Source organism: Pseudophryne corroboree, chromosome 10 (assembly GCF_028390025.1).
Source record: "Pseudophryne corroboree isolate aPseCor3 chromosome 10, aPseCor3.hap2, whole genome shotgun sequence".
NCBI lineage: Eukaryota > Metazoa > Chordata > Amphibia > Anura > Myobatrachidae > Pseudophryne > Pseudophryne corroboree.
Window position 1 is genome coordinate 296,626,902 of NC_086453.1, and position 137,150 is coordinate 296,764,051.

Here is a 137,150-nt window from a genome sequence, read left to right on the forward strand (position 1 = left end):
TGCACCGTGTGACGGCTTAAGAAAACCGCTTCCCAGGTCTCGACTCCTGGAATGTGAATCACGGATATAATCTGAACCCAATGTTTCGCCTAAAGTGAGAATCTGAGCGACCGCCTTCCTGGCGGTCCAGTTTCGAGTTCCTTTATTTAAGTAACTGTCGTGGCGTTGTCGGGCTGAACCCGGACTGGATTACCCTTTACCATGGTTTGAATCCGAAGGAGTGCCTACCGGACTGCCCTCAACTCCAAGATGTTGATCTGTAACTTAGACTCGACTGTTTCAGAACGTCTGAAAGTGAGGAGTCTGAAACACCGCCCCTCAACCTCTGAGGCTTGTGTCTGTGGTGACCATCCCCCAAGAGCAAATCGTGAACGGTACCCTTTTTGGTCAAATTGGGCTGTGAAGCCACCAGCGAAGCGATCGACGAGTCTTTACAGACAAGCGGATTAGCTGTAATTCGAGATGAGGTCCTGTCCGTGAGGAAGAAACGCTTTCTGGTTGGTGGCGTCGAATAAGAATCCCAGAAATATCATTTTCTGGGAAGGAAGTAAAGACGACTGTGGAAAAGTTATTATCCATCTGAATGACTATAGAGTCTCTATCGTGAGACGCAAGTTCTGGTGAAGGATTAACTCTGACAGTCCTGATGAAAAGATCATCTAAATACGGAGTAATGCTGACACCCTGGCAACGCAGAATTGTCACCACACGGCCCATGACCTTTGTGAATACCTGAGGAGCCGTGGATAGACCAAAGGGAAGAGAAACTGAAAATGGCAAGGACCGACTGCGTATCTCAGACAAGATTGACGACCTGTCCAAATAGGAACATGCAGGTAGACGTCCTCTACGTCCACTGAAGCCAAATATTCCCCTGGTTTCATGTAGCGATAATCGAATGGATGGATTCCATTCTGAACTTTTGGGTTGAGAGATATGGATTCAAACCCTTTTGGCCGAAACGGTTTGTCCACAAGAAAAAGACCTGAGTAAAATCCCGACCTCTCTGCTGAGAGGGAACTAGAAGAATCACTCCATTTAGTAAGAGAGTGGCTGTTGCATAAAGAAGAGCTCAACGTCTGGAGGGAGCGTTTTTGGAGAGGAGTGACGAACACACGATATGGGACTGGTTCCTCGAGATGTAACATATAATCTCTGGATATGACCTCCGTCACCCACAGATCTGGTTTTGACAGGAGCCACACTTCCTTGAACTGCCGTAACCGAGCCCGAACCGTCATTGATCCCTCCAGAGATCATTAACCGTCATGCAGTAGGTATGTCGGCAGGTTTACTGGCTGGTCTAAGAGCCGCCTGTGTTCCTCTACCTCTGAATGCCTCTCTTCGTGGGAACCTGGAGAAAGAACGAAAGGGATGGAAACTACCTCTGTCCTGTGTACGAAAGGACCGAAACCTCGTGGTCTTCGGTCTCTGAGGAGCAAATGGAAGAAAAGGGCTCTTGCCCCCTGTAGTCTCTGAATAATCTTCTGTAATTCCGACCCAAAAAGAACTCACCTTCAAAGGGTATCGCCGTCAAGTTCTGTTCCGAGTCAGAAACGGCATTCCCAAACCCGAAATCAAAGAGACCGTCTTGCTGTCACGGTCAAGGCAGAAATACAGGATGGTAGCGCAGTAGACTCTAACAAGGTCTCATTCTTCTAATTGAATGACTTCCGATGGATCGTGGGATTGCATTCAAGATACAACCTATGCCAGCCAGTCATCCGCGGCCATGAGGACCCAAATGCTAGCTATAATTGGGAGTAGAAAATTCCTGATAAAGATAACATAGATTTAATCATTGTTTCAATCTTCCTATCTGTAGGATCTTTTAACTAAAACGTACAAACCTCACAGTTTGGGCCATGGTGGGAATTGAACCCACGACCTCAGTGCTCTAAGGCAGCAATGCCAAGCATTACACCAGCAGTACTGCCCATGTACAAAAAGAATAACCGTAGCTTTTGTTAAATGTGAATAGGAGCGTCTACCTTTTGGGTTTCTCAACATCTTGTATCCCCCTTATATAAATTAAAATTTATTTTGGGGCTGGGACAGGAGAATCCGACTTAAGTCAGGGCTCTTTCAAATATCCGCAAAGTGTGAATACGGGGGAAAGACAGTAACTTGTCTTTTTGTGTTTTGAAAAAGGCAGAGGAAGAACCCGCCACCTCCGAACTCTGAATATTAAGAGTCTGACGGATGGCTTATATCAGAATCTAACACCTGAGCTAGTAGAAAAACTCCTCATCCTACTATCCCACTCTGGGTCTACTTCCCCATCCTCCAGTGGGAATGTTTCCAACTACTCCTCCGGAAAAGTTATAGCGGGCAACGGCTGCGGCCGTTTTGTAGCATAAGAACTGCCGGCAGAGTTAACAAATTTGTTTAGAGATTGAGCCCATATTTCGAGCCCATAGAGCTTCCACTGTAGCCATAGAGGCATAGACTGATCCGCGGAACTTTCCTGCTGGTCCGCCACAGATGCCCCAGAGCATGAAACACAGAGTACCTGCGTCCGGGCTTCCCTTTGCTAGCTATGATCCCCATAGTGAGCAGGAAAAAATAAACCACCGAGGCGGTCTTACCCTTTGTAGATTTCATAAGTAATTAATTAATTTATTTTCTTTTTTGAAACAGCAAATGCACTACAAATTAACAATAAACTCAGTAGAGTAGTCCAATACTTTGACATATACTGTTGTATATTGTAAATATACTATGAATCATACTGTGCATATTTTATATTGCAAAAATTACCTCCCCTAAAAGTATAGCATGACACAATGTAAATCTACAGTGAATTTATACTGTGTCCCAAAATATACTTGCTGTTAGGTGATCAGCATTTGTTGTGAGCGCTGCACGGTGTCCCCCGTACTGCCTCTGGAGAAGATGGCGGCCGGAGCCCTGCATACCTGGACGGGAGTGCGCGCGTGGTAGTGGAGGGCGGGAGTCCGTCCCTTCTTGAACAAGGAAGCGCCTGTCAGCTTCAGTAGGCGCGCTGCAGCCGAAAGTCTGCGGCTCTCGCGTGCCGCCACCCCAAGTTGTTCTGTTCAGGTAGCGAGCACAGCGTCCCCCTGTCACTGTAGATGGCGTCAGGCAAAGTGACGCGCGCGCGGGCAGAACAGAGCGGGAAGCCGTCCCTGCTCTCCTTACGCGACCAACCGGAAGTTCGGGCCGCCGCGCGTTGCTAAGTATAGCGACTGTTGCGGCGGCTTCTCCGGGATCCCCGTCCGTCCCCACAGCCCTTCAGACAGTACTGCGGCTGTATGGGTACAGGTCTCCGGCACAGCTCCCGCTGGCGGGCTTGCGCCGGGGGGGGGGGGGGGGAGGGGGGAGAGGTAAAGTAAAAATAATACTAAAATCAGTAAAATAAATAAATATTAATAAATAATAAAAACCGTTAGGGACAGCCCAATACTGCCAGTGACAGATTGTGGCTGTCCAGTACCTCTTTGATCTGTCGTTTTTTTGTGAATCAAAAGGCCCCAGTGACCAAGGTATGGTGGCCCTTTCTGACAGCATCCTTGTTCCATTTATACCTGTCACCTGTAAACAGGGACTAGGTATAGAAAAATAAAGAAAAAATAAATAAAAATTAGGAGAAATAAAAACTGTGTCTGTACTCCACAGGCACAAAACTAAAACTGAGGTGCTGGCTAGGCAGGAAGGAGATGGGAGGGGTTAGAGGGGGGAGGAGTCAGGTTTTAATAGTTCTGTGCCAAACTCCACAACCACACACCTCTAACCCACAAGTAATGGCGCAGCGTCCCCCAGATGGATGAGAGAGAAAAAAGAGGCGCAATGAGGTAGCTGACTGTGTGAGTAAGATTAGCGACCCTAGTGGCCGACACAAACACCGGGCCCATTTAGGAGTGGCACTGCAGTGTCACGCAGGATGTCCCTTCCAAAAAACCCTCCCCAATCAGCACATGACGCAAAGAAAAAAAGAGGCGCAATGAGGTAGCTGACTGTGTGAGTAAGATTAGCGACCCTAGTGGCCGACACAAACACCGGGCCCATTTAGGAGTGGCACTGCAGTGTCACGCAGGATGTCCCTTCCAAAAAACCCTCCCCAATCAGCACATGACGCAAAGAAAAAAAGAGGCGCAATGAGGTAGCTGACTGTGTGAGTAAGATTAGCGACCCTAGTGGCCGACACAAACACCGGGCCCATTTAGGAGTGGCACTGCAGTGTCACGCAGGATGTCCCTTCCAAAAAACCCTCCCCAATCAGCACATGACGCAAAGAAAAAAAGAGGCGCAATGAGGTAGCTGACTGTGTGAGTAAGATTAGCGACCCTAGTGGCCGACACAAACACCGGGCCCATTTAGGAGTGGCACTGCAGTGTCACGCAGGATGTCCCTTCCAAAAAACCCTCCCCAATCAGCACATGACGCAAAGAAAAAAAGAGGCGCAATGAGGTAGCTGACTGTGTGAGTAAGATTAGCGACCCTAGTGGCCGACACAAACACCGGGCCCATTTAGGAGTGGCACTGCAGTGTCACGCAGGATGTCCCTTCCAAAAAACCCTCCCCAATCAGCACATGACGCAAAGAAAAAAAGAGGCGCAATGAGGTAGCTGACTGTGTGAGTAAGATTAGCGACCCTAGTGGCCGACACAAACACCGGGCCCATTTAGGAGTGGCACTGCAGTGTCACGCAGGATGTCCCTTCCAAAAAACCCTCCCCAATCAGCACATGACGCAAAGAAAAAAAGAGGCGCAATGAGGTAGCTGACTGTGTGAGTAAGATTAGCGACCCTAGTGGCCGACACAAACACCGGGCCCATTTAGGAGTGGCACTGCAGTGTCACGCAGGATGTCCCTTCCAAAAAACCCTCCCCAATCAGCACATGACGCAAAGAAAAAAAGAGGCGCAATGAGGTAGCTGACTGTGTGAGTAAGATTAGCGACCCTAGTGGCCGACACAAACACCGGGCCCATTTAGGAGTGGCACTGCAGTGTCACGCAGGATGTCCCTTCCAAAAAACCCTCCCCAAACAGCACATGACGCAAAGAAAAATAAAAGAAAAAAGAGGTGCAAGATGGAATTGTCCTTGGGCCCTCCCACCCACCCACCCACCCTTATGTTGTATAAACAAAACAGGACATGCACACTTTAACCAACCCATCATTTCAGTGACAGGGTCTGCCACACGACTGTGACTGATATGACGGGTTGGTTTGGACCCCCCCCAAAAAAGAAGCAATTAATCTCTCCTTGCACAAACTGGCTCTACAGAGGCAAGATGTCCACCTCATCATCACCCTCCGATATATCACCGTGTACATCCCCCTCCTCACAGATTATCAATTCGTCCCCACTGGAATCCACCATCTCAGCTCCCTGTGTACTTTGTGGAGGCAATTGCTGCTGGTCAATGTCTCCGCGGAGGAATTGATTATAATTCATTTTAATGAACATCATCTTCTCCACATTTTCTGGATGTAACCTCGTACGCCGATTGCTGACAAGGTGAGCGGCGGCACTAAACACTCTTTCGGAGTACACACTTGTGGGAGGGCAACTTAGGTAGAATAAAGCCAGTTTGTGCAATGGCCTCCAAATTGCCTCTTTTTCCTGCCAGTATAAGTATGGACTGTGTGACGTGCCTACTTGGATGCGGTCACTCATATAATCCTCCACCATTCTTTCAATGGTGAGAGAATCATATGCAGTGACAGTAGACGACATGTCCGTAATCGTTGTCAGGTCCTTCAGTCCGGACCAGATGTCAGCATCAGCAGTCGCTCCAGACTGCCCTGCATCACCGCCAGCGGGTGGGCTCGGAATTCTGAGCCTTTTCCTCGCACCCCCAGTTGCGGGAGAATGTGAAGGAGGAGATGTTGACAGGTCGCGTTCCGCTTGACTTGACAATTTTCTCACCAGCAGGTCTTTCAACCCCAGCAGACTTGTGTCTGCCGGAAAGAGAGATCCAAGGTAGGCTTTAAATCTAGGATCGAGCACGGTGGCCAAAATGTAGTGCTCTGATTTCAACAGATTGACCACCCGTGAATCCTTGTTAAGCGAATTAAGGGCTCCATCCACAAGTCCCACATGCCTAGCGGAATCGCTCCGTGTTAGCTCCTCCTTCAATGTCTCCAGCTTCTTCTGCAAAAGCCTGATGAGGGGAATGACCTGACTCAGGCTGGCAGTGTCTGAACTGACTTCACGTGTGGCAAGTTCAAAGGGCATCAGAACCTTGCACAACGTTGAAATCATTCTCCACTGCGCTTGAGACAGGTGCATTCCACCTCCTATATCGTGCTCAATTGTATAGGCTTGAATGGCCTTTTGCTGCTCCTCCAACCTCTGAAGCATATAGAGGGTTGAATTCCACCTCGTTACCACTTCTTGCTTCAGATGATGGCAGGGCAGGTTCAGTCGTTTTTGGTGGTGCTCCAGTCTTCTGTACGTGGTGCCTGTACGCCGAAAGTGTCCCGCAATTTTTCTGGCCACCGACAGCATCTCTTGCACGCCCCTGTCGTTTTTTAAATAATTCTGCACCACCAAATTCAAGGTATGTGCAAAACATGGGACGTGCTGGAATTTGCCCATATTTAATGCACACACAATATTGCTGGCGTTGTCCGATGCCACAAATCCACAGGAGAGTCCAATTGGGGTAAGCCATTCCGCGATGATCTTCCTCAGTTGCCGTAAGAGGTTTTCAGCTGTGTGCGTATTCTGGAAACCGGTGATACAAAGCGTAGCCTGCCTAGGAAAGAGTTGGCGTTTGCGAGATGCTGCTACTGGTGCCGCCGCTGCTGTTCTTGCGGCGGGAGTCCATACATCTACCCAGTGGGCTGTCACAGTCATATAGTCCTGACCCTGCCCTGCTCCACTTGTCCACATGTCCGTGGTTAAGTGGACATTGGGTACAACTGCATTTTTTAGGACACTGGTGAGTCTTTTTCTGACGTCCGTGTACATTCTCGGTATCGCCTGCCTAGAGAAGTGGAACCTAGATGGTATTTGGTAACGGGGGCACACTGCCTCAATAAATTGTCTAGTTCCCTGTGAACTAACGGCGGATACCGGACGCACGTCTAACACCAACATAGTTGTCAAGGCCTCAGTTATCCGCTTTGCAGCAGGATGACTGCTGTGATATTTCATCTTCCTCGCAAAGGACTGTTGAACAGTCAATTGCTTACTGGAAGTAGTACAAGTGGGCTTACGACTTCCCCTCTGGGATGACCATCGACTCCCAGCAGCAACAACAGCAGCGCCAGCAGCAGTAGGCGTTACACGCAAGGATGCATCGGAGGAATCCCAGGCAGGAGAGGACTCGTCAGAATTGCCAGTGACATTGCCTGCAGGACTATTGGCATTCCTGGGGAAGGAGGAAATTGACACTGAGGGAGTTGGTGGGGTGGTTTGCGTGAGCTTGGTTACAAGAGGAAGGGATTTACTGGTCAGTGGACTGCTTCCGCTGTCACCCAAAGTTTTTGAACTTGTCACTGACTTATTATGAATGCGCTGCAGGTGACGTATAAGGGAGGATGTTCCGAGGTGGTTAACGTCCTTACCCCTACTTATTACAGCTTGACAAAGGGAACACACGGCTTGACACCTGTTGTCCGCATTTCTGTTGAAATAGTTCCACACCGAAGAGCTGATTTTTTTTGTATTTTCACCAGGCATGTCAACGGCCATATTCCTCCCACGGACAACAGGTGTCTCCCCGGGTGCCTGACTTAAACAAACCACCTCACCATCAGAATCCTCCTGGTCAATTTCCTCCCCAGCGCCAGCAACACCCATATCCTCCTCATCCTGGTGTACTTCAACACTGACATCTTCAATCTGACTATCAGGAACTGGACTGCGGGTGCTCCTTCCAGCACTTGCAGGGGGCGTGCAAATGGTGGAAGGCGCATGCTCTTCACGTCCAGTGTTGGGAAGGTCAGGCATCGCAACCGACACAATTGGACTCTCCTTGTGGATTTGGGATTTCGAAGAACGCACAGTTCTTTGCGGTGCTACTGCTTTTGCCAGCTTGAGTCTTTTCATTTTTCTAGCGAGAGGCTGAGTGCCTCCATCCTCATGTGAAGCTGAACCACTAGCCATGAACATAGGCCAGGGCCTCAGCCGTTCCTTGCCACTCCGTGTGGTAAATGGCATATTGGCAAGTTTACGCTTCTCCTCCGACAATTTTATTTTAGGTTTTGGAGTCCTTTTTTTACTGATATTTGGTGTTTTGGATTTGACATGCTCTGTACTATGACATTGGGCATCGGCCTTGGCAGACGACGTTGCTGGCATTTCATCGTCTCGGCCATGACTAGTGGCAGCAGCTTCAGCACGAGGTGGAAGTGGATCTTGATCTTTCCCTAATTTTGGAACCTCAACATTTTTGTTCTCCATATTTTAATAGGCACAACTAAAAGGCACCTCAGGTAAACAATGGAGATGGATGGATACTAGTATACAATTATGGACGGACTGCCGAGTGCCGACACAGAGGTAGCTACAGCCGTGAACTACCGTACTGTGTCTGCTGCTAATATAGACTGGTTGATAAAGAGATGTCGTAGTATGTATGTATGAAGAAGAAAGAAAAAAAAACCACGGTTAGGTGGTATACAATTATGGACGGACTGCCGAGTGCCGACACAGAGGTAGCCACAGCCGTGAACTACCGTACTGTACTGTGTCTGCTGCTAATATAGACTGGTTGATAAAGAGATGTCGTAGTATGTATGTATGTATGAAGAAGAAAGAAAAAAAAACCACGGGTAGGTGGTATACAATTATGGACAGACTGCCGAGTGCCGACACAGAGGTAGCCACAGCCGTGAACTACCGTACTGTACTGTGTCTGCTGCTAATATAGACTGGTTGATAAAGAGATGTAGTAGTATGTATGTATAAAGAAGAAAGAAAAAAAAAACCACGGGTAGGTGGTATACAATTATGGACGGACTGCCGAGTGCCGACACAGAGGTAGCCACAGCCGTGAACTACCGTACTGTACTGTGTCTGCTGCTAATATAGACTGGTTGATAAAGAGATGTCGTAGTATGTATGTATGAAGAAGAAAGAAAAAAAAACCACGGTTAGGTGGTATACAATTATGGACGGACTGCCGAGTGCCGACACAGAGGTAGCCACAGCCGTGAACTACCGTACTGTACTGTGTCTGCTGCTAATATAGACTGGTTGATAAAGAGATGTCGTAGTATGTATGTATGAAGAAGAAAGAAAAAAAAAACCACGGTTAGGTGGTATACAATTATGGACGGACTGCCGAGTGCCGACACAGAAATAGCCACAGCCGTGAACTACCGTACTGTGTCTGCTGCTAATATAGACTGGTTGATAAAGAGATGTAGTAGTATGTATGTATAAAGAAGAAAGAAAAAAAAACCACGGGTAGGTGGTATACAATTATGGATCGAGTGCCGACACAGAGGTAGCTACAGCCGTGAACTACCGTACTGTGTCTGCTGCGACTGGATGATAAATAATGATATAAAAAATATATATATATCACTACTGCAGCCGGACAGGTATATATATTATATAATGACGGACCTGCTGGACACTGTCTGTCAGCAGAATGAGTTTTTTATAGAATAAAAAAAAAAACACCACACAAGTGAAGTCACACGACGAGTGTTTAACTTTTTCAGGCAATCACAATATAGTATACTACTAACTATACTGGTGGTCAGTGTGGTCAGGTCACTGGTCAGTCACACTGGCAGTGGCACTCCTGCAGCAAAAGTGTGCACTGTTTAATTTTAATATAATATGTACTCCTGGCTCCTGCTATAACCTATAACTGGCACTGCAGTGCTCCCCAGTCTCCCCCACAATTATAAGCTGTGTGAGCTGAGCACAGTCAGATATATAATATATACATAGATGATGCAGCACACTGGGCTGAGCAGTGCACACAGATATGGTATGTGACTGTCTTGTACTCCTGGCTCCTGCTATAACCTATAACTGGCACTGCAGTGCTCCCCAGTCTCCCCCACAATTATAAGCTGTGTGAGCTGAGCACAGTCAGATATATAATATATACATAGATGATGCAGGCATGCAGCACACTGGGCTGAGCAGTGCACACAGATATGGTATGTGACTGAGTCACTGTGCGTACCGTTTTTTTCAGGCAGAGAACGGATATATTAAATAAAACAACTGCACTGCTGGTGGTCACTGTGGTCAGTCACTAAACTCTGCACTCTCTTCTACAGTATCAGCCTCAGGTCAATCTCTCTCTCCTAATCTAAATGGAGAGGACGCCAGCCACGTCCTCTCCCTATCAATCTCAATGCACGTGTGAAAATGGCGGCGACGCGCGGCTCCTTATATAGAATCCGAGTCTCGCGAGAATCCGACAGCGTCATGATGACGTTCGGGCGCGCTCGGGTTAACCGAGCAAGGCGGGAAGATCCGAGTCGCTCGGACCCGTGAAAAAAAACATGAAGTTCGTGCGGGTTCGGATTCAGAGAAACCGAACCCGCTCATCTCTAGGAAATACACAAGAAAGGATCACCAAGTCACACTATATACATTACTCCGCAGAGTATAGACTAACTGCACCATTGAGTTTGAGGAAGTTGAGCATGCTGTTGGGAAGCTTCAAGAACAAGGGGTCCTGTATTACTTAACAAATGGTCACCAATATCCATTGTATTTTACTAGTCAATAACACACTTTAACATAGCAGATAGTATCAAAACCTTGCTGGAACAAAGTGAACATAGGTTTACATTGGCACTATCTGCATGAATGCACAATTAGTAGTAAGAACACATACCACCTGCGTGTACAAAGCTCTGGCTCTCAGGCAAGCATAGAGTAACAGTGGTGTGGTCTAGGTAGACTAAACTCCCTTATCCGTCTTTTGTAGCCCAGAGAAGTCACTTTGTAATGACAATCACCTCATAACTTGTTAGCTACAGATGTCATTTTGTGGACAAATCCAATACTCGCAAGAATCCAGTCGCTCAAAATATTTTAAACTAAAATCTATTTGTATGCCATTGAAAAAGAATAAAAGGGTTTATTTTAATTGATCTACTATCCTGGTTATTGCAGACTGGAGGCTGCTATGAGAAATCCTGCATTTCAACGACATAAATAGTTAAACAAGAACATAATCAGGCAGTGCAATGGGCAGTTTACTATAAACTTGCACACTTTTTCCCTTTTATTTGGAAATAGAATGCACCAATGTAATAAATAAACACGCTATTGTGGGCGGAGTTCTGTCAGCTGATCACGTTTCACACTCGTCAATAGGTATGGTGGCGGTGATGATTATAGACTGTTCCATGACTTCCGCCGGGAACTCGTCCTCTGTACACAGTCTCTGCTCTGTGACGTCTTCTGGAAGAGCGTTGGAGGTGATGGACTCTACTATGATCTCTGTAGGTCCAACGTCCAGTTCTTGGGGGCTCTGTAACCCAATCACCACAGTCTTATCCTCCTCAATTATTAGATTGCGTAGTTTCCGCTGACGTGGATTGTAATTTTCAATTCGGTTGTGAATTTCCATGTGTCGGCGAAGATGAGCCTTTAGAAAGTGTGAAAAAACAAACTGTGAAACATGCTGAAGACAGTGCTTTCATATTAACAAATGCTATCTGTAACGTTAATTACTGCACTCACAGACACTCTCCGCTAGTATAATACTTCCGAAAAATGCACAACCTAAATGATAATTTCTACGATTTATACACCTTTTTAAAGGGACTAAAAAATGTACTCCGTTTATAAATACATGTTTCACTTTGTTCAAGATATGAATGGAGCCTGCTACTCATCAATCAGACATTTAGAAGGCATTTAGGCCCAAATGTATTAAGCCTTAACAAGAGATAAATCTGAGACGCATAAGGAGAGATAAATGACCAATCAGCTTCCTAACTGCAATGTCACAGGCTGTGTTTAAAAAAATGACAGGAGCTGATTGGCTGGTACTTTATCTCTCCTAAGGTGTCTCAGATTTACCTCTTGTTAAGGATTAATACATTTGGGCCTTAGAAGTCTAATCAGACTCAGACTGCAGTTTGTTAATTTACAAGGAGCTAGGGACATCGCGGAACGCAGCGCTTCTGTAATGACGCAATGGAAAGGCTGCATTCAGCCTGAAACAAGGGAGGTTTTCAGTCGTACTAAAGCAAAGCAAATATTTCTACATATTTCCTGGTAAGCTGGACACTGTTCTATTGGAGTAGAAGGCCAATAATGGCTACTGCAACTCTTCTGACCAAACAAATGGGAACTGCCATTAATAAATGCAAATATGCAGAGACTACTATAAAGGATCACAGTGCCCATATCTAGTACGGGGAACATTCTAATGTAGCACAGGAGATATGTGGTGGTAAGTGAGAGTGCATTATAAAAACGGAGGAGGGTGTAGTGCTATAAAGTATGAGCACGAACAATGTACCTTCTATGTAGGAATTTGGCTACATGAGCAATGGTCTAATTCCGTCAGATGGAACCACAGGCTACTGTATCCGCTATGTGACTGTCAGTCAGAAGGCGTTGGCGTTACAGTGACTGTAATGATGTCTGTACATCACATGAATCACCTGTATAAGCTTTAGCCTAACAGCTTGAGGTCAGCAAAACTGCTCTGGTGATCAAGGCAATACACAGTGGATGATGGGCTCATATAATCTGGTCATATATTACATTTGTACAGCAAACAATGGAACTCCCAGCACTCACCTGCCGAGTGAACTTGTACCCGCATTCCGTGCACTCAAACTTCCGTACTCCCCGATGTCTGGCCACATGGACACGCAACTGCTCGGTGGCTAGAAGGGAGGAATCAGACACCATGAGATGTAGCTACGCAGTGATGAAGAGTCAGTATGTCACCTGCACACTAAGGGGCTGAACCAATATTAATGAGATGCAGCCTATTAGTACTATTTACCTTGCAGAGTCTTCCCACTGAAAGTAGCTATACAGCCGTAACTACAGTATTATGTGTGGGGCAAAATGATTAATGAATGATTATGGGTGTCCACGATTATGTATAAAGTGATTACTGAACTGTCAACTGTGTAGAGGCCACAGATTAACCTAGCTGCATTGTCAATTGCGTAGAGGCCACAGATTAGCCTGGCTGAATTGTCTACAGCGTTCGAGGCCACAGATTAGCCTGGCTGAATTGTCTACAGCGTTCGAGGCCACAGATTAGCCTGTCTGAATTGTCAACTGCGTAGAGGCCACAGATAGCCCAGCATAGTTTGGGGTTTGTTTGGCGCCTTATTTGTGACATAGGCATCAGTGATAAATTTTGTCACAAACTTGTGTGGTTAATAGACTCAAACTTGTGCAGGTAATTAGATTTTAGTAGGGGGGTTGCATCCTGAATTCTTGAAATATTTATCCTGCTTCATATACAGTAGGTCTGTTTAGAACTTTATGCAACATCATTACACCTACTGCTTTCATAATAATGTTCCTTCATACCAATAAAAAATAAAAAAAAGGTTATTTATGTCCATTTTTAAATACATGACTTTGCACCAATCACATTTTAAGGCAATCCAATTGGCACGTGCCCAATATAAACAGTGATATGGCAACAAGTGTGGCGTAACATAATGGGGTGGAGTTTAGCAATCCTTCCAAATAGGAAAAGTGGAGGTGCTGCCATAAGCAATCAATCAGAATCTAGCTATCATTTATGCAGTAATCTATAAAATGAAAGATAGAATCTGCTATGGGTAACACTCCTCCATGTCTTTCAGTAGGTTGGATAAATCTCCCCCTATATAAGCAGAGATGACATAAGAGGACATTGATCAGGACACAGCAGCACATATCCTCTTTTTCCCTTATTTACCTTTGAAGGTCTTGCCGCAGACTTGGCAGAAGTAAGGTCTCCCTTCCTGGTGTCGGCTGGCAACGTGCCGTAAAAGGGGGGTTTTGTCGGTAAACCGCTGGTCACAGAACTCGCAGCTAAACGGCCGCTCACCTGTGTGAATCCGGTTGTGCTTACGTAGACTGGCTGAAGAGAGAAAACTACAAGAACTTATATAGGCACACGGATTGTATACAGATAATCAATGGACAGTGATACATACAGTAGTCACTAATTACGCCGCTCAAAAAAAAAAAAAATTCTATAGTCAAGGATATTTGTCGTCCAGGAGCTGTAAGCACGGCCGGCGGCTTTGTGACGTCACTGAGCGATATGAGCAGTCATAATGCTCAGTGTGTATGGGCGGCCGCCGACCACCCGGCACGACAGGGGAAACACTAGACGACGTCGCTCATAGAGCGAAATCGTCTAGTGTGTGTGGAGCCTAAGTCACAGCACCTTCCACTAAGCCTAAGCATTTTAATTTCACAGGATCAATCTTTGTATATAAAAAAAAATAAAAAAAAATATAAACAAATATAGATGTGCCGACCCAACAACCCCAGAGTATGGACCAAACAAAATAAAATAAACACTACCCTCCAAGTCCCCCCACCCTGTAGAACCAAATCCCCAATTTATAGCCTACCTGGGGCCCCAAATACCACTCCCTACTATACTACTAAAATTAAAACCTGCAGACATCCAGAACATACAATATGCGATTAATATATATGACTAATTGGAATATATAGCCAAAAAAGTATTACAGCAGTATTTAAAGAGGGACATCCCCCCCCAAAAGCACATAGAACATCTGTATTAGCCATATTACCCCCCATCCCGGGAAGGCAGAAAACGAAATATAATTTTCGTAAACTGGAGAAACCATATATGAGAAGATCCCAAATAACTACTCAGCGGAATAAAATATGGAGTCATACAACTGGTTCGGTCACTGGAGCCGAAAGACGTGGTAGACTGGAATTACATACGGCTCAACTGGACATATAAACAGAAAACAATACTTGACATTATTTAAGGAGGATCATACCAACAAAAGACCCATGTATCAACTAAGTCAAACACATTTTCCCCCGGTCCCGGCTCGGCAGATGACAGCAAAAACCGGAAAATTAAAAAACTGTGCGGCAGAGAGTCACTGAGAACCACCCAACAATGAAAGACTTCAAATCTTGCAGTGGAGGCCCTCACTGGCAAGTGTAGAATGAAGTGAACTGGAACCTGAACATCTGGATAGGATGTCAATAAAAACCGAACACGGAATCCAATCTAACGCCAAAGGAAGCAGCCATTCTTAACAGGACTGACACAGCTCACAAGTATGGGATGTCGGATAGATGAAACGCTTGCCACAGTAAACAAATAAGGAGGGGATATGTTGTCAAAACCTCCAGGAGTAACTACAAATAGAAGTGAACGTGACATTTTCTGAAACTTGAAGGAGGTGAAATGTCATTCATCAGGGGGCAGAACATTTATCCAAAGTAGGTTCCAGAAGATTAGCCTGTGGTAATGGCTGATCACAACAGCATAAAAGCTGGTCAGCAAGGCTCTCTTTGGACACACTAATAGCCTTCCGGATGCGATCCATAACGTCAGAACCAGGAGAATTTTTTAAAAAGACAAACTTGAAGTCAGGCAAATATGTAAACGCCAGAGATAACAAACCCCAAATCCACCATGAGCTGTACCACAGAATAGGCAGCAGGGGCCTCCTTCACATCGAGAGCCTCCCAGTCACTGAGCCGCAGACCAAGGATGGTGGCCGGATCAGATGTGCACGGTGAGCCAGCAGCCCAGGGAGCACACAGGAACTAGCAAGAAAGAGTTCAACTGCCCCACAACAGGAGAGCCACTTCAAGGAACATGGAGAGCCCAGCGCTGAAGTCAAGAACTGTGGCAGCTGAAATCCAAGATGGCACCCGGCCTCTGAAGCCGCAATACAGGAGAGCAAAGAAACTCCCACAAGTCAGTCGCCTCCGATCTCACGACGGTCCAGGGGACTTCCATTGCGTGGAGAAAGGGATTAGGTAAGTAGTCGCTGCAGCCAGGACTCGGGTTAGAGGCACAGGATAGGTAAAATGGATAGATGAGCCCAAGAACTAAGGAGTGAGGCTCCTACACCATGCCCGTCCAGGCCACGCCCCTATAATGAGCCATCTTGGTATAGGACATTATAGTACTCCTGGGAAAAGGTTTTCTGAGATGACGTTTTATCTGAATGAATTACAAATCCAGCAATGGAGATTTGGGTAAGACCACTGTAATTAAAGGTTCCAATTTAAACTAAAGGAGGAGCAAAGAAAAACTTAGTGAAGGTGCAGCTGGCACTTTTTGGGTAAAGATGAAAAAGCCAGAAATGTGATCTGAAGCCGAAAGGACTGGCCCCCAACAGCGGCCATTGTGCCCCATCTCTGGCAGGCTACTTTCAGCGTGTGCCGTGGAGATCACCAGAAAGGTGAACAGAGGGTGGGATATGGAAAGAGAGTATCACGCAATCACAAGCATCTCTAGTAGGTGACGCCTTCCAAGTTCCCTTGCACTATAGCCTCTTCCCTTGACAAAGTCAGCAGATGGCGAAATGTGTTAGGGCCGATCAGATCATTTCACCGGCGGCTCTGCAAGACTCAGGCCCAGAATTATCATGCCTTGGAGAGTGATAAATTGCACAGTGATAAAGTACCAGTCAATCAGCTCCTAACTGCCATGTTACAGTCTGTATTTTAAAAATGTCAGGAGCTGATTGGTTGGTGCCTTATCACCGTGCAATTTATCACTCTTCTAGGCTTGATAAATCTGGTCCTCACACTGCATCTGTGAGACGCCTCGCAGCAGCTCCCCATTTCCAGAACATAGCTTCTGGAGAGCACTGTGCCGAGACTACTACACAGCAGCAGGGCCGGCAACAGAAATCTTGGGGCCCCATACCATGATATCTCTGGGGCCCCCTCAGATGAGATATTTCTTAAAGCGCAACAGAATTTGCGCTATATAAAACTGTTAAAATATATAAGGAGATTTATGGTAGACTTACCATAGTTAAAGCTCTTTCTGCGAGGTACACTGGATTCCACAAGGAATACATTGGGGTATAAAGTTAAAAGCTTGATCCGAGGCACCAACAGGCTAAAGCTTTGACTGTTCCCAAGATGCACTGCACCGCCTCCTCTATACTGGAGCTCAGTTTCGTTAACCAGTTCAGTGCAGCAGCAGGTAAAAGAGACGGCAGATGTTAGTCACATAGAACCACATTCTCACGACAGGAGAAAGGACCAGCGACTAATTCCATACAAACCCAAAGAAGCTGAGTGCATCAGGGTGGGCGCCCTGTGGAATCCATTGCACCTCGCAGAAAGATTTAACAAAGGTAAGTTCTTACCATAAATCTCCTTTTCTGCAGCGGGGTACACTGGGATTCCACAGGGAATACATTGGGGATGTCCTAAAGCAGTTCCTCATGGGAGGGGACGCACCGTTGCGGGCACAAGAACCCGGCATCCAAAGGAAGCATCCTGGGAGGCGGAAGTATCAAAAGCATAGAACCTCATGAACGTGTGCACCGAGGACCACATAGCCCCCTTGCGCAATTGTTCAGCGGATGCGCCTCGGTGGGCCGCCCAAGAATGTCCAACAGACCGAGTAGAATGGGCTTTGATAGCAGCAGGAGCTGGAAGTCCAGCCTGCGCATAGGCTTGTGCAATCACCATTCTAATACATCTGGCCAAGGTTTGCTTATTCGCAGGCCAGCCACATTTGTGAAAACCAAAAAGTACAAAAAGGGTATCTGACCTCCTGATAGAGGCAGTCCTCTCCACGTAAATACGGAGAGCCCGTACCACATCCAAAGACCGTTCTTTGGAGGACAAACCAGAAGAGATAAAAGCCGGAACCACAATCTCTTGGTTAAGATAGAAAGATGACACCACCTTAGGTAGATAACCAGGGCGAGTTCTAAGAACTGCCCGGTCATGGTGAAAAATTAAAAAGGGTGGACGACAGGACAAAGCGTCTAAGTCAGACACCCTCCTAGCAGAAAAATAGCCAGCAGAAACACGACCTTAAGCATAAGGCATTTAAGGTCCACAGACTCAAGAGGTTCAAATGGAGACTCTTGTAGGGCATTCAAAAAAACAGACAGATCCCATGGAGCCACAGGAGGGACATAGGGAGGCTGAATCCATAAAACACCCGGAGTGAAAGTATGAACGTCAGGAATAGACTCAATTTTTCTCTGAAACCACACCAACAAGGCAGAGATATGAATCTTGAGGGAGGCCAGACGAAGGCCTTAGTCTAGGCCTTGATGCAGAAAAGCCAAAAGTCTGGAAGTTCTGAAAGTATATGCATCATAATTCTTAGCAGCACACCAGGTGAAGTAAGAATTCCAAGCCCTGTAATAAATCCGCGCAGAAGCCGGTTTGCGGGCCTTCAACATAGTTTGAATACCCGCCTCGGAGAATCCTTTGGGCCTCAGGAGTGAAGCCTCAAGAGCCACACCCTCAAAGACAGTCTGGCCAGGCACGGGTAGACACAATGGCCCTGAACGAGGATGTCTGGGCGTTGAGGAAATAGAAGAGGACGCTCACTCGATAGACCCTGCAGGTCTGAGAACCAATGCCGTGTGGGCCACGCTGGAGCAACTAGAAGTAGTATTCCTCCTCCTTGCTTGAACTTCCGTATTACCCTGGGCAGAAGTGACACTGGAGGGAACACTTATGGCAGCCGAAAGTTCCATGGAATTGGCAGTGCATCCACGAACGCTGCTCCGAGCAGGGACCAGTGAGGACTTTTTCCAGTTGATGAGCCACCCGTGTGCTTGTAGGAATTGGACAGTCAGTCCCAGATGACGGAGGAGAACCTCTTGGGAGTTCGCCAGGATCAGCAAGTTGTCCAGATACAGCATGATCCTGATTCCCTGACGGTGGAGAAGGGCCGTCATCACGGCCATGACCTTGGTGAAGATCCAAGGGGCCGTGGCCTGTCCAAATGGCTTGGAATGGATAATGTAGGTTGCCAATAGCAAACCGCAGATATTGCTGATGCGATAAGGCAATAGGTATATGCAGGTAAGCATCCTGTATGTCCAGGGATACCATATAGTCTTCGGGGCCCATTGCTAGTACAATAGAGCGCAGAGTTTCCATACAGAATTTGGACACACTCACAAATTTGTTCAATGATTTGAGGTGGAGTATAGGCCGGAAGGACCCATTTGGCTTCGGAACTAGAAACAGGATCGAATAATATCCTCTGCCTGTCTGGTACAGAGGTACCGGCACTACCACTCTTGTCTGTATGAGGAATTGCACAACCAAGTGTAGAGCTTGCGCTTCAATGGATCCGAAGGGATAACTGTTGAGCAGAACTGGCGAGGGGGGATGTTTCTTGAAAGAGAATGCTTACCCGTGAGAGACAACTTCCCAAACCCAGGCGTCCGAAATGGTCTTTTACCAAGCCTGGGCGAACTGCAGAAGTCGGCCTCCCACCCTGGGGTCCCCCAGGGGGAGGCCCGCCCCCGTCATGCAGCAGGCTTGTCTTGTTTGGAAGCAGGCTGACGGGCGGCCCAGGATTGTTTAGGTTTGGGCTTAGTGGTTTTGGAAGCACAAGACTCGGCCTGACTTTCTGCTTTCCCTGGAGGTCGAAAGGAACGAAAAATGGTACTCTTAGCCTTCGGAGCAGAAGGATTAGTACCTGCGAGAAACGCAGTCTTAGCAGTCGCCAAGTCAATCACAATCTTGTTCAGATCCTCTCCAAAAAGGATGTCTCCCTTAAAAAGGAGCACCTCCAAGGACTTTTTGGAGTCCAGGTCCACCTTCCAGGACCTTAACCACAGAATTCGGCGAGCCAGGATAGACATAGTAGACGCCTTGGCCGCCATTACACCTGCCTCAGAGGCCACCTCCTGAATATAGTGGGAGGCTGTGGTAATATAGGACAGATATTGTCTAGCAGTGTCAGAAAAATCCTGAGACACCTTATTTTCAATTGCCTGAACCCATGCATCAATTCCTTTCGCAGCCCAGGAGGCTGCCATAGTGGGTCTATGTACAGCACCTGTAAGGGAGTAAACAGACTTCAGTCAACCCTCCACAAGCTTATCTGTCGGTCCCTTCAGCGACACGAGAGTCCACCGGAGGTGGAGTTTCCCCACTTGTTACTCAACTCTGCAGGGATAGGATAACGAGCTAGTAACTTTTTAGACAGGGAAAATTGATTTCCTGGAGACGACCAGCATTCCTGACGTATGTCACTTAAATGGTCAGAATGTGGCAAGACCACTTTAGCAACCTTCTGACGTTTGAACTTATCAGGTTTCTTAGATGCAGTAGTAGGCTCAATATCATCATCTATTTGAAAAATTAGCTTAATGGCCTCCACTAGATCAGGAACATCAAACTGGGTTGTAGAGTCCTCATCAGAAGCAGCTGTATCAGTGTCTGATGGATCAGTATATTCCTCATCCTCATCAAAAGAATATCCAAAATATTAGTGGATTGTGAGGAAGAAATGGCCCGCTTAGATGACCCCTTGTCCCCAGAGGGATGTGGGGTAGACTTTTGTCTAACCAAAGACTGATTTAATTGTTGTAACTGGGTAGACAGAGTGTCCGCCCAAGGCGGATTAACTACAGGGACAATTTGTGGCTGCAATGGCACAGGAGGTCCCACAGGGGGCGTAAGACTTGTCACAAGCGTATTCAGCATACTTGAGAATGCTGCCCAAGGTGGGTCCTGATTGGCCACAGGTGCTGCGGGTTGACTGGGAGGTGTATGGCAACCAGTGCCTGAACCATCAGTTAAAACTTCCCCCTCAGGTAAATCCATGGTGCAGAAGCGGCCGCAGATTTCCCGCCCTGTGTGGCAGACATTATAGGGAATGTAGCCTTAGAGAGTAACAGTACAATTTAGCCAGACGAAAATACCTGCAAATAACCCCGTGTTATGTGTCAGTAAATACAGGGCACAAACAGAGGATTTAAGCAGTATGAGGATACTGAAATACACAGTAAAAAAATAAATAGCACTATATAAATAAATGAGACCCTGATGCACCTAGCACCCCAGGGTACAGAATATATTGATAGCAAGTAGTGTGATACACAGGAATGGAATCCACACAGCAGCTACAGGCACACTCAGTCACAGGTACAATGCAGAAGTTATTACAGATAAACAATAAAACTGCACTGGACTAGTAAAACTACATATAGATATGTATGAATATAGATATAACAATGCACAGTAACTACAGGATATATATCACAAAATACTTGTACTAAATATTCAGATAGCAACACACTTGTTCTTAACTAACACTGTCTAAAATGACATGTAGAATACTTAAGTGTCTGTAAATGCACAGCGCTGATGAACTAGGCGGCTTTACAGAGGAGACAGTGCCCTGCAGTCCCGGAGATCAGCCCAGCTAGCAGTGTAAAGATGGCGCCAAAATCTATGTCAGGGAGTGAGGGAGAGAGAAATGCAGCTCCAGGGCGGGAACACCAGCAGTAGATGGCGCCCGGAGCTGGGGGAGTGGCTACAGGTCAGTGCCTTACCCCTTATGCTGGTACTCACCACCAGGTTCTGTGGAGCCTATGTAAAATGGATTTTAGTAAATTAGACCTGTGCTCCCTGCCCTGGTGGATATAGTGGGGTCCCTGTGCAGTAAAGTGTCCACGCCAGCGGAGTGGTCCGTCTCCTGGGACCGGAACCCTCTTACCTCCTCCCTGATGTGCAGCCACGCGATCCTGGAGAGCGTCAGCAGTGGTATGCCTGATGACCGGTGCGCCTCCGCTGCAAGTACCCGGGAACCCGGCAGCGAAGGTATGCAGCGCTGCTGGGGAGGTGATGGAGCCACAGCACAGTATGTCACAATGACATATAAAGTGCTGCGGCCTTTAAAGTCTTCTTAAAAAGCTCTTTTCAGGGCTGCGCTAGGCAGCCCCACCTGTTAGTGACCTGCACTGCAAGCACCAACTTTCAAACTGAGCTCCAGTGCCTGGAGGCGGGGTTATAGAGGAGGCGATGCAATGCATCCTGGGAACAGTCAAAGCTTTAGCTTGTTGGTGCCTCGGATCAAGATCCAACTCTACACCCTGATGTATTCCCTGTGGAATCCCAGTGTACCCCGCTGCAGAAATATACATTTATACAAATACATAAATATGTATATATCTCCTTCCTCCCCCTACACACAACAGTCTACGTCTCTCTCTCTCTCCTTCCTCCCACACACCCCACAGTCTGTCTCCCCCCAATGATTCCATGCTGCATTCGCAGCTCCCCCAGCCTATCCCAAAGCCTTGTATCCCCTCTCCAAGCCACCCTTACCCCGGGGAGAGACTCACCTGTGCTGCACTCCCCAGACCAGAACACTGCACAGCAGACCATACCAGAAGATGCCAATGCAGGGCACGGGAATCCTGGCCAGCGGCGCTGCTGCCATGTCCCATAACTGCCTGCAACAGAGCAGGCACACACTCACTCCGCACAGTCACTTTGTGTGAGAGGCTCCTGTCACTCTGGGGCTGTGGCCGCACCGCCTACAGCTGGGCGTAGTATTGTATGCCGGCGGCCGGGCTCCCGGCGACCAGCATACCGGCGCCGGAATCCCGACCGCTGGCATACCGAAAGCGTGGCGAGCGCAAATAAGCCCCTTGCGGGCACGGTAGCGTGCAACGCTATTTATTCTCCCTCCAGGGGGGTCGTGGACCCCCGAGAGGGAGATAAAGTGTCGGTATGCCGGCTGTCGGGATATCGGCGCAGGTATACTGTGCGCCGGGATCCCGACAGCCGGCAAACTGAAGAACACCCCCTACAGCTCGCTCTCATCCCTGCCGGGTACTTATCAGCATATACTTGGGGCCCCTCTGATCCTTGGGGCCCGGTACAGTTGTCCCCTTTGTACCCCCCTGTCGCAGGCCCTGCACAGTAGAAGCCATCGCTGAGTATCTCCAATGCACAGCGGAGAACCATGGATATTGGAAGGAACTTGATAAGGGTAAGATAGGGACAGCTTTGTCCACTTACTTTTGGAAGCAGACGGGATGTCATCTACTATATCAAGAGCTAAAACATCATTGGTTATAATAGCTGTTTTCATAATTTGTTATAACCAGTCATCTATGTGTATACTACTGCAACCACTGTATAGGCTGCATCCATTAATTTGGTAGGTTAGGGGTAAAATAAGGGGTTGATATAACTATACTAATTATTTAATATCTGTAAAATGAATCTCCCATCTTATTAAAAATTCTTTAGTACCGGTAGCATTGTTCAAATGTTTCGGCACCAATATTACAAAGGGTTTACGGTTATAATTATCTAACCAGTTTAAAACATCCAGTTTATACTGAAGATGTTTATGTTGTATATGATGCATATGATATAAGGATAGAGACATCAGGTGCGGTTCTCTCCTCCTTTCCCTGCTGTGCTCTATTCCCTTCTCCCACTCATGTCCAAGAAATTTATCATCTGTACTATTGGTCTACGATACAATTATATATCCTTATAATCTATTTATACTGAAGATATATATGATGTATACAATATAAGGATAGAGACACCAGATGTAGCTCTCCAATTTCCCTTATACTGTGCTATATTATTCTATTTCCCCCTCTTCCTCTCTTGTCTGAGAAATTTATTATTTGCAGGATTAGCTAATGATTATATCATATATTTTATATATTGTATTTCTATTTAATTTTATTCATTATTCTTTATTTTATTTTATTTTATGCTTACCATATATTTTATTTTGAATCCATTTTTATTTCCCATATATATATATATAAATAAAAAAAAAAAAAAAAAAAAAAAAATTTTTATTATCATTGAGTATAATTTATTAAATTGATTGGACTCATAATTTTCATATAGGTTTATTACTCCTATTTAATCATTATTTATAATGTTTTGTATGAATTTATATGAATTTATATATATTTCATTTGCATCTCAGTGTGGTCTAATGAGCTCATTATGCTCACATAACGTTGTATACTAAAACATTGCTTATTGATTATTTGTATGTAATGGTTAATACAAATAAGGTTCAGCTATTGCTGACATACTGCTGGTTTCTGTTTTTAGAAAAACGCAATCACTTAGAAAGGGTTAAAAATTATCCTCCTGTTTTGGTAACCAATAAGGTTGGATAAGTGGGTATAAAAAGAGACCGTAATCACCTCTAAGCTATACCTCTGAAGAAACCGCCCATTGTGTAGGCGGAGAAACGCGTCAGGTGACTTGCACAACAGTGGAACGCAGGTGGACCGCATAACCGGAAGCCGGAAGCACCGTAACCGGAAGTCGTGAACCGCGGCATTGCGGCGTCCCCTGCTGCCCAGGATTTTGCACAGACGGCTCACTGTCTCCGCTCCCGAAGCAGCAGAATACAGGCCTACAGGACACAGTGCCAAACACACCAGGCACGACCTAAGAAAGACCGCCGCAGTGCGGCCAGCTGTTTGGAGGGAGACAGTTGCGGGACTGGCACTTAGCCACACCAATTGGTGAAGTATAAACAGGCACTATTTCATCTACAGCCTTATTTCTTCTATTTCCCGCAAAGTACATCTGAGCCACTAACAGCACTCAATTCCCTATTATTAACAGTTTAAAGCATGCATGCAAAAGAACTAACAAAATAAAAACTGGGACAGTGCACAAATATTACTTAAAGTCCTGGGACCCAGGACACAGAGATTGCTAGTATATTAACCTTTTTTTAACCATTGCAATATCATAGTAATCTGTTTTATTAATTTGTTGTAGCTGCCACATGGCAACTAAATAATACATGTTGATTTTCTCTTTTTTATATTTTATTTGTACCGATAAATGTCATTTTATTTTTACAAAACCAGCAGCCGTTGTACTTAAAGTTTCCTTGAGCGCCCACATTTCTACTAAATGTCCCATAACTGCCTGCAACAGAGCAGGCACACACTCACTCCGCACAGTCACTTTGTGTGAGAGGCTCCTGTCACTCTGGGGCTGTGGCCGCACCGCCTACAGCTGGGCGTAGTATTGTATGCCGGCGGCCGGGCTCCCGGCGACCAGCATACCGGCGCCGGAATCCCGACCGCTGGCATACCGAAAGCGTGGCGAGCGCAAATAAGCCCCTTGCGGGCACGGTAGCGCGCAACGCTATTTATTCTCCCTCCAGGGGGGTCGTGGACCCCCGAGAGGGAGATAAAGTGTCGGTATGCCGGCTGTCGGGATATCGGCGCAGGTATACTGTGCGCCGGGATCCCGACAGCCGGCAAACTGAAGAACACCCCCTACAGCTCGCTCTCATCCCTGCCGGGTACTTATCAGCATATACTTGGGGCCCCTCTGATCCTTGGGGCCCGGTACAGTTGTCCCCTTTGTACCCCCCTGTCGCAGGCCCTGCACAGTAGAAGCCATCGCTGAGTATCTCCAATGCACAGCGGAGAACCATGGATATTGGAAGGAACTTGATAAGGGTAAGATAGGGACAGCTTTGTCCACTTACTTTTGGAAGCAGACGGGATGTCATCTACTATATCAAGAGCTAAAACATCATTGGTTATAATAGCTGTTTTCATAATTTGTTATAACCAGTCATCTATGTGTATACTACTGCAACCACTGTATAGGCTGCATTATTAGCACTCTATATTTACACACATAGCGCTTCTATATTTATCTATATGTACCCCGTTCCCTTGCCTACTCTATGTCAGGCCCTCTGTCTATAGTGTATTTGCATTTTTAATTGTATATTTATTGATCAAAACTGCACTTTGTGAGCTTTTTAACATGTGGGAATAAAAACCCATAACACAGCAAAAATAAATATATATTGAAATACAAAATCCCCAACTGTAATATTCTCTATTCTGTTCTATTAAATAGTATAGCACAGTACAGTCAGACAGAACCTAAGTATTCCACCAATTACTATACTGATCGCATACAGCTAGGACTTGGGAGTACTGCAGAGGTAACGGCAAGTGCTGGAACTCTGCTGTAATTACTGAGAGTTTAAAGGGACTGAAACAGTTTATAATAAGAAGTGCAGTAAGTAAATAGACTTTATAGTGGGGAAACCTTTTAGTTTGATCCACTAGGATTTAGGTCAAGATGCTGCAGCTAGAGGATGAGATTCAGCACTTGTAATACAAGTTCAATGGCCACCTCTCTGACATGTATCTGGGTGAGTGTAAGAGCAGCAAAGGGATTGATGGGAAAGTAAATACCTGTTCTAAGGTAAGTATGGTATCAGTAGTTTAAGGCTCACACACACATACACTCTCTGTCATCTCATTGGTTGGTCTATCTCCCACTTCCTGAGAGAATCCCACTGACAGTACAGTTACTCACCGATCACTGCCTGTAAGCTTACTACGAGGAGACACTCAATACTATGTGCTGTGATTGCTTTCTGTACAGCTATTGCCCTAGACTTCTTTTACCACCATCACACATTATATTAAATATAGGAAGCAATGCTGTTTAATATAATTTATTAGACCAAACAAAAAGTTGTGTCCTACAGGGCTGTACATCCATTGGCTGCAGGTGCCAATGTATATATAATGGGCGAGTCACATGAACATTTTGGAAAGCACATTTTTCTGAAAGTGGAAACCTGTATCAGATGGTGAGTGTAATTTAAACATTATCTGGCAGGGGGCATTGAATAACCTTGTAGTCTACAGCAGGGGTAGGATATCCCACCAGGCTGGCTGACAAATGTCACGCCAAAGTTTTTGGCTGGAGTACCTCGTGTCTCACCTTGTGTCCGGAACGTCTTGCCACAGAGGTGACACTGGAACGGTTTCTCCCCCGTGTGAGTCTTCAGGTGCATGTTCAAATTGGTTTTCTGGGTAAAAGCATGGTGGCAGAATTCACATACAAATGGTCGCTCATTTCTGAAGAGGGGAAACAAGTTTTATAACAGGATCTGATTTCACCTATGTACTATTACCATCGAAAAGCCTTAATATTGCTCATTTGTAATGTTATTTTCACTTTTATACTAACAATTCGCAGGTAATTTACCCCTCCACTTACAGCTGTGTGGAGGTAGCTGGGTGGTATTGGGGAGATCACAGGGGTTCCGGTATGAATGGTCGACCATGTTATGGTCGACAGTCATGAGGTCGACCACTATTGGTCGACATTGACATGGTCGACATGGACACATGGTCGACACATGAAAATGGTCGATACATGAAAGGTCGACATGAGTTTAACTTTTTTTGGTGTCTTTTTTTGCGTAAAGTGACTGGGAACCCCAATTAGTGCACCGCGTCCCCTCGCATGGCGCCTTCGCTCCGCTACCGCTTCGCTCGGAACACTTTACCGTTCCAATCGTAGTCCATGTGGATCGTAAAGTATGGAAAAGTTCCCCAAAAGAAAAAAAAGTTAAAAAACGCATGTCGACCTTTTCATGTGTCGACTTTTCATGTGTCGACCATGTGTCCATGTCAATGTCGACCAATAGTGGTCGACCTAATGACTGTCGACCATAACATGGTCGACCATGTGAACGGATACCGATCACAGGTAGGTGGAATTGTGGGCTATGCCGAGTGGTAGGTAGTACACAGGGATCCATCTGATTTCAGACTGATCTCTTGAACCTAGGATACGCATCATGATGGTGTAACTGCATGCAGCTTGCAGACTCTGAACCAGAAGCACGAATGTTAGCAGCCAGTACTAATGTTTCCAGCATCTGGTTCCCATCCGGTGCATTGTGGGAAGTATTTAGACTTTCACTTAAGTACACACGAGCCGGAGGAAGGGTTACGTTGTTTTGCGACACATACACACAGACTTTCTATTGACATACAGTGTTCTCTAGGTGGCAGCACCGTCCCTTTATGTATCACTATGATGGACAGGATACTGCACCAGTGCTGCCATTGGAGAATTTGTTCCCAATTCGGGCTTCCCCTTCACCACGACATTACGTACTAAGATCAGCAGGACGGGACAATTGTCTGTGTGCCTCCAGCTAGGACATCTTTCCATGCTGGGGATTAAACGTGAGCTTGTGCCCCGCTGTATTAACCTAAGGTTAGCAAACATTTCCTCCCAGCAACCCAAAGAAAAAGCCCCATTCTACACATCCATTAGAAACACATTAACAAAGTATATAGAATAAAGAAAGGAACCAGGAGCAACATTACATTAAGAAAAGTGCTACATATTTTTAGAACTCTTGATTTCTATTGGATATTGTAGGATTATTGTAAAGAGAAATAGGAAATAGAAATAAGTAATTACCTTTCTCGTAGTCCGTAGGGGATACTGGGATGGTCTAGTGTCATGGGGTATAGATGGGGTCAATTGGAGCCTGGCGCTTAAAAATTTCTTCAGCGTGCCGTCTCCTCCCCTTTATGCCCCTCCCGCAGACCCAGTCTAGGAAAACTGTGCCCGAGGAGACAGACATAATTTGAGAGGAGGAAAATAGATAAGAAAGTGGTGAGAAACAAAGCGGCACACAAAAGGACAGCAACGCTAACCACATCTTGAAACTAGGGACAGCAACAGCAGACCCAAAGAAGAACAACTTGCAGAAACAGCGAAGCACAGAGGTGGGCGCCCAGTATCCCCTACGGACTACGAGAAAGGGAATTACCTGTAGGTATTAAATTCCTATTATCTCTAACGTCCTATGGGGTTACTGGGATGGTCTAGTATCATGGGGTAGTCCCAAAGCTCCCAGACCGGGTGGGAGAGCCCTGAGACCCTTGCAAAACCGATTGACCAAACTGAAGGTCATCTGTAGCCAAGGTATCGAACTTGTAAAATTTTACAAACTTGTTCGAACCATACCAAGTAGCTGCTCGGCATAACTGCAAAGCTGAGACACCACGGGCAGCCTCCCAGGAAGAACCCACCAACCTTGTGTAGTTGGTCCTGAATAGACTTCGGCAGTGGAAAAGCTGCCGAGTAAGCCTGTTGGATCGTAAGCCTGATCCAAAGTGCAATTCATTGCTTCGAGGCAGGACAACCAATCTTCGTAGCGTCATAGAGAACAAAAAGTGAATCAGATTTCCTATGACGAGCTGTTCTCTTGACATAAACCTTCAAAGCCCAAACCACGTCCAAGGACTTAGGCGTAACAGACGTGTCAGACACCACAGGAACCACTATCGGCTGATTGTAGTGAAACGCAGACACCACCTTAGACAAAAATTGCGGGCGAGTTCTGAGCTCTGCTCTATCCTTGTGGAACACGAGATAAGGGCTCTTACAGGACAAGGCCCCTAATTCTGAAACACGACTTGCTGAGCCCAAGGCCAACAAGACAGTCTTCCATGTCAAATACTTAATGTCCACCCTGTGTAAAAGGTTCAAACCAGTCCGATTGGAGAAAGGTCAGAACCAAATTAAGATCCCACGGCGCTGTGGGAGGCACAAAGGGTGGGTGCATATGAAGGACACCCTTCAAGAACGTCTGGACTTCAGTGAGAACAGCCAATTGTCTCTGGAAGAAAATAGACAAGGCTGAGATCTGAACCTTGATGGAGCCTAAGCGTAGACCCATATCCACACCTGCCTGCAGGAAGATTAAGAACCGACCCAGATGAAAGGCCACAGTAGAGTACTGTCGAGCCTCACACCAAGACACATATTTCTTCCATATACGATGGTAATGTTTGGACGTGACCACAGTCCTGGCTTGGATCATAGTTGAAATAACCTTGCCAGGGAGACCTTTTCTGGCCAAAATCTCCCGCTCAGCTTCCATGTCATTAAACGTAGCTGCGATAAGTCTTAATAGACGAACGGCCCTTGCAGAAGAAGATCCTCCTGAAGCGGAAGAGGCCAGGGTTCTTCGAGGGAAATGGCCAGGAGGTCCGCATACCAGGCCCTGCGGGGCCAATCTGGGGCAATCAGAATTGCCTGAACGCGTTCTTGTTTTAGTCTTTTTAGAACTCTGGGAATGAAAGGAATTGGTGGGAACAAGTAGACCAACTGGTTAACCCACGGTATTGTCAGAGCGTCCACCGCTGTGGTCTGTGGGTCCCTTGTCCTGGGAGCAGTAGCACAGCAGCTTCTTGAGCCTAGAAACCATCATGTCGATCTGCGTCAGCCCCACCAATGAAAGATCGTGTCCGCTGAGGAAGTCTGCTTCCCAGTTGTCCACACTCGGTATGAATATGGCCGATATGGCCCTGGCATTGCGCTCTGCCCAGAGGAGAATCCGGGACACCTCTCGCATTGCGCCCCTGCTTTTTGTCCCTCCCTGACAGTTTATGTAGGCCACCACCGTGGCGTTGTCCGACTGGACCTGTATGACTTGATGTTGAAGGAGAGAAGAGGTCTGTAGCAGGGCATTTTAAATTGCTCGGAGTTCCAGAATATTTATCGGAAGAGAAGTCTCCTGAGGAGACCACTTTCCTTGGAACTGAGCCACGTGAGTCACCGCACCCCAACCTTGGAGGCTCACGTCTGTAGTCAACAGAATCCAAGCCTGAAATCCGAAGTGTCAAACCCTCCACCAGGTGGGAGATCTGCAACTACCACAATAGGGAAATCCTGGCCTTTGGTGAAAGGTATATCCTCTGGTGCATGTGCAGGTGTGACCCTGACCATTTGTCCAGCAGATCTAGCTGGAACGGACAGGCATGGAATCTTCCATACCGAATTGCCTCGTAGGCGGACACCATCTTTCTCAGGAGGCGTATGCAAAGATGCACGAGATCTTGGTTGGCCTGAAGTAGTCCTTAACCAGACCTGGGTGAATCGCAGAAGTCGGTCTCACACCCTGGGTTCCCCCAGAGGGAGGCCTGCCCCGTCATAAAGCAGGCTTGTCGTGTTTAGAAGCAGGCTGACGGGCAGCCCAGGATTGTTTTTCCCTGGGCTTAGTGGTTATAGAAGCACGGGATTGTCTCAGGTATGCTTGACCTTTTGCTTTCCCTTGAGGCCGAAAGGAGCGAAAAGTGGTACCTTTTGCCTTCTGTGCAGAAGTATTAGTATTCGGGAGAAAAGCAGTCTTAGCAGCCGCTAAATCAGTCACAATCTTATTGAGCTCTTCCCCAAATAGGATGTCACCCTTAAAAGGGAGTACCTCCAAATTCTTTTTGGAGTCCAGGTCCACCTTCCACGACCTCAACCACAGAATACGGAGAGTCAGGATGGATGTAGTCGATGCCTTGGCCGCCAACACACCTGCCTCAGACACCTCCTGAATGTAATAGGCGGCGGTGGTAATATGAGACAGGTATTGTCTGGCAGTGTCAGATATATCTTGAGGCAGCTCTTCCTCTAATGCCTGAACCCACGCTTCAATTCGTTTTGCAGCCCAGGAGGCTGTAAGGGAGTACATAGAGACTTCAGGCAACCCTCCACACACTTAACTGTCGGTTCCTTCAGTGAGGCGACAGTGGTGACAGGTAGAGTAGATGACACCACGAGACGGCTGACACGTGAAACCACCGGCGGTGAATTTTCCCATTTGTGTTACACAACTCAGAAGGGATAGGATAACAAGCTACCATCTTTTTAGATAGGGAGAATTTTTTTCCTGGCGAAGACCAGGGTTCTTGACGTATGTCTACTACATGGTCAGACTGTGGTAATGTTTTAGTTACCTTCTGACGTTTAAACTTATCAGGTTTCTTAGACACAGTAGTTGTATCCACATCATCATCTATTTGTAGGATTTGCTTAATACTGTAGCAACCACTAAGTCAGGGGACCCTCTCCTCCTCCGCACACTCCAAAATGTTGGCCTCTCTAGCACCGTCCTTGACTGGTTTACCTCATACCTCACTAACCGCTCCTTCTCTGTGTCTGCCTCCGGAACCACCTCACACCCTTCCATCCTTCCTGTTGGTGTCCCTCAAGGTTCTGTCCTAGGCCCCCTTCTGTTCTCCCTGTACACCTCTTCCCTGGGTGCGCTCATTAACTCCTTTGGCCTTCAATACCACCTCTATGCTGATGACACACAACTCTACCTCTCCTCTCCTGATCTGTCCCCCTCTGTCCTCTCTCAGGTCTCCAGCTGCCTCTCTGCCATCTCCTCCTGGATATCTGAGCGCTCTCTGAAGCTCAACATGGATAAAACTGAACTTATTATCTTTCCCCCAGCCAGAGCAACACCCCCTACAAATATCTCTATCACTGTTGACAACACTATCATCTCCCCCGTTTCCCTACTCCGCTGCCTGGGCGTCACTCTTGACTCCTCCCTCTCCTTTGCACCCTACATCCAAGCTCTGGCGCAATCTTGTCAGTTCCAGCTACGCAACATTGCTTGCATCAGGCCATTCCTCTCCCAGAGTGCAACTAAACTTATCATCCACTCACTGGTCATCTCGCGTCTTGACTACTGCAATGTGCTCCTCACTGGCCTCACTTGCTCCCCTCCAATCTGTCCTCAACTCCGCAGCTAGGCTCATCTTCCTCTCCCGCCGCTCCACTTCTGCCACTCCCCTTCGACAAAATCTACACTGGCTCCCATTCCCCTACAGAATCCTCTTCAAACTCCTCACCCTCACATACAAGGCCATCTCTAATTCCACTGCTCCCTACATCTCCAACCTCCTCTCCCTTCATACACCCTCCCGCCCACTACGGTCGGCTGATGACCGTCGCCTCTCCTCTGCCTTGGTCACTGCTTCCCATGCACGAGTTCAGGATTTTGCCCGTGCTGCACCCCTTCAGTGGAATGCGCTCCCCCGCTCCATTAGACTCTCCCCAACCTTGCAAAGCTTCAAACGGGCACTGAAAACCCACCTATTTATCAAAGCGTACCCCTCCAATGCATAACCTAGTCCTTAGGCTGCTCCTCCATCCCCCTGCCCCATGCCTTGGACATCTCTGCTTTGCTCGCATACCACCATCAGGCTTCTACCTGCTTGCTTGCACCTCATGTCATCTGTCTGTTGCCCCTCCCCACTAGATTGTTAGCTCTTCAGAGCAGGGCCCTCTTTCCTCGTCTAAGCCCTCTTCTTGACACATTTCACTTAGCGACCATCTTTACCTGCTTTTTCTCGTGCTGGTAAATGGCCCCTCTCTATCTATGGCCGCCAGCCCCAAGTAGTACAATGATTACTCCTTCGCTACTTACATCTAAGCTGTATTATGTTTTGAGAATTGTGGTGCTCTTTGTTACCTGCACTCCATTTTTGTTATTTATTTACTGTTATGCTAAGTTTTGTCTCCCTGTACTGTCCTTTGTACGGCGCTGCGAAACACTTGTGGCGCCCTATAAATAAAATGTAATAATAATAAGATTTTACTTACCGATAAATCTATTTCTCGTAGTCCGTAGTGGATGCTGGGGACTCCGTCAGGACCATGGGGAATAGCGGCTCCGCAGGAGACAGGGCACAAAAGTAAAAGCTTTAGGATCAGGTGGTGTGCACTGGCTCCTCCCCCTATGACCCTCCTCCAAGCCTCAGTTAGGATACTGTGCCCGGACGAGCGTACACAATAAGGAAGGATTTTGAATCCCGGGTAAGACTCATACCAGCCACACCAATCACACTGTACAACCTGTGATCTGAACCCAGTTAACAGCATGATAACAGCGGAGCCTCTGAAAAGATGGCTCACAACAATAATAACCCGATTTTTGTACCAATAACTATGTACAAGTATTGCAGACAATCCGCACTTGGGATGGGCGCCCAGCATCCACTACGGACTACGAGAAATAGATTTATCGGTAAGTAAAATCTTATTTTCTCTAACGTCCTAGTGGATGCTGGGGACTCCGTCAGGACCATGGGGATTATACCAAAGCTCCCAAACGGGCGGGAGAGTGCGGATGACTCTGCAGCACCGAATGAGAGAACTCCATGTCCTCTTTAGCCAGGGTATCAAATTTGTAGAATTTTACAAACGTGTTCTCCCCCCGACCACGTAGCTGCTCGGCAGAGTTGTAATGCCGAGACCCCTCGGGCAGCCGCCCAGGATGAGCCCACCTTCCTTGTGGAATGGGCATTTACATATTTTGGCTGTGGCAGGCCTGCCACAGAATGTGCAAGCTGAATTGTACTACACATCCAACTAGCAATCGTCTGCTTAGAAGCAAGAGCACCCATTTTGTTGGGTGCATACAGGATAACAGCAAATCAGTTTTCCTGACTCCAGCCGTCCTGGAAACCGATATTTTCAGGGCCCTGACAACATCTAGCAACTTGGAGTCCTCCAAGTCCCTAGTAGCCGCAGGTACCACAATAAGCTGGTTCAGGTGAAACGCTGACACCACCTTAGGGAGAAACTGGGGACGAGTCCGCAGCTCTGCCCTGTCCGAATGGACAATCAGACATGGGCTTTTGTGAGACAAAGCCGCCAATTCTGACACTCGCCTGGCCGAGGCCAGGGCCAACATCATGGTCACTCTCCATGTGAGATATTTCAAATCCACAGATTTGAGCGGTTTAAACCAATGCGATTTGAGGAATCCCAGAACTACGTTGAGATCCCACAGTGCCACTGGAGGCACAAAAGGGGGTTGTATATGCAGTACTCCCTTGACAAACTTCTGGACTTCAGGAACTGAAGCCAATTCTTTCTGGAAGAAAATCGACAGGGCCGAAATTTGAACCTTAATGGACCCCAATCTGAGGCCCATAGACACTCCTGTTTGCAGGAAATGCAGGAATCGACCGAGTTGAAATTTCTTCGTGGAGCCTTCCTGGCCTCACACCACGCAACATATTTTCGCCACATGTGGTGATAATGTTGTGCGGTCACGTCCTTCCTGGCTTTGACCAGGGTAGGAATGACCTCTTCCGGAATGCCTTTTTCCCTTAGGATCCGGCGTTCAAACGCCATGCCGTCAAACGCAGCCGCGGTAAGTCTTGGAACAGACATGGTACGTGCTGAAGCAAGTCCCTTCTTAGCGGCAGAGGTCATGAGTCCTCCGTGAGTATCTCTTGAAGTTCCGGGTACCAAGTCCTTCTTGGCCAATCCGGAGCCACGAGTATAGTTCTTACTCCTCTACGTCTTATAATTCTCAATACCTTGGGTATGAGAAGCAGAGGAGGAAACACATACACCGACTGGTACGCCCACGGTGTTACCAGAACGTCCACAGCTATTGCCTGAAAGTCTCTTGACCTGGCGCAATACCTGTCCAGTTTTTTGTTCAGGCGGGACGCCATCATGTACACCTTTGGTCTTTCCCAACGGTTCACAATCATGTGGAAAACTTCCCGATGAAGTCCCCACTCTCCCGGGTGGAGGTCGTGCCTGCTGAGGAAGTCTGCTTCCCAGTTGTCCACTCCCGGAATGAACACTGCTGACAGTGCTATCACATGATTTTCCGTCCAGCGAAAAATCCTTGCAGTTTTTGCCATTGCCCTCCTGCTTCTTGTGCCGCCCTGTCTGTTTACGTGGGCGACTGCCGTGATGTTGTCCCACTGGATCAATACCGGCTGACCTTGAAGCAGAGGTCTTGCTAAGCTTAGAGCATTATAAATTGCCCTTAGCTCCAGTATATTTATGTGGAGAAAAGTCTCCAGACTTGATCACACTCCCTGGAAATTTTTTCCCTGTGTGACTGCTCCCCAGCCTCTCAGGCTGGCCTCCGTGGTCACCAGCATCCAATCCTGAATGCCGAATCTGCGGCCCTCTAGAAGATGAGCACTCTGTAACCACCACAGGAGAGACACCCTTGTCCTTGGAGATAGGGTTATCCGCTGATGCATCTGAAGATGCGATCCGGACCATTTGTCCAGCAGATCCCACTGAAAAGTTCTTGCGTGGAATCTGCCGAATGGAATCGCTTCGTAATAAGCCACCATTTTTCCCAGGACTCTTGTGCAATGATGCACTGACACTTTTCCTGGTTTTAGGAGGTTCCTGACTAGCTCGGATAACTCCCTGGCTTTCTCCTCCGGGAGAAACACCTTTTTCTGGACTGTGTCCAGAATCATCCCTAGGAACAGCAGACGTGTCGTCGGAAACAACTGCGGTTTTGGAATATTTAGAATCCACCCGTGCTGTCGTAGAACTACTTGAGATAGTGCTACTCCGACCTCCAACTGTTCTCTGGACCTTGCTCTTATCAGGAGGTCGTCCATTTTCTTCGTGACAGTTCTGTACCACGAACCTGAGATACCCTTGGTGAGAAGGGCAAATTGGGACATGGAGGTAAGCATCCCTGATGTCCCGGGACACCATATAGTCCCCTTCTTCCTGGTTCGCTATCACTGCTCTGAGTGACTCCATCTTGATTTGAACCTTTGTAAGTGTTCAAATATTTCAGATTTAGAATAGGTCTCACCGAGCCTTCTGGTTTCAGTACCACAATATAGTGTGGAATAATACCCCTTTCCTTGTTGTAGGAGGGGTACTTTGATTATCACCTGCTGGGAATACAGCTTGTGAATTGTTTTCAATACTGCCTCCCTGTCGGAGGGAGACGTTGGTAAAGCAGACTTCAGGAACTTGCGAGGGGAAACGTCTCGACTTTTCAATCTGTACCCCTGGGATACTACTTGTAGGATCCAGGGGTTATGTACGGCCCCAGCGTCATGCTGAGAACTTGGCAGAAGCGGTGGAAGGCTTCTGTTCCTGGGAATGGGCTGCCTGCTGCAGTCTTCTTCCCTTTCCTCTATCCCTGGGCAGATATGCTTATGGGGACGAAAGGACTGAGGCTGAAAAGACGGTGTCTTTTTCTGCATAGATGTGACTTAGGGTAAAAACGGTGGATTTCCCAGCAGTTGCCGTGGCCACCAGGTCCGATGGACCGACCCCAAATAACTCCTCCCCTTTATACGGCAATACATCTTTGTGCCGTTTGGAATCTGCATCACCTGACCACTGTCGTGTCCATAAACATCTTTTGGCAGATATGGACATCGCACTTACTCTTGATGCCAGAGTGCAAATATCCCTCTGTGCATCTCGCATATATAGAAATGCATTCTTTAAATGCTCTATAGTAAATAAAATACTGTCCCTGTCCAGGGTATCAATATTTTCAGTCAGGGAATCCGACCAAGCCACCCCCGCGCTGCACATCCAGGCTGAGGCGATCGCTGGTCGCAGTATAACACCAGTATGTGTGTATATACTTTTTAGGATATTTTCCAACTTCCTATCAGCTGGCTCCTTGAGGGCGGCCGTATCTGGAGACGGTACCGCCACTTGTTTTGATAAGCGTGTGAGCGCCTTATCCACCCTAAGGGGTGTTTCCCAACGCGCCCTAACTTCTGGCGGGAAAGGGTATACCGCCAATAATTTTCTATCGGGGGAACCCCGCGCCTCATCACACACTTCATTTAATTTATCTGATTCAGGAAAAACTATAGGTAGTTTTTCCACACACCACATAATACCCTTTTTTGTGGTACTTGTAGTATCAGAAATATGTAACACCTCCTTCATTGCCCTTAACAAGTAACGTGTGGCCCTAAAGGAAAATACGTTTGTTTCTTCACCGTCGACACTTGAGTCAGTGTCCGTGTCTGTGTCGACCGACTGAGGTAAAATGGGCATTATAACGTCCCTGACGGTGTTTTAGACGCCTGGACAGATACTAATATTTTTGCCGGCCGTCTCATGTCGTCAACCGACTTGCAGCGTGTTGACATTATCACGTAATTCCTTAAATAAGCCATCTATTCCGGTGTCGACTCCCTAGAGAGTGACATCACCATTACAGGCAATTTGCTCCGCCTCCCAACATCGTCCTCATACATGTCGACACACACGTACCGACACACAGCACACACACAGGGAATGCTCTGATAGAGGACAGGACCCACTAGCCCTTTGGGGAGACAGAGGGAGAGTTTGCCAGCACACACCAAAAACGCTATAATTATACAGGGACAACCTTTATATAAGTGCTTTTCCCTTATAGCATTTTAATATATGTAGTCATATCGCCAAATCAGTGCCCCCCCTCTCTGTTTTAACCCTGTTTCTGTAGTGCAGTGCAGGGGAGAGCCTGGGAGCCTTCCCACCAGCATTTCTGTGAGGGAAAATGGCGCTGTGTGCTGAGGAGAATAGGCCCCGCCCCCTTTTCGGCGGGCTTCTTCTCCCGTTTTTCTGAGACCTGGCAGGGGTTAAATACATCCATATAGCCCCCAGGGGCTATATGTGATGTATTTTTAGCCAGAATAAGGTACTATCATTGCTGCCCAGGGCGCCCCCCCCAGCACCCTGCACCCTCAGTGACCGCTGTTATGAAGTGTGCTGACAACAATGGCGCACAGCTGCAGTGCTGTGCGCTACCTTATGAAGACTGAAAAGTCTTCTGCCGCCGGTTTCTGGACCTCTTCATTTTTCGGCATCTGCAAGGGGGTCGGCGGCGCGGCTCCGGGACGAACCCCAGGGTGAGACCTGTGTTCCGACTCCCTCTGGAGTTAATGGTGTCCAGTAGCCTAAGAAGCCAATCCATCCTGCACGCAGGTGAGTTCACTTCTCTCCCCTAAGTCCCTCGATGCAGTGAGCCTGTTGCCAGCAGGACTCACTGAAAATAAAAAACCTAACAAAACTTTTACTCTAAGCAGCTCTTTAGGAGAGCCACCTAGATTGCACCCTTCTCGGCCGGGCACAAAAATCTAACTGAGGCTTGGAGGAGGGTCATAGGGGGAGGAGCCAGTGCACACCACCTGATCCTAAAGCTTTTACTTTTGTGCCCTGTCTCCTGCGGAGCCGCTATTCCCCATGGTCCTGACGGAGTCCCCAGCATCCACTAGGACGTTAGAGAAAATAATAATAACCCGAGTTGTAGATGCCTCGTCAGAAGCAGCTGTATCAGTGTGACGGGTCAGTATACTCCCCATCCTCATCAGAAGCATCTTCTGAGAGATTAGTGGATTGTGAGGAGGAAGTGGTCTGCTTAGATGACCCCTTGACACCAGAGTGACTTGGGGTAGGTTTATGTCTAACCAAAGATTGATTCAATTGTGCAACTGGGTAGACAAATTACCTGCCCAAGGCGGATTTACCATAGGGACAATACGTGGCTGCAATGGCACAGGAGGTCCCATATGGGGCGTAAGACACGTCACAAGCTTATTGAGCATAGTAGAGAACGCCGCCCAAGGTGGCTCCTGATTGGTTACAGGAGCTGTGGGCTGACTGGGAGATGTATGGCACATATTACACAGACCATCATTCCAAGCTTCCCCCTCAGGCAAATCCCTGGCGCATGTGCTGCATGATACAGGAGCGTTCGTGGATTTCCCGCCCTTTGTGTTAGACATTTTAGTGAATGCAACCGCAGAGCGTATGAGTATGATACAGCCAGACAGAGTACAATACCTGCGAATAAATCCCCTAGTATGCGACAGCGTACACAGTACACAACACCAGCGTCTAAATCCGATACTATGTGACTGCGTACACAATACACAACACTAGCGAATAAATCCGGTATGATGTGACTGAGTACGCAGTAGAATACACTTTAACGGTAAATACTGTGCAGCACTATATATGAGACCGACGCACCTCATCCTAGGGTACAGAATACAGTGATAGATATAGCTGGGAAACACAAAGTTAAATCCACACAGCAGACACAAGCACACACAGTCACAATGCAGATAATTATGTAAGACAATAAAACTGCACTGGAAATAAATATATTTATATATATATATATATATATATATATACATATATATATATATATATATATATATATATATATATATATATACTCCTACATACACACACACACACACACACACACACACACACACACACAGTGGGGCATAAAAGTATTTTGACAGCCACAGATTGCGCAAGTTGACCCACTTAAAAAGATGAGAGAGCTCTGTAAATTCCATCATAGGTACACTTCAACTGTGAGAGACAGAATCTGAAAAAAATAAATGTAAAAAAATAATAAGAATTTACTTACCGATAATTCTATTTCTCATAGTCCGTAGTGGATGCTGGGGACTCCATAAGGACCATGGGGTATAGACGGGCTCCGCAGGAGACATGGGCACTCTAAAGACTTTAGAATGGGTGTGCACTGGCTCCTCCCTCTATGCCCCTCCTCCAGACCTCAGTCAGAGAAACTGTGCCCAGAGGAGACAGACAGTACAAGGAAAGGATTTTTGTTAATCTAAGGGCAAGATTCATACCAGCCCACACCGTATAACCTGGAATATACACAACCAGTTAACAGTATGAACAAAACAGCAAATCAGCCAAAGACTGATCTTAACTGTAACATAACCCTTATGTAAGCAACAACTATATACAAGCCTTGCAGAAATATGTCCACACTGGGACGGGCGCCCAGCATCCTCTACAGACTAGGAGAAAAAGATTTACCGGTAGGTTTAAAATCTTATCTTCTCTTACGTCCTAGCGGATGCTGGGGACTCCGTAAGGACCATGGGGGTTATACCAAAGCTCCAAACCGGGCGGGAGAGTGCGGATGACTCTGCAGCACCGATTGAGCAAACATGAGGTCCTCATCAGCCAGGGTATCAAACTTGTAAAATTTTGCAAAGGTGGTTGAACCCGACCAAGCAGCTGCTCGGCAAAGCTGTAACACCGAGACGCCTCGGGCAGCCGCCCAAGAAGAGCCCACCTTCCTAGTGGAATGGGCCTTTACCGAATTTGGTAACGGCAATCCAGCCGTAGAATGAGCCTGCTGAATCGTGTTACAGATCCAGCGAGCAATAGTCTGCTTAGAAGCAGGAGCGCCAACCTTGTTGGCCGCATACAGGACAAACAGTGCTTCTGTTTTCCTAATCCAAGCCGTCCTGGCTACATACATTTTTAAGGCCCTGACTACATCCAGGGACTTGGAATCCTCCAAGTCTCCCGTAGCCACCGGCACCACAATAGGTTGGTTCATATGAAACGATGAAATCACCTTAGGCAAAAATTGAGGACGCATCCTCAACTCTGCTCTATCCACATGGAAAATCAGATAGGGGCTTTTTGAGACAAAGCCGCCAATTCGGACACCCGCCTTGCAGATGCCAAGGCCAACAACATGACCACCTTCCAAGTGAGAAATTTTAATTCAACTGTTTGAAGAGGCTCAAACCAGTGGGATTTTAGGAACTGTAACACCACGTTAAGGTCCCAAGGTGCCACTGGGGGCACAAAAGGAGGCTGGATGTGCAGCACTCCCTTTACAAAAGTCTGGACTTCTGGGAGAGAAGCCAATTCCTTCTGAAAGAATATAGATAGGCCGAAATCTGTACCTTAATGGAGCCTAACTTCAGGCCCATATCCACTCCTGTCTGTAGAAAGTGGAGAAAACGGCCCAAGTGGAAATCTTCCGTAGGAGCATTCTTGGCTTCACACCAAGATACATACTTCCTCCAGATACGGTGATAATGTTTCGCCGTCACCTCCTTCCTAGCCTTTATCAGAGTAGGGATGACTTCCTCCGGAATACCTTTCCCAGCTAGGATTCGGTGTTCAACCGCCATGCCGTCAAACGTAATTGCGGCAAGTCTTGGAATACGTAGGGCCCCTGCTACAATAGGTCCTCCCTGAGAGGAAGAGGCCATGGATCTTCTGTGAGCATCTCCTGAAGATCTGAATACCAGGCCCTTCGAGGCCAATCTGGAACAACGAGTATTGTCCGAACTCTTTTTCGTCTTATGATTCTCAATATTTTTGAGATGAGAGGTAGAGGAGGGAACACATAGACCGATTGAAACACCCACGATGTCACCAGGGCGTCTACCGCTACTGCCTGAGGGTCCCCTTGACCTGGCACAATACCTCCGAATCTTCTTGTTGAGGCGTGACGCCATCATGTCTATTTGAGGAAGTCCCCAAAGACTTGTTATCTCTGCAAAAACATCTTGATGAAGTCCTCACTCTCCTGGATGGAGATCGTGTCTGCTGAGGAAGTCTGCTTCCCAGTTGTCCACTCCCGGAATGAAGACTGCTGACCGAGCGCTTACGTGATTTTCCGTCCAGCGAAGAATCCTGGTGGCTTCCGCCATTGCCACTCTGCTCCTTGTCCCGCCTTGGCGGTTTACATGAGCCACGGCTGTGACGTTGTCTGATTGAATCAGAACCGGTAGGTCGCGAAGAAGATTCTCCGCTTGTCGTAGGCCGTTGTATATGGCCCTTAATTCTAGAATGTTGATGTGTAGACAAGCCTCCTGGCTCGACCATAGTCCCTGAAAATTTCTTCCTTGTGTGACTGCTCCCCATCCTCGGAGGCTCGCGTCCGTGGTCACCAGAACCCAGTCCTGAATGCCGAACCTGCGACCCTCTAGAAGGTGAGCACTCTGCAGCCACCACAGGAGAGACACCCTGGCCCTGGGGGACAGGCTTATTTTCTGATGAATTTGAAGATGGGACCCGGACCACTTGTCCAGAAGGTCCCACTGAAATGTCCTCGCATGAAACCTGCCGAAGGGGATCGCCTCGTAGGTCACCACCATTTTTCCCATTACTCGAGTGCATTTTAACAGGTCTCTGATCATGTTCGGGAGTTCCTGGGCTTTTTCCATCGGGAGAAAAACCCTCTTTTGTTCCGTGTCCAGAATCATGCCTAAGAACGATAGCCGAGTCGTTGGAACCAACTGTGACTTTGGTAGATTTAGAATCCAGCCATGCTGCTGGAGCACTCTCAGGGAGAGCGACACGCTTTTCAGCAACTGATCTCTCGATCTCGCTTTTATCAGGAGATCGTCCAAGTACGGGATAATTGTGACTCCTTGCCTGCGCAGGAGCACCATCATTTCCGCCATTACCTTGGTGAAAATCCTCGGGCCGTGGAAAGCCCAAACAGCAACGTCTGAAACTGGTAATGACAGCCCTGTACAGCGAATCTCAGGTACGCCTGATGAGGGGGATATATGGGGACATGAAGGTATGCATCCTTTATGTCCAGTGACACCATAAAATCCCCTCCTTCCAGGCTGGAGATAACTGCCCGGAGCGATTCCATCTTGAATTTGAACTTTTTCAAGTACAGGTTTAGGGATTTTAGATTCAGAATGGGTCTGACCGAGCCATCCGGTTTCGGAACCACAAACAGGGTTGAATAGTACCCCTTCCCCTGTTGAACTAGGGGAACCTTGACAATCACTTGCTGTTGACACAGCTTTTGAATTGCAGCTAAAACGCTCTCCCTTTCTGGGGGAGAAGCTGGTAAAGCCGATTTGAAAAATCGGCGCGGAGGTACCTCTTCGAATTCCAGCTTGTAGCCCTGGGATACAATTTCCATCGCCCAAGGATCCACGTCTGACTGAACCCAGACGTGGCTGAAGAGTCGAAGACGTGCCCCCACCGGCACGGACTCCCTCAGTGGAGCCCCAGCGTCATGCAGTGGATTTAGTAGAAGCAGGGGAGGACTTCTGCTCCTGGGAACTAGCCATGGCAGGCATTCTTTTCCCTTTACCCTTACCTCTGGCGAGGAAGGAAGAGCCCCGACCTCTTATGGATTTATGCGACCGAAAGGACTGCATTTGATATTGTCGTGTTTTCTTTTGCTGTGGGGGAACATAAGGCAAAAAAGTAGATTTACCCGCGGTAGCTGTGGAAACCAGGTCCGCGAGACCTTCCCCAAATAACTCCTCACCCTTGTAAGGCAAAACTTCCATATGCCTCTTTGAGTCGGCATCACCCGTCTATTGGCGGGTCCACAGGGCTCGCCTAGCAGAAATCGCCATGACGCTGGCTCTTGTACCTAGTAGCCCAACGTCTCTCTGAGAGTCTCTCATATATAAGACTGCGTCTTTAATGTGACCTAAGGTCAATAAAATGGTATCCCTATCTAGGGTATCAATGTCAGCTGATAAGGTATCTGTCCAAGCTGCTACCGCACTACAAACCCAAGCCGATGCTATTGCCGGTCTGAGCAAAGCACCCGTATGTGAATAAATTGATTTTAAGGTAGTTTCCTGTCTGCGATCAGCAGGATCCTTGAGGGCCGCCGTGTCTGGAGACGGTAGCGCCATCTTCTTGGACAAGCGCGTTAAAGCCTTGTCCACCCTGGGCGAGGATTCCCACCGTACCCTGTCCTGTGCAGGGAAAGGATACGCCATAAGAATCCTCTTGGGAATCTGCAGTTTTTTCTCTGGAGTTTCCCAAGCTTTTTCAAATAACGCGTTCAGCTCATGAGATGGGGGAAAGGTTACCTCAGGTTTCTTTACCTTATACATGTGTACCCTCGTGTCAGGGACAGAGGGGTCATCTGTGATATGCAAAACATCTTTTATTGCAATAATCATATAGTGAATACTTTTGGCCACCCTTGGGTGTAACCTCGCATCATTGTAGTCGACACTGGAGTCAGAATCCGTGTCAGTATCAGTGTCTGCTACTTGGGACAGGGGACGTTTTTGAGACCCTGAAGGGCCCTGTGACACAGTCAAAGCCATTGATTGACTCCCTGTTTTATCCCTGGACTCTGCTTTGTCCAATCTATTATGTTATAAAGCCACATTTGCATTTAAAACATTCCACATATCCAACCAATCAGGTGTCGGCGTTGCCGACGGAGACAGCACAACCATCTGCTCCACCTCCTCCTTAGATGAGCCTTCCGCTTCAGACATGCCGACACACACACACTCAGGGATATATCTATATGAAGACAGTCCCCCAATAAGGCCCATTGGAGAGACAGAGCGAGAGTATGCCAGCACACACCCAGTGCCACCGGAATAAAATCCCAGTTAGTATTCAGATTATATATATATATATATATACACATATACATATATACATACACACACACACACTCACTGCGCCAATAAAATGTGCCTGCCCCCCCCTCTTTTTTGCTCTCTGTAACCTTGTTCAGCAGGGGAGAGTCCGGGGAGCTAGCTTCTCTGCAGTGTGCTGTGGAGAAAATGGCGCTGGTTAGTGCTGGAGGACCAAGCCCCGCCCCCTCACCGGCGGGCTTCGGTCCCGCTCAAAATTATTTATACTGGCGGGGGTTTATTAATATACTGCCTCTGCAGTATCTCCTTTATATGCCAGTGTCCCTAGAGGTTTTTATTGCTGCCCAGGGCGCCCCCCCTGCGCCCTGCACCCTTACAGTGCCCGCTGTCTGTGTCTGTGTGGGAGCAATGGCGCGCAGCGTTACCTCAGTGAAGATCTGAAGTCTTCTTTTCTTCTTAATACTCACCTGGCTTCTATCTTCCGGCTCTGTGAGGACGACGGCGGCGCGGCGGCTCCGGGACGAACGGCGAGGGTGAGACCTGCGTTCCGACCCTATGGAAATAATGGTGTCCAGTGGCCTAAGAAGCAGAGCCTATCATTTAAGTAGGTCTGCTTCTCTCCCCTCAGTCCCACGATGCAGGGAGCCTGTTGCCAGCAGTGCTCCCTGAAAATAAAAAACCTAACAAAAAGTCTTTTACAGAGAAACTCAGTAGAGCTCCCCTACAGTGCACCCAGTCTCCTCTGGGCACAGTATGAGGTCTGGAGGGGCATAGAGGGAGGAGCCAGTGCACACCCATTCTAAAGTCTTTAGAGTGCCCATGTCTCCTGCGGAGCCCGTCTATACCCCATGGTCCTTACGGAGTCCCCAGCATCCTCTAAGACACAAGAGAAACTAGGAAATCACGTTGTATGGATTTTTAAACAATTTATTTGTATATTCTTACGGAAAATAAATATTTGGACAATCAAAACATTTAACTCAATACTTTGTAATATAACCTTGGTTGGCAATGACAGAGGTCAAACGGTTCCTGTAGTTCTTGACCAGGTTTGCACACACTGTAGCAGGTATTTTGGCCCACTCTTCCATGCTGATCTTCTCTAGATCAGTCATGTTTTGGGGCTGTCACCAGGCAACGCGGACTTTCAAATCCCTCCACAGATTTTCTATTGGGTTGAGGTCTGGAGACTGGCTAGGCCACGCCAGGACCTTGAAATGCTTCTTACGGAGCCACTCCATAGTTGCCCGGGCGGTGTGTTTGGGGTCATTGTCATGCTGGAAGACTCAGCCACGTTCCATCTTCAATGCTCTTACTGAAAGAAGGAGATTTTTGACCAAAATCTCACGATACATAGCCCCATTCATCCTCTCCTTAATACGGATCAGTCGTCCTGTCCCCTTTGCAGAAAAGCAGGCCCAAAGCATGATGTTTCCACCCCCATGCTTCACAGTGGGTATGGTGTTCTTGGGATGCCATTCATCATTCTTCTCCCTCCAAACACGGCGAGTGGAGTTTATACCAAAAAGTTTGATTTTGCTCTCATCTGACCACATTACATTCTCCCAATCCTCCTCTGGATCATCCAGATGGTCACTGGCAAACTTTAGACGGGCCTGGACATGTGCTGACTTAAGCAGGGGGACCTTTCTGGCGTAGTGCGTTACTAATGGTAACCTTTGTGAGTGTAGTCCCAGCTCTCTTGAGTTATTGACCAGGTCCCCCTGTGTAGTTCTGGGCTGATTCCACACCGTTCTCAAGATCATTTATACCCCACGAGATGAGATCTTGCATGGAGCCCCATGTCGAGGGAGATGTTCAGTGATCTTGTATTTCTTCCATTTTTTAATAATTGCACCAACAGTTGATCTCTTCTCACCAAGCTGCTTGCCTATTGTCGAGTAGCTCATCCCAGCCTTGTGGAGCGCTACAATTTTGCCCCTGGTGTCCTTAGACAGCTCTCTGGTCTTGGCCATGGTGGAGAGGTAGCAGTCTGACTGTTTGAAGGTGTGGACAGGTGTCTTTTATACAGATAACCAGTTCAAACAGGTGCCATTAATACAGGTAACGAGTGGAGGGTAGTAGAGCTTCTTAAAGAAGAAGTAACAGGTCTGTGAGAACCTGAAATCTTGCTGCTTGGTAGGTGTCCAAATATTTATTTTCCACAAGAATATACAAGTAAATGGTTTAAAAATTGTACAATGTGATTTCCTGTTTTTTTTTTCAGATTCTGTCTCTCACAGCTGAAGTGTACCTGTGATGGAAATTACAGAGCTCTCGTTTTGAGTGGGTCAACTTGCACAATCGGTAGCTGTCCAATTACTTTTTTGCCCCAGAGAGAGAGAGAGAGAGAGAGAGAGAGAGAGAGAGAGAGAGAGAGAGAGAGAGAGAGAGAGAGAGAGAGAGAGAGAGAGAGAGAGAGAGAGAGAGTGTGTTATATATATACACACACACATATATATATACACACATATATATATAGATAGATAGATATGTAGATATACAGGTTGAGTATCCCATATCCAAATATTCCGAAATACAGACTTTTTTGAGTGAGATAGTGAAACCTTTGTTTTTTGATGGCTCAATGTACACAAACATTGTTTAATACACAATGTTATTAAAAATATTGTATTAGATGACCTTCAGGCTGTGTGTATAAGGTGTATATGAAACATAAATGAATTGTGTGAATGTAGACACACTTTGTTTAATGCACAAAGTTATAAAAAATATTGTATTAAATGACCTTGAGGCAGTGTGTATAAGGTGTATATGAAACATAAATGCATTCTGTGCTTAGATTTAGGTCCCATCACCATGATATCTCATTATGGGATGCAATTATTCCAAAATACGGAAAAATCCAATATTCAAAATACCTCTGGTCCCAAGCATTTTGGATAAGGGATACTCAACCTGTATATATATATATATATATATATATATATGTAGATCTCAATGCGCGGCCCGCATTACAGTATATTCTTGCACAGGTCCACTTGTTCTTAACACGGTCTTATTATTGACATGTAGAATACGCAAGTGTCTTTAAAATCACGGCGCTGATGTACAGGCGGATTTACAGAGGAGACCTTGCCCTGCAGTCCCAGAGACCAGTTGCAGCTAATCATAGAAGATGGCGCCCAGTGTCTCAGTCAGGAAGAGTGTGAGGCAGCTCCAGGGCAGGAACACCAGCAGCAGATGGCGCCCAGAGCTGAGGGAGGGTCTACAGGTCAAGCGCCTTCTCCCCTATGCTGGTCCTCAACACCTGGTACTATGGAGTCTTATTAAAGTGGATATTTATATATCCGACCTGTGCTCCCATGCCCTGGTGGATATAGTCTGGTCCCTGCTCTGTTACAGTGTCCATGCCAGCGTCGCAGTCCGTCTCCTTGGACTGCGACCGGAACGCGATTTAATGGCAGGTCCTGTCTGGGGGGGCCATCTTACCTCTTCCCTTCAGTAGCAGCCACGCGAACCAGGAGAGCGTCTGTAACCATGTACCTAGAGCAGGAGCATCTCCGCCGCAAGTACCCGGGAACAGAGCCAGCGGGAGTATGCGTCGCCGCTGGGGAGGTGACAAAGCCGCAGCACAGAATGTGACATGTAAGTGCTGCGGCCCTTGAAGTCTTCTAAAAGCTTTTTCAGGGATGCCCAGTGCAGCCCCCCTGTTAAGTGACCTGCTTTTGCAGGCACCAACACGAAACTGAGCTCACAGTGCTTGGAGGAGGGGTTATAGAGGAGGCCCCAATGCATCCTGGGACAGTCTAAACCTTTAGCCTGTTGGTGCCTGGATCAAGATCCATCTCTACACCCCAGATGTCTCCCTGTGGAAACCAATGTACCCCGCTGCAGAAATTGGGGTTAAAACCCCTTTCTAGCGTCAGCGCCAGTGTGGACTTACACAGAGGGACAATATCAGCACTTAAGCTGTGAGCCCGCCACCCTAACGCGGCCATCAGAACCGGGGACCAACTAACTGGACCCCAGCTTTGTACTCACCACCAGCGTCTTCAGCATAGCAATTAGGGGTGGCGGCATGCTGTGGGGGAGAGCGCTCACCGCTGTGGGTGAGTGAAACAACCCCCTTCAGGAGCTAAGTCCTGTCAGCGGGGATCCAGACCATTCACCCTTCAAGAGGCTGGTACCGGTCCCCCCAAGTCCCACAACGCAGACAGACTGATGACAACCAGTTCTGCCTGAAAATAATAAACTAAAACAACATTTTTGAATAACTCTCTCTGGAGCTCCAGAGAATGCACCCGGCTCCATGGGCATATTTTTCTAAACTGGGTCTGCGGGAGGGGCATAGAGGGGAAGAGCCAGCACTCTCTGAAGAAATTTAAAGTGCCAGGCTCCAATGGACCCCATCTATACCCCATGATACTAGACCATCCCAGTATACCCTAGGACGTTAGAGAAAGCCAGATATTGATGCTGCTTGGTAGCAATCATTTATTATAATATAACAGAACACTGTGGCTTGCAGACGGGAAGTGCTGACCTGTGCTTGGCTTTGATATGCATCTGTAAGCCGCTTCTGCTGGAGGCCCTGTGCCCGCACTCCTCACACACAAACAGCTTCTCCCCCCGGTGTTTGAAGGCTTCATGAAGGCGGAGTTCAGTTCGTGTAAAGAAGCATTTTCCACACGTTGGACACTACAACACAACCACAGGTTAGCAGCAGCTGCTGGTAGTACACGTGAGCCGATGATCAGAAATGATCATACGTACACAAAAGCACAAACAGCTACTGTGAAACTGACTGCATTTCATGCATGTAATAAGTGGCTTCTCCAGCTGGGACATACGTCAATAGGAGGGCCTCTCTAACACATAGGTTCTCAAACTCTGTTCTCAAGGACCGCCAACAGTTCACGTTTGCCAGGTCTCCTCACAGAATCACAAGTGGAATAATTAGCTCCACCTGCCGATCTTTTAAAATGTGTCAGTGACTAATGAGTACACCTGTGCACCTGCTACGTGACCCGAAAAACGTGAGCTGTACGGGATCCTGAGGAACAAGCTTGAGAACCACTGATCTAGCAAATGCGATGCCTAGGAGATCACAGTGCAGGAAAAGGAGGTCTACTTACACCCCACAGGGGATACTCACAGCATGAGGTTTGGGTTCTCCATGCATTTTGATCATGTGGCTCTGAAGATGTTTTTTCTGCATGAATTGTTGGGGACATATAGAACACTGAAAATATTGAAAAGAGAAAAAAAAAAAAAAAAGGTAAGAGGGTTTATGTGAGGAAAATGCACAGGAATTTGGCACTAAGGTTATTTGTACTGAAAGTGGCCCAATATTCCTGAACAGACAGTGTGGCAGGCTGCCAGGTAGTTAAAGAGATATTTATTTAACCACTTAACTGGCATGGTCAGATCACACGTGACCATGCCACTCCACTATGTCCCCCAGTTTTTGACAAGGAGATGCGTTCTGCACATGTGCATCATATATTTTAAAAATATATTTTTAAACTATATTAAATATTTTTTTAAACAAAAACAATGTTATGAACGGTTTTGAAGGGAAAATCGTCAGTTAAGGGGTATATTCAATAAGAGTCGGCTCCATTCCGACACATGCAGCTGTCGGAATGGACCCGACAACCCCTATTCAAAAGAGCGGCCAAATCAGACTGTCGGATTTGGCAGCTCCCGTTGTCATGTCCTGCCGCTGCTGTCAGCAGCGGGGGAAGCTGTCACCGGCGCCTGGGGGAGGGAGCTGTCTGCAGCGCCGGGAGGAGGTGAGGAGGAGCAGCGGCTGCAGCAGCGTAACAACGAGGCTCACGGCAGCGTCCACCCGGCTCCAGCCAGTGGGACCTTGCTTGCTGGAGCCGGGTGGACGCTGCCGCTGGGTCCCTGCTCTCCCCGCTGCTCCCCCGCCTCCTGCTCTCAGCTCCCTCATCTCAATGCGACTTTTTTTAAAGTCGGATTGAGATTGTCGGAAACGGGTCTAAAACCTGTCGGGTTTGGCCCCGCTTCCGACAATGCACGCTGATCGGCGGCAGAAGCCGCCGATCAACGTGCATTCCGACAAGTCGGGTTTCCAGACTTGTCGGAATAAATGGGGCTGTAATGAATAGGTCGGAACCCCTTCCGACCTAAAACTGTCGGAAGCTGCCGTCTTTACGACAAGACGGCAGCTTCCAACAGTTATTGAATATACTCCTAAGTGGTTAAGAAAAGTGATAGGTTCCTTTAATTTGCCAGCTCCGACTGACAGGCGAGTAACCGACAGTAGAGAGACCTGGTAAATCCTGAGAGACTATGTTTGGGACCCGGATTCTACTGACGCAGACACATCTGGTGCCGCCCTGCCCCTTAATGGAACAGCTCACATGTACATTTAGCCAATGAAAACACTTCAGAGGTCAAGGCTGCAAAATCAATACCAACACAGGTAATACAAAGCAACAACAGCCACAAGACGACGACACAGAGAGCATAAAACAGGGGAAGCCTCAGCAGAGTGATGACCGTACAGAACAAGGAGACCTTTACACTTATTTAATGAAAATAAGACCCAGGGGCAGATTTATGAAGCATGGAGAACTGATATAGCAGAGATAAGTGGAAGGTGATAACACACCAACCAATCATTACGCATTTGAAAAATGACAGGAGCAGACTGGCTGGTGCGTTACCACCGTCCACTTATTGCTTTATCACTTCTCCAGGCTTGATACATCTGCCCCCCAGTTTTGATTGAAAGTTGAAAAAAAATTCTTAATAGTTACATCAAACAATGGGGCAGATGTATTAAGCCTGGAGAAGTGATAAAGCGGTGATAAGTGGAAGGTGATAACGCAACAGCCAGTCAGCTCCTGTCAATTTAAATATTGCAGCTGATTGGCTGGTGTGTTATCACCTTGCACTTATCACTGCTTTATCACTTCTCCAGGCTTAATACATCTGCCCCCATGAATCTAAAGTTGATCTGTCTCTGCGGCTTAAAAAAATAAAATGTTGCCATATATGGAAAATGATTTCTTGTATATTTGCCAGTATAAAGATATTCAGCCATAGTGCCAAACCGCTGAGCTGAACGCATACAACCATATGACTATGGTGTGCTGGGAATTGTACACTGCCTTTAAAAAGACTGTTACACTATAATATGGTATCCGGTCTCTAGGTCAACAGTCATTAGGTCGACCACTAATGGGCGACATGCATTAGGTCAACATGGTTTCTAGGTCGATATGAGGTTTTCAAAAATAATTTAATCTTTTAAACTTTTTCATACTTTACGATCCACGTGGACTATGATTGTGAACGGTTCTGCGAGCCATGCGAGGGGACACGGTGCACTAAGTAGGGTTCCTGGTCACTCTACGAAGAAAACAACAGCAATTTTTTTTTTTAAACTCATGTCGACCTAATGCTTGTGTCGACCCATTTTAGGTGTCGAGTTAGTCACTGTCGACCAATAGTGGTCGACCTGAAGCCTAGGGGCACATTAATGTTTTTTTGTTTTTCTTTGCTAAGGCACTGTTTAGGTAGGTTTAGGCAGCGGGGAAGGTACGGTTAGGCACCTAGCGGGGAGGGTTAGGGTTAGGCACCGAAAAGAGAGGGTTAGGGTTAGGCACCTAACGGGGAGGGTTAGGCACCCACAAGGTTAGGGCAGGGAAAAGATGAATTGTTAGGGGAATAAATGGAGGGCTGTTGGGATCATGACGGACAGGATGCTGCTGTCAGTATACTGACAACTGGCATCCCGTCCGTCAGTATATCATACTGAACCCTGCACTCGTAGTCAGCTGAGGTTTGTTTCGAGACAATGAAGGGGGGGCAGAGGACCAATCGCTATGTCAACATAGAAAACAAAAGCCAGAATAACTGCGCTGTGAAAAAAGATCAGCAGACGATTTCAACTGGGTATCGGTATCCGTGTGAATGCTGGAGGGTAGATGATGTCATAAGCTCTGCTTCCCAAATGTCAGCCGTAATGTTATCTGTATTTGAGCTTTGCACAGAGGTTTATACCAGCAAACAAAACAAGACAGTCACAGCAGTGACACCTAGTGGTATTTAGAGGTATTACCCCATCTACTGGATGTTACATTTCTTCCCCCCCAAAAAAAATTCCAAAGTCTGACTCGATAAATTACTTAATATTAGCAAACAAGTGTCCTTCTTAGCCATCCACGTTGCCCCAGAGTGACCAAGCAGACGTGCTGGATAAGTAATGACAAACAGGTTTGATCTAAAATGGGAACTATTATACTTTAATAAAGCTTTCGCTTTAAGAGGGTCACTTGCCTTCCTATGCAGAGGCAAACCGGATATGAGTCTTTAAAGCACTGTCTGCTCAGCCAATTTATTTGCTATAACCTTAATATGTTTCAAAACATTTAATAAACGTGCATTCATTATAAAAAAAATAAAAAAGTAATTAAAACTGCATTTTATAGACAGAAATGAATTCCAGCTACCATAAATAATGCATTAACGGCTGCCTAGTTATACTGCAGGACACACTTACCTTATAAGGCATCACACCTGTGTGGGTCACCATATGTAACCTCAGCTCCATCCTTCTTTTGAAAACTTCATGACAAGATGTGCAATTAAAAACCTATGATGAGAAGACAGAAATGACAGCTACAATCAGACCCCTGTCAGGGGAGATTCAGAACGAACAAGAGGATGGACTCCTCACAAACATTGTGCAGGTTATTCCAGGGGGTGTTAATCAGCTCAAACAACGACTACGGGTAAAACACATTTCCAGAATTTGTACTGAAGCTGCCCACACTCACTCCAGCCACCTGAAATGCCATATCGGTCAGATGTTACCACACATGCTCACTGATATCTGTGTACAAATCTGGAAGATCACAAAATGACATGGTAGGATCAAATAAGGCGTCATCAGCCAGAGGGTGATCATATGCAGACATCGCCCTATTGTATTTATCTCTCTGACTGACCAAGAGATTGGATGGGCTTGTACAGTGTTTTCCAGACACCCGGCAGTTTGATCTAAAGCAGCATAACCACAAGTATCCAGTAACAGATTATACAGAGGTACGCAAGTCTCGACACAAGAGGACCAGGATACAGTTTAAATCTCATTTTTTCACATTCCGGGAACTGTTAGAGGAACTCTATGGTCTATTTCCTGCTTGGTACTCTCCCCAGACTTTCCCACTCTACTCTGCAAACGCCATTAATCCGGCAGGTTCTGTCCACTGTGCTCAGTACCTGCAGGAGACGAGGATAAGACTTGTGTGATTTGTCTCGCTGTGTGGGTACACTATAACTGGCACTGTAATCATGCCAGCTGCTCACAGGTTGCCTGAAAGGCCCTTCCACATCACACAGGACACTTGCAATAGGACTTCTGTTTGCAGGAAGCCCTGTGATGTCACATCAGCTGCAGACATGCTATATCTCTGCGCCATATTTCTCCTCAAATTGGGCAATTCAATTGTTATCGTTGCCCCCTCCTGCACCTATGCGATCCTGCCAGCAGCTATTCAATTGTTTCTTCTGACGGGCACACTAATATAGTTTCTGCTTGCAGCCTCCTGAGGTGGCAAAGCAGAAATGTGAGAAAAGTGTCCAGTTTGGACGCCCAGACGGCACTTGTTTCGTCGTGCCTATTACACCATTTTGCGCAATTAAACCCGGTACTTCTGGGTACGATCAGCGCGAAAAAACAATGGCTGCCCAAACAATTACATATAGCCCCATCTAAAGTGACGGGCGATATGCAATTATGGGTGCCCATTAAACAATTGACTTTCCCTACCCCACCCCCAGAGCCCATCCACTAGTCTTATGTATGAGCAATAGCTTGGTGGCTAATAGGACAGCAGTGTAACATGGTGTTACATATTACTCTGTGTAGCAAAGTGCAAGTCAAACAAGGTAAGTTGGTCATGGAGAGTGAAATATAAAATGAGATACAAACTAGGCAGCGACCAGACCCTGACCCTCTGCTCCATAAGTACTGAGAAAATCAATGCCCCCAGCCAGGTAGGTTGTGTCCATCAGGTGGAGAGATGCCGCGTTGTACACCCAGCTGGACCCACCTGCTCACTTCTGTTCATACAGTTCCGCGCATGGTGCTCCACCAAGTTCTCCTTCCTGAAGTAACATTTACCGCACTTTGTACATTCAAACGGCTTCTCTCCAGTGTGCTTTCTGGTGCAAAGACAGAGTATCAGTACAATCAGGATATATGTTACATTACAGGTGTACTATATACTAGAAAGTGGATTGCAGTTAGTGTAACAACACAAAGTTTGTCCATTCAGACCCCAACTTTCTAGAAGCACGCCAAATGCATCCCACTACTCAGTACCCTGTTACTTCTAGGAAGCACAACTAAAACTGTCCATGATACACAGTGTCCTGTGTTGTTCCATCACCCTGGAAAAGCTACCTGAATGCCAGAATTTTAGGCATGCACTAAGGCCACAAGGGTAAAGCAACAGTGGACCCGGAGAATAGTGTTCCTTCTAGGCTGTTTCAGCAGGGTGCTGCACCCTGTCCATTTTTGAGATGTGAAAAAGCACCCTGCCCTTTTTCAGTGCACCCTGCAGGACCATAAATCACCCCCTTGTATACACAATGCAACAGTCAGAGTGCATGTTACAATGTAGTTGTCTACTCCTTGCCTACCTCTGAAATTGGAAACAATTTCTATCCTTAATGAAATGGATGGCAGAGGAGGCAGTGTAAATGGCATCACTGTTGTGGCTGCCGGCATAACACAGCACTCTGATACAGAGGGAAAGAACAGGGTAAGCACTGAGCATGTACTGCTTACACTATTTCCTTAGCAGAAGAACAGACTTTTATTTTGTACCTATATTGTATATTTTAACCCTCTGCTTAACTTTTCTGTTTTATAACACATAAGGATTATAACTACTTCAGCAGTGGAGGAAATATTTATTATTATCTACTTATTATGTTTATATTGTAGCCGTTCTTTTAAGACTCGAAAAAATAAGATTTTACTTACCGGTAAATCTATTTCTCGTAGTCCGTAGTGGATGTTGGGGACTCCGTAAGGACCATGGGGAATAGACGGGCTCCGCAGGAGATAGGGCACTTTAAGAAAGCTTTGGATTCTGGGTGTGCACTGACTCCTCCCTCTATGTCCCTCCTCTAGACCTCAGTTAGAGAAACTGTGCCCAGAGGATATGAACAGTACGAAGAAAGGATTTTTGTAATCTAAGGGTGAGATTCATACCAGCCACACCAATCACACCGTATAACTTGTGATAAACTACCCAGTTAACAGTATGAACAATTAACATAGCCTCGGTTCAAGACCGACCAACTATAATATAACCCTTTTTGAAGCAATAACTATATACAAGTCTTGCAGAAGAAGTCCGCACTTGGGACGGGCACCCAGCATCCACTACGGACTACGAGAAATAGATTTACCGGTAAGTAAAATCTTATTTTCTCTAACGTCCTAGTGGATGCTGGGGACTCCGTAAGGACCATGGGGATTATACCAAAGCTCCCAAACGGGCGGGAGAGTGCGGATGACTCTGCAGCACCGATTGAGCAAACACAAGGTCCTCCTCAGCCAGGGTATCAAACTTATAGAACTTAGCAAAAGTGTTGGAACCTGACCAAGTAGCCGCTCGGCAAAGCTGTAATGCCGAGACCCCTCGGGCAGCTGCCCAAGAAGAGCCCACCTTCCTAGTGGAATGGGCCTTAACCGATTTAGGTAATGGCAATCCTGCCGTAGAATGCGCCTGCTGAATCGTGTTACAGATCCAGCGAGCAATAGTCTGCTTTGAAGCAGGAGCGCCAACCTTGTTGGCCGCATACAGAACAAACAGAGCTTCCGTCTTCCGGATCCTAGCTGTTCTGGTTACATAAATCTTCAAAGCCCTGACCACATCCAGGGACTCAGAATCCTCCAAGTCCCGTGTAGCCACAGGCACGACAGTAGGTTGGTTCATATGAAAAGATGAGACCACCTTGGGCAGAAATTGAGGCCGAGTCCTCAACTCTGCCCTATCCACGTGAAAAATCAGGTATGGGCTTTTATATGATAAAGCCGCTAATTCCGAAACACGCCTTGCAGAAGCTAAGGCCAACAACATGACCACTTTCCAAGTGAGGTATTTCAACTCCACTGTTTTGAGTGGTTCAAACCAAGGTGACTTGAGGAAACTTAATACCACGTTAAGATCCCAAGGCGCCACCGGAGGCACAAAGGGAGGCTGAATATGCAGCACGCCCTTCACAAAAGTCTGTACTTCAGGAGGAGAAGCCAATTCTCTTTGAAAGAAAATGGATAAGGCCGAAATTTGGACCTTTATGGACCCTAATTTTAGGCCCAAATTCACTCCCGTTTGAAGGAAGTGAAGCAAACGGCCCAAATGGAACTCCTCCGTAGGAGCAGCTCTGGCCTCACACCAAGAAACATATTTCCGCCATATCCGGTGATAATGTTTCGATGTCACATCCTTCCTAGCTTTGATCAGGGTAGGAATGACCTCCTCCGGAATCCCTTTTTCCGCAAGGATCCGGCGTTCAACCGCCGCGGTAAGTCTTGGAACAGACAGGGCCCCTGCTGCAGCAGGTCCTGCCTTAGAGGAAGAGGCCACGGATCTTCTGTGAGCAACTCTTGCAGATCCGGATACCAAGTCCTCTTTGGCCAATCTGGAACAATGAGAATTGCTCTGACCCTTCTTAGTCTTATTTATCTCAACACCTTGGGTATGAGAGGCAGAGGAGGAAACACATAGACCGATCTGAACACCCATGGTGTCACCAGAGCGTCTACAGCTACCGCCTGAGGGTCTCTTGACCTGGCGCAATACCTCTTTAGCTTTTTGTTGAGACGGGACGCCATCATGTCTATTTGAGGCAGTTCCCACCGATCCACGATCTGTGTGAAGACTTCTTGATGAAGTCCCCACTCTCCCGGATGCAGGTCGTGCCTGCTGAGGAAGTCCGCCTCCCAGTTGTCCACCCCCGAGATGAACACTGCTGATAGCGCGCTTACATGGCCTTCCGCCCAGCGCAGAATTCTGGACGCCTCTGCCATGGCCACTCTGCTCCTTGTGCCGCCCTGGCGGTTTACATGAGCCACTGCCGTGACATTGTCCGACTTAATCAGAACCGGTTTGTTCTGAAGCCATTCCTCCGCCTGGCGTAGGGCGTTGTAAATGGCCCTTAACTCCAGGACATTGATGTGGAGACAAGTCTCTAGGCTTGACCAGAGACCTTGGAAATTTCTTTCCAGTGCGACAGCTCCCCAACCTCGGAGGCTCGCGTCCGTGGTCACCAGGATCCAGTCCTGAATGCCGAACCTGCGACCCTCTAGGAGGTGAGCACTGTGCAGCCACCACAGGAGAGATACCCTGGCCCTGGGAGACAGGGTGATCCGTTTCTGCAAATGTAGATGGGACCCGGACCATTTGTCCAATAGGTCCCATTGGAAGGTCCTCGCATGGAACCTGCTGAAGGGGATGGCCTTGTATGAAGCCACCATCTTCCCCAGAACCTTTGTGCAATGATGCACAGAAACCTTTTTTAGCTTTAAAAGGTTCCTGACCAGGGCTATGAGCTCCTGAGCCTTCTCCACCGGAAGAAACTTTGTTTTTTTTCTTCGTTTTTTTGGTCTGTGTCTAGAATCAGGCCCAAAAAGGTCAGACGCGTTGCAGGCACCAGCTGGGATTTCGGTAAATTGAGAATCCAACCGTGCCTCTGCAACGTCTTCACGGACAGAGACACGCTGTCCAGCAACTTCTCCCGAGATCTCGCCTTTATAAGGAGATCGTCCAAGTATGGGATAATTGTGACCCCCTGCTTGCGCAAGAGCACCATCATTTCCGCCATTACCTTGGTGAAAATTCTCGGGGCCGTGGAAAGACCAAACTGCAACGTCTGAAATTGGTAGTGACAATCCTGTACTGCAAATCTCAGAAACGCCTGGTGAGGGGGGGAAATCGGAACATGAAGGTACGCATCCTTTATGTCCAGGGACACCATCCAATCCCCTCCCTCCAGGCTGGCGATGACCATTCTGAGCGATTCCATCTTGAACTTGAACCTCTTCAAGTACAGGTTCAGGGATTTTAGATTTAGAATGGGTCTGACCGAACCGTCCAGTTTCAGTACCACAAACAGGGATGAATAATAACCCTCTCCTTGCTGGAGATGAGGAACCTTGATTATCACCTGTTGAATGTACAATTTGTGAATTGCCGCTAACACTAGCTCCCTCTCTGACGGGGAAGCTGGTAGAGCCTATTTGAAAAACCGGCGAGGGGGCATGTCTTCGAATTCCAGTCTGTATCCCTGGGAAACAATCTCTATTGCCCAGGGATCCACCTGCGATTGAACCCAGACGTGGCTGAAAAGACGAAGACGTGCCCCCACTTGATCTGACTCCCCCCGGAAAGCCCCAGCGTCATGCTGTGGACTTTGCGGAAGCAGGGGAGGACTTCTGCTCCTGGGAACTAGCTGAGTGCAGCCGCTTTCCCCTACCTTTACCTCTGGCAACGAAGGACGATCCTCGTACCTTCTTGTTTTTATTGGAACGAAAGGACTGCATTTGATAATGCGGTACCTTCTTAGAATGCTGCGGGGGAACATAAGGTAAAAAATTCGATTTACCGGCCGTAGCAGTAGAGACTAGGTCCGAGAGGCCTTCTCCAAACAATTCCTCCCCCTTGTACGGCAACGACTGCATATGCCACTTCGAGTCGGCGTCTCCCGTCCACTGTCGGGTCCACAAGAGCCACCTAGCAGAAATAGACATAGCGTTTATTCTAGAGCTTAGTAAACAAATGTCTCTCTGAGCATCCCTCATATACAAGGCAGCATCTCTGATATGCTCCATGGTCATTTGGATGGTATCCCTATCTAAGGTGTCAATCTCCGTAGATAAGGAGTCTGCCCATGCCACGACAGCACTACAAACCCAGGCCGACGCCATGGCCGGCCTAACTATAGTTCCTGAATGTGTGTAAATGTGCTTCAGGGTGAATTCCTGCTTGCGATCAGCAGGATCCTTGAGGGAAGCTGTATCCGGAGAAGGCAGTGCCACCTTCTTGGATAAGCGTGTCAGCACCTTGTCTACTTTAGGCGCAGATTCCCATCGTATCCGATCCTTCTGTGGAAAGGGATACGTCATGAGAATCCTTTTGGGAACCTGTAGTCTCCGATCTGGAGATTCCCAAGCCTTTTCGCATAATTCGCTTAGCTCAAATGAGGACGGAAACGTGACCTCAGGCCTTTTCCCTTTATACATGTGAACCCTCGTGTCAGGGACAGGGGGTTCTTCCGTGATATGCAAAACCTCCTTTATGGCAATAATCATGTACCTAATACCTTTTGCCACCTTCGGCTGTAATTTTGCATCCTCATAGTCGACACTAGAGTCAGTATCTGTGTCGGTATCTGTGTCAGCGACCTGGGCTATGGGGCGCTTTTGAGACCCTGAAGGTCCTGGCTCCCCAGGGACAGGCACGGGCTGGCTACCTGACTGATCCCTAGCTTCAGCCTTGTCTAATCTTTTATGCAGAAGATTTACATTTACATTCAAGACATTTAGCATATCCACCCAGTCCGGTGTCGGCGTTGCCCTGACATTCAAGCACTCCCCCTCCACATTTAGCGAGCCTTCCTCATCAAACATGTCGACACACCCGTACCGACACACTGCACACACACAGGGAAACTTTTTCTGAAGACAGTATCCCCTGAAAGGCCCTTTGGAGAGACAGAGAGAGAGAGTATGCCAGCACACACCCCAGCGCAACAACCTGGAGACCAACACAATGTTTTTCCCCAGCAGCGCTGTATTATATTGTATCCGCCAATTATGTGCCCCCCCCTCTCTTTTTAAACCCCCTTCACCGTGTGTAAGGAGGGGAGAGTCCAGGGAGTTTCCTCTCAGCGTTCTGTGAAGAGAGAAATGGCGCTGGTGAGTGCTGAGGGAGAAGCCCCGCCCCCTCGGCGGCAGGCTTCTATCCCACTCAAAATTGTGAAAAAATGGCGGGGGCTCAATTATATACATGTACAGTGCCCAGCTGTACATGTATATACCTATTTGCCATCCAAGAGGTGTTACTATTGCTGCCCAGGCCCCCCCCCCCCCCTGCGCCCTGCACCCATACAGTGACCGGAGTGTGTGAGGTGATGTGGAGCAATGACGCACAGCTGCAGTGCTGTGCGTTACCTCTGTGAAGCTGAAGGCTTCTGCCGCCTGAGACGTCTTCTTGCTTCTGCTCTTCTGGCTCTGTGAGGAGAAAGGCGGCGCGGCTCCGGGGGTGGACGCCCAGGACGAACCTGTGTTCATCCCCTCTGAAGCTAATGGTGTTCAGTAGCCGAGGCAGCAGATCCTATCAGTTAAGTAGGTCTGCCCATCTCTCCTCAGTCCCTCGATGCAGGGAGCCTGTTGCCAGCAGTGCTCCCTGTAAAAAAGTAAAAATCCAAAACAAAAATGCTTTCTGTAGCAAAGAACTCAAGAGAGCTCCCTGCAGTGCGCCCTTCATCCTCTGGGCACAGGATCTAACTGAGGTCTAGAGGAGGGACATAGAGGGAGGAGCCAGTGCACACCCAGAATCCAAAGCTTTCTTAAAGTGCCCTATCTCCTGCGGAGCCCGTCTATTCCCCATGGTCCTTACGAAGTCCCCAGCATCCACTAGGACGTTAGAGAAATAATAAGATTTTACTTACCGATAAATCTATTTCTCGTAGTCCGTAGTGGATGCTGGGACTCCGTAAGGACCATGGGGATATAGCGGCTCCGCAGGAGACAGGGCACAAAATAAAAGCTTAAGGATCAGGTGGTGTGCACTGGCTCCTCCCCCTATGACCCTCCTCCAAGCCTCAGTTAGGATACTGTGCCCGGACGAGCGTACATAATAAGGAAGGATATTGAATCCCGGGTAAGACTCATACCAGCCACACCAATCACACCGTACAACTTGTGATCTGAACCCAGTTAACAGTATGATAAACGCAAAGGAGCCTCTGAAAAGATGGCTCACAACAATAACCCGAATTTTTGTAACAATAACTATATACAAGTATTGCAGACAATCCGCACTAGGGATGGGCGCCCAGCATCCACTACGGACTACGAGAAATAGATTTATCGGTAAGTAAAATCTTATTATTTCTCTGACGTCCTAGTGGATGCTGGGACTCCGTAAGGACCATGGGGATTATACCAAAGCTCCCAAACGGGCGGGAGAGTGCGGATGACTCTGCAGCACCGAATGAGAGAACTCCAGGTCCTCCTCAGCCAGGGTATCAAATTTGTAGAATTTAGCAAACGTGTTTGCCCCTGACCAAGTAGCTGCTCGGCAAAGTTGTAAAGCCGAGACCCCTCGGGCAGCCGCCCAAGATGAGCCCACCTTCCTTGTGGAATGGGCTTTTACTGATTTTGGCTGTGGCAATCCTGCCACAGAATGTGCAAGCTGAATTGTACTACAAATCCAACGAGCAATCGTCTGCTTAGAAGCAGGAGCACCCAGCTTGTTGGGTGCATACAGGATAAACAGCGAGTCAGATTTTCTGACTCCAGCCGTCCTGGAAACATATATTTTCAGGGCCCTGACAACGTCAAGCAACTTAGAGTCCTCTAAGTCCCTGGTAGCCGCAGGTACCACAATAGGTTGGTTCATGTGAAATGCAGAAACCACCTTAGGTAGAAATTGAGGACGAGTCCTCAATTCCGCCCTGTCAGAATGAAATATCAAGTAAGGGCTTTTATATGATAAAGCCGCCAATTCTGACACACGCCTGGCTGAAGCCAAGGCTAACAGCATCGACACCTTCCATGTGAGATATTTTAAGTCCACAGTGGAAAGTGGTTCAAACCAATGTGACTTTAGAAAACTCAACACCACATTGAGATCCCAAGGTGCCACTGGAGGCACAAAAGGAGGCTGTATGTGCAGCACCCCTTTTACAAATGTCTGAACTTCAGGTACTGAAGCCAGTTCTTTCTGGAAGAAAATCGACAGGGCCGAAATTTGAACCTTAATGGACCCTAATTTTAGGCCCATAGACAGTCCTGTTTGCAGGAAATGAAGGAAACGACCCAGTTGAAATTCCTCTGTAGGGGCCTTCTTGGCCTCACACCACGCAACATATTTACGCCAAATGCGGTGATAATGTTTTGCGGTTACGTCCGTCCTGGCTTTGACCAGAGTAGGGATGACTTCTTCTGGAATGCCTTTTTCCCTCAGGATCCGGCGTTCAACCGCCATGCCGTCAAACGCAGCCGCGGTAAGTCTTGGAACAGACAAGGCCCCTGCAGTAGCAGGTCCTTTCTTAGAGGTAGAGGCCACGGTTCGTCCGTGAGCATCTCTTGAAGTTCCGGGTACCAAGTCCGTCTTGGCCAATCCGGAACCACGAGTATAGTTCTTACTCCTCTCCTTCTTATGATTCTCAGTACTTTTGGTATGAGAGGCAGAGGAGGGAACACATACACTGACTGGTACACCCACGGCGTTACCAGAGCGTCCACTGCTATTGCCTGAGGGTCCCTTGACCTGGCGCAATATCTGTCCAGTTTTTTGTTTAGACGTGACGCCATCATGTCCACCTTTGGTTTTTCCCAACGGTTTACAATCAGGTGGAAGACTTCTGGGTGAAGTCCCCACTCTCCCGGGTGAAGGTCGTGTCTGCTGAGGAAGTCTGCTTCCCAGTTGTCCACTCCCGGAATGAATACTGCTGACAGTGCTATCACATGATTTTCCGCCCAGCGAAGAATCCTTGCAGCTTCTGCCATTGCCCTCCTGCTTCTCGTGCCGCCCTGTCTGTTTACGTGGGCGACTGACGTGATGTTGTCCGATTGGATCAACACCGCCTGACCCTGAAGCAGAGGTTTTGCTTGACTTAGGGCATTGTAAATGGCCCTTAGTTCCAGAATGTTTATATGAAGAGACGTTTCCAAGCTTGACCACAGGCCCTGGAAATTCCTTCCCTGTGTGACTGCTCCCCAGCCTCTCAGGCTGGCATCCGTGGTTACCAGGATCCAATCCTGAATGCCAAATCTGCGGCCCTCTAGTAGATGAGCACTCTGCAGCCACCACAGGAGAGACACCCTTGTCCTTGGCGACAGGGTTATCCGCTGATGCATCTGCAGATGCGATCCGGACCATTTGTCCAGTAGATCCCACTGAAATGTTCTTGCATGGAATCTTCCGAATGGAATCGCTTCGTAAGAAGCCACCATTTTCCCCAGGACCCTCGTGCACTGATGCACTGAGACCTGTCCTGGTTTTAGGAGGTTCCTGACTAGCTCGGATAACTCCCTGGCCTTCTCCTCCGGGAGAAACACCTTCTTCTGGACTGTGTCCAGAATCATTCCTAGGAACAGTAGACGTGTCGTTGGAATCAGCTGCGATTTTGGAATATTTAGAATCCACCCGTGCTGACGTAACACTACCTGAGATAGTGCTACTCCGACTTCTAACTGTTCCCTGGATCTTGCCCTTATCAGGAGATCGTCCAAGTAAGGGATAATTGAAATGCCTTTTCTTCGTAGAAGAATCATCATTTCGGCCATTACCTTGGTAAAGACCCGAGGTGCCGTGGACAATCCAAATGGCAGCGTCTGAAACTGATAATGACAGTTTAGTACTACAAACCTGAGGTACCCTTGGTGAGAAGGGTATATCGGGACGTGGAGATCTTCCAGGTTCGCTATCACTGCTCTGAGTGACTCCATCTTGAATTTGAACCTTTTTATGTAAGTGTTCAAGGATTTCAGATTTAAAATTGGTCTCACCGAGCCGTCCGGCTTCGGTACCACAAACAGCGTGGAATAATACCCCTTTCCTTGTTGCAGGAGGGGTACCTTGATTATCACCTGCTGGGAATACAGCTTGTGAATGGCTTCTAGAACTGCCTCCCTGTCGGAGGGAGACTTTGGTAAAGCAGACTTCAGGAAACGATGAGGGGGAAACGCCTCGAATTCCAGTTTGTACCCCTGCGATACTACCTGTAGAATCCAGGGATCCACTTGCGAGTGAGCCCACTGCGCGTTGAAATTTTTGAGACGGGCCCCCACCATATCTGAGTCTGCTTGTAAAGCCCCAGCGTCATGCTGAAGACTTGGCAGAAGCAGGGGAGGGCTTCTGCTCTTGGGAAGCGGCTGCATGGTGCAGTCTTTTTCCTCTTCCTCTGCCCCGGGGCAGAAAGGAGTGGCCTTTTGCTCGCTTGTACTTATGGGAACGAAAGGACTGAGATTGAAAAGACGGTGTCTTTTTCTGCTGATGTGGAGTGACCTGGGGTAAAAAGGTGGATTTTCCAGCCGTTGCCGTGGCCACCAGGTCCGATAGACCAGCCCCAAATAACTCCTCCCCTTTATACGGCAATACTTCCATGTGCCGTTTGGAATCCGCATCCCCTGACCACTGTCGCGTCCACAACGCTCTTCTGGCAGAGATGGACATAGCACTTACTCTTGATGCCAGGGTGCAAATATCCCTCTGTGCATCACGCATATATAATAATGCATCCTTTAAATGTTCTATAGTTAACAAAATATTGTCCCTATCCAGGGTATCAATATTCTCAGTCAGGGAATCCGACCATGCGACTCCAGCACTGCACATCCAGGCTGAGGCGATTGCTGGTCGCAGTATAACACCAGTATGTGTGTATATACTTTTTAGGATATTTTTCCAGCCTTCTATCAACTGGTTCTTTGAGGGTAGCCGTATCAGGAGACGGTAACGCTACTTGTTTAGATAAACGTGTGAGCGCCTTATCTACCCTAGGGGGTGTTTCCCAACGCGCCCTAACCTCTGGCGGGAAAGGATATAATGCTAATAATTTTTTAGAAATTAGCTGTTTTTTATCGGGAGAAACCCACGCTTTTTCACACACCTCATTTATTTCCTCTGACTCAGGAAAAAATATTGGTAGTTTTTTCTCACCCCACATAATACCCTTCTTTGTGGTACTTGTAGTGTCAGAAAGGTTCAATGCCTCTTTCATTGCCGTGATCATGTAACGTGTGGCCCTACTGGACATTACGTTTGTCTCGTCACCGTCGACACTAGACTCAGTATCTGTGTCAGGGTCTGTGTCGACCCACTGAGGTAACGGGCGTTTTAGCGCCCCTGACGGTGTCTGAGACGCCTGGACAGGCACTAACTGATTTGCCGGCTGTCTCATGTCAACAGTTTTTTGCAAATTGCTGACATTATCACTTAATTGTTTAAATACAATCATCCAGTCAGGTGTCGACTCCCTAGGGGGTGACATCACCAACGCAGGCAACTGCTCCGCCTCCACATAATTTTCCTCCTCATACATGTCGACACACGCGTACCGACACACAGCACACACACACCGGGAATGCTCTGATAGAGGACAGGACCCCACTTAGCCCTTTGGAGAGACAGAGGGAGAGTCTGCCAGCACACACCCAGCGCTATATATATATATACAGGGATAACCTTATATAAGTGTTATTCCCTTATAGCTGCTGTTAATTATTGTTATTTGCTGCCAACAATGCCCCCCCTTCTCTTTTTTACCCTGATTCTGAAGCAGGACTGCAGGGGAGAGTCAGGGAGCCGTCCTTCCAGCGGAGCTGTGAGGGAAAATGGCGCTTGTGTGCTGAGGAGATAGGCTCCGCCCCTTCACGACGTCCTTATCTCCCGCTTTTTTGTGTAAAATGGCAGGGGATTAAAATACATCCATATAGCCCAGGAGCTATATGTGATGTATTCTGTTTTGCCACCTAAGGTATTCTGTTATATTGCGTCTCAGGGCGCTCCCCCCCCAGCGCCCTGCACCCTCAGTGACCGGAGTGTGAAGTGTGCTGAGAGCAATGGCGCACAGCTGCGGTGCTGTGCGCTACCTTAGTCTGAAGACAGGATGTCTTCTGCCGCCGATTTCACCGGACCTCTTCGTCTCTTCTGGCTCTGTAAGGGGGACGGCGGCGCGGCTCCGGTGACCCATCCAGGCTGAACCTGTGATCGTCCCTCTGGAGCTAGTGTCCAGTAGCCTAAGAAACCCGATCCACTCTGCACTCAGGTGAGTCCGTTTCTTCTCCCCTTAGTCCCACGATGCAGTGAGCCTGTTGCCAGCAGGACTCACTGAAAATAAAAAAACCTAACTAAACTTTTATTCTAAGCAGCTCAGGAGAGCCACCTAGATTGCACCCTTCTCGGCCGGGCACAAAAATCTAACTGAGGCTTGGAGGAGGGTCATAGGGGGAGGAGCCAGTGCACACCACCTGATCCTTAAGCTTTTATTTTGTGCCCTGTCTCCTGCGGAGCCGCTATATCCCCATGGTCCTTACGGAGTCCCAGCATCCACTAGGACGTCAGAGAAATATATTTTTTCTCAGTACAGATGTTGGGTATTACATGGGTGTCCTATATGTATGTAGGGGTAAATGATACATTAAGGGGAAAATATATGTATAAAAAACTATAAACCTATGCGCTATGCTTTGTGCACAGAGTCGCATCAAAAATGTGCCCTTCAAAATGAAAAATGTGCCCTCCTCAATGATCAACACCCTGCCCTAAAAAATTCCTAGAATGAACACTAGGAGACACATGTACAATTAAAACATCTTATTTTATCTGCAATCCGGTTCAAACTCACCTTTATACCTGTGCGTCTTTTCGTTCATTTTTACACATTCTTTTGGATTAAACAGGTGGTGTATCTAATACACTATGCTTGGCGTGTTTTTTCTTTGGGGCGGATTCAGTGGTGCTCACAATGTCACTATCGGATGCAGTGGATAGATTTGTGGCGCTGTGCATGCTTCATAGTCGCATGCGCAGAGAATGATTAGTGATTGTGGAAAAACAGAGGATTTATTTGGAAGGTGAGTAACAAGTAGTCAGCATTTGGAGGAGGTACCGGGGAGGCTAGAAAGACGCAGGCTTGTAGGGACTGCTTTCTAGGCATTGCTTAGTCAGCCACTCCAAATTAATTTGCAGCCTGAGAGGGCGTCTTAGGAGAGCTGGCATAAAGTTTCTCAGAGGTCCACGGTCTGACCAACGTGCACCTGATGTTCCCGTTGACGTGCATTAGCAGCAGATGTGAGACATGGGCAGTAGGTGGTTCTGTGCAAAAGCCAGAGGCTGAGTCATTAGTAAATGTTTGGTGTCTGGAACCAACAGGACATTTCCATTGCCATAAAAATTAAAGTATTCAACGCATCGTTTAGAACAAGATTACTTTATAGTTCAGAATAATGGACAATCCTTAAAAACAACCTAACAAGGCTGGGACATTTCCAAATGAGGTAGGCCTAGATGTCAACCGTGGCACTCTAAATTAACAAGACACCTACAAAAACGTTCACGTAAATAGCACAAATCTCGTAGTTCAAGCAACTTCCTCACATATTAGACTATCTACCGCTCCTATCGTAATGCCCTGGACACTGCCAAACAAACCTATTTCCAAAATCTCATCTCTGCTCAAGCCTCTAAACCCAAGCGACTTTTTAATACATTTAAATAACTTTTCAGCCCTCCCTCACCCAACCCACTATCAGTATGCAAGATCTTGCTTCCTACTTAAAGGACAAGATTGAGAAGATCCGAGATGAAATGGTATGCTCTTTCTCAGCCAGTGACCAGCTCAATTCCCTAAGTGAACCCTATGGCACCTTCTCTTCATTTGATCCTACAAATGTAGATGAAGTATTAACACTCATCTCATCCTGCTACTTGACTACCTCTCCTCTTGATCCTATACCCTCACAAATCAGTGAAGCTGTCTCCTGTGCTCATCCAAACCTTAACTAAAACTTGAAATCTCTCTATCTCCTAGGAATCTTTCCTTCACTGTTCAAGCATGCAGTGATTACCCACTGTCAAAGTCGAAAAATATCATGCTGCACGTTGCCATATATTAACCCCATGCACTTGCCCGCTGCACGTGCACATTCTCTCCCGTGCGTGCGCATATTCGCAGTTGCGTGACGGCGCCTCCACGGTCGTGCGCTCAGGCGTGTGGTATGTGCATTTACGGTAGAGTTTGTGTGCGTCTGGTGGGCGACTCGATTGTCACATAGTTAATCCAAATAGTGTATTTTGTAGGTTATAGTCTCCTTAATAATATCAGTAAGTTTGTTTAGTGTAACTGATTCATGAACAAAGGAATTCCTCTTTGCATGATACGAAGGGTCAGATAGGGTCTGAGCGATGGTGTTTGGTACCTAACCGAAGAGTATTTTATTAGAAACAATCCGGTGCTGGTTAGGTAGAGATTAATTGCTCCTGCGTATAGTTATGTCTATAAATAGTTTCTGGACATTTACTGTATTTGCGGTTCATTGTCCATGTGGTGGGAATCCTGAGATTCCCTCCCACCTGAGCAGTCTGGAATAGTCACAGCCCACCTGTTCAAACAAACCTATGACCTTTTGTTGTAATGTGAAGACAGATTCCTGTGTCCAATGAACAATGAGATATAGGTCCCTTTGTAGTGTACTGTATGCAGTGTATATAAGGAACAGCCAGTTTGGGCCAGCTCAGTCTACTCTCCACAAAAGGTTTTCATCACTGACTAACTATGGAGCTGGTGACCAGGACTGCGCAGCGATCATTCCCCAGTGTGTAAGTTTTTCTCTGTAACCAACTTGTTCTCTGTTTGTATTTGCCATACTCTCTCTCTCTGTAATTGTTAAACTGTTGTATATTGTATATGTGTAGTTATCATGTTTAGGTATTGATGTTAGTCTGTAGTGTATAAGATGTTAACTGTATTTTTCCCTTTTTACATAACTAAATCTCGTTAGTAAAGGTTTTGGAACCTCAGCAGGGTGTCTGTGTTTCTCTAGCTAGTACAAAGGGTTTCAATGTATCTCAATCACTCAAACAGCTTGCTTAAATATCCAGGTTAACCAGTGGTATATCATTGCAGTATCTCAATACGAAGACTTACAGTATAATCAGGCTCTGTGTTTAAAGTTTATAAAAGTACTGTCTGTGTGTACGCTCGCTGTGTGTATTCCATACACCCAGCGTAGCGTGTGTACGTAATTTGCGTACCACGTGCGAGGCCTTCATACGCAAATAGCGTACGGAGGACGTAGCACGTGCACGTGGTTTAGCGGCCATTACGGCTACACGGTATTAGTATATAGCTAATGTTAAAAGGTAGATAACGGACTATCACCCCATTCTGAAAAAAAAAAAATTCTGACCCAAACTCTCTTTCAAACTACTGCCCCATCTTTCAGCTCCCATGCCCCTCCAAGCTACTTTGGAGACTCACTACACTCACTCTCACAACTTATTGGACCCACATCAGTCAGGCTTTCTTTCCCAACACTCCACTGAGACAGCACTGACTAAAGTAATGAATGATCTGGTCACTGCGAAGTCTAAAGGCCATTACTCACTACTTATTCTTCTAGATCTCTCTGCTGCTTTATATACTGTTGACCACTCTCTTCTTATACAAACACTACAATCCCTAGGTATTCAGGATACAGCCCTTTCTTTGTTCTCATCCTAACTATCTAATCACTCTTTCAGTGTTCACTTCTCTGATTCCACCTCTTCTTCTCTACCTCTATCAGTTGGAATACCGCTATGCGCAGTCTTAGGTCCTCTGCTTTTCTCAATCTATCCCACATCTCTTGGCAAAATAATCAGCTCTTTTGGATTTCAGTATCAGCTGTATATGGATGATACTCAAATCTACCTATAATTCCCTTATTTGTCACCATCTGTATTGGGCCGTGTCACTGAATGCCTTTCTGCTGTTTCGTCTTGGATGTCATCTCGCCACCTCAAACTTAATATTTCTAAAACAGAGTTAAATATATTTTCACCAACCAACAGTAGTTACCAACCTGATATCTCTATCACTGTTGAGAACTCAACAATAAATCCTACCAAACAAGTTCACTGCCTAGAGGTCATCCTTGACTCTTAACTGTCTTTTCTTTCCCACTTCCAAGCTATCTCAAAAACATGTTAAATGCATCTAAACAACAGATCCAAAAATACGACCATACCTTACACAAAACACTGCAAAAACTCTAATGCAGACGTGTCAAACTTGCGCCCACTTTTGTGGGCCGCGGGCTGCGCGCCGGACACCGAAGGCGGCCTTCTATTTCAAATCAGGCGCCGGTACGTCAGCCAATCAGAGCTTATGAACCGGCAGCAGCGGCTCTTGATTAGCTGCTGGACCGCAAGCTTTGAATGGCTCACGAGCTAGCACTTGATTTCACTCACCCGCCGCCAGAGGGACAACAGCCACAGCGGAGGCAGCGCGAGCAGAGCCGTGAAAAGTGCGGTGAGCTCACTGCTGGGGGCACGTGTATAAATTTCACTGTGGGGACATATTTGTTATATGGCATAGAGGGGGCATATGTGCAAATTTCACTGTGGGGGCATATTTGTTATCTGGCACCGAGGGGGCATATGTGTTACCTGGCACCATGGGGGGGGGGGGGGGGGGGGGGGGGATGTGTGTTATCTGGCACTGTGGGAGCAATTATGGGTATCTGGCACTGCTGGGGTCAATTATGTGTATCTGGCACTGCCGGTGGTGATATAGGAGGGGAATAACAGCTCCTGGCACACGCTGAAATATGGTATTATTAAATGGGGGAGAGGGGTCCGCACAGTTATATATGAGGGGGAATAACAGCTCCTGGCACACACTGAAATATGGTATTATTATTATATAGGGGAGAGGGGACCGCACAGTTATATATTGCATAATTGCATATAAGACTCTTTTTCTTGCGGCCCACCCAAGACTTAGACCTTGATTATTCGGCCCAGTTGGGATTTTGAGTTTGACATGCCTGCTCTAATCCATGCTCTCATTATCTCCCACATTGATTATTGCAATAGTCTTCGTACTGGTCTTACCATAAAGAGACTCGACTCTCACAAATACAATCCATTCTGAATGCAGCTGCGAGGCTAATCTTCCTCGCTAGATGTACGTCAGCAGATTCACTCTGTCAGTCCCTCCATTGGTTACCTGTATTCTACCGTATTCAATATAAAATACTTTTACTCACACACAAGGCCATTAACCAACCTACACCAATGTACAGCTCTTCGTTCATCTCAAAATATCTCCCAACCCGACCTTTAAGCTCTTCACAAGATCAACTTCTCTCCTCCACACTCATTATTTGGTCCCATTCATGACTGCAGGACTTTCTTCGGGCTGCACCCATTCTGAGGAATGCCCTCCCATGCACAATAAAACGCTCTTCTAGTTTCCAAACCTTCAAGAGTTCCCTGAAAACTCACCTCTTCAAGCAAGCGTATCAAATTCCAGAAACACCCACATAACCTTCATAAACTTACCTATCCAATTACATCCCCACATATCCTAACATTTTCTCTTTCTTTACTTTCACATCCTCATTACCAACATTGCTGTGTGACCATATCATACAGCCCACCAACAACCTTTGGAATCTGAAGAACCATTATGCAATAGATAACACCTATCCTTGTGTATCAATGCCTATTTCCCTATAGATTGTAAGCTTGCGGGCAGGGCCACCCTACCTGTCTGTTATTACCCAGTTTTGTTTCCAATTGTAAAGTGCAACAGAGTTTGCTGCACTATGTAAGAAACCATTAATAAATAAATGAGGACCTTACGAAACATACTACAAGTAAAACTAACAGACTGCTGGGGAAATTAAAACATCCGAAAACCATGCCAACCCACATTGAATCCTGTATTAAAAGCCAACTTTTAAAGTGGTTCAGACATGTCTGCAGAATGAAGCCTAAAAGAACACCATACCAATGCCTAAATAACACCCCCAAATGGACGGAAAATAGCACATGGGGCCTAATTCAGACCTGATCGCAGCAGCAAACTTGTAAGCAAATGGGCAAAACCATGTGCACTGCGGGTGGGGCAGATAGAACATTTGCAGAGAGTGTTAGATTTGGATGGGGCGTGCTCAAACTTAAATTACAGTGTAAAAAAAAAAAAAAAAAAAAAAGCCAGTATTTACCGTGCACAGAAACAATATAACCCACCCAAATCTAGCTCTCGCTACACGTCATGAACCCCCTGCTGTGCACATGGTTTTGCCCATTTGCTAATAAATTTGCTGCTGCGTTCAGGTCTGAATTAGGCCCATGATGCGCCAAAGAAAACAATGGCTAAAGCAGATCGCCCAAAACGTCCAACCACCTCACTTCCATATTGATGATGCCAAGCAGCTGCCCTCAACTGATCTCAGTGGTGTGTAGTTATTATACATTACCTGCCTTTGGCTGTCACAGTTCCAGCAAGCTTACCCTACGCCAGCGCCAATGACAATTAAGTCTAAGTCTATATTTTTGCAAGTCTACTGCAAACGAAAATTGCAGCTGTGCTTGCAACAATGTGCACCTCTACATCAGGCTCATTGTATAAAACTCAGACAGACTACTGTTTATTCTGGAGGAGAAAAGTTTCCCTACCAGTAGATAACCGTCCACCATCTAATTTATTCCTTGATACGTCTGTATTACCTATTGGAAGTAACAAGAATACCTAAGGGGATCAATTACCACAACAATTCAATTTCAAGTTTTTGACAAGTGAACCGACTCTCCCATACTGACGTAAGGTTATCTGTAAGGTTTAACATTATTGTAAGGCTCTTTTCTTTCCATATATGTATACTCGCTGAGGTCTAAAGGTGCCCATACACCTAAAGATTTATATTCCAATCTGGCTGGTTGGAACAAAAATCTGGTAATGGATGGGAGCAAATGACAGTTAACCATTTGAAATGGTCAACTGTCATTTGCTCCCATCCATGTCATTTGTTCCCATACATTACCAGATTTTCATTCCAACCAGCCAGATTGGAAGATAAATCTTCAGGTGTATGGGCACCTTAAGGCTCCTGCCCAGATCTAGACTACATCATATTTCTAAGGGAAGTGTCAAGTCTTCTTTTGATCTCATTCATTTATTTATATTTGTTGTTAGCACCGCCGAGTGACCACACTACATGCATCCTTAACCACTTAAATATATATAAAAAAATAAATTAAATAAAATGCTCAGAAATTTTAATTTTTTTATGATTGAATTAGGCTAAGAACATTTACTTAAAGTATATCTAATACAATAACAAAAAGAAGAAAACATTGACGATGGGAGCAGTGCTACCATCGATGATCAGAACATTGCGACTTTGTTTTCCTGGCACGTGATCCTCTGCGCAGCTTCCGGAACTTTTTAGGGAAGGTGAGGGCTGCTTAGTTTTACATTTCCCCAGCGGCTGCTAGTGAATGCAGTCGCTGGGCGGAGGGGTGCCGCCGGGCTGACCAATCAGCAGTGATTGGCAGCACGGTATGCACTGGGGGGTGAGGGACCAGGAAGCAGAGGTACCGGAGGTCCCACTGAGAGCGGCGATTGCAGAAGTCTTCTATTCCTGCAGTCACACTTGGAGCATTCCGATAGGTATCAGGGAAAGCCAAGCCCTGTGTGGTCGCATCTGATGCAACCATGACAGGCAAGTGGTTAACACGCCATTATGTCATGAGTCGTAACTCCACAATGAATACATTAGGCATTACAGTATGAAAGAATATGGAAGAGGTAGGTAAACGTGACACCAATGCTATGAGTGAACTACATGTCTAATCCTCTGGATGGTAGAACACGGTGGAACTTTTTCCTCAACAACTGGCAAATCACAAGGTGCTTAGATCTGCTTTACAGAATCCTATATGAAACAATCCCAGCTAAAGACCTGTATGATCCTCTGATCACAGCAATATTGGACAGTGAGAATCTCCTAATTTACCTGTTATGGACCTTGAGGTAGTATTTGCTGAGAAACCTTTTCTGACATATGGGACATTCCACTGGGTTATTGGAATTTCTCTTGTTCTTTAGATCTCCATCCAGTGTTGCGTCATTAGCAGATGGTTCTAAAGGGACAATCTTCTTGGGCGTGCATGTCCTTCGCTTGGAGCTTGGGATCTTCCGTTCTAAAACATAATCCTCATCTAGATCATCCTGGATATAGACCGTGTCCTCTGCTATGACATCATGGATCTCGTCCACCTCCAAGTCCCACTTCAATGGAAGAGACAATATATCAAATATAGGAACATTACATCAAGATCAGTTTTACTGCAATTCTATTCTTCTTTCAATTGGTTAGGCCTCATATGTATGTTAACACTGAGCACTGGGGACAATTGCAGTTATTAACAAAGGGCCTGATTCAGAGTTATATGATACTGACACGGTGCAAGGAAGTGGCTGCGCAATACCGTACAGCTAATATGCTAATGCAGCAGGTGGTGTCTGGTGTAAATAGACACCTCCTGGCTGCTTCCATGATCCGCTGGTGCATCTCAAGAAGCACCTTCAGATCACCGTGCGTGGCCTTCTGTCATTTGAGTAACCTTTTAGTATGAGCCTTTATCATGAGGCCTTACTGTAGACAAATCACTTGGCCCAATGTGGGCACTGCCATTATGTAGTGTTAGGACAGCTGATATCGGAGAAGCCTTGACACGGCTCAGCAGCTAAACATGTCTTTGCAAACGCATGTGACCAATTTCTCTGAAATTCTAATACCAGATAGGTTCAGATATGGTTACAGATAATTTTTAGTGTGTTGGGGGGATACCAGGGGGGGGGGGGGGGGCGGAGCACACCCCCTCTCTGTCTGCTGTTTGTTTGTGACCCTTCCCCTTTTCTAGCACCTGATATATAATTATTTACAGGAATGATCGAGCAGCTGCCACTGTTTGTTTGTAACCTTCAGGTTACTCAGGATGGCCGTCTCTGACCCGCAGCTGAGGTCAGCAAATCTGCATCGCCAGACGCAGACTCTGACCTCGGAACTCCCACAAAACGGAGGCGACATGTTTCTGATTTATGGAATAAAGTTAGTCACCGCCCCTACCCCACCCCCAAACACCATAAACCTGTCGGCTTAGGGGGCACTGCGTGCTTGGACACAGGACCCGTTCTGCACATACGCAGTATCCCCACCATCAAACGTGTACACTAACCATCGGGTTAGCGTACAAGTCTGAATCAGGCCCAAAGTAAATAAACAAAAAAACAAGACACAGAGTTAAAAAACAGGCAAACCACAGCCTAGTTTGCATGGCAGCACTACATGGTTTATTCATACGATAACTAGCCAAGTGACCAAGTTCTGGTAAAGGAGGACTCTGAACCAAAGTCTTTTATATCTGATCTCAAATCTTACCTGCTAAGGTATAATACACATACCATTTACACATGAAGCCTGTGACCAAAGGAATGTGCATGGTCTGGCTACGAAATGACGTTGGTACTTCCTGCCAATCCAAGTCAGTAACAATTGGACTGGTCATTGAGACGTCTAGACACTTCCAGTCATGAAAGGGTTACCAAATCTAAAGGCGTAATCTTTGGGTTTTTACTGGGTCTCATTTTGGGGTTCTGATTTACTGCACTCCCTCTGCGGGGAAGTGGGGTAGTCAGGCAAGCCAATAATCAGGACCTGCGACAGCACTGAGTGCCTGTACTCTGAGTAGTGCGGAATGCGGTCACAATTCTGGATCCTTACAGGTATCAGAAGGCCTATGCTACCATCCACCAATATATGCATCTCTGCAATCACAAGTCCCTAGGTCCCCGCAGCTGAGAGCAGCTGTAGTCACTAGTAACACCACTTACACCAACACCAGGCTTGGTGCAGGAGATACAATTGACAATGGTCTGCACAATTCATATGCTCAACTCACAATGTCTGGTAACTCTGGCTACATGGCCATGGGACCCTTCTCTTACATGCCTATGCCCTGTTGCCCCTCACCTGCCCAAGTAACACTCATTCTGCTTCCAATGAGATGTCAATGAGATGGGTATGACCCATAGAGGCTCAAAGTTGCATATTTAATAGCTGCGGCAAATGCACAGTTGGCTAAGAATCAGTAGATGTGGCAGAACTGGGAGTAAAGGATGGCTCAGAATCCAACCTGGAGTGTTTTATGGTAGTCGCCAGCACCGGAGGGGTGTTATAAGCTAAATATGATTATTATATTAAAATGTGTGGCTTTGATGAGTACTGAATAAAAAAAAACCTAATATTAAAAGAAGTTGTTTAGTGATAAGTAAATGTTTTTGCAGTGAAACCTATTTAACTATGAAGAGAGAAAAAGTATTACCGTAATATAATCTCCATCTCCGCTGATACACAACTCACTCTTCTGTCCTCTCCTTTGCCGCTTGAACTCTCTACGCTCCACTGGTTCTGTGCTAAGACCTGTATGTTTCATGGCAGTTTCCTGGAAGGTGGAAATCTCCACGGTCCCTTGCAGTAGGGAGAGGCTGCTATCCTGACAGTTGCTCTGTTCGGAAGGCACTCCAGTGTCAGAGAGGGCATTGCGGAGGTCTGAAATCCCCTTTAATGTGTCCTCTCCATCGGACTCCTCTGCCTCCTTCAGGTGTCCATTTAGGGATTCCATTGTGCCGGACTCTTGAAAATAGTCTTGACTTTGATCCACTGGATGAAAACACTTGGGTTGGAACCTCTCGCAGGCCTCCACAGCTTCAAAAATGCCAAGTTCCTTAGACGCTCGTAGAACTTTGTCAATGTTGTGTTGGGAAAGAGCCAGCTCTCCTGTGTAGAGAAAGTCCAGGAGAAGACCCATGATTTCAGAGAACCTTTCATGAAGAATAATGTTTGAGGAGCTGCCATCTCCATAAAGGCTCTGGAAGAAGTGACTGCAACAAGCCAGTATGCTCCAGTGGGCTTTAAAATGGAGATCGCCAACAACCAGCGTGGCATCGCAGTATCGGCCGTCCTCTCGTTGCTTGTTAAGGGCTTGCAGCACTTTGACACTATGCTGGATAAACACATTATCCATGGCCTGTTGGATGAAAACAGTACAATAAGACACAAAGACTTGCCACATTTAATTGCATAATGAGCAAAAAAACACATCAGGTCTAAACAATCAGTGCAACCACTCAAGACATTATTTTGAATCAGGAACAGTAAAATCTGATTTCCACAGTGCTTCTTAATGCAACTGGGATACCTTAAAGTAGAAGACGCTTTCATCCAGTATCATATACAATACCGCTCTAAAAGAACCACCACGCAGACAGCAAAGCTACCTAACTCAAAACACAGCAAGGCAAGATTTAAAAGTGGCGTATAAACATTACAGTGATAAATGAAGACACTCAAGAAGGTTGGAGCCAAGAGGGGAAATATTTATTCCTATGCAGGCCAGACGGGATCCGGACTGAAAGTCGACAGTAACTAGGTCGACAATGTCTAGGTCGACCACTATTGGTCGACAGTAACTAGGTCGACAGGGTGTCTAGGTCGACATGTTCTATGTCGACAGGTCAAAAGGTCGACATGAGTTTTTCACATTTTTTTTCTTTTTTTGAACCTTTTCATACTTAACGATCCACGTGGACTACGATTGGAACGGTAATCTGTGCCGAGCGAAGCGGTAGCGGAGCGAAGGCACCATGCCCGAAGCATGGCGAGCGAAGCGAGCCATGCGAGGGGACGCGGTGCACTAATTGGGGTTCCCGGTCACTCTACGAAGAAAACGACACCAAAATAACATGAAAAACTCATGTCGACCTTTTGACCTGTCGACCTAGAACATGTCGACCTAAAGACCCTGTCGACCTAGACACCCTGTCGACCAATAGTGGTCGACCTAGACATTGTCGACCTAGTTACTGTCGACTTTCAGTAGGCCAGACATCCAGCTGTAGTTCTCTGATAATATCAGAGAGAAACGCAAGAACAAAATGACTGGGGACCTCTCCCTGTACACAGAAAATACATACAATCAATTACTATACAACTGTTTTTCTTTCAGGCATGGATAAGTAATACAAAAGTAGAATATTAAATATGACCATGCACGCCTCCTTCCCAACATCATCCGACACATTACCAGGAGCTTTTACGTAATAAAAAAATAATTATATATAATATGCCACAAAATATGGTTTCACATAATAGCTGTTGTAATATTGCACCTGATAAATGTGAAAGTATAGACAACTTTTTCTTCAGCAGATTCACCTGCACATGCAAAGTTTTGGAAACAAAACAACTGCTAGTCTTACTTGTCATTAGAGTTTGAGAACAGCCACCTACTGATTTTCCCACTTGTTGCCCAAATTGTGAATTGCTGTTACATGCCAGCAAATTCAGCCCAGATTATAGGAAATGGGTAATGGACAAGGAAGGCATGCAATAACAACTATGTGGAAAGAAGTCAGGAGGGGAAAATAAATGGGCAAAGCAGACTCTGACTGCAACCAAACTGCTGGACTGTGCTATTATAATACATAGGTGTCTGTACAGTTGCAGCAATGGACAATGGCCCCCAGAGGCGGGCTGTGTGGCTGCTCCCGGGGAGATCATGCTCGGTGCTGCTACCTGGACTCACACACACGGCCCAGCCCCCGGCTACACAATGCTGCGACGCCAGCTCCAGCGACAGCCTCTAGAGTCCAGCCTACTACAGCTGCTTCCGGCGGCAGCGAGCGCGGGACGTGACGTCACTGGAATCCCGACACACACCACGTCGCCTCATGAGCGCCATCTTGGGTGCGGCGTCCTGTGTGAGGTATGTAAGAGCTACCTCTGGTGATATTGTTATATATGATTCGCCATCCCACTCAAAAAAGCCATTTATACCTCGTACTGACCATCTTGTTCCCACGGCGTGGTATGATGCATGCCACAAACTTGCTTAGCAACTCGACGTCCATCTTGGTTGTGGCAGAAAGACTATTATCACAGATAATTATTTGTTGCAGCATTTTAGGAACATTTAATAGAAAAATAATACAGTCTCCTTTTCTGCCACTCCTACTTTTAGTTCAACATAATGCATAATCAGGGCTGAATTAAAATTGACATCATGTAGTCCAGACACTCCAAGTCCAACATGACCCGCCCCACTAGGTACAGAATGCTCTGTTTCTGGACTTCCCTCTTAATTTATGATTTCCATCACCTGTGTTGAACTAGTTAAATGATAAGAAAGCTGTTTCTTCACAGGTGATGGCAATAATAAATTAAGGGGGAAGTCCAGAAACAGAGCATTTTGTACCTAGTGGGGCGGGTCATGTTGGAGGGTATGGTAGTCCAGGTTATTGGACTAGCAAAGCAAGCGAGGACATGGCATTTAAATCAAAATGAGAAAAACAACTAGTATTTTGTTCTTATTGTTGCTTAGTTTCAAATTGTTTTTAATGTTTGCATATGGGACAGTGTGCGTGTGCTGGCATTTTGCACTGGCATGGACTTGAGAAGATGACTAGGGTGTGCCACACAGAGTATCATGATTGCATACCTCCCAACATGACCCTCTCCAGGAGGGACAGAATACTCTGCTTCTGGTCTTTTCTCTTAATTTATGATTGCCATCACCTGTGGTAAGACACCTTTCTTATCCATTAGCCTGTTCTACACAGGTTCCGGCAATCATAAATTAAGAGGGAAGTCCAGAAGCAGAGCATTCTGTCCCTCCTGGAGAGGGTCATGTTGGGAGGTATGTCATTGTGCCCACCAGCACTGCGGAACTGCCAGTCTGTTCCTATCCACTTAACAAGTCCCCTTCATTTCTGCTTGCACAGCGTCTATTACGTGTGTTACTGAATGGGCGGCCATTAGCAGGGCACATCAGTCCAATGTTCTGCAATTAGGACACAATTCCAGTGCCCAGGGCAGGAGGAGGGATGGAGTTGGGTTTATTATGAGACAAGTGCAGAGATGTATGTTAGTTCAGCCTTGTTAATTGTTCTCTATGTTAGTAGAAGATATATATAGATTCTATAAAGTACTTGCAACCAATGTAAGGACTGACAGAAGGCAGCAGCTGCGGACGAATATTTTATGAGAACAGTTGGCCTACTGATTCAATTTCTTGGGCAGGTGGACCCCCATGGCTGAGCTTTCCCCCAACATTTTTCTGTGAGGCCTGGCAACACCATGCTCCACCCCTACAGAAGGATCATTCAGTAACAATAGTGAACGATCCAGAGAGGGTCAATAAAAGAGTTTTCTGCATAGAAGAGATATTGAAGCCCAAGGAAGCTTGAAGCGACGTGATAATTGATTTACTTTTAACATAGCCTACTGCCTACTACTGACTAAAGGGCCCTGTACACTACAACGATATGTCTGAGGCTGAAGTCGGAGGCGATTTCCCTTGAACTCTCCTGGGAGCTTCCCAGGAGTGGTTCCATACGATTCCATATGATTTGGTACATTTTGCATGCGATATATCGTACGTGATCCCAGCCATACTTGCGGGAACCGACATATCACGAGTGCAGCACTAACGATCTAGGGGAGCTGATCCGACCCTCACGGGAACGCGCATCAGATCGGATTGGATACACAGCCAACATGCCCGATTTCACCCAATATATCGGCCCGAATTGAGCTGAAGTCGGGCATAATCGTTCTAGTGTATGGGGCCCTTAAGTAAACCACAGACCTAGGGGTGAGTGACAGGTGCAAATTGTAACATAATGTAAGTGGCTGTAGTTAGTATGCTCTAATTAAGAACAAACTTTCTTTCTGTTCACTTATGTGCTTATTCCAGTGGTTCCCAAACTGTGTGTCTAATCACTCTGGTGTACCGCGAGGCTCTTGCAGGGGTGCTTTGGGTTGGTGGTCCAGCACCAAAACAAATTATTTATGAATAAAGTGATAGGTAAAACCAGTGGCTGCCAATTATAAAACTTGTGGTTAATCAAAAGCTCAACTGTACACCACCACATAACTAATGATGACAGGTAGGCACAGTTTACTTAATGTCATTTTTTCTCTCTCCAAATTTATAAAAAAAAAACTTTTATCCTAGGTGTGGCGTGAAAAATAAAGGTGTTACTCTATGGTGTCTTGATTCAAGAAAGTTAGGGGACCACTGGCTTAGCCCTAAGGCGCATGACTTGAATTGTTTTATTGCACACTGTTGATATATAAAAAACAATACTGTAGGCCCTAATACTGACCTGTACTTACCTAGTTGTATACGTCATGACCTCATGGCGCACCACACCTACATTTATATGCTGTGAGGTAACCTACTATTTAGATATTCATTTTTCGTATGTATTCAGTACCAGTTATTTATATAGCACACATATATTCTGCAGCACTTTAAAGAATATTCACATTAGTCCCTGTACCAGGGGAGCTTACAAACGATGTGGTTCCCTACTGTACACAGTAGGCTTAATTTTTGTAAGGCGCCAATCAACCTACCAATATATTTTGTGGTAGAAAACTGGAATACAGAGAGAGAGAGAGAGAGAGAGAGAGAGAGATTTTTTTTATAAAGTCCCAGGGTCAAACTCAGGGCTTCTGAGGGGGGGGGGGGGGGGTTCCAGATATGTGCTATATATCTATATATACACACACACACACACACACACACACACACACACACACACACACACACACACACATAGTGCATCCGGAAAGTATTCACGGCGCTTCACTTTTCCCACATTTTGTTATGTTACAGCCTTATTCCAAAATGGAATACATTTATTTTTGTCCTCAAAATTCTACACACAATACCCCATAATGACAACATTAAATTTTTTTTTATATTTTTATTAAAAATCAGAAAACTAAGAAATCACATGTACATAAGTATTCACAGCATTTGCCATGAAGCTCACAATTGAGCACCAGTGCATCCTGTTTCCACTAATCATCCTTGAGATGTTCCTACAGTTTAATTGAAATCCACCTGTGTTAAATTCAGTTGATTGGACATGATTTGGAAAGGCACACACCTGTCTATATAAGGTCCCACACTTGATAGTGCATGTCTGAGCACAAACCAAGCATGAAGTCAAAGGAATTGTCTGTAGACCTCCGAGACAGGATTGTCTCGAGGCACATATCTGGGGAAGGGTACAGAAAAATATCTGCTGCTTTGAAGGTCCCAATGAGTACAGTGGCCTCCATCATCCGTAAATGGAAGAAGTTTGGAACCACCAGGACTTTTCCTAGAGCTGGCCTGCCGTCTAAACTGAGCGATTGGGGGAGAAGGGCCCAAGTCAAGGAGGTGACCAGGAACCCGATGGTCACTCTGTCAGAGCTACAGCATTCCTCTGTGGAGAGAGGAGAACCTTCCAAAATGACAACCATCTCTGCAGCAATCCACCAATCAGGCCTGTATGGTAGAGTGGCCAGACGGAAACCTCTCCTTTGTAAAAAGCACATGGAGCCTGACTGGAGTTTGCCAAAATGCATCTGAAGGACTCTCAGACCATGAGAAACAAAATAATAATATACATAATACATTTTCAAAAATTTTAAAAAAACTTTTTTTCACGTTGTCATTATGGGGTATTGTGTGTAGAATTTTGAGGGAAAAATTAATTTATTCCATTTTGGAATAAGGTTGTACATAACAAAATGTGGAAAAAGTGAAGCGCTGTGAATACTTTCCGGACACACTATAGATAAATATATATATATATGGACAAAAAATACAACGCGGAGGGCGCTAGAACATCAAAAACAATTGTCCATATAAAATAGAGATGAGTGGGTTCGTTTTTACTCGGATTTACCCGAATCTCCTTATTGGCTATCGGACGTCACGTGTTTTGGTTAGCCAATTCGAAAATCCAGACAATAAGATATGGCGATAATTCTGGTGTAAAGAACCGAGTAAATCCGAACCCGCTCATCTCTAATATAAAAGTCCATATAACTTTATGGTTTCAGATGTCTTAATGCTTTCAGCTATATTTCAATTGGACATGATTAAAATTCCAGCCTTGAATAAATATTTTGGATCCGATGCTTGGTTGTACTCAGCCAGGTATTTTATCTTCAAGATACCATCTCACCCAAAAAATGTAGACACCCAAGATATAGTCTTCGATTAGTAAAATTCTGATGTTTATTTGTAACATCCAACATAAAATATATAATGTATATTAGTCTCTACATTATGTGATTGCAAGAGAATGCCGCGCCACTTGTGATACCACAGATTCCCAATTAGAAAAAACACTCCCAGTTATTTGGGCGTCAGCTGCCCCCTAAGAAAACGGCAATGGTAAGTTGCCGCAAAACAAAAGATAGGGATACCGGATAGGGGTATAAGCGACCTGAGGTGTTTGTATGTGACCAAGTTTAATAAATATATAAAAGATATATAAAAAAATATAATATCAATTTATTTCACAACATTAGGAATAAATGAAAAAAATATTTTTACATATAAAAATTGAAAAAAAATGAGAGTCCTTTACATAAAATACAGTTCTAAAAAACATTTTTTTTTTAAAAAGGGAATGGACATATATTAAATTCTCAAAATAAAGTGCGGATTGTCTGTGCAAATAAGCTAATCAAATGTGGAAAAATAGCATATAGAGTCTTAACTGATATAGCAGGAGGTCTCTGGGTGAAGGCCCAACGCGTTTCGTCTCCAAGACTTCTTCATGGGGTAAGTGACAAGGCATAACAGAGCTCCTATATATACCCCCCTAATTGGGAGTTAAGTGATGACATCATATCCTGTCTATGTTAATACATATTCATTAGAAAGTCTCTCCTTGCTGGAGCACAAGTTTAATCCTTATTAGTAGCCGCCATTATTAAATGCAGCATGACATAAACAGTGTAGATTAGTAGATAAGAGAATTTGGGCATTAGAACAGATGATCCCGGATGGGCGCGGTACTTCCGCCACACTTCCGGTGTATAAAAAGTTCGTATGCGCATGCGCGCCGTCTTAGTATAGTTCCCCGCTTCCGGTTGCGCTTGTGTAGCGGCGTGATGACATCTTTGTAAGTTCCGGCTGTGTACATTTCCGTCTCCATCTCATTGGTTGCTCATGGCACATGATTTCTCAGTCCCGGAATTGACATGTAATGGAACGCACGGGTGGACCGCATCACGTGACCCGGATTCTCGGCTTTGCTTTGTTGTCATGGAGACGTTCTCCATGTTCTCTTATGGTTTTTCTTAGAAGCATACATTGCCCGGACGTGGTCCCCAAAGAGATATAAATAAAGATATGTTTAGAGAGTTTTTATGGTACAGCGTTTTGCGCTCGCAAAACGGATATCATATTCATGACAATCTTATACTTATGTTATTGGTCGACATCACGTACACACCTATGTATATTAGGCTGTATGATATGTATTATATTAAATATTCAGACAAAAATTAAACAAAGATTAAGTATATGTCTTTTATGGGATAGACAGGTAATAATTAAGGGAATGTATATAAATATAGTCATATAAAAAAAAATATACATATATATATATACATGTATACACATATGCATACATACATACACATATGCACACATGCACATAAAATACATGAGATAAATATATAAAAGGAGCTGTATATAAAAAGAAAGAAGGGTGGGTAGAGGGGGGGGGGGTTATGGGAAATACTCATTTTCCTCAAAAAAATGAACAAGTGGTGCATATTTTTTATATATAAAAATTGTTATGCGTGATAGTTGTTCAGTGCTGTGTCTGCCATTTAGTTGGAAGTGCCAGTGAACTAAGATATGGTGATCTAATAAAGTGCAGTTGCCTTAATTAAGTATCCTGTTTGGTGAGGTCCTGTTGCCTTAGTACATGCTTGGATATATCGTGATCATATATGTATTACGAGAAGGGTTATTATGCATTTATGAGGCTTATACCTACATTACGTGATCAGGTGATCTGTGAAAATCCGTCGCGATTGGGCATTACGAGGTTGCCTTTACTTTCAGTACAGTACCTAATATTCCCAATGGGTCGCCCCTTTTTGGTACTAATCAGGCCCAACACTGCTTCACTTCCAAGTTCGGTTGAGATTGGGCCTTTCCAGTGTGGTTTGACTGTATTTCTTTCGTACGCAACAATAATGCCAACACGATATAATATATAATTTTATTATTTCATTATTTTATTAGTGAGGTGCTACGTATATACATTTGAAATAGTGAGGGGTGCAGAGGGAAATTCTAGATATTTTCAGAAAATCTTCAACGACACCTTTACAGAAACGGAGCGATTTCATAGTTTTCGTTCAGGCCAAGTGGATGCATGGTTTTTAGCTGGAAAATCCAGAACATCTCTCGTTGTGATAGCTTGATTGACAAATCCCCTCCTCTCTCTCCAAGTTTAACCAGTTCTATCGCCTTGAAGGTCAGTTCTTCTGGATTCGAGCTGTGTTTCTCAGTAAAGTGCCTTGAAATGGTATGGCTGTCAACTTTATTCTTAATATTGCGGACGTGCTCTTGTATCCTGAGTTTGCGTTGTCTCTTCGTCTTTCCCACGTACTTTTTTTCACACGTGCATTCCAGTAAGTAAATCACCGATGAGTTATTACAGTTGATAAAATCCTTGTTTTTGTATTCCTTCTGGTTTCCCATGTCGCTGAAGCTTCTCCGATTGGGATGTAGGAATTTGCAGACGTTACAGCGACCACACTTGTAAGATCCAACGCATCTGGGTATCATCATAGTGTTCTCTGTTTTAGTCTTCAGCATGCTTGGTGCCAACAGATCCTTCAAGTTCTTTGATTTTTTGTATATTATTTCTGGGCGTGGCGGGAGTGTCTTTCTTAGTACCGGGTCCATTAACAGGATTCCCCAGTGTGTTTTAAATGATTTCCTTATCAGGTCCTCGTGGCGGTTGTATGTGGTTACAAATGCTGTGGATTCTTTCTTTGTGCACTTTGTCTTGTAAACAAGCAGATCTTCCCTCTTGAGACATTTTGTTCTAATGAGAGCTTTTTCTAAGATGTCGGATGTGTACTCTTTCTGCTTGAATCTTTCCTTATATGTCTCCAACTGTTCTTCACATTCTTTCAGGTCACTGCAATTTCTTCTTAGTCTATGAAACTGTGAATATGGAATGTTACTTTTCCATTTTCTGAGGTGATTACTCTTAAAGTGGAGGTAGCTGTTCCGATCTACTTCTTTAATAAAGTTCTTGGTTCTGACGGTGCCTTCTGATCCTGTTAAGACTAAGTCCAGGAATTCAATAGATTTTTCATTGGTGTTGGAGGTGAAGGAAAGGTTCATATTGTTGTCACTTATGTATGAATAAAATTGATTAAAAGTGTCCAGTGTGCCATCCCATATAATTAAAATGTCGTCGATGTATCTTCTATAAAAAATTATATTCTCTTTAAAACAATGTGGACCGTAGATAAAGGAGTTCTCCCACTGTCCCATGAAAAGGTTCGCGAAGCTTGGAGCGAAGATGGTACCCATAGCTGTCCCCAGCGTTGTAAGTAAAAGCGGTCTAAAAATTTGAAATAATTGTGACTTAAAATAAATTTCATAATGTCACATATAAAATCTTTGTGTTGGGTCGTTAAAGATGGGTCGTTGTTCAAAAAATGTCTGCATGCTGTGATGCCTTTCATGTGTTCGATGCATGTGTACAATGATTGTACATCGATGGTAACCCAAAGGTAACTGTCTGTCCATTTTTGATCTTTCATGAGGTTGAGTACCATGGTGGTGTCTTTGAGGTAGGATGGTAAGTCCTTCACGTACTTATTTAAAAAGATATCTACGTACTCTGATAAATTGGACGTCAATGAATCAATACCTGCCACTATTGGGCGTCCTGGTGAATTGGAGAGAGACTTGTGGATTTTCGGGAGGAAATAAAATATGGGGGTAACGGGGTCATTTTTCATTAAGTACTGATATTCGTCTTTGGTGATCAATTCCGTACGGAGCCCTTTAATAAGTAATGTTCTTAGCTCCTCTATATATCCATCCTTCGGATCGTTTGGTAATGGGGTATACGATTTTTCGTCTCCCAGCAGTCTTTCTGCTTCCGTGATATACCGATCTCGGTCCATGATCACCAACCCCCCCCCCCCCCCCCCTTTGTCAGCCGGTTTTAGAACTATATCTGTATTTTTCTGCAATCTCTTCAACGCTTCACTTTCTTGGTTACTTAAATTCTTTTCTTGCACTGGTTTAATATCACTGTCGCAAAGGTCTTTCTTTACAAGTTCATAGAAGACACTAATGTTATTCCCTTTTGACTCCAACGGGTAGTATTTTGATGTTGGCTTGAGTCCAGACTTCGAGCGACTCTCGTAGTTGGATATAATGGCAGTTTCTTTCCTGGCAAAATGTATTTTAAGAGTGAGTTTCCTTACAAATTTATTAAGATCTATGAATGTTCCAAATTTTTTGAGCCCTTCTGTGGGGGCAAATGACAGACCTTTTCCTAAGAGAGATATTTCTGGTTTCGTGAGGGTATGTTTTGACAGATTGAAGATTCCTTTTGTGATTGGATCTAGTGTTGTAGTGTTCTTCTTTTCTGTTCTCTGCCTCCCGCCGCCCCGTTTTCCTCTTCTTCTTGGTGCTGCCTTTTGAGTGGTGTTGCATGTCTTATGTCTTCCTTTAGGTGATATTTTGTCAGTTCTTTTGGACGGGCACCTATCCCTGACGATAAAAAATGTTGGTCGGTGTCTGAGCCCAACCTTTGCAATGCCATGAACCTATTGTTCGATCTTACTTGTGATTTAGGTGTATAATTCGTGGTCCTTTGCGTTCTTCCTTTGTTAGGTATTTGTGTCCACTGAGGATTTTCATTCCTTCGTGTGTTAAACGTCTGTGTTCTGAATCCTGTTTTTTGGGGGGTATTTTTTTAGTAGTAGTACTACAGGTACCAGCGGGCCCGGTTTTCCACCGCATGCTGGTACTTGTGGTTCTCCAAGTACCAGCTTGCGGGGGAGGCTTGCTGGGACTTGTAGTACTGCTACTAAAAACAATATTCACATTTTTTCAAAAGGCTATCAGCCCCCCATCCGCCGCCCTTGGATGGGGGGGACAGCCTCGGGCTTCACCCCTGGCCCTTGGGTGGCTGGAGGGGGGGGACCCTTGATTTAAGGGGTTCCCACTCCTCCAGGGTACCCCGGCCAGGGGTGACTAGTTGGGTATGCAATGCCAGGGCCGCAGGGACCAGTATAAAAGTGTCCCCCGGCTGTGGCATTATGTACCTGGCTAGTGGAGCCCGGTGCTGGTTTCAAAAATTCGGGGGACCCCTACGCTTTTTGTCCTCCGTATTTTTGGAACCAGGACCAGGCGCAGAGCCTGGTGCTGGTTGATTAAATATGGGGGAACCCCTGTCATTTTTCCCCCCATATTTTTCCAACCAGGACCGGCTCAAAGAGCCCGAGGCTGGTTATGCTTAGGAGGGGGGACCCCACGCAATTTTTTTTTCAGTTTTTACACTAAACAGACCCTTTCCCATAGATAACCATGCACAGATCTCACTGATCCGTGCATGGTTATCCAAACTCGACTGGAAAAAGCAGGTCTATTTTTTTGCTGCTTTTTTTAACGAATCTAAAAAAAACAGACCCGCACTTGAGCACTCAGAAACTAACACCCAAATACGAATGAATAGTGAATGCCCGTATTGTATGAAATAACAGCCGTGTTTGACCGATGGTCTATTCCTTCGTATTTCGGAACTTTGCAAATCAAACCATTACGAATAGTCCAAACACTGCCGAGATTGGTGCTTAGTGAATTCCCGGATTGGGAACTTAGAAAAAAAAACACAAATCGGACAAACTCGGATTTTTAGTAAATACTGGCCACAGTGTATAAAAAACATGAATACATATAGAGCATATTGCCCGACGGGGGACCCCCGAATACTGGACAATAACTAGACATATGTCCAATAGGTAACAACTGACATATCTATTTAAATACAAAGGGGTACACTGTGTCTTTTCTTTCACTTACAGCTAGTTCCTGACCAGCTTGTTTAGTTACTGTGGTAACTCGCCTGCGACACGGCGCACCGTGGCGTCAGAGGAAGGCGACGCGGAAGTGTGGCCGGAAATGCTGGCGGGCGGTCGCGCCGTGGAGCAGGTGAGTATGGTTTGCACTAATGTCTGTCTGTGTCTTGTATAAATGTTGTTTGTTTGACTTAGTTGGCTTGACTGGCCCAGAGGACGGGGCTGCGTCCCCGAAACATGTTGGCAGAATAAATTGACATACTTTATTCATGTTGCTGAGTCTGTTTGAGTGCCGCCCATACAATTATATATATATACATATATATATATATATATATAGCATTGTGTGTATATATATATATAGATATATTATATATATATATATATATATATAGATATATAGATATATATATAGATATATATATACTGCTCAAACAAATAAAGGGAACACTTAAACAACACAATGTAACTCCAAGTCAGTCACACTTCTGTGAAATCAAACTGTCCACTTAGGAAGCAACACTGATTGACAATCAATTTCACATGCTGTTGTGCAAATGGAATAGACAACAGGTGGAAATTATAGGCAATTAGCAAGACACCCCCAATAAAGGAGTTGTTCTGCAGGTGGTGACCACAGACCACTTCTCAGCTCCTGATGTTTTGGTCACTTTTGAAAGCTGGCGGTGCTTTCACTCTAGTGGTAGCATGAGACGGAGTCTACAACTCACACAAGTGGCTCAGGAAGTGCAGCTCATCCGGGATGGCACATCAATGCGAGCTGTGGCAAGAAGGTTTGCTGTGTCTGTCAGCGTAGTGTCCAGAGCATGGAGGCACTACCAGGAGACAGACCAGTACATCAGGAAATGTGGAGGAGGCCGTAGGAGGGCAACAACCCAGCAGCAGGACTGCTACCTCCGTTTTTGTGCAAGGAGTAACAGGAGGAGCACTGCAAGAGCCCTGCAAAATGACCTCCAGCAAGCCACAATTGTGCATGTGTCTACTCAAACGATCAGAAACAGACTCCATGAGGGTGGTATGAGGGCCCGATGTCCACAGGTGGGGGTTGTGCTTACAGCCCAACACCATGCAGGACGTTTGGCATTTGCCAGAGAACACCAAGATTGGCAAATTCGCCACTGGCACCCTGTGCTCTTCACAGATGAAAGCAGGTTCTCACTGAGCACATGTGACAGACGTGACAGAGTCTGGAGACACCAAGGATAACGTTCTGCTGCCTGCAACATCCTCCAGCATGACCGGTTTGGTAGTGGGTCAGTAATGGTGTGGGGTGGCATTTCTTTGGGGGGCCACACAGCCCTCCATGTGTTCGCCAGAGGTAGCCTGACTGCCATTAGGTACCGAGATGAGATCCTCAGACCCCTTGTGAGACCATATGCTGGCGCGGTTGTCCCTGGGTTTCTCCTAATGCAAGACAATGCTAGACCTCATGTGGCTGGAGTGTGTCAGCAGTTCCTGCAAGACGAAGGCATTGATACTATGGACTGGCCCGCCCGTTCCCCAGACCTGAATCCAATTGAGCACATCTGGGACATCATGTCTCGCTCCATCCACCAACGCCACGTTGCACCACAGACTGTCCATGAGTTGGCGGATGCTTTAGTCCAGGTCTGGGAGGAGATCCCTCAGGAGACCATCCGCCACCTCATCAGGAGCATACCCAGGCATTGTAGGGAGGTCATACAGGCACGTGGAGGCCACACACACTACTGAGCCTCATTTTGACTTGTTTTAAGGACATTACATCAAAGTTGGATCAGCCTGTAGTGTGTTTTCCCACTTTAATTTTGAGTGTGACTCCAAATCCAGACCTCCATGGGTTAATAAATTTGATTTCCATTGATCATTTTTGTGTGATTTTGTTGTCAGCACATTCAACTATGTAAAGAACAAAGTATTTAATAAGAATATTTAATTCATTCAGATCTAGGATGTGTTATTTTAGTGTTCCCTTTATTTTTTTGAGCAGTATATATATATATATATATATATATATATATATAGCATTGTATTTTCTTTTGTATTTTGTACTGTATTTATGTGTTTTTCAATTGTGATTGTTTTTATTATTCATTGCTGATCCTGCTGTTCCTGATTTTCCCCCACGGGTCCCCTCCTGCGGCGCTGTCTCCACTGCGGAAGGTAATGGAACGCACTACAGTGCCTGTGTGGAACACACTTTCCTGTTCCCCAGACAACTGGCAGCGCTGTAACCTGAACTGAGGTGAAGTCGGCCCGGGAGCAGGACGCTGGGTGGGAGCAGTGAGCAGTGGCATTGGCTTCTGGTGGGTCTATTTATGTGGGTAAGTCTGTTTCTGTTTTTGTCTGTATGTTTATTCTACTAGGTCCTGGCGACGGGGTTCATAGCACCCCGAAACTTTGACTTGATGGGAATACACTTTTGCTGACTACTTTGCTGCCTACAGGGCCGGTGGAAGGTTTCTCGGCACCCTAGGCAAAACTTAAGCCTACCCCCTCCTTATTCACGTTACGTTACAGTAGTGTCTCTTATTGATGTTGCGTCACACAGTAGTGCCTCTTATTCACGTTACATCACACAGTAGTGCCCCTTATTCACATTACACCACAGTAGAGCCCATTTACATTAAACCACACAGTAGAGTCAATTCACATCCTGCCACATAGTAGTACTCCTTATACACATTATGCCACACAGTAATAGTGCCCCTTATAACACTATATGCCATAAAGTAATGTCCCCTATACATTATGCCACACAGTAATGTCCCCTATACATTATGCGCCACAGTAATGCCACTTACACAGTATGAGACGAAAATCACATTATAGCACACAGTATGAGCCACAATTCACATTCAACCACACAGTATGAGCCGAAATTCAAATTATAGCACACAGTATGAGCCGAAATTCACATTATACCACACGGTATGAGTCGAAATTCACATTATAGCACACGGTATGAGCCGAAATTCACATTATGCCACATGGAATGAGACAAAATTCAAGGAGAGTGACAGCGGGACATAGGGACAGGGTGAGTGACAGAGGGACAGGGAAAGTGATAGCAGGGACATAGGAACAGGGAGAGTGACAGAGGGACAGGGAAAGTGACAGCAGGGACATAGGGACAGGGAGAGTGACAGAGGGACAGGGAAAGTGACAGCAGGGACATAGGGACAGGAAGAGTTACAGAGGGACAGGGAAAGTGACAGCAGGGACATAGGGACAGGGAGAGTGACAGAGGGACAGGGAAAGTGACAGCAGGGACATAGGGACAGGGAGAGTGACAGAGGAACAGGGAAAGTGACAGCAGGGACATAGGGACAGGAAGAGTGACAGAGGGACAGGGAAAGTGACAGCAGGGACATAGGGACAGGGAGAGTGACAGAGGGACAGGGAAAGTGACAGCAGGGACATAGGGACAGGAAGAGTTACAGAGGGACAGGGAAAGTGACAGCAGGGACATAGGGACAGGGAGAGTGACATAGGGACAGGGAAAGTGACAGCAGGGACATAGGGACAGGGAGAGAGAAAGGCAGCAGTGGCGTAACTTCAGCTCAATTACCTAGAGGCAAGAAAAATGTTGTGCCCCCCCTTGAAAAAAATTATTTGTATTTTACTGACTCCTTCCCCTGTGTGAGCCATGCACCCCCCCCCCCCCCCACACACACACACACACTTCTCCTGTGTGAGTGATATCACCCTCTTCCTCCTTTTCTGAGCCGTGTCCCCCTTCCTACTGTGTGAGACACAGAGACAGGGAGGGTGAGAGAGACTGGGAAAAAGAGAAAGAGACGAGGGAGAGACATGGAGAGAGAGAGACAGAGATAAGAAGAGAGAGAAGTGAGGCAGAGAGGGAAGAGAGACGCAGAGACAGAGACAGAGAGGAGGGAGAGAGACGAGGGACAGAGGGAGACGAGGGAGGGGGAGAGAGAGATGAGGGAGAGAGACAAGGGAGAGAGAGATACGAGGTAGAGAGGGAGATGAGAGAGATGGATGAGAAAGAGAGAGACAGGGAGAGACAGATGGAGAGAGAGACAGACAGAGAGAGAAAGATGAGGGAGGGACAGAGACGAGGGAGAGACAGAGGCGAGGGAGAGACGGAGATGGGGAGAGAGAGGCGAGGGAGGGGGGAGAGACAGAGAAATAGATGCAGAGACAGGGAGACAGGTACACGGAGGGGGCGAGAGAGACAGGGAGAGACATGGAGAGAGAGAAGCGAGGGAGAGAGATGCAGAGACAGATACAGGGAGAAGGAGAGAGACAGGGAGAGAAAGAGACGTGGGAGAGAGACAGGGAGAGGGAGATAGAGATGGGGACACAGACAGGGAAAGGGAGAGAGAGACAGGGAGAGAGAGAGAGATGGAGAGAAAGAGACGGGGAAAGAGACGCGGGAGAGAGACAGGGAGAGGGACACAGAGATGGGAGAGAGAGAGACGGAAAGGGAGAGAGAGACAGGGACACATAGACAGGGAAAGGGAAATAGAGACAGGGAGAGAGAGACGAGGGAGACAGACAGGAAGAGAGAGACAGAGAGAGAGGGGAGAAAGATAGATAGGGAGCGACAGATGAGGAGAGAGAGAAGCGAAAGAAAGGGGGAGAGAGTGAGAGGGAGAGAGACGCAGACAGGGAGACAGAGCCGGGAGAAAGACAGAGACAGGGAAAAAGAGGGAACAGCATAGGGTGAAGTGCATGGAACCCTTGCCGCTCTGCGGGACTCTGGGTGATGAAGACCGGCACCAAGGGTGCCACACACTGACGCTCCTCCTTATGTGGCAGGGCGGCTGTGATCTCACCTCTAGAGTTTCCTCCACAAGAGCCGCAAACTTTCTGCACAGTCCACACTTACCCTCCCTCCTTGTCCGTCATGGTGCTCGCTGGTAGCTGCGATGCAGCGCTTCTTCCGGCCTCGCTGTCCGGACGATGTACCCCTCTCTCAGTCAGGGCGGCTGGTCGTGGGGGCAGCTCCTCCCCGTGTCCCCTGTCTCCACTCTGCTCCTCCGGCTAATGTTCTCTGCCTCCACATGTCTCACTTATTCCGCAGCCCTCTCAGCTCTCAGGCAGCCACTGAACGGCAGTGAGTGGGTCCTTTTATGTGTCCCCACCCGAGAGGGGGTCTTTTAGTGACCCCTTTGCCCTGACACGGCGCTACTATTTCAAATCTGTCGCGGACCGGCAGCCAAGCAGGAGCGGTCCGCTGCAGATTTGAAATAGTAGCGCCGTGGTCAGGAGCGAGAGCTCGATGCGGCGGGGTCTTCAGACACAGTGCTCGAATAAGTCTTCTACATCTACATGGATAGTGAAACTGGTAGCCCAGGGGGTCCCATATTCTGTTCTTGAGCATATATATATATATATATATATATGTATATATCCCAATAGAATCGGCACTCACTGTTACTTAAAACAAAATGCTCAGGTGCCCTCCGGAACAAACTTTGTATAGTTACCACTCCTAGCAGGCGGCGGCACTCAGAGTCTGGTCTTAGCAATAAGGTGCAAAATGTACTTTAATGGATCACTCCATTTGCAACGTTTCGGGGCTACAGCGCCCCTTTGTCAAGGTGAAGTGAACAAACAGTGAAAATAACATACCTTTATACAGTTGAAGACCCGCGAACGGGACGAGCTCCCGGCCTCAGGGCGGGCACACGCCCCCGGCCCGGCTCACCAATGCTGTGACGTACTTCCGCCCCCTGGATCCGTCCGCGACGACTTCCTGGAAACTGGGAACAGTGAGGTCACCATGGCAACCCGTGTTACCATGCAACAAGGTCCGCGGCGCCGGTCCACCACGGGGCTGAAATACAACACAGTTATGCAAATATTTTGTAAAATCTAGTGTATACGAGAAATGCAGTGATGTCTAAAATATTTAAAAACATTGGATCGGTCCACAACTGTCTAAACATTGTACATTACATCTGTAACAAAAAATACTTAATATAACATATACGAGATATGCAAAAAAAGCACCATTTGCATTATCTCGCTCCCTGCCAACTACTGCTGCAGTAATTCCTGATGCCCTGCAACAAAAGCCAACCCGAGGAACTGCATGGACTAGACAAGCATGCGAAGATACCAAAACCCCTTAGAACGTATTCCATAATATCTTATCATTTAATCCTGCTGGCCTAATAGTACCAAGAGTGAACATCCATCTAGCCTCCATGCGCAACAATTGACCTCCCCTATCGCCTCCTCTTAGCGATTTCGGGACATGATCAATGATCTGAAACTTCAGATCATTTAATGTATGTTTGCTTTCGGCATAGTGCCTGGCCACCGGCTGATCAGACACCTTGCCCATGAGGGCACCCTTGACCGCTGACCTATGCATCGCAAATCTTTCCCTAGCATTGCGTATAGTCTTGCCCACATATTGTAACTGGCAAGGACAGGTGATTACATAAATAATATGTGTTGTAGTGCAGGAAAGAACATGTCTAATTTTAAACGTCCTGCCCGTAGTACTGGACACAAAAGAGGACCCTGCCTGTAGATGCTCGCATATCTTGCACCCCAGGCAGCGATAACAACCTGGCGGACGAGACAGAAAATTGGTAGCTGTGGTGGTGTTAAACCCTGTTATATCAGCATGCACCACATAATCTTTAATATTTTTTCCTCTAGTGAAGCATGTGAGGGGACGTCTATTCTTAAACGTAGGTATACTAGTATCCGAGGATACTATAGGCCATAAAGCCTTGAGGGCTCGGGGAACCACTGGACTGGAGGTGTTATAGTTCGCAATGAATGGCAGGACTTTTTGATCTATTTTATTCTTAGGCTCCAACATGGCCTGTCTTGACATAGATAATACCTCCTGCTTGCATTGTAGCAATTCTGCACAGCTATATCCCCGTGCTACAAACCGCTCTACCACTGTGGTAAGAACCTCATCTAACTTGCTGCTATCACTAGTGATTCTAGCCGCCCTAATAAGTTGGGAACGAGGAAGTCCCTTTTTCAGGGCCCTGGGATGGTGGCTATTATGACGTAAAAGAGTATTTTTCTCTGTTGGTTTGTAATAAACCTCTGTGCTGATTGCATTATCGGTCAGACATACCTTAACGTCTAAATAATTAACAGACCTAAAATCACTTTGTGCCGTGATCTTAATCGTGATGGTCTATCATTAAGGGCCACAACTAAAGCGTCAAAACTGTCTTGTCCCCCAGTCCATAAAATGAAAATGTCATCTATATATCTAGAAAATAAAAAATGTGTTGACTAATCTCTACGTTATTGAAAAACATTTCATGCTCCTCCTGAAACATGAATACGTTGGCGAACGATGGGGAGACATTGCTCCCCATCGCACATCAACTTATTTGGCGGAAAAATTTCCCGTCAAATAAAAAGTAATTCCTGATAAGTGTCAATTCCAACAACTGTAAAAACAAGTCCACATCAATCGATGACACATTCTCTCGAACCAAGAAAGATTTCATGGCTGCCAGGCCCTGTGCATGCGGTATGCTTGTGTAGAGGCTACAAATGTCAATTGTGCATAGTAATGTGCCTTCTGGAACCTTTCCCACAGAATTGAGTTGAACCAGGAAAGAGGTAGTGTCCTTGATGAAATATCGTTGCTGCTCTATTAGAGGCTGGAGGATACTGTCCAGAAAAACTGAAACTGGTTGGTACAAAGACTGCTGTGCAGAGATTATAGGCCTGCCTGGAGGTCTGGTCGAACTTTTGTGGATCTTTGGTACCGTGAAAAAGACCGGTACCCTTGGGTGTTCTTGCTTCAATGCACGGCATAATTTTTCAGAAATTTTCTTAGAAACTTGTGCTTGATCCAAAATGTTATCAATCTCTGATTTGTATTGTATCGTTGGATCCGCCATCAATGGCTGATACACTGTGGTCTCCGCCAGCTGATTATAAATCTCTGTTTTGTAATCTGACAGATTCAGGGTGACGATCCCGCCCCCCTTGTCGGCGGGGCGGATCACTATATCCTGATATGACCCTAATTGTTTTAATGCTTTAATTTCAGATTGAGATAGATTGTGATGGACATCAGTAGTTGCCGCTGTATATTTGGTCATAGAGTCATCAAGAAGTCGTATCATGGACTTTATAGAAGGATTGTTAGACTGTGGATCGAACGTAGATTTGTGTCTTTGGTTCATAAAGTGCTGGTGCGGTTCAAAGTTATTAGTTTGCTCATGATTTTGGAAAAATTCTTGTAGACGTAATTTCCGCGAAAAACCATGCAATTCCTTTTGCCACTTGAAATTATCAAATTTGTTAGTGGGCATAAAGGATAAGCCATTGTTAAGCACCTTGACCTCTAGACTACTGAGTTGCCAATCGGATAGATTGTAAATCAGATCTTCCTTCTGGTGCCCACATTTTTGGGTTCTCGTGTTTTGGCGGCCCCTGCGGGTGGGCGCCCTCTTGTTTTTGTAGACTCTGGAAGAATGGGAGAGGTCCCTAAAGGGATGCTGCCATTGTCAGATGGACCCTCTGATTCTGCTACTGCGAACTCATTATCGCTATTAGAAGTGGCGGAGTCCTTGTGGCGATTCTCACGTCGATTGCGCCAACTATGCCTGGACCTCTGATTATAGGGCCTATGATTGCCCGGTTCACCTCCGGATACCCAGCGGTACACTTTGTTGCTTTCATAGTCATCTTTGACTGTTAGGTGTTTGTTCCATTTGAACTTTATTAGTTCTCTCCTATAGTTGTCACACTGGGTTTGCAATTTCTGCATTAAAAGTTGATTATTTTCCATTATTAAAGTGTCTCTGTGCTCCGTCTCTAATTCCTGGATCCTATCCCTTGTGATCTTCAATTCTCTCCCTGATTCCTCTATGACCAATAAAACCAAATCAAAACTACATTTGTTCAAAATGCCCATCCACTTGGTGCAAAACTCAGCGTTAAAACGACCTATTGTCGGAACATTTTGGATTCTAAAACCACGTGGGATCATTTTATCTCGAAAGTAATCAGAGAGTGATATGCCGTGCATCAAGTAATCTGTATCGCGTCTCTTAAGCTTGAGTAACTGATGATATATATCCTCTATGCTGAGACCCCGTTCAGTTACTGCCAGTTCCTCAGTAAATAACACTCTTGCTGCATCGGCCTCAGTGAAACTGTACATGTTGGCAGTGTTAGTGTTATGATTCCAGCACTCTGGTCTGAGGAGATCTTATAACAAGGACCTGAGCACTGGAAAGTAATGCTGGGAAAGGGATCGGGAATGGAAAATAGCCCCTGGCGCCCTAACTCCGTTGTCTCGCCCGTGCTGTCAGAAATCCCTTGCGAGACTATGGTTGCTTGAGCCCATGGCAGCCGCGTTTGAAGGGCGGATTATGTCTGCCCAACTCCGATGCCCCCTCAGGTCTTAATGGGAGACAAAGGGAAATCCGAGACAGGGTGATAACAAGGGGCCCTCTAACTAAGCAACAAGGCCAGGGGTTACAAGCTAACTTAAACCTAGAATATTTGCGTAAAAACCGCCAGGGAAAAGGACAACCAAAATACCCACTTGTCCACTCTCCTACCCGGCACCGCCGAGTTCCGGAGAGGACTTGTGGAAGCGGAACCCTCCGCAAATGCTCCGAAACAGAATACAAAATAAAGCGGGCTGAGCCGCAGCACACGGCAGAGCCGCAACTCACGAACACCACACGAGATTCTCTGGCGATCGTTGCGGACAATAAGGGACCAGAAGACTTCTTGGGATGAGATGACAACTCCAAGATTCAGGACCTCTGAGGACAGGAATGACCGGACACAGCAGGACTGGAACAGACGTTCAGCAAACCTAAGCAGCATGCAGGAAGCTATTACCGGCGTCTGTGTGAAGCACTGAGAAGGTATTTAGCAATGAGTCCTCCAATCAGATGTTCAGAATCTGATTACCCTAAATGCTGTGCAGCTGCCCTGCTGCACGCCCAGAAAACCAGTGTGTGTGTGTGTGTTGTTAAATTGACTCTGCAACGGGGAACGCGGTCCGCCCGTGGCGTCCCCGTTGCTAGGGTCCAGGCGGCTCAGCGCGCCCGGCGTCCCTGCGTTGCTAGGGAGCCGGCGGCTACTCGCGCACGGCATCCCAGCGTTGCTAGGGACCCGGCGGCTAGCACGCTCGGCGTCCCTAGTTGCTAGGCGCCGGGCCGCGAGGACATCGCGGACCCCGGCGCCTAACAGTACCCCCCCTTGAGGAAGGGTCAAGGAACCCCCAAAGCCAGGTTTCTGAGGAAATTCTCGAAAAAATGCCCTCTTGAGCCTAGGGGCATGAAGATCCTTATCCAGGACCCAAGACCTTTCCTCCGGACCATAGCCTTTCCAGTGAACTAAAAAATAAAGCCGACCCCGGGACAATTTAGAATCAAGAACTTTCTCTACCAAGAACTCCTGTTGTCCCTGTACATCCACCGGAGATCTACCCTGAGAGATCCTCCGAGGAAATCTACTGGAAGAAACGTATTGTTTCAACAGGGAACAGTGAAAAGTATTTCCAATTTTGAGAGATCTTGGTAAACGTAGCCGAAAGGCAACTGGGTTGACCTTCTTAATAATAAGAAACGGCCCAATAAATTTGGGTCCCAGTCTAGCCGAGGATTGTCGAAGCCTGATGTTGCGAGTCGACAACCACACCTTATCTCCCACCTTAAAAGTGCAAGGACGTCGGAGCCTGTCAGAAAATGTCTTCTCTCGGAAGGCCGCTTTTCTGAGAGCAAGGTGCACTTTTTTCCAAATTGCTCTGAGATGGGAGGTCAAGGTTAGCGAGGAGACTGGAGAATGATGAAAAAAAGAATTGGCTCTGGGGTGAAAACCAAAAACTGAAAAGAATGGAGACTCTTTGGTGGAGGAATGACAAGAGTTATTGTAAGCAAATTCAGCCAAAGGGAGAAACTCGGACCAATCATTCTGGAGTTTGGCTGAATACAAACGCAAATATTGTTTTAATGACTGGTTGACTCGTTCGGTTTGCCCGTTAGACTGTGGGTGGTAACCAGATGTTAAAGACAGTGTCATCTTCAATGAGGCACAAAAATATTTCCAGAATTGTGCGATGAATTGTGGACCCCGATCAGAAACAATATCAGTGGGCAAGCCATGAAGCCTGAACACATGGCGGAGGAACAAAACTGCCAACCCTTGAGCAGAAGGCAATCGGGGAAGAGCAATAAAATGAGCCATTTTACTAAAACGGTCCACTACCACCCAAATGACTCGGAATCCGGCTGAAAGGGGAAGGTCAACCACAAAATCCATGGAAATATGAGACCATGGCCTGAGAGGAACAGCTAAAGGCATGAGTTGCCCGATAGGCAACGAACGAGGAATCTTATGCTGTGCACAAACCTGACATGAATGAACGAATTCCTTAACGTCTTTAGAAAGACTAGGCCACCACACTGAGCGAGAGACTAACTCCAATGTCTTAGTGATTCCCGGATGCCCTGAGACTTTGTTATCATGAAATTCAGTTAAAACAGTGGCTCTCAAAAATTCAGGGACATAAAGACGACCAGCAGGAGTAAGTCTAGGAGCTTGGTGTTGAAGCTGGTTTAACTGGTTAAATAAATCCTGTGTGAGGCCTGCCCGGATGACCGAAGATGGAAGTATGGGGATAACAACAGGATTGCTATTGTGAACCGGAAGAAAGCTACGTGACAGGGCATCAGCTTTAGTATTCTTGGAACCAGGCCTGAAAGTGATTATAAACCTGAAACGAGTAAAAAATAATGCCCAACGTGCCTGCCGAGCATTAAGCCGTTTAGCTGATTCAATACATTGCAGGTTCTTATGGTCAGTCAAAACCGAAATAGTATGTTTAGCTCCCTCCAGCCAATGCCTCCACTCCTCGAAAGCCCATTTCACCGCCAGTAACTCCCGATTACCAACGTCATAGTTGGATTCAGCGGAGGAGAATTTCCTGGACATAAAGGCACAATCATAAGGCCGATGGGGAGGCAGAATGTCCGCATTGCCTTTGGAGAAGACATCGGCAAACTCTTGGTATTCCACAGGAATGAGCTCTGGAATGATTGCTGCAACTCTGACTGGATACGAAATACATTCCTTAGCACAAAATGTACCCCATTGGGAAATCTCCCCGGACCGCCAATCAATGGTGGGATTATGAAAGGCCAGCCAAGGGTGACCCAGAACAACAGGAACTGCCGGGCAATGTGTAAGGTAGAATTCAATATCTTCGGAATGTAAGGCTCCTACTGTAAGCACTACTGGAGGTGTACGGTGAGTAATTACCCCGTTAGAAAGCGGACCCCCATCTAAGCCGTGCATGGTGATACATCTATCTAATGGTAACTGCGGAATGCCTAAAGCCTTAGCCCAAGTTAAATCCATAAAGTTTCCTGCAGCTCCACTGTCGACAAAAGCCGACACCAAAGAACTGAGGCTGCCAAAGGAAACCTTAACAGGGACTAAAAGAGAGTTGTTCGAGGAGATAAGCTGCAGACCTAAGTGAACCCCCTCACAATTCACTTGGTCAAAGCGTTTCCCGACTTGTTCGGGCAATTACGAGCAAAATGTCCCTTACCACCACAGTATAAACAAAGACCGGAATTTTGTCTTCTGGTTTTTTCCTCAGGAGACAGCCGAGAGAGACCCATCTGCATGGGCTCCTCGACGTCCTCTGGAAAGGAATATACACAAGGACTAGACCTTACAGATGTTCCTCTTTCAGCCCTCCGCTCTCGGAGACGACGATCAATCTTTATAGCAAGCTCCATTAGTTTATCGAGAGTCTCAGGAGCGGGGTACTGGAGGAGACTGTCTTTAATAAATTCAGATAAACCGAGGCGAAACTGACTGCGCAGGGCCGGGTCATTCCAGCCACAGTCATTCGACCAACGGCGAAACTCGGTACAATAAACCTCCGCAGGATTTCTACCTTGTTTGAGAGCGCGCAGCTGACTCTCAGCGGACGCCTCTCTATCTGGGTCATCATACAAGAGCCATAAAGACTTAAAAAAGGCGTCTACAGATAACAACGCAGGATCCTCTGCTCTTAAACCAAATGCCCAGGTCTGAGGATCCCCCTGGAGTAAACAAATAATAATCCCAACCCGCTGAGATTCATTACCAGAGGATGTAGGTCTTAAACGAAAATAAAGTTTACAGGATTCTTTAAAATTAAAAAATTATTTTCTATCACCGGAAAAACGGTCGGGCAAATGCAAATGCATCTTTGGTACAGGGACTACCTTCGGGGAGGCTCGCAAAAGATCTTCCTGCGATCTCACCCGAAGAGAAAGATCCTGAACCATCTGAGTAAGTTCTTGAATCTGGTTGACTAAGAGCTGACCGGGATTTGGCCCTAAACCTGTCGGATTCATGAGGCTGATAAACTCTCACAAAAACAGAATGAGAAAAAATTAAACCCCGTTTAATTTTAAGTTTTGGTAGGGCCGGTAATAAATTAATAATGTTATGATTCCAGCACTCTGGGCTGAGGAGATCTTATAACAAGGACCTGAGCACTGGAAAGTAATGCTGGGAAAGGGAGCGGGAATGGAAAATAGCCCCTGCGCCCTAACTCCGTTGTCTCGCCCGTGCTGTCAGAAATCCATTGCGAGACTATGGCTGCTTGAGCCCATGGCAGCCATAGGCTTTCGGCATAGTGCCTGGCCACCGGCTGATCAGGCACCTTGCCCATGAGGGCACCCTTGACCGCTGACCTATGCATCGCAAATCTTTCCCTAGCATTGCGTATAGTCTTGCCCACATATTGTAACTGGCAAGGACAGGTGATTACATAAATAATATGTGTTGTAGTGCAGGAAAGAACATGTCTAATTAAAAAAACGTCCTGCCCGTAGTACTGGACACAAAAGAGGAATCGCATGTAATCACCTGCGCAAAATTTGTTCATCATTTCCATTAATCCTGGAGTGACATCCACCAGGGCCATCTTAACAGCACTGTAGCCCCCATGGGCAAGCAATACACTGGAACCCCTACCCACGGAGGAGAGGGGCTCTGTGGCGGGGGATGTTCTGTCGGGCGGGGGGATAAGCTATGTGCCCCCAGCCTAGGGCCCTGCCCACAGAATCTGCCTGTGTATCTGCTCCTGCCCGCAGCATCTGCCCCTGTGTCTCCTGTGGATCCTTTTACCACAGCCTGGCTTCTGTCCTCTCCCCCACAGACCAGCATTGTCCTCTCCCCTGCAGCACTGCAATGTCCTCTGACCAACAGCCCACATTCTGTTCTCTGCCCCACAGTACGGATCTACTGTATGTATATATATATATATATATATATATATATATATCACCAATGTAGCACTCCTGGCACAAATCAATACCACTTCAAGTTCACACTGGCATATCATTATTATTATGAAACGATGCTGTATGCCAGTGTGAAGTGTTATTGATTTATGCCAGGAGTGTTACATTGGTGAGATATATATTGCTGCTGCTGTGTGGGCACCCGGAGTTGATTGAGGGAGAGCCATACATATATATATATATATATATATATATATAGAAGCATAGGGCCGGCACTCCTCGGTTAACAATTCCTGCGCTGGTGCCCTCACATGTACAGCTGTGTGAGGGCACCAGCGCAGGAATTGTTAACCGAGGAGTGCTGGCCCTATGCTTCTATATTATTGGGATTGTGCTCACATCCCTAATTTGGCAAGGCACCTGGTTCCTTTTATGGAAATATCTGGTTACTAATTTATCCGTTTTGTTTTTAAGTTTCACTAATTATGAAATGATTGGTGGCAGCGAGTTCTTTGAGAATTAGGTAGTTCAAATATATGACTACCGTTACTTGGACTGTAATTGAGTTTGATAACTATTGAGAACTTTATACCGGAGAAACTTATAATCAATTGATACATCAGCCCCCATTCAACTCAGCATGGCGGAGGGGGTAGAAATTGATGCTGATTTCCCTTTTAACCCAGCACTTTTTTCTGGAAGTGATACTTTTGGATTTTCAGATGCAGAGGCAGAGATAATCTTGGAAACACAAGGTCTGAATGCTCAACCGGAATCTGCAATGGGTGTTAGGGTATGTTAACCTCTCCAGGTCTGGTCTATAAACTCTCTGCAGTCATCAGTCAGAATTCTGTTCCTTTAGCAACCGGTTGGAGGTCAATGAATGATAAGATGACACAAGTTCATGTGTAACCTATGCAAATCATAAATGACCTGCTAGGGGCCGTCATAGCTTTATTATTTATAGCTTGAAAACAAAGGATTCATGTTTGCCAATACATTTAGCCAATCAGAATACACCATGTATGTCTTGAAATTCATCGATTGTCATACAATGTTCCAAGTGGCAACTAGAACAGCCTTGAAAATGGTTATTGTTTCGTTTATCAGTCTTTCGGACATAAACTCAGAAGATTTCTTTCAGCATTCTTCTCAATTAGCCTTGGATATATCTGGTGTTGCTTTGTCCGCCTTGGATACATTTAATGTTGCATTTGTCTTTGTACAAGTCATGCTTTAGGACAAGATATTCAGCAAATATAGTATTCTGACCAACTCAGCAATATTTTCTTAAGGACACATGAACCCATTTTGTGATTAACAGTAAATATCTTAATAAATGCGAAAAAGCGTGAATCAATATATATTTGCTATACTGCGGAAGCTCCTACACTATCATTTCTCCTCTTTTTGATTCCACTTTTTCTCCCTATTCTACCTACACTAGGCCTGAACTATTCCCTTTCAGTAAACCAGTTGCCTGGACTTATAGTCCAAACCCTGGGGATTACCCTTAACAACAACCAAAGGATAAGCAACTTCATTCTTCTGGCTGGAGAGTCACTGTCAGCTTCTCCGAGTGGGAGGCGTGTAATCAGGTATCACGACTTTTCACCTTAATTTGAGGTAGGCATGATTAGCAGCACTTGATATGGACCATCATATCTTGGTTCAAAGGTCTTTCTCACATGTCTCTTTAAATAGACCCAATCTCCTGGGTTTAGCTTATGCGTAGCTGATCCTTCTGGGTCTGGAATGGAAGAAAACACTCGGCAATGGAGGTTAGTCAATGTTTTACAGACCTCCTGTACATAACCTGTTAAATCACCATGATTATGTTGTAATTGTTGTGGACAATAACAACCTGTTCTTGGAGCTGACCCAAACAATATTTCATATGGAGTCAGTTTACTAGGTCTCATGGGTGTGGTCCTAATATTGAACAAGACTATAGGTAGGCATTCTGGCCAAGTTCTTTTGGTTTCTGTCATCATTTTCTGTAGTTTTAGCTTAAGGTCAAAGTTCAGATGTTCCCCCTCCCCACTCGCCTGGGGACGGTAAGGCACGTGGAAGGCCTGCTGTACCCCCAAATCTTTAATTATATGCTGCATGACTTCTCCTGTGAAATGTGTACCTCTATCTGATTCTATAACCTCAGGTATCCCAAATCTACATACTACTTCTGCTATCAGTGTCTTTGCAGTGGTTTTTGCTGTGGCTTTGCTTACTGGCCAGGCTTCGGCCCAGTGACTAAACATGTCCGTTGCTACTAGTACATATTCATATGGACCGCTTCGTGGCAACTGTATATAGTCGATTTGTAGTCTTTTGAAATGGGTAAGAGGCTTTGGGTATAGTTCCTAGAGGTGTCTTGGTTCTTTGTCCTGGATTGCTAATTCCACAGATCCAGCATCCTGCTACAAAGTTTGTTGCAGCTTTATTGAAGCCTGGAGCTATCCAATGCTCTTGTACTCTATTTACCATGGCTTCCTTTCAATGATGTACTTGTCCATGAGCTACTTGTAACATAGGTGGAAATAGAGCTGCTGGTAGACAGTACTTTAATTCTCTTGAATTCCAAAGTCCATGTTCATCTTCTTCTGCCCCCAATCATCTCCATTTCTCCTTTTCTCCTTGTGATGCTTGTTGTTGAATTTTGATCAGCTCCTCTTCACTAGGCATTTGCTTCACATCTTGAGCTACTAAGACTTGCTCAGGTTCTTTTGATTGTAAGGCAATTCTCTTGGCTTCTGCATCTGCAAATGCATTTCCTTTAGCTTCCATGGTTTGGCTCTTAGTATGTGCTTGTACCTTGATTATGCCAATCCTTTTAGGTAGTTCCAATGCTCTGAAGAGTTCCATAATCAAACTGGCATGTTTGATGGGTTTTCCGTTTGCACCTTTGAAGTCCCTACTTTTCCAATCCTTTTAGGTAGTTCCAATGCTCTGAAGAGTTCCATAATCAAACTGGTTTTCCGTTTGCACCTTTGAAGTCCCTACTTTTCCAAATAACAGCGTAATCCTGGGACACCCCCCCAAGCATAGCGTGAATCCGTGTAGATGTTAGCTGTCATGTTTTCAGCATGTATGCAGGCTTTGGTCATTGCTATGAGTTCTGCTTCTTGTGCTGACATTCTTGGTCCAGAATCTATGACTTCAGTTTCAGTTGTTACTGCATATCCTGTCCTCGGGGATCCATTATCATAATATCTTGATCCATCGACGAACAGGTTCATGTCTGGATTGTCCAGTGGTGTATCTTGGACATTAGGAAGAGGTAAAGTCTCTAATTCCATGAGGGCTAGGCAATCATGTGGAAATGTTTGTGTTGTATTTTCTGCGTCTGTAGCAGCATTTTCCTCCTCATCTAACGATTTACCATCATTACCATTTCCCCCTCTCCTCCCCTCTTTTGAATCGTTGATGGGAAGGAGTGTAGCTGGGTTTAGTACAGTGCATCTTGTGATGGTGACATGGGAGGCGCTTAATAGTGCTACTTCATATTTGGTAAGTCTGGCTGCAGAAAGATGCTTGCTTTTTTCTTGACTTAGTATTTCTGTTACAGCGTGCGGTACTTGTATACACAGTGGATGATCAAGCACAAGGTCTGTCACCTTTTCCCTCAGTATTGCTGCTGCTGCCACTGCTCGGACACAGGATGGTGCTCCTCTGATAATCAGATCCAGCTGGGCTGAACAGTATGCCACTGGTCTTTGTTTTGGTCCGTATTTCTGGGTGAGCACCCCTAAAGAATGCCCTCTGTTTTCATGGCAGAATAGGTTAAAAGGCTCGTTGTAATCAGGCAATCCTAATGCTGGGGCTGTTATTATGGCTTGCTTTAGTTTTCTTACTGCTTCTTCAATGGTGTCCATGTTTTCTGCTGACGCCTCCTTTTTTGTTAATTCATATAGGGGATGCATCAGTAATGAGGCTGAGGGTATCCATTCTCTGCAATAACCAATTAGGCCCAGGAAAGCTCTGATTTCTTTTAATGTTCTTGGGGTTTTTGCTTGAGTTATTGCTTTTGTTCTTTCATCAGTAAGATGCCTTGTTCCTTGGGATATGCAGTGTCCTAAAAAGATAACTCTTTTCTGTACTAGCTGTAGTTTGGCATTTGACACTCTGCAATCTTCTTCTGCCAAAAAGATGAGTAGTGATGCTGTTTCCTTTTTGCAGGATTAATGCCATTGCCTCTGAGAAATCTGATGGACTGCTTGCTCCCCCTTGGGGTAATCGTGTCCAACAATATTGTTTACCTTCGTGAGTGAATGTTAGAAACTTCTGGCTTTCCCATTCATCAGTAGATAATCTGTTTTTTCCCTCCTTTTGAATCTTGAGATTCAACACCTTTATTGATTAATGTTGGAAAAGGGTTGCTGAGTTGAGGGTAATACATCTTCTGATGGTTACTTGTCGCACTCTGGCAGTGCTACTTCATACATGGTCAACCTTGCCACTGACAGGTGTCTGGTTCTTGCTTGTTGAAGCTTCTCTGTACCTGCATGTGGACCCTGGATGATAAGTTCATGATTCAGCACTATGCCTGTGCTCTTGTCCTCTTCTAGGACTACTGATTCAGCACTGTGTTTGTGCTCTTGTACTCTGCTAGGACTGTTGCTGCTATCACTGCTCTGATGCCGGTAGGTGCTCTTTGATTACTGCTGTCAAGCTTGCTTGAGTTGTAGGCCACTGGTCTTCACCTCAGTCCATGATTTTGCGTAAGGACTTCTATGTATGGCCTCTTTCTTTAATAGTCAGGTAGTTCTAGGGCTTGAGATGAGGCAACTGCTGTTTCCAAGTGTTCAATAGCTTAATTCATCTGTTGCTGTATGTAGGATGCGGACCCTCCTCCCTTTCAGTGTTGTCATACAATGCTTACATGTAGACTGGTGCTAGAGGTATCCATGTTCTGTAGTGTCCTACTAGGCCCAGGAATGATCATCTGACTTGCTTGACCCTAGTTGGCATCTTAGCTTACAGTATAAATCTTTTTCTTCTCACTTTTGTTAGATGTCGGGTACCTTGAGTGTCCTAGGAAGATTAACTCTTGCTTGACTAGCTGCAATTTCTCCTTTTGAGGCTCTGCAGTCTTGTTCTTCCAGAAACTTCACTAAGGACACTGCCCCTTCTTGGTGCTTAGTGCTCTTTTAGTAGTGGTGGCAATCAGCAGTTCATTCACATCCTGTATTTAGCTGTGTGTTTTGTGGATAAATCACTTGGTGATATAGCCCCTCCACAGGGCTATCCTGGTCCAGTAGTATTGCTTACTTTCTTCTACAACTGGTACTGCGGGAATGAGCCAATACCGAACTTCTGTTCTAACTTGCTGCTAAATGGCTTTTTGTTCTTTCCTTTGATAAGTTGCTGGAAAGTTAAACTTCTACTGGTGTGTACTGTATTCTCCTTGGATAAGCTTTAGTACATTGTGCTTCAGCAAAGTCACTGGACATGTACTCCGAGGTCAAGAACTGGGCTGGTATTGGTGACTGTAGTTCTTGCATCTCCTGTCCTTTTAAGAATTTCTGATATCATCAGTTCTTGTGGTATCTCCCTCTGCTGTCTTCTGCGTGTGCTGGCTCCAGTATTAATTAGGCACAAACGTATTTCTCCAGTGGGCAAGGTGACTGTAATTATACCTTCTGCTGTTTCCTCTGGAGACATTATGTTTACTGGGGAGTACCTGAAGAAGCTTGTACTTCATATTGGCAGAAGAAGCATCATTTATTTGTCTTTTGGAACTTTTTCTGTCTTGTTCCTTATTATTTGCTTTAAACCCCGGAGCTTCTGTTGCTTTAAATCATGGCATTATCTCTGTAATCTTGCCATGTAGTACTGACCACTTGTCAGATGTCTTTCTTTGTCCTTTTTAAAGTAGACTTCCTTTAGTCTCCAAACTTTCATGCGACCTTCATATTGTTTCTCAACTTTTCTTTTTTTTTTCAATCACCTCTCTTTATGATTCATTCATTATTCTTCATACTTTGTCCTTTCTTCACTTGCATATTCTTTCTCACTGCTGCTGGCATGTCATCTTCTTAGTCCAAGTCCACCCAGGCTGGTGTTCAACATAATGATGTTCATGCTGGGAGTTGTTGTTCCTCTTTGTCTTACTTTTCCTGTGAGAGATAGACTTGTATAGCAGCTTGTATTTCAGGTTACATCTTTGGTTTCTTGCAGGGGTAGGGCTTAACCTCCCAATCCAGTCGTTGCAATGGCCTGATCTGTAAGTAAATGTAGAGGAATCTGGTTGTGCATAAAAACAACTCTTGAAACCCTTGTGTCTCCTGTGGGTAAAGTCACTTTTATCGAACTGCCAGTGGTGACTGAGTACACTGTTGCCGACACGGGAGTTGCACACCCTCATATTCTATCATCTTGTGTGTCGTATAGTGACTTTATCATAGTAAGTTCTGATGGACTCAGTCTTCTCCTGTTTCAAGTCTGGGGCTGCTGGTGCCCTGAGTGTCTGTGCATGACACCATCTCTTAAGTTTTGTCATGTACATCTTTCCACTTTCAAACGTTGTTCTATTTTCCTGTTTCATCTCTTTTCAATTTCACTGTTAGTGAGCTTGCAGATGATTCAATTCTGTTCATACTAGGGGTACCTGGGTGTGCATGCATGTCTAGGTATAGGGGTGGGGTATAGTGTGGAGGTGCTGTTGCTGGAATCACAGGCAGTGAGTTTAACGCTGGTTGTGGTGCTATTGAGTACTCTGGTACAATGGGGAAATCATTTTCCTCATCTCTTCTTATATTTTCTGCTTCCAATTCTTGTGCTACAGTGATCCAGATGGATACTTGATCTCTACAATTATGCTTAATTATCCAACTCTTGTTACAGGAGGCAAATTTTTCTAAGTCTAGTGTCCCTTCTGACGGAAAACCTGCTGTTTTGTAAATTTTTCTTATTCCTTTCAGAGCTTTCCTCCCCTCCCTGTTACTAACAATATCCACGGGTTTGAACCCATCCTGATGTGGTATTTTAGCAACCCCTTATGAGGGACTTAAAATCTCCTTTCAGAGCTTTTTTCCCCTCCCTGTTACTAACAATATCCACGGGTTTGTCGGGCCCTGACATCTTTACAGACCGCGCTCCCATGCCTGGGTGAACGTGCGCGGAACCCCTCCTGATGTGGTATTTTAGTAACTCCTTATGAGGGACTTAAAATCTCCTTGTGAGACGCTGACTCTGAAGAACCTCTTCTATCCTTGTACCTAAAAAGCTCCTTAAATCCGTCTGTGGACAAATGACTGGGGTTGTAGTGTTGCCACTGCCTCCCTGTATTGGTAGAAAATCTGTTAGTACTGCTCCCCAAGTGAGACCTGCATAATAGATTATTTCTTCTGGATCACTGAGATGCGTCCCTAATATTATTGTTAAGTCACTCCAAGGGTCTATCCCTCTGCCTATATAGACTCCTGCTTGTACCAGTACCCCTGTTATTCCTTGTGTTCTTGGTAAACTCCCCACTATTCTTGGAATACGTTCACCTTGTGTCTCTTTCAGACAGTAGCTGTTCTTTATTACTGACCCAATCCTACCCCTTAACTGTCTTGCATAGGGACATACAATATATACAGTACAATGTGTGCAGGAGAATCTAGTTACTGACACTGGTTTCATTATTCAGCAGACAACCCGACTCCCCCCCCACCTTTTCAAAAGCATATTGACAGAGTACATACAACAGTGCAAGGATCCAAAAAACAAGGATGACAGTAAATGCTATATCTGTTATCTGTGTGCACGGCAGCTGTTTGAGGCTGCACGGGCAAATGGGTCTTAGACCTGGGATTATGTGGTTCGTAGGCCAATAGGTTATGATGTTAGATCAATCATTCTCAATGTAATGTTCCAACAATTCCCTTTTTTAAAATGACAACCTATTGTACAATAAAATTCATCATCATTTTCCACATAACCAAATGAGACTTCAGTGCTTGTAATTGCCACCAATCTCGGTGCTACAGACCCTTTGTATTTTCTTAACACAACAACACAGGTACAAGATTTGCATACACCTCTTTGGTTATTTCTCAATTCAAACTGTTTATCAGCATTAGAATACACCTTGGCCATACGCCACCTTTTAAAAATGTAACATTTTTCTGAATATTTGATTAATTCCCCCTGTACACTTGTGACAAATTAGCTGAAGATATTTACCCACAATTCAACAATATGACATACAATATATATTTTACCTTAAAAAAAATTCTTCTTCTGACTGATACTGGGCTCTTTAAGATATTCTCTGATCTTCTCGACTGGACTTTCCCAGATGCATTCAAGAAAACGCTGAGCCAAGTGAGCAGGTAGAAATCTACACATTAAGTCTCACTTACCGGTTTTTGTCATCAGCGGTTCCTGAAAGATCAGAGGATTTGTTGCCAGTGGAGGAGATGCTGGAATATCCCGGACGATGTCCCCAAATGTTAGGGTATGTTAACCTCTTCAGGTCTGGTCTATAAACTCTCTGCAGTCATCAGTCAGAATTCTGTTCCTTTAGCAACCGGTTGGAGGTCAATGAATGATAAGATGACACAAGTTCATGTGTAACCTATGCAAATCATAAATGACCTGCTAGGGGCCGTCATAGATTTATTATTTATAGCTTGAAAACAAAGGATTCATGTTTGCCAATACATTTAGCCAATCAGAATACACCATGTATGTCTTGAAATTCATCGATTGTCATACAATGTTCCAAGTGGCAACTAGAACAGCCTTGAAAATGGTTATTGTTTCGTTTATCAGTCTTTCGGACATAAACTCAGAAGATTTCTTTCAGCATTCTTCTCAATTAGCCTTGGATATATCTGGTGTTGCTTTGTCCGCCTTGGATACATTTAATGTTGCATTTGTCTTTGTACAAGTCATGCTTTAGGACAAGATATTCAGCAAATATAGTATTCTGACCAACTCAGCAATATTTTCTTAAGGACACATGAACCCATTTTGTGATTAACAGTAAATATCTTAATAAATGCGAAAAAGCGTGAATCAATATATATTTGCTATACTGCGGAAGCTCCTACACTATCATGGGGGATATTCTTTTTTTTTTTTTTTTTTAAATAAGTTTTATTGATTTGTGCATAAAGAATCACAAAGGTATAAACGTTAGACAACATTTTTTGGATCATTACAGAATGTGTAACATTTTGAGGCAATATAGAAGATAAAAATCGGTATGCACACTTTCTAACAGCATTGGGCGTGATGATCCATTTTATCGAATAACAAAGAGCGTAAGTGGAAACTTCAATATAGTTACGGAAAAAACAAAACGTTAGAAGAAAGAAAAAGAGTAAGAGAAGATAAAGAGGGGTAGGGGGGTTGGGGGGGGGGTCGGCCACACCGGGCTGGTCACCAGGTCGGTTCCTGTCATCCGTATCTAGAGCGATTCAAATGGTTGTCAATGGCAATTCAGCTTTAAAGTGCGTTGTCCAAGGCGTCCAGGTGCGTATGAAAGTGACGGAAGTGTCATGTAGGGCAGCTGTAATGCGTTCTAGTTTATATGTGGTCCATATAGCATTAACAGTGGCGGGAAGAGTAGGTGGTGAGGTGGACTTCCAATTCGCTGCAATTTGGCATTTGGCCGTATTTAGGATGTGTTTGATTAGTTTTAGTAGATGGCTAGGTGTGTCTGGGATTGGACGTGAAAGTAGAGAGTAAGAAGGGGAGGCTGGAACAACCACCTCAGTAATTTCTAGTATTAATTTATGAATTTGTCGCCAGTAACGTCGGGCGATCCCACAGGACCACCAAACATGCAGCATGGTTCCCCTCTGTCCACAATGTCTCCAACATCTGTCAGAGCAGGACGGATATATAGCCTGGAGTCTAGATGGCACAAGGTACCATCGATAGTAAATTTTATAAGAGTTTTCTTTGATACGAACCGATAAGGAGCTCTTAGCGATTTCTTGTCTGATATCAACCCACTCTTCTATCGTCAATGCCTCTCCCATATCCCTTTCCCATGCTATTTCATGAGACTCTTTGGCAGGGGAATTGTATGATAGCAAAATTTGATAAATAGCAGATAGCAAACCTTTTGTGGAACGTTGCCCACAACATAAAGATTCAAATGCCGTTTTAGGTGAAGGGTGAGCATTGTGTCTTAAAGTAGAGTAAAGGTGACGAATTTGTAGGAATTGATAGAAGGATGATTGGGGAAGAGCGAATCGCGATTGCAGGTCCGCAAACATGGGGAATGAAGAAAGGGGGGCCAGATCGATCAAGAAAAGGATATTGTGAGAAGTCCAGTGCTTAAAAGCAAGGTGGTTGGTGCCAGGGGGGAACTTGGAATTATTCCATAGGGGGGTCAGCAACGGGTTATAGGAACGAAGGCGATAATAGCGGGTGCATTGATCCCAGACCGATAGAGCAAAGCGCATTGTCGGCAACAGGAGAGACGAAGCCGGGCGGCAGCGGGGCTCGCACCATAGCAGGGTTGAAGGAGAGTATACATTTATCACTTGAGCTTCCAAGAGAGTCCATAATCTCTGTTCAGGGGGTGAGTGCCATAATGCACAGGAGGCCAAATGTGTGGCGCGATAGTAATTGATCAGGTCCGGCATACCTAGGCCCCCTGAGTCTCTATGCTGCTGGATTATTCGTATCTTAACTCTGGGCTTCTTTCCAGCCCAAATGAAAATCGAAAGATCTCTTTGCAGATTTTTCAATATTTTAGTCGGGATATGGATAGGGAGGGTCTGCCAAAGATATAACAAGCGTGGGAGTATATTCATTTTAATAGCAGCTATACGCCCAAGCCAAGAGATAAAGAATTTATTCCAGCCCCCCAGGTCAGTACGTATGGAAGCGAATAGACGCGGAAAGTTTGCCGTGTATAATGATGTGTGAGACTTTGTTAAATAGATTCCTAGATACTTAATTTTGGTGTGTTGCCACTTAAATGGGTAGGAGGATTGAAGGAGGCGTAGGTCCCGAGGAGTCACATGTATATCTAAGATTTCTGTTTTGCTAGCGTTAAGTTTGTAATTAGATAGCGAGCTATAAGATTGAATCTCCTCAAACAGGTGTTGTAGAGATACGTGTGGGTCAGTTAAGGTAAGAATGACGTCATCCGCATATAGTGCTATCTTTAAGTCATGATTTCCCACCTTGATGCCCGAGATGTTGGTATTCAATCTGATTTTGGCCGCCAACGGTTCCATCACCAGAGCAAATAGCAATGGAGAAAGTGGGCAGCCCTGCCAGGTGCCATTTCTAATTGAGAGTGATGGGGAAGCCAGGCCGTTGACGAGGATGGAGGCTGAGGGATTATAGTAAAGTGAGATAACGGCATTATAAAAGGCTCCATGCAAGCCCATGTTCTTCAAAGTTTGACGGATAAAGGGCCATGCCACCCTATCAAAGGCTTTTTCTGCATCCAAAGCCACCACCAGGGTCGGAAGGGACTCTCGTTGAGAGAGATGTATAAGGTTGATAAGCCGGCGAGTATTGTCCGCCGCCTGTCGGTTAGGTATAAAGCCGACTTGGTCTGGATGTATCAGGGTCGGTAGAAATGGGGCTAATCTGTTCGCAAGAATTTTGGCGAATAGTTTAAGGTCTGTATTTAATAATGAGATGGGCCTATAATTTGTCATTTCAAGCGGGTCGCGGTCAGGTTTGGGTATAACGATAATGTTAGCCCTGGTGGTTGCTGCATCCAGGGAGCCCAGTTCTAATAAAGAGTTGAATAACAAGTGAAGCATGGGGAGAAGTGAGTGCGCAAATTTTTTGTAATAGATGGCCGTATAGCCATCGGGACCTGGGGCCGAGGAACGGCGCAATTGAGATATTGTGACCAGAATTTCCTCGTTGGAGATAGGGGCGTTAAGCGTTTCCAAGTCTGAAGCCGTAAGTTTTGGTAAGCGACATGTGGTGAGGTAATGTTGGATGTTGGAAATGTGAGATGAATCATTGGGAGTGGGTGGGGGTAAGTTATAGAGTGATTCATAATAATCATGAAATTGCGAGGCCATAATTTTGGGGTCACAGGTCACGGTTCCGTCAGAGCATTTCAGAGCAAGTATGCGGTTTTGCGTCCTTTTAGCTCGGAGGCGGCGAGCCAGTAGAGTGTCAGCTCTATCAGATTTTTCATAGAATTTCTGGCGGATCCATAGAAGAGATTTAACCGTTTTCTTCGTGAGAATTTGTGATAGCTGTCCCTTAAGTGAGAGAATTTTGGTGTAAAGACGCTTTTTCGGAAAGCGCTGGTGAAGAAGGGTTAGAGAAGTTAGTTCCGTTTCCAAGTCATGAATACGTTTAGTCTCTATCTTCTTATGTGTTGAAGCAAGATTGATAAGTTGGCCACGAAGCGTAGCCTTATGAGCCTCCCATAACACAGCAGGAGATATATCCGGAGAGCTATTTTCAGCACAGTAAGTCTGAATCATGGCGGTGATGTCAATAATGTTAGAGGGTTTAAGGAAAAGGGACTCTTGTAAACGCCATGTCCGAGGGGACGATAAAGTATGAGGGACGGTAACGTCCAAAAGAAGGGCGTAGTGGTCTGACCAAGTAGTGGGGATTACTTGTGCCCCGTGGAGATTCTGAGTGGAATCACGGTCCACAAAGATGTAATCTATGCGGGTGTAGAGATCGTGTGGGGGTGAGTAGTGTGTGAAGCCTCTGGCAGAGGGATATAAGGTCCTCCAGCTATCGTACAAGTTGTGTGAGGAGATACAATTTCGCAGGGGCTTAGACAATCTCATGTGTGATGATGTCCCTATCACCGGGCGGGACCTATCAAATCGAGGGTCAAGAGTTACATTACAATCCCCTGCAATAATAATTTTGGAGTTCGGGAATTTAGCGAGCTGGTCATAGAAGGACCCATAAAAGGAACCATGCTGCATGCCTGGGGCATATATGGACGCTAGGGTAATAGATTGCTGATTGAGGGTGCCTGAGAGAATTACAAATCTACCCTTATCGTCGTGATAAGAGTCATGTATGACTATAGGAAGGTCTTTGTGAAGCAGTATAGCAGTTCCCCTGCATTTGGCTGACATAGTAGAATGAAAAGTGTGGGGGTATTTTTTACTGTTTAAGGAAGGATGGGGGGACTTGAAGTGTGTCTCTTGGAGAAATACTATATCTGGTTTGTGTCTGGCAAAAAAGTGAAACGCCATGGAGCGCTTTGTCGGAGAATTGAGGCCATTGACATTCATAGAGAGCAATTTCAGAGTCATGGTGGGTAGTAATCACCCATGCGGAACATAGTGAGCAACCACTGATGCGGCCAACCGCAGAGCAGAGAAAGGGACAGTGAAGAAAGAATGAGAAGAAGAGCAGAAAGAAACTCTAAGTGCAGGCCCATGTCTTATGAGCGGGTTGGGCCTGCAAGAGGAAGGGGTAGTGCCACCAAGGCAGCCCCTTCAATGTGGGGGGTAATGACAGTATAAGAAAAAAATAATTAGAGAACCAGAACGTGAACAACACAAACTAAGACATCCCGCGGTCAAGCGCGAGGGAGTAAAGATAAACAGGTCATGAGCTAAAAGAGAGCAAATTGACTTCTCACCTTATCTAGGCAAACACATAACTAAATGACCACAGCGGCAACATCTAATTGTGGAGCGGGGGGGGGGGGGAGGGGAGGAGGGAGAAAGTAGGAAGCAAATAGGGTCACATGATAACATTTAGTGAGTAACTGTAGTAGATGATAACGGGAAGCAACTTAGGGGTGATAATAGGTACGGGTATGCAGCCAGTGCCAGGCCCAAGTTACTGAAATCAATCTTAGCCTTACCACTTCAAGGCACAGTAAGCACATTTTTATTTCCCTTGAGTCTAGGCACGACCAACACCCGTATGACCGATAAATCTAACAGTCCGTAGAGTAATATGAGTAATATTAATAAGGTAAAAAAGGGGGGGGGGGGGGAGGGGCAAGTGTCCCGCAATCAGCGAAATATAGTTACGTGTCTGCAATCCTCAAAGTGTCACGTTATTTCGTAGACCAATCTGGAGTCGGTGCCACAGGTCTAGGTGAAGATGTGGAAGCGAGTTGATTTCTGAGATCGCTAGGTAAAGAATCAAAAATGCCAAGAGTCCTGAGGAGGTCGTAGCCCTGAGCAGGGGTTCTAATGGAGTGATGGGACCCATCCTTGGTCACGTGGAGTTGGAAAGGGAATCCCCATTTGTATTTGATAGAGTTAGAACGAAGGGCTCTAGTAATCTCCGCAAGGTCTCGGCGTTTCTTGAGTGTAGAAGGAGCCAGGTCTTGATAAATTTGAAGTTGGGTGCCTAAATAATCCACAGACTGGAGTTCCCGCGCGGCCGACATCACTTTTTCCTTAGATTTATAATAGTGGAATCGGAGGATGACGTCTCGGGGCGGTTGGGAGGGTGGAGGCCGAGGGCGGAGCGCTCTGTGCGCTCTATCCAGAAGGAACAGGTCTTTCGGAGTGTCAGGGAGTAGATTCAGAAACAGGCCTTCCAAAAAACCCGGGAGGGCGTCCAATGCAACGCTCTCAGGGATGTTACGGATTCTGATATTATTTCTCCTGTTCCGGTTGTCTAAATCCTCTAGGTGGTCCTCATGCACGTCGACATCAGTGAGGAGGTCAAGCATCTCCTGTTCAAGCACGGCCTGGTACTGGCACACTTCGTCCACCTTGCGTTCCAACGCATCCGTACGGGTGCCCAAATCGGTCAGATCTTTTCTGAATTCTGCCAGCGCCGATCTCATTTCGGTTTGAATAGTTTTAGTCACAATAGCGACGACATCTTGGGTGGTGAGGGAAGCTCTTGGTGATGAAGCATCCTCCGAGTCGGACATGCGTTCCGCAATTGATGAGTTACGAGAAGTAGCTCCCGCTTTCTCCCATGCTCGCAGGATGCTGGGTTTATTAGCAGCATTTGATTTACGATTTTTTTGCGACATAATGGGGCGGGAGATTAGGTATTCAAGGTATCCAATTCGCGGATGGGAGCTCCAATGTTGGTAAAAAATAATTATGTAAGACCTGGGCTAAAGCATTAGCTGACCCTCATGCGCTAGCTGACCGCAGGATAGGCTAGGGTCGGGCCGATATCATGGGCGCCATGAGGTGTTTTAGAGAGCTCGGGCCGTCGTCAGTTGAGCTGCACTGTGTGGAGGAGTGAGGCCCTTCAGTGCCCCGGGGTCTGTATCAACAGCAGTTATAAGATAATGAGCCAGTCAGCAGGCCACTACAGGGACCAGCCACGTCTCTCCCAAGTTACCCCACTGCCGAGGGGAGGGTATTCTTTACCTTCTGCGCCCCCACTGCAGTAAATAGGGGGAGGGAGAGAGACAGGTGCCGCTGGTGTATTATATTATAGAGGTGAGTCACTTTGTGGCCGAGTGCTGCAATATGGATGCCAGCACATGAAAGTTCCTTCGGGCCTGATATAAGCAGCCAGCCCCTATCCCAGCTCACCTGTGATCCGCAATCAGAGATCCTGACAAGCGGCAGTCCCAGCCGCTAATGAGGGGGCGCCGGGTAAAGTGCGGTGAACCGCTGGTGGGGATCTGGGCCTCCCGTCCTCCTCCCTTGATCAGGCCGCGGTAAGATGGCGGCCGCACTCGCGCTGCTGCTGTCCTCGGCTGTACGGAGCTCCGGGCGCCGGGTGCTGATAAGGGCTGCTGCTGGGCCGAGGTAAGGTCCCGCTATTCCCCTCACTGATCTCACTTACTGTGAGAGGTGGATCCGAGTGCGTGGCTCCGGGACGTCAGAACGGGACCCGCTTCTAATCTAGGCCCCGGCTTCGGTCTGGGGAGAGGGCCGCAACCCGCAGGAGCGCTGAAAAGCACTCCTCGATTCCGCGGCGACTCCCCAGATAGGTCCAGGCTGATGGGGCCCAGCTGGAAAGGTAAAAGGGTGTAGGTGGGGGACCCAGGTGCACTTAAAAAGGGCCTTTTGGCAGCTTTATGCACAGGAGCTCTTGAGCTGCACGTCTGCCTCCTGTGGTAGTTAGGCCACGCCCCCATGGGGGATATTCTTTATAAAGAATTGTGGAAAATGAAAAGGAAAGAAATTGATTACCATTTCCACGCAATATCCTTAAGTGATCACTACAGAGCGAAAATCATACCAAGAGGACTACGCATGAGGAATGGCCCCACAGTGGGCAGACAGGACCCACAGTTCTGTAAGAAATGGATAGGGATAATGAATCGCTGTTCGTTTGATCTAATGCTATTAATTATTGAATTTGCTAAAAAGGAACAAGGTGTAATACATGAAAAGATCCAAGCATTTGAAAAACAACATGCATCTAAATTGAGCACGGATCCGAATGGTGATTGGATGGCCAAATTAGAGACTCAAGTGGCTACATATAGAAGAGAATTATTGAAGTTCAAAAAAGAAAAATACTCTAAAGTCCAACAGGACTACGAACTACACACTGTGGGGTAAATTTACTAAGATTCGTAATTCTCCCGATTTGGTGGGAGAATAATCACGAATGACATCGAAAGTGTAAAACTGCAACTTTTTGAATTTGTTACGATGGATTTACTAAGCTGCCGTATTTTGCCTTTTCGGGTTTTCCGATGTCGATGTCATTCGGTTTTTTTTTCAGTTTTTTACGGCAGTGATTAGCAAAACACTGTCGACTTTTTTACAATGAATCTCGGCCGGATCTGTGTGATCCGTGCTGGGGTTCTTTTTTTTTTTTTTTTTTTTAAATTAAACACTGTAAAATCCCCCAAAAAAATTGCGTGGGGTCCCCCCTCCTAAGCATAACCAGCCTCGGGCTCTTTGAGCCGATCCTGGTTGCAGAAATATGGGGAAAAAATTGACAGGGGTTCCCCCATATTTAAGCAACCAGCATCGGGCTCTGCGCCTGGTCCTGGTTCCAAAAATACGGGGGACAAAAAGAGTAGGGGTCCCCCGTATTTTTAAAACCAGCACCGGGCTCCACTAGCTGGACAGATAATGCCACAGCCGGGGGTCACTTTGATATAGTGCCCTGCGGCCGTGGCATCAAAAATCCAACTAGTCACCCCTGGCCGGGGTACCCTGGGGGAGTGGGGACCCCTTCAATCAAGGGGTCCCCCCCCCCCAGCCACCCAAGGGCCAGGGGTGAAGCCCGAGGCTGTCCCCCCCCATCCAATGGGCTGCGGATGGGGAGGCTGATAGCCTTTTGTGATAATGAAAAGATATTGTTTTTAGTAGCAGTACTACAAGGCCCAGCAAGCCTCCCCCGCATGCTGGTACTTGGAGAACCACAAGTACCAGCATGCGACGGAAAAACGGGCCCGCTGGTACCTGTAGTACTACTACTAAAAAAATACCCAAAAAAAGACAAGACACACACACCGTGAAAGTAAAGATTTATTACATACATGCACACAAACATACATACATACTTACCTTATGTTCACACGAGGGTCTGTCCTCTTCTCCAGAAGAATCCAAGGGGTACCTGTTGAATAAATTCTACTCACCAGATCCCGGGTCCCAGGGTCCTCGGGGCATCCATTTGTAATCCACGTACTTGCATAAAATAAGAAAACGGAAAGCCGAGCCACGAACTGAAAGGGGCCCCATGTTTTCACATGGGACTCCTTTCCCCGAATGCCAGAAACCCACTCTGACTTCTGTCTAAGTGGGTTTCTTCAGCCAATCAGGGAGCGCTACGTTGTAGCACCCTCCTGATCGGCTGTGTGCTCCTGTACTGTCTGACAGGCGGCACACGGCAGTGTTACAATGTAGCGCCTATGCGCTCCATTGTAACCAATGGTGGGAACTTTCTGCCCTGCGGTTGACCTAAAGTGACGTCACCGCTGAGCAGAAAGTTCCCACCATTGGTTACAATGGAGCGCATAGGCGCTACATTGTAACACTGCCGTGTGCCGCCTGTCAGTCAGTACAGGAGCACACAGCCGATCAGGAGAGTGCTACAACGTAGCGCTCCCTGATTGGCTGAAGAAACCCACTTAGACATCAGTCAGAGTGGGTTTCTGGCATTCGGGGAAAGGAGTCCCATGTGAAAACATGGGGCCCCTTTCAGTTCGTGGCTCGGCTTTCCGTTTTCTTATTTTATGCAAGTACCTGGATTACAAATGGATGCCCCGAGGACCCTGGGACCCGCGATCTGGTGAGTAGAATTTATTCAACAGGTACCCCTTGGATTCTACTGGAGAAGAGGACCGACCTGTGTGTGAACATAAGGTAAGTATGTATGTATGTTTGTGTGCATGTATGTAATAAATCTTTACTTTCACGGTGTGTGTGTCTTGTCTTTTTTGGGGTATTTTTTTAGTAGTAGTACTACAGGTACCAGCGGGCCCGTTTTTCCGTCGCATGCTGGTACTTGTGGTTCTCCAAGTACCAGCATGCGGGGGAGGCTTGCTGGGCCTTGTAGTACTGCTACTAAAAACAATATCTTTTCATTATCACAAAAGGCTATCAGCCTCCCCATCCGCAGCCCATTGGATGGGGGGGGACAGCTTCGGGCTTCACCCCTGGCCCTTGGGTGGCTGGGGGGGGGGGGACCCCTTGATTGAAGGGGTCCCCACTCCTCCAGGGTACCCCGGCCAGGGGTGACTAGTTGGATATTTGATGCCACGGCCGCAGGGCACTATATAAAAGTGACCCCCGGCTGTGGCATTATCTGTCCAGCTAGTGGAGCCCGGTGCTGGTTTTAAAAATACGGGGGACCCCTACTCTTTTTGTCCCCCGTATTTTTGGAACCAGGACCAGGCGCAGAGCCCGATGCTGGTTGCTTAAATATGGGGGAACCCCTGTCAATTTTTTCCCCATATTTCTGCAACCAGGATCGGCTCAAAGAGCCCGAGGCTGGTTATGCTTAGGAGGGGGGACCCCACGCAATTTTTTTTAAGAAAATAACCACTTTCCCACCCCTTCCCACTGATATACATGCACGGATCTCATGGATCCGTGCATGCCTATCCAATCACGGGGGGAAAAAAGCAGGTCTGTTTTTTTTAGCACTTTTTTACGAGTTGTAATTTTTCACGGCAGTGTTTGTTTGTTTTTTGCTTTGCACTTCTTAGTAAATTACCGAGATTCATACTTAAACCGCCGCGTTTTGACCGATGGTGTATTCATTCGTAATTTTTTTGTTGGACTTCCAAAAAATTACGAATGCCCTCATCACTGCCGTGATTATTGCTTAGTAAATTACCGAGATGACACTTTGATGAAAAAACGGCATCTCGGTCAAAATCGGGACCTTAGTAAATTTACCCCTGTGTGTCAATGGACATCAGGAAATAAGGGCAATACTAACAGACGCCCGTTTTTCCGTTGACCTCAGAGAACAGGAAGACCGGGGGGTTTTTCCTCACAAGATAATAGTAGTACCAACAGTGATTCAGAATTATCAACTTCTGGAATAGCCCCTTCGGGAGCACAAACACGAGCAAAGTTTTTGGCAAAAAACGGAAAACAACAAGGAGGGGGGGCCAAAGCAAAAGGATCCGACCCAGCAAAGAAACCGCCGGGAATCAAGGAAGAAATAATACTGAATTTATCTTCCTATGATCTTTCTCAACAAGAACGATCTTTATTAAGTAAAGGCTTTTCCTATATTCCAACTTCCTATTTTGACGACTTTAAGTGGCAACAAGAGAAACACCAATTATTCAGAAAATTGAAAATTAAAGAGTTCTTTAACAAACCTACAAAGTCAGAGACAAGTGTTTCAGAAAATCCTATCCCTGAACAGCTAAGGAAGATTATTCCAAAGTCAACATTCGACCCAAACACAAATAATTCTAGTCTTAAGACTTTTATGCGTCTAGTTGACAAAGAAGTCAAAAGTGTCACAGTACGGCCCAAAGAAGTACATCCTAATTTAACACCGGAGGAAAGGAGGGCTATACAAACTCTCTCTAAGAACTCCAATTTAATTATACGGCCGGCAGACAAGGGCGGAGCGATTGTCCTACAAGATCTCCAGGATTACCGTAGAGAAATTATGCGTCAGTTAAACGATGGGGCGACCTATAAAGAACTATCGGGAGATCCAGTGGATAAGTTTCAAGAAGAACTGGGGCTAATCTTGATAAGAGCGGTACAAGATGGCATCATAGAACAGAAATTGGCTGATGCATTATTACCAAAATATCCTATAGCCCCAGTATTGTACACACTCCCCAAGATACATAAGGGGATTACTCCCCCACCGGGACGTCCCATTGTCTCGGCGAGAGGATCTTTGTCACAACCGATTTCCACTTACTTGGACTCAATTCTTCAACCGTTGGTACAACGGCATAAGAATTTTCTTCTAGATACAACTATGTTTTTAAACAAGCTGGCCACACTGCACGATGTTCCGGAGGGTGCTTGGATGATTTGTGCAGATGTGGTCAGCCTGTATACAGTTATACCTCATAACATTTGTTTACAGGCCGTGAAAACTTTTCTTATTGATAGTGGTATTTATGATTTGGCATTTGTGGAATTTTGTTTAACTCTTTTAGAGTTTACTCTCAAAAAGAATTATTTTTTGTTCGACAAGAAGTATTACATCCAACTGAGCGGCTGCTCTATGGGCTCTGCAGTAGCCCCGGCAATAGCGAACATTTTTATGTTCAGTGTCGAAAAAAAGTTATTCTTTTCTGATGAAGATGTGTCTTCAAAAATTGTCCTATATATCCGTTTTATAGACGATTTATTCTTTGTTTGGTCAGGATCACAACACACCTTTTGTAAATTAATGGAAGGTAATAATGGAGGTGAAGGTCCCATTAAATTCACTTTTCGCATGAGCCAGGAATCTATAGATTATTTGGACGTAGACATCAAATTAATTGGTAACCAATTTGAAACCTCTGTACATGTGAAGGGGACTGATAGAAACACATTATTACAATATAACAGTTGTCATCCTGTAAAATTAAAAAATTATCTTCCATATTCACAGATGCTCAGAATTTGGAGAATTAATTCAGACAGGGACATGGCCATTAAACAGATTGATCTGCTAATAGAGAAATTATACACCAGGGGGTATTCCATGAATTTACTTGCTCATACCAAGGAGCGAGTGTTACGAATTGATCGTAAGATACTGCTAAAAAAAGTGACAACTAAGGCACAGAATGAACGTATACCCATTATAACTCAGTTTAATACACAATCTAGTGAAGTAAGCACAGTAATTAAAAAACATTGGCATGTAATAAAATCAGATCACCAATTGCCATTTCAGAATATAAATCCCATGCCGTGTTATACACGTGGAAAAAATCTTAGGGACCTCCTAGTACGTGCAGATATCAGTGGATGTGAAACAGTTGAACCCTCACACTTTCTCTCTAAGAAAAGGCTTGGATGTTTCAAATGTGGGTGTACCACCTGCAGTTTTTTGATTGCAGGTGATTCCTTTTATCATCCTCATAACGGGAAGAAACTTTTAATCCGACACCATCTAACATGCAATTCAAGCTATGTTGTTTACCAAATAATCTGTCCCTGTGGACTGTCCTATATAGGTAAGACCCAGGGAAGATTTAAGGATCGCATGTCGATGCACCGGTCGGCGATTAGAGCCGCATTAAATAGTGATAAAAAATCTGAGCAACCTGTTGCTCGTCATTTTACGGAATTTAAACATAGTGTGTCCAGCATCAGATACCGTATGATCGATTGGGTTAAAAAACCTGTGAGAGGGGGAGATCGCAATCGGTTATTAATACAGAGGGAGGTTCAGTGGATACATCGGTTAGATGTATTATCTCCACGAGGATTAAATGAATATTTGAGTTACAGTTGCTTTTGAAGGTTTAACTAGTCTCAATGGTTAAATGATAGAAGGAATGATTGAAATAAGATCGGAGGTATTCATTATGTGTATTATTGCATTTCTCAGAACCGCTGCATGTTGTTTATGTGTTTCTATGGTGATGGGAGCACTTGTTGATGATGTCATCAGCCGCAGCCGGAAATGAGGAGGAGTTGATGGGACTCCCGACGGGGCAGTATTCACGGGTGATTGTGTATAAAGGTATGTAATTTGTCTGTTTAAGCTTTATAAACCTGACGATAGTGCTTTCGGGCACTGAAACATTGTTATACGCTACTGGTTTCCAGTGTTCTTCTTTTGATAGCTGAGTGCCGCACGTTGGATTCTATATATATATATATATATATATATAGTTGTATTGAATGTCCGTCACTCTCCTAGTGAGTCAATGTGCTGGGTGTCAGGCTTATGGATGAATAACAAATGAAGATGGATAGTCGGCACTCCACCAACGGTTATGGTTCCAACGTTTCGTGTATTTTCTACTTACGTTGGAACCATAACCGTTGGTTGTGTTAAATTCATTGAAAGTCTGTGGAGCAGTGCCCTAACTAGGCATTTCAGCGCTGTGTGCAAGAAACGGCATTGGTGCCCCCCCCCCCCCCTATGTAAAATAGGTGCTTACAAAATATAGGGGCGTGGCTTCATGGGGAAGGGGTGTGGCCACAAAATAATACCAATTCATACTACGGTGCACAGTAGTCTCCATTATTCAAATTACGCCACACAGTAGCGCCACTACACCAGGTAGAGCCCCTTTTACACATTACGGCAGACAGTCCCCCTTTTTACACATTACGGCAGCCAGTCCCCCTTTTTACACATTACGGCAGACAGCGTCCCCCTTTTTACACAGTACGGCAGACAGCGTCCCCTTTTTACACATTACGGCAGACAGCGTCCCCATTTTTTCACATTACGGCAGACAGCGTCCCCCTTTTTACACATTACGGCAGACAGCGTCCCCCATTTTACACAGTACGGCAGACAGCGTCCCCTTTTTACACATTATGGCAGACAGCGTCCCCTTTTTACACATTACAGCAGACAGCGTCCCCTTTTTACACATTACGGCAGACAGCGTCCCCATTTTTTCACATTACGGCAGACAGCGTCCCCTTTTTACACATTACGGCAGACAGAATAGATAGAGATAGACAGAGACAGATAGATAGATAGATAGATAGATAGATAGATAGATAGATAGATACTTACTATCTCTCCCGGCTGGCTCAGGCAGTCGAGCTCCTCGGTGCAGCAGCTGCTGGCAGATCCCGGGCAGGGGAGAAGAAGGAGGAGGGAGGGGGACTCGAGAGCCGTAGCAGCGCAGTGTAATTGGTGGTGGCGCCACTGCAGCTGTTCCTCTCCTTCCGCATTGGCTGGCCGCAGCCGCTGTGAATGCTGGGATGAGGGAAGCGCATCCCAGCATTCACAGCAGCGCCGGCCAGCCAATGCGGAAGGAGAGGGACAGCTGCAGCGGCGCCGCTACCAATTACATAGCGCTGCTGCGGCTCCAGTCCCCCTCCCTCCTCCCCTGCCTCCGTAGCTGCTCCTCTCCTCTTCTCCTCCAGCGCGGTGCACACAGCACAGGCGGCTTGTAATGAGTCATTTGACTCATTACAAGCCGCTGACATAGAATGCTGGCCGTTGCACCCTCAGGGCGACTGCGCTGTGTGCCAGGCACACCTGGCACACATGTAGTTACGGCTCTGCTGTGGAGTGCCGACTATCCATCATCATTTGTTTTATATATATATATATATGAAGACAGGCAGCAGGTCTGATGTGTTACTACGTTTCAATGTCGTAATAACATTTTCGTCAGGAAATGTTATAACGACATTGAAATGTTGAAACACATCAGACCTGCTGTCTGTCTTCATTTTATGCCGTGAGTGCCGCCATACCAAGCCACGAATACTACAGGACACAGCCTCGCTGTCATCCTTGGAGGGCACCGGTTCTTTCATAGCTATTTATTTTTATTCTGGTAAATTGGAGTGCCGTAGACTTCTTTTTGTATATATATATATATATATATATAAAAAGCCCTCTTCTGGGGACAGTGCAGCCACGTGTCCGCAGCTCTGGAAGTCAGGGCAACCAAGCGTGCCTACCACTTCTGCCGCTCCCGAGTGACTGCCACTACCGCTGCTGCTGTTCTCGCTGCTCTCGAGTGACGCCCGCTCCCGACTGACTTGCCAGTACCGCTGCTGCCGTTCCCGCTGCTCCTGAGTGACGGCCGCCCTCCCGCTGCCGCCGAGAGCGCACAGCTCCCCTCCCCACTGTCACCTGCAGAGCTTGGATGTACAGTGCTCTCTGAGGAGCCGCATGCGGTGGCTCCGATCCTGTGGCACTGTGACTGTGGTGAGCTGCTCAGCTGCACAAAAATAAAGACATCGGTTTGTCGGGGGGTTTCTGGGTACTTTTAGGAGTAAGTCCTGGGCTACGCACAGACTGCACAGACTGGAAAAAATCATTCGATGGTGAGTGAGTTGTGAACGGATTTGCAGATGTCCACTGTCTGGCGGAATTTTCGCACGACGTACACATGCATTTACACACTTGCACGGGGCGGGTTTTCACTCTCTCTGGCCGGAGACTATCTGATCGCAGACCTCTGCAAATTTGCAGCACAGCGATCAGGTCTGAATTATGCCCTTTGTACATAGCATTATGGGGTTTATTTACTAAACAACGCTTTTACAAAACTCCTTATATTGCTTTTAAAACATTTGCGACTTTAATTGGGCAGTTTTGTAACAGTGAATTTTTTAATTAAACCCCTATTTGTTGTTTTAATGGCCTGTGTCCACATTAAGGGAAGAAAGATGGTAACATTACTCGTAGCTAAATACAGGTCGGTGGCTACTGCGCCTATGATTGTCCCCTCACCGTGTAATAAAACATCAAGGTTTATAAAGCCCCTGTCAGTTTGTGTCATCTATGTCTTGGCTATTAACACAAGAGCCTATTGACATGAATGTATTATCGCTGCTCTGCAGATGGCCTCATGGGAGATTCGTCTCTATGCAGCATGATCAGGTCCTAATCAAAGTGAATTGTGATCTGGCCATCCTCCCTTCACCCTGAGGGACGTAGTATTAATCACGCATGCAATGTGCAAATCAGGAGCGCAGTTCAATACCCTTATCCGCTAGACGCAGGTTAGGCAGCCATTTCTTTCCCTTCTAATACAGAATAGATCTCAGCACCTTTGCCTCTATCCTGATGTCTGTTTCAGACGAGGTGACTGTCAGGGGAGCCATATTTGTTTTCTTTCTTATTAAGTTATTATTCTAACTGTCGTTAGGTCAGCAAGGAACCCTAGAGCCCAGACATTTAAACTGGCAGCTGCCTCGTTCTGGGGTTTGTTTCACTTTCATCACAGCTAAATTTAAAACGGGGGGGGGACGTGTTAGATTTTTCACTTATTTCATCGTAACCAATTATGTAATAAAAATGAACGTACATAGTGGTCTGGGTACCCCTGGTAAAGTGTGAAGGACTTAATTAATTATTTAATCATTTAATTAATTAAAATGTCTAGCTGCGTTGAACACACTGCACTTCAGGGTCACAATACCATGGGGGCATGGACCAAAAGGCAAGGCTGGGGTAATTTGCGGTGAGACGGTCAGTAGCGGGCTCCCCGAGTGTTAAACTTTGTGTGAGATGGCCGCCCCTCCATTCTTCCTTGACCGGTGTCCCTGGCAACTACCATCCTGGCCAACTGGCAGTTACGGCCCTAAACTTATATCATCGAGATAGGTATAATGCAGCCTAGGCCGTGGGTTATGCCTTCTCTTATACCAATTATAGCACAATCAAAAACATTCTAGTTCACTCTATCTACATGCACCTGGAGTTGAACCATTAACCATTGATGCAGCTCAACAGGATTCAAAGAACATTTCCTATGTGACAGTTATAAAACCTATGACTAATTAAACAAACTGTGACACTCTTTACATTTTGAATATCCTTTTATCTAGTTTACTTTATTTAACTTTTAATTGTAATATTTTATTTACATACTAAATTGGCATTAATTTGATGTGATTATCCCCCATCAGTGCTAAATATATTTTGGCATTTACAGATACTGTAAGTGTCAGTTGTGCAGAAACTACTTAACAACCAAGTAAACTAACTCCCTTTTCACCACATTGTTTTCCGTTTGCACTAATTGTTTGCTATCACCTTTTGCAGGTAGGTTATTTGCCCAGCCTCCACCGAGAATAGGAGAGACCCTCAATGCATCTCCTATAAAGGTAATTACAAACTATTTCTCATTTGTTCTCTTGCACATTTTGCTTAATTTTAACTCAATGGGCCTAATTCAGACCTGATCGCTAGGGTGCGTTTTTTGCATCCCTGCGATCAGGTAGTCGCCGCCTACAGGGGGAGGGGGAAATCGCTGTGCAGGGGTGCGATCGCATGTGCAAAGAGCTGCACAAACAAAAGTTTCTGCAGTCTCTGCACAGCCCAGGACTTACTCTTCCAGTGCGATGATCAGGTCCAGGGCTGACGTCAGAAACCCTCCCTTCAAATGCTTGGTCCCTCCTGCGTTTCTCTGGACACGCCTTAAAAACGGTCATCTGCCACCCACAAACGGCCTCTTCCTGTCAGTCACCTTGCTATTGCCTGTGCAAATGCTTTTCTCGCACCATCCCGTCGCTGCCCGCCGATCCCCGTCGCTGCGGACCGACGCGCCTGCGCATTGCAGTGCATACGCATGTGCAGTTCAGACCTGATCGCAGGCTGTACGAAAACGCAGCCTAGTGATCAGGTCTGAATTAGGCCCATTAGCTCATGTACCTCCAAGAAACACAAGTGCGTGCTCCTTTCCCTCTCGTTGTGATGCTGTTAATGTCATGTTGGGGCTGGTGGGGGATTAAATATGTGTATTTATTCATTAAGAAATATGTTTATTTAATGACAATGCTATGAACTTATTCTCAGGGCTGATGGAATGGAAGAAGGCTTCAAAAACACTTAATTTAATGCCTTGGAAGGAGGTCTAATTATTAAATTTGGGTGCTATTACTTTAATGTTGAGGTTAGATGAGGGGAAATAGGCATATTCATTAAATGTTAATGCTACTAATTTAATATTGTGCTGGTTGGGGGGGGGGGGCATAATTACTAACTGTGAGTGCTATTGATTTAACGTTGGTCTGGTCAGAAGAAGCAGGCCTAGAGTATTCACACATTGCTCAGCTACACATTACCTGTCTCTTTTCCAAACAGTGCCCCAATAGTCCAGGAGTTTCAGACACCAGGTGCAGAACCAGGCTGTGAAAGCTGCAAAAGAACATGTAGCATAGAGCAGTAGAGGTTTGCAGAGCGGTCTTAGTGCTTGTACAGGGTTTGGCAATAACCAACCGTAAGCGTGTCATGACTGTTGGCACTTGATATACCGACTGTCGGGATCTCGGCGCTCACCATACCAATGTCGTAATCCCGACCGCCGGTATACCAGCAAGTATTCTCCCTCTTGGCGTGTCCACAACACCCCTGGAGGGAGAATAAATAGCGTAGCGCGCCACCGTGCCCGCAGTGTGGCGAGCGCAGCGAGCTCGCAAGGGGCTCTTTTGTGCTCGCCCCGCTGCCGGCATTCCGGCGGTCGGGATCCCAGCTCCGGTATGCTAGGCGCCGGGATCCCAAGCGCCGGGGAAACATACTACACCCTGTCATGACTCCTCTGGCAGTTCTCACTGCTTGTAGGCAGCATGTACTCCCACTAAGAAGGAAGCACCTGTGTTATCTCTAGTGCAGGGCTCTAAAATCTCTACTTATGGCTTTTGTGATACACATGCAGGGGGGTATTCAATTGTGCCTGATAATTTTTTGGTCAAAAAAATCGGGCAGCTTTCATTATTTTTGCCCAGTGTTGTTTATTGGGCAATTCAATTGCAGACCATTTTTTTCTCCGCAAGAAAATTGACTCGTTTTTGGGGGGGAAAAAACATGGATCCGTGATAAGTTCCCGGATCCATGTGTTTTTGCGGCCGTGATCGTGAACACGGGTCAGTTATCTGGGATTTTTTTTTTCCGGGCAGGTGAAAAAAAGTTACTTGACAAGATTTGTCTTTTCGGCTCTCGGGCCGAGCCGCACATCACTTTCAGAAGGTGTACTTTGCTAAGCATTACTGAATATGACATGTATTTTGCTCAGAATTAATTGTGTTACATTTGGTTTATAACTGAGGCAGATTGGATGACAACAGGGAACCCAGAGCAGTAGTAGGAGGGCCAAATATCTTCCTTTATATTTTTCTGAAATCTTGGCAACCATGATTTAGTGAACTAAATCTGCATTAATGACAATAGCACACAAAGGTTTCATTAGCAAAATAGTTGTATTTATTCATTATATTAGCTGTACTGAAAGTTTAGCTTTAAACACAATAATAACAAAAAAAGAATTTGTACTTTATTTTACAAAAACAAAAATAGTGCAGGAATTGTGGAATTGTCTCTTCCCATCTCAGCGTACCAATCACCCCACAGGAAATAAAGCACGGATGGTACTACCTTACTATATGACACAGGCAAATATTGCCTAGAAAAAGGATAACAAGGATCTATTCACACACGGCTAAGGGAATATCTTTATAAAAGACAATCAGTTTCATAGCTTGCAGGTCTTATAAATGATAGCCTTTTTTCTTCATCTTAGAGAGAAATATATATTTCCATGCTGATTAATAGTAACAATACAGTGGGTATTCCTTTTGCAGGGGATGTGCCATTCAAAAGTCATGTACAACTTTGTAAACATTGTCGAGGAAAGCATTTTGTTCTTCAAATTTCACCTGCCAAACTTGTCGAGTTATTCTGAATCAGCAACTAAATCTTTTGATAGCATCCGTGACACCAGCAGTAAATAGGCTTTGCTGATCCACATTACAATTAAATGACATTTTCTCCTATACAACATTTTTAAAATGTTTTTTTTTTTTTTTAAGTTACAACTACCAAAAGCTATGTGATAGGCAAAGAGGACTCTAATCTGATGTTTTGGAGAAATCGCTTTTTTAGATACACAAAACGTAGAAAGGTTGTTTTTTTTTAGTATATTTAAAAAAACATCAACTTTTTGTTTCTGCCTTATATTTTGGACTCTCAATCAATGTTGCTCCCCAATAAATGTGATAAACATATTCATGTAAATGTAACCAGAGTGACTAAAATGCATGTTTCTATACCCCCGAGAAGGATAGTACAAGTGCCACGCTAGGAGTATCTCCCCTACATAGCTGCCACTCTTATGGACCTGGATGGATATTTTCTGTTGTTGCATCATTCAGCCAGTAGGGAGCGCCATCCAGATGTCCCAAGTTCATCAGCACTAGCTGACAATATAGTGATACTTGAAGCTACGGGAATGTCACAGCAGTCCTTTACAACACATGATGTAACTGTTATTTATAGGTAACGCATATAAAAATCCACTTTCTTAAATTGCATTAAAAATAACATTTTACAGTCATGTTACAGTGATTGTCTGTGTCATAATATTGGGCTACCAAGGCCTCCATATCTCTGTGTTACCTTCTGGGGTATTACAGGTATCTCTATGCAGTGAGGCAGGGCAGTAGTGGGGATTGTACTCAGTGAGTGTTTCGCTTTGATACCTGGTAATGTGTCTGAGTATTTTCCCTTGTGTTTGCTCTGGGTTCTGCAGAAATCTCATTGTCTCTTTGAGACACATGTAGTATCCTTGGTAATATAAGTCCTGTGCGTTCTGGGGATCTGCAAGCAAAAAATACTAATTAATTAATACAGAACCGCTCCATAGAACTATTAGCAAATGGATAATGGTTCACTTAAAAAAAACAACAACAATAGTTTTATATATAGGTGTTTGTCATTTAAATGGTATAGAATGGCTGGATAAAGAGCCATTAATCCATTGAATTGCCATTTACAGAACTCTACTACCCCTTTCACACCGCAGCTTATACCCGGTATTTTGCCGTTTTAACTGGCTTCCTAAACGGGTCAAGCTGCGATGTGAAAGGGTCCCCTTCAATTTACCGTTTTCAAAATACCGGTATTTTGAAACGGTAAAAAAGCAGGGTTTTACCCGTTTCAGTCCCATTTCACTGTGCAGTGTGAAAGGGTCTGAAACGGTATTTGCAAGCCCCAGAAGATGATAGGCTGTCTCCATGTGTGATGTCACCAGCCACAACCAGGAAACAGCTTGGAAAACACAGGAGACACATGAGAGAGTGGCTTTATAAACGTTTAAATGTGAAAAACACGGAAAAAAATGGCGTGGGGTCCCCCCTCCAAAGCATAACCAGCCTCGGGCTCTTCGAGCTGGTCCTGGTTCTAAAAATGCGGGGAAAAAATTGACAGGGGATCCCCCGTATTTTTAAAACCAGCACCGGGCTCTGCGCCTGGTGCTGGTGCAAAAAATACGGGGGACAAAACGAGTAGGGGTCCCCCGTATTTTTCACACCAGCATCGGGCTCCACTAGCTGGACAGATAATGCCACAGCCGGGGGTCACTTTTATGCCGTGCCCTGCGGCCGTGGCATTAAATATCCAACTAGTCACCCCTGGCCGGGGTACCCTGGGGGAGTGGGGACCCCTTCAATCAAGGGGTCCCCCCCCCCAGCCACCCAAGGGCCAGGGGTGAAGCCCGAGGCTGTCCCCCCCCATCCAATGGGCTGCGGATGGGGGGGCTGATAGCCTTGTCAAAATTGAAAGAATATTGTTTTTTACAGTAGTACTACAAGTCCCAGCAAGCCTCCCCCGCAAGCTGGTACTTGGAGAACCACAAGTACCAGCATGCGGGAGAAAAACGGGCCCGCTGGTACCTGTAGTACTACTGGGAAAAAAATACCCAAATAAAAACAGGACACACACACCGTCGACAGTAAAACTTTATTTCATACGTCGACACACACATACTTACCTATGTTCACACGCCGACATCGGTCCTCTTCTCCATGTAGAATCCACGGATACCTGAAAAGAAAAGATCAATATACTCACCTCAGCCATGGTCCAGAGATAAATCCACGTACTTGGCAAAAAAACAAAGCGAACACCCGCTCCATGCCGGACTGAAAGGGGTCCCATGCTGACACATGGGACACCTTTCCACGAATGAGACCTGTCAGTGACAGCTGTCACAGAAAGGTCTCTAAGCCAATCAGGAAGCGCAACTTCGTTGCGCTCACCTGATTGGCTGTGCGCTGTCTGTACTGTGACAGCACATCGCAAAGCCGCTCCATTACTTTCAATGGTGGGAACTTAGCGGCTAGCGGTAAGGTCACCCGCCGGTCAGCGGCTGACCGGCGGGTGACCCCACCGCTACCCGCAAAGTTCCCACCATTGAAAGTAATGGAGCGGCTTTGCGATGTGCTGTCACAGTACAGACAGCGCCCAGCCAATCAGGTGAGCGCCACGGAAGTAGCGCTTCCTGATTGGCTGAAGGGACTTCAGTGACAGGAGTCACGTGATGTCCCGGCATTCGGGGAGAGGGGTCTCATATGTTAGCATGGGACCCCTTTCGGTCCGCAGGTCCGGGTGTTCGTTTTCTTTTTTTGCCAAGTCCGTGGATTTATCTCTGGACCATGGCTGAGGTGAGTATATTGAACTTTTATTTTCAGGTACCCCTGGATTCTACATGGAGAAGAGGACCGATGTCGGCGTGTGAACATAGGTAAGTATGTGTGTGTCGGCAGTGTGTAATAAAGTTTTACTGTCGACGGTGTCTGTGTCCTGTTTTTATTTGGGTATTTTTTTTCCATTAGAACTACAGGTACCAGCGGGCCAGTTTTTCTCCCGCATGCTGGTACTTGTGGTTCTCCAAGTACCAGCTTGCGGGGGAGGCTTGCTGGGACTTGTAGTACTACTGGAAAAAACAATATCTTTTCATTTACAACAAAGGCTATCAGCCCCCCCATCCGCAGCCCATTGGATGGGGGGGGACAGCCTCGGGCTTCACCCCTGGCCCTTGGGTGGCTGGGGGGGGGGGACCCCTTGATTGAAGGGGTCCCCACTCCCCCAGGGTACCCCGGCCAGGGGTGACTAGTTGGATATTTAATGCCACGGCCGCAGGGCACGGCATAAAAGTGACCCCCGGCTGTGGCATTATCTGTCCAGCTAGTGGAGCCCGATGCTGGTGTGAAAAATATGGGGGACCCCTACTCGTTTTGTCCCCCGTATTTTTTGCACCAGCACCAGGCGCAGAGCCCGGTGCTGGTTTTAAAAATACGGGGGATCCCCTGTCAATTTTCCCCCCGCATTTTTAGAACCAGGACCAGCTCGAAGAGCCCGAGGCTGGTTATGCTTTGGAGGGGGGACCCCACGCCATTTTTTTCCGTGTTTTTAACCATTCCATCTTTAAAAAAAAAAAATATTTTTAAAAAATATATAAATAATACTTGTGCCTCCAAAAAAGACAAACCAAGTACCTAATCCCATCTAATAAAAATAGATATGCTTCAAGCTGCTGGGTTCCATCGTACGACTATCCAAATTATTAATAATGAATTAATTAGTGATTAATAATAATGTGTGGGCCAGAAAAGTCCATTTATAATGACAACCACTGTTTTCTATGGGTGAAACGGGTTCAGTGTGAAAGGTACCAAAACGGGAATGAAATGGTAATTTACTGGTTACAACATGAGATGTGAAAGGGGTTTAACTGCTCAGACCCGTTTTAAGAACCGTTTCAAATACCATTTCAAAAGCAGGTTTTGCGATGTGAAAGCAGCATACCTTAGATGAACCATTTCTGCCCTATGGACTCTTTTAAATACAGTAATAACTTCCGCAACTGGTAGCATCCTGCCGGAAAAAAGCTAGGAACTATTCAACTCAAGCAGCTGGTCCCATCAAAAGATGCAACATTATGCACTGCCTGCAGATGGCGCCATTTTCACATGTAATATATAAGGATGTCGTATAAAAATCTGTTGCGTTTGTGCAAGAACAGACACATATGGCATTGGAATTGTCGTTTTCTCATTCACTTCACGTTCACAAATAAAGTTTCTAATCCATCTTGTAATATTGAGTCATATTTTTTTTATTGACTTAAAATGCTTAGATCAGTGGTTCCCAAACTGTGTGCCTCTAGGCACCCTGAGGTGCCGCAAGGCTCTTGCAAGGGTGCCACGAGTTGGTGATTCAGGACCAAATCATATTATTTATGGTCAAAGTGATAGGCAAAACCAGTGCTAGTGGCTGCCAATCATAAATAACACCACCACTTCAGTGACCCTAAGGATGACAGGTTTAGATGTAAGCTCTCACGAGCAGGGTCCTCAACCCTCATGTGCTTATCCTTCTCTTACTTAAACCATCTTCGACGGCACCTAATCCCACAGTTTTCTGCCACTCTGATACTTATGTTAGTGTTATTTACCCGGTACTTGTCCTATATTGTCTTCAACTGTAAATCATTATTGTCCCGTTTTAATTTTTCATTTATTTACTCGTAATTGGGCACTGCGGATTCCTTGTGGCACAATATAAATAAAGGAAAATAGGGTAGACACAATTTACTTAATTTAATATCAATTAAAAAAATATATATATATCCTAGGGGGTTCACTACGATATGCCGGCGGTCGGGCTCCCGGCGACCAGCATACCGGCGCCGGGAGCCCAACCGCCGGCTTACCGACAGCGTGGCGAGCGCAAATGAGCCCCTTGCAGGCTCGCTGCGCTCGCCACGCTACGGGCACGGTGGCGCGCAACGCTATTTTATTCTCCCTCCAGGGAGAATAACTGTCGGTGTGCCGGCTGTCGGGATCCCGGCGCCGGTATACTGTGCGCCGGGATTCCGACAGCCGGCATACTGAAGACCACCCATCCTAGGGGTACCGTAAAAAAATGCTGATACTCCAGGGCGCCGTGATTCAAGAAAGTTTGGGAACCACTGGCTTAAATACATGTTACATAATTTTTTTTTAGACAAATAG

The 137,150-nt window shown here is 46.0% G+C and overlaps 2 protein-coding genes and 1 pseudogene across 8 annotated transcripts in view; all 3 read right to left on the reverse strand.

Annotated features, from left to right (window-relative positions):
* Positions 1 to 11,130: 11,130 nt before the first annotated feature.
* ZBTB48 (zinc finger and BTB domain containing 48) lies at positions 11,131 to 79,021 on the reverse strand. 7 transcript variants are annotated; one of them, XM_063943401.1, is made up of 11 exons: positions 78,849 to 79,021; positions 76,587 to 77,291; positions 74,216 to 74,490; positions 54,513 to 54,624; positions 52,958 to 53,050; positions 49,577 to 49,663; positions 48,965 to 49,119; positions 26,642 to 26,790; positions 13,839 to 14,003; positions 12,710 to 12,798; positions 11,131 to 11,543 (listed from the first exon to the last, which is right to left on the reverse strand). In XM_063943401.1, the coding sequence occupies exons 2-11, from the start codon at positions 77,286 to 77,288 to the stop codon at positions 11,247 to 11,249; spliced, it is 2,124 nt and encodes a 707-aa protein (XP_063799471.1). In that variant the 5' UTR covers positions 77,289 to 77,291; positions 78,849 to 79,021; the 3' UTR covers positions 11,131 to 11,246. The 7 variants fall into 7 exon arrangements, with proteins under 7 accessions (XP_063799471.1, XP_063799468.1, XP_063799470.1 ...); XM_063943398.1 differs by having other exon boundaries at positions 78,839 to 79,021; XM_063943400.1 differs by having other exon boundaries at positions 78,523 to 79,021.
* A 6,165-nt stretch (positions 79,022 to 85,186) lies between these two features.
* LOC134968425 (5S ribosomal RNA) lies at positions 85,187 to 85,306 on the reverse strand (annotated as a pseudogene).
* Positions 85,307 to 132,706: 47,400 nt separating this feature from the next.
* The window catches only part of LOC134966561 (transcription factor HES-5-like), a 6,669-nt gene continuing 2,225 nt past the window's right edge, over positions 132,707 to 137,150 (reverse strand). The window contains exon 3 of the mRNA XM_063943405.1: positions 132,707 to 132,954. Within this exon, the coding sequence (XP_063799475.1) occupies positions 132,725 to 132,954 (230 nt within the window). The 3' untranslated portion in view covers positions 132,707 to 132,724. The remainder of the gene's footprint in view (positions 132,955 to 137,150) is intronic.

Coding starts and splice junctions, on each gene's coding strand:
- ZBTB48 (XM_063943401.1), bottom strand. CDS start 77,288: ATGGATAATGTGTTTATCCAGCATAGTGTCAAAGTGCTGCAAGCCCTT. Junction 49,664..52,957: donor CAGGTGTGATGCCTTATAAG/GTAAGTGTGTCC, acceptor CAATATTTTCAG/TGTTCTATATGTCCCCAACA. Junction 26,791..48,964: donor CATATCAAAGCCAAGCACAG/GTCAGCACTTCC, acceptor TCCCCTCTTCAG/AAATGAGCGACCATTTGTAT.